This window comes from Rhinopithecus roxellana, chromosome 21 (genome assembly GCF_007565055.1).
Source record: "Rhinopithecus roxellana isolate Shanxi Qingling chromosome 21, ASM756505v1, whole genome shotgun sequence".
Lineage (NCBI taxonomy): Eukaryota > Metazoa > Chordata > Mammalia > Primates > Cercopithecidae > Rhinopithecus > Rhinopithecus roxellana.
This window is the reverse complement of record NC_044569.1, coordinates 57,592,811-57,736,989: the sequence shown is the minus strand read 5'-3', so window position 1 is coordinate 57,736,989 and position 144,179 is coordinate 57,592,811. Positions and strand designations below refer to the sequence as shown.

Below are 144,179 nucleotides of genomic sequence, written 5' to 3'. Positions count from 1 at the left end.
TTCTTTGTCCTTATGGTCTAAGTTAGCAGCATTCACAAACCAAGCAGCAGGATGGAGGAAGGGAGGAAAAGGAGGGACAAAGGGCTAATCGTCCTCAGAAAGGTTCCTGTGAGTTCCAAATTAATGCCTACATCTCATTGGTAGTAACTTAGCCCTGTGGTCTCAGAGCTGTAAGGGAGGCTGGGAGATGTAGTCTAATTCTGGGTTGCCATGTGCCCTGCTCACATTCTGCTTTGTAAGATGGGAAAAAGGAATATTGTAGGACAAGCATCAGTCTGCCATAGTTGTCTTCACAGAGAGCTCTTGCCTGACTCAAAGAGCCTCCTACACTCCTTTTTCCCCCCCTCACATTGGGGGGAAAAGTGTGAGGGGGGAAAAAGGAGTGTAGGAGGCTCTTCAATGAATTTGTCACTTTCAGATAATGTCTGTTGTCTGTGTTGCTGGACAGGTAAGCTGAGAGAGGGACTTTGCTGTGTTCCTTCCAGGAGTCCTAGCATCTAGAGCAGCACCTAGCATGTAGCTGGTGCTTGAGGATCGTTGAATATGTTTTCATCCCATTATCCACATCCTTCAGCTTGCCACGTCTTACCTTTCAGATTCCAATTTGGCTATCCTTTCCTCTAGGACAGTGGTTCTCATTAATTGTGCACCCTGGCAACCAGTCAGAAATGCATATTTTTGGTCCCCACCACAGTCGTACGGAACTAGAACCTCTGGGGGTGACCTAGCAGTCTGGGTCTCAGTACGCTTTATATACAACGATCTGTATTTTAAGCAACCCTGAAAAGATTCTGATGCCTGTTTAAGCTTCAGAACCACTGCTCAGACTTTAGTTTGCATTGAAATTCCCTTGAGGGCTGGTTTAGTAGATATGGCATGGGATTTCTAACAGATTCCCAGGGCGTGCTAATGCTGCTCTTCGGGGATCACTGCTTTAGGGCATGAGAGGTTCTAATGTAATAAGACTGGTTTGTGGTCTGGGGTTGGCAATCTTTTAAAGTCTCTCCAAATGTTTCTAATACATGCCCAAGGTTAAGAGCCACCTCTCCAGGAACACTTTCCCATCAGTCCTGCCCTCCCCAGCTCCCGGTCCTTTCCTCTGTCAGGAGCTGTCTTAGTAGCATGTGCTTCCCTCCACTGTAGCAATTATCTCACTGCCTGGCAGAGGCAGCTTATCTGTCTCATTCACTAGGCGATAAACTTTCTCTGGGCAAGGAAGGACTTTGGATTCTTTGCTCCCTTACCTCAGTGTTTTGATAGGTGCTCAATATTTGTTGATTGGATTAATCTAATACATGGAACGCCTCCAAATCTTAGAAGCAAATGTAAACAGGATCAGTTAATATGCTCACCAGATAGAGGACGATATTCTCCTTTGATACTGACAGAAGTGCAAGGAAAGCCAAGTGTTCTATGGTTTGGGATGATGTTTCTGGAAGGAGAATAGAATGGAAGCTGAACCAGATGTTCCACCTCACTTGGAATTGAAATTAAGATTTTTGAGCAGGGTCTAGCCAGGATAGTGAGGTCATTGTTAAGAGCATGGGCTCCGTGCCATACTGCCTGAGTTTGAATTCTGCCGCCTTCTCTGTTGCTTGTATGATCTTGGCAAAGTTACTTAATTATTCTGTATTCCAATTTCCTATTGTGTAAAATGAGGTTAATTGGAGTGTTTTCCTTTTGGGTTTGTCAGTTTTGAGGATTAGAATATATGTAAAGCTATCAGAGTAATACTGAGCACTTACTAAGTGCTATTATACTACCTTTTAATTAATGGAAATGGATAGAAATTATCTAATTATTAAATCTTAGGTTGACATAAATGGTTCTCAATTTCCTAGCCCCTACTTAAGCCCAAATACGAACATTTCCCCTCCTCAGTAGGACCATGAATGCAACTAAAAATGTAAAAAGCAGTGAAACAATGCAAGCTGATAAAATTATGAGACCAACGGCATTAAAGTAATTGCCAGCATGAGCTCATTCATACATTTCACTCAGTTTGAATTTCTAGTTTGAAATCAACCTGGTTTTAAACTGCTCATTAGTATATTTTGTAATTGAATGTATTTTGTATATGATAAACTTACTATATTTTACTTTTTTTGTGACTAGTGCCAGGTTACATTTTAATTGCTCTTATTAACTTGGCAATATCATCACCAATTTGTTTCCTTTGAAGGTCTCAGAGCTGAAAGGGGATAGTGTTTTAAGCTTTAAAGAGAGGTAAAGGTATTCAAACGTACTGTTTGTATTAGGGTGCTGACTTTTTTAGGGATATTAAAACATCTTTTATATAACTTTTTCCCCAAAAACCTACATTCCAGAATCCCCTGAGGAATATAGGGCAGAAATCTTTTCACCTCCTAACTTCTTATTTTTTAAAGGGAAATCAGGCCACAGACTGTTCACTAAAAATCAAATAATTAAGACTCCAAACTGACTCAACCCAAGACGTTTCCCATCAGGCCCTGCCATCTCTTGGAAGAACAGTAACTAGACTACACTGCCAGGTTACATTTTAATTGCTCTTATTAATGTGGCAATACCATCACCAATTTATTTCCTTTGAAGGTCTAAGGGCTGAAAGGGGATAGTGTTTTAAGCTCTAAAGAGAGGTAAAGGTATTCAAACGTACTGTTTGTATTATTGCATTTCTTGAGTGTGTCTTCATATTTTGAAATATTTTCTATAGTGACAACAAAAGATAATTCATTTTTCTAGAATAGTTGATAAGAACTTAAAGAGCATGCAGTTTCACAAATCTGCTGTTTGTGGTACTGTTACCAGTGGAGGGTGTCCAGGTTCCTGGCATCTTGAAGAAAGAATTGGACAAAATACAGAAAGCAAGGAAAGAATGAAGCAACAAAAGCAGAGATTTATTGAAAATGAAAGGACACACCACAGGGTGGGAGCGGGCCCGGGCATAGGGTCTCAAGAGCCCCGTTACAGAATTGTCTGGGGTTTAAATACCCTCTAGAGGTTTCCATTGGTTACTTGGTGTACACACTATGTAAATGAAGATGACAGAGTCATTTGTTTAGTGTATGCCCTATGTAAATGGAGAAGCTATTTCCTGTTATAGCTGAAGTATTTCCATTTGATTTAGTTCTAGGAAGTCAGCATGAACTGGCCTTATGTTCCCTGCCTCCAGACCCCATTCTCCTGCCTCAATACCACTACAGGTTTGTGCCTGGAAAACACAGGCATTCCGATAAATTGTTTTTCACAATTCCTATGAAAAAATAATAGCGCATTTGTTTATAATTGTATATGCTGCATTATCTACAATTATCTGTATTTGTATACACATGACCAGGTAAACACATTGCTAGAGTTTTCCTGGGGCCTTTGAAGGGGCTGTAGAGCTTAGACTTCTTCAGCTTAATGGTAAAGCCTCCTTTGAGTTCAAGAATTTTTTTTTTTTCTTCAAGATGGAGTCTTGCTGTGTTGCCCAGGCTGGAGTGCAGTAGCTCAATCTCAGCTCACTGCAACCCCCACCTCCTGAGTTCAAGCAATCCTCCTGCCTCAGCCTCCCGAGTAGCTGGGACTACAGGTGTGTGCCACCAGGCCTGGCTAATTTTTGTATTTTTCGTTGAGATAGGGTTTCACCATGTTGGCAGTCTGGTCTTGAACTCCTGACCTTGTGATCCACCCACCTTGGCCTCCCAAAGTGCTGGGATTACAGGTGTGAGCCACCGCGCTTGGCCTGCAAGAATTATTTACTAATACCCTATCCTATACTTAGCATGGTGCTGAATTTTCATAGGAGCATCTGAGAACTGTACCGATCCCTGCTTATAAGTGTACATAGTCCTGTTAGGGAGAAACAAAATATAAAATTGCACAAGTAAAATACATATATATGACCTCAAAATGGACTTCTAGACCCTGGGAGAACCTAAGAGGTCTGCAAAACTTTCTTCTTGAGGCCCCTTGCCCCATTTCCTCTTCTAATCCTTTAGGATTTGAAGGCAAATTAGAGGATAACTGAAATTTATAAATCAGGAGCTTTTCTTACTACTAGAATAAATTTTGTAAAACTCAAACCTGAATTCCTTCTTCTGCAGCACATGATGGTTTTTCAATAAAACTTTATACTAAGCAAGATATAAATTTATAAAATTCAGTGTATATTATTATTATTATTATTTTTTTTTTTTTTTTTTTTTTTTTTTTTTTTTTTTTGAGGCGGAGTCTCGCTCTGTCGCCCGGGCTGGAGTGCAGTGGCCGGATCTCAGCTCACTGCAAGCTCCGCCTCCCGGGTTTACGCCATTCTCCTGCCTCAGCCTCCCGAGTAGCTGGGACTACAGGCGCCCGCCACCTCGCCCGGCTAGATTTTTTGTATTTTTAGTAGAGACGGGGTTTCACCGTGTTAGCCAGGATGGTCTCGATCTCCTGACCTCGTGATCCGCCCGTCTCGGCCTCCCAAAGTGCTGGGATTACAGGCTTGAGCCACCGCGCCCGGCCAATATTATTTTTTAATGTGTAAATGAAACTGGATACTAAAGGCTAGTACAGGTAACTTAAAAACCACTGATGTGAACTGATGAATTAAAATAAGTGTGACACATTTTGAAATAACTGAGGTTTAGATTAAAAGTTAAATACAAAGTGTAGAAATTTAAAAATATTACAAAGTTAGCTACAAAAATATTTTTAAAAGGTGACCCACAAGGGATTGTGAACAGGTTAGCATGCTTTTACATTAAGATACAGAAACAGAATGCATGACTGCTCAAAGAGAGTATCTTTTTGTGCTTTCTTGTGGGAGAGGGTTGTGGAGGGGAAGCCCTCCAACTCCAGCTGGCTAACAGGGACACTTCCTTATGAAATGTGCTCACCTAAGAATACCAGTGAGAGACCATCAGCACTTTCTGTAATTTGCAGCAATAGAGCTGTTAGAAGAAACATGAAGGAGATAGATGGATCTGAAATCAACATTTGGAACAAAAGGCCTCACCGTGTTCCCTAGCACCAATGTGCTGCTGATTAGCAGCTAAAATGTGAGCATCCCTCCTCAAATTCACCCTGTTCTCGCCACTCTGAAGGTTGTGATGTTAATGCATAACACTGTAGCTTATAAATGCTTTTACTTAACATTCTTTTATTCATACATCATCAGAGAATGATTTACCAAAATTCATGGAGAGAAAGAGCTAAAAATGTAAAGTGGCTGCTCTCAATCTTAGCTACATATTAGAACAACCTGGTGAGTTTTTAAATTCTGTGATAACCACACCACCCTCAGAACAATCTGAATTCTGGGGCTTAAATTCAGGTGGAGTGCTAGCCACATGTAGAGCAGCTTTCTGCTTTCATATATATCTGGACTTAGGCCTTGATCAGGGTTGGGAAGAGCCTGTGGCCTCTGAAGAGCCTTTACATTACAGTCCAGGAACAACTGGCCCACAGCAGGAGAGATGCAGAGCCTGAGGCTGAGTGCCAGACCTGGGGAGGAGGGGGTGCTTTGAAGAGCTTGGTGGTGAATGGAGGCTTAATGAAGCAGAAACTCTACTGCTGTCCAGCTGCCCCAAATTACCTGAATTTAGAAAGGAACACAAAGTTACAGTGAGTGCATTTTATTTTAGCTCAGGCAAATCCAACACCATGGATAGAAAGAGAGAAAGTAAAGATTCCATTCAGAGCCTTCCTCCTCCAAGAATTTGGGGGGCTTTCTCATTTTTCTCCCTGTAAAGGATCACTTCATAATTCAGCTCTTTTTCTTTTATAAGGCACTTTTAAAACCCACATTCCTGTGTGTATTTATATCTACTTCCATGCTTTCTATTCTGTTCTATTAGTAATCTGTCCATTTAAGTGTCAATACCATGCTATTTTAATTATGGAGGCTTTATACGGTGTTTTAATAACTGGTCAAGCTGTGTCCCTTACTGTGCTGCTTTTTTCAGAGTTGAAAAAGATTTAGTAAAATCACAAATTTGATTTTAGTTAATCCTTCATGTAAACAATATACAAATTATTTTCCTCCTTGCCTCTGGTTCCTATTCTTTTTAAATCATCTTTGGTGAAATTTTTTCTTTCATATAAGATCTTATGAGTAGATAGAGGAGTGGCCTAGGTGAAAGGAAGTGGGGTTCTGGAGCCTGTCACCTCAAGCATTGCCATAGAAACCTATGGTTATGAAGAAAGGTCTGAAAGTCATTGATGCACATACTTATTTTGTTGCATGCTAATTTTCTTGAAATGGCAAGCAGTTTTTAATAACTGCAATTAATATTTTCATATTGACGTCTCATTAAATTGTTTTCTCACTGTGTAGACACTCTTGTTGTTGTTGTTGTTGTTGAGACAGAGTCTTGCTCTGTCACCCTGGCTGAAGTGCAGTGGTACGATCATGGCTCACTGCAGCCTCGACTTCCTGGTTGCCCAGGCTGGTCTTGAACTCCTGAGCTCAAGTAATCCTCCTGCTGTGGTCTCCCAAAGTGCTGGGATTACAGGCATGAGCTACTCCACCTGGCCTCTATTGACCTTTTTTTTTTTTTTTTTTGAGACATGCTCTCCTTCTGTCACCCAGGCTACAGTACACTGGAATAAGGGTCACTGCAACCTCCGCCTCCTGCGCTCAAACAGTCCTCCCACCTCAGCCCCCCATGTAGCCGGGATCACAGGTGCCGTGCCACCACACTGGGATAATTTTTGTATTTTTTTAGTAGGGACGGGGTTTTGCCGTATTGGCCAGGCTGGTCTCAAACTCCTGGCCTCAAGTGATCTGCCCACCTTTGCCTCTCAAAGTGCTGGGATTACAGGCATGAGCTACCCCACCTGGCCACCCTGTTGATTCTTAATAGTAATTCCTTCCTGACGTTTCTCTAATTTCTTGATTTCTCTCTCTGTCACACACACATACCCGTCAGAGAACAGACCCAAACCTTGCCCCGTGCTCCCAGCGTGCCTAGTGTTAGGCATGGCATGATTTTAAAAAGAGCAAGATTCCTTTAAGACTTTCCCCATATACTTACTAATGCCCTTCACTTCATTTACAAGAGAAAAGTTCTTTCATGACATAGTAAGAAACTGGCCACCTGTAGTGTAAATAAGCTTTACACCAAGTGTATATGAATCCTTTTTTCTATAGACAGCTACCAACCAAAAATATGAGGAAACAAAGGTCACTGAAGGGGTCAAAGTCAGAGGAAAGTAAGAGTGGGTATATGGAAGACTGCAGAGTTCACAGTTTTGTAGTGGTCTTGTTATCAGTATCTTTCTCCCTGTGTGTACGGGGAGAACTGTGGGCCAAAGTGAGCTGGGGCCCAAAAGATGTAGTATAGCCTCTGATCATGGAATTTTCTTTCTTTCTTTTTTTTAAATGGGTAAACAGGCCTGTTCAGCCTTCTTTTCTTTTTTTTTTTTTTTTTGAGATGGGAGTTTCACTCTTGTTGCCCAGGTTGGAGTGCAGTGGCATGATCTCAGCTTGCTGCAACCACCTCCTGGGCTCAAGCAATTCTCCTGCCTCTGCCTCCCAGGTAGCTGGGATTACAGGCATGGACCACCACACCCAGCTGATTTTGTGGATTTTTTTTAGTAGAGACAGGGTTTCATCATGTTGGTTAGGCTTGTTTCGAACTCCTCACCTCAAGTCGTCCACCCGCCTTGGCCTCCCAAAGTGCTGGGATTACAGGCATGAGCCACTGCGCCCGGCCTCAGCCATTATTTTGTTGTACCTCTATTGTATGTAAGGTGCTGTAGCATAATATAGAGATTTTAAAAAGATGTTTCACTCAGTTTTTATAATCTCGTGTGGAAATAGACAACAACATCACCAAGATAGAAGTGAATGAGAAGCTCACTACTGAAGCTGACTTTCAGGTGCTACTGGAATTTGCAGGTAGCAGAGAAGATATAAAATTACTGGTTATATTTTAGTAAACTAAGGATACATACTACAGTATCAAAGGTAAGCACTAAAAATGTGTAACTAAAAAGCTAATAAACTGTACCTACTTTAAATATAAAAGGACTAAGCAATTCAACTAAAATATTATCACACTGGAAAAAACAATATACTGCTTTTCAAAAACCACTCTAAATATAAGGACAGGAAAACAGTTGAAAGTAAAGTTCCACAGTAGGCTTTGAGACAAAAAGCATTATTACAAAAAAAAGGGACATTTCAAAAATGATGTAAGGAAGATATAACAATCATAAATTTACATGTACCAAGCTAGAAATAAAGCAGAAGTTCCACTTTTGGTTAGCTACAGAAAGTTGCTGAAGACCATTACTTCTACCATAATAATGAAAAAATACTGGATAAATTAAAAGATCATATTTGGCTTGAAAGTCATTCTTAGTTGAATTGACTAATGACTGCTGTCATTTTGGAATGGAAATAGCCTGTTATAGGGGAGAAAATTTTGTAGTAACAGCTACACAAGGAATATCTTGGCATATTGGGGCCTGGATGAGTCCCAAATACAGAATTAATTTTCCCCACATATCAGTTTCTTTTCAGTGGAACTTTTCTGAATAAGCAATGGCATAGGAAGCTAGGGGCTGGGGTGTGAAACCAGGCAAAGTCTTGTAGCCTCATGGTGATGAAATCACAAAACCTGACTCGAGAAAGGAGCTTGATCCCTCTTTCAAACTTGGACGCTAGAGGTAATGCAAAACTAACAGAAGTAGCAACTCAGAACCCTTGCAGGTAAATCTGTAATAAATAAAATAACTCACCCTCATTCTTGCTGCAAGACAGGGGAAAAGGGCATGTTCTTTCTGAGAAAATTATTTAGGCTCTATTGATCTTTTGTACACAGTTGTCTGATATAAAAAACATAATGGAAGAAGCAGGAAAATGTGATCCTTACATGACAAAGTCAATAGAAGCAGATCACAGACAACCCAGATACTAGTATTTTAGTAAACAAAAACTTTAAGAACACGTTACAAATGTGTCAGAATTTAGAAGGAAAGATAAAATCAATGAAACTGGAGAATTTCAGCAAAATACTTGAAACTCAAAAAACTAAATGGAAATTTTAGAACTAAAATATATAATAGAAATAATTCATTGGATGGGCTTAACAAAAAACCAGATATAGCAGAAAAAAGATTAGTGGATTCAGAGATAGATTGAAATTATCAAAACAAGCAAAAAGGGGAAAAAGATTTTCACACTGAATTGTCATTTAAAAAATAATGTATAAAATTTGGACAATAATAAAAATGTAATCTACATTTATGGGATCTTCAACAACTGCAGAATATACATTATTTTCAAGTAAACATGAAATTTTTACCAATGTAGATCCTATACTGGGCTACAAAACAATTCTTAGTATATTTCAAAAGCTTGACTTCACCCAGAGTTTTTATCACAATGGAATTAAATTTAAAAATCAATAGTAGTATAACTAGAAAGTCCCAATATTATAAATCAACACAGTTTGCAAGTAAGTTTGGGTCAAAAAAAAATCACAAAGCTGGGTGTGGAGGCATGCATCTCTAGTTCCAGCTACTTGGGAGACTGAGGCAGGAGGGTTGCCTGAGCCCAGGAGTTTGAGGCCAACCTGGGCAATATATCAAGACCTTGTTTGTAAGAGAGAGAGAAAAAGTGTTTTCTGTCCATAAAAGTCAGACATGCACATTTAAAATAATTGGCAAGATATATATTTTAAAAATCACAGTGGATACTCAAATAATGGTAATGAAAACGCAGTATGTGAAAATTTGTCAGATGCAAATAAATCAGGGCTTAGATTAAAAAGTATATCTTTAAACACATGTATTTAAAAAGGTGAAAGGCTTAAAATCAGTGAATAAGCTTTCATCTCAAGAAACTAGAAAAAGCAAATGAAACGCAGAGGAAATAGAGGAAGGTAGTAAACATAAGAGCAACATTAAATAAAATTGAAAGCAGATAAGCAATAGAGAAAATGAGGACAAAAGTTTCTTGTTTAAAATGATTAATAAAATTGATTAATCAATTTTATTAAGCTCCTAGGAAGCTGATCAGGAAAAAAGAAAACACAAATTACTAATACTAGAAATTAAAGAGGGCCGGACGCAGTGGCTCACGCCTGTAATCCCAGCACTTTGGGAGACTGAGGTGGGTGAATCACTTGAGGTCAGGAGTTTGAGACCAGCCTGACCAACATGGTAAAACCCTGTCTCTGATAAAAATACAAAATCAGCTGGGCGTGGTGGTGCACTCCTGTAATCCTAGCTACTTGGGAGGCTAAGGCAGGAGAATTGCTTGAACCCAGGAGGCAGAGGTTGCAGTGAGCTGAAGTCACGCCAATGCACTCCAGCCTGGGTGGGCAATAAGAGCGAAACTCCGTCTCAAAAAAAAAAAAAAAAAATTGCAGATAGTAAATTAGCAAATAAATATATTATGGACAACATTATGCCAATAAATTTGACAACTGAAAAAAGACAAATGTATTGCCAAAGTTGATAAGGGGAGAAGTAAAAGATATTAATATCCCAAACTCATTTTAAGAAATTGAATTTGCAGTTTAAAACTTTTACGTAGAGCATCAGACCTCACAGTCTTCACTGGCAAAGTCTACTAAACATTTAGGGAGGAATAATACCAATATTACACAAATTATTTCAGAAAACAGAAGAGAAAATGTATTTCAATTCATTTTATAAGGTTTCCATGCCCCTAATTTTAAAACCATATCAAAACATTACAAGAAAATTACCAGTATTTCTTGGGCTGGGCACAGTGGCTCATGCCTCTAATCCCAGCACTTTGGGAGGCCAAGGCAGGCGGGTCACCTGAGGTCAGGAGTTTGAGAACAGCCTGGCCAACCTGGTGAAACCCCGTCTCTACTAAAAATTCACAAATTAGCCAGACGAGGTGGCAGGCACCTGTAATCCCAGCTACTCGGGAGGCTGAGGCAGGAGAATCGCTTGAACCTGGGAGGTGGAGGTTGCAGTGAGCCGAGATCACGCCATTGCACTCCAGCCTGGGTGATGAGCAAAGCTCCATCTCAAAATAAATAAATAAATAAAATTACCAGTATTTCTCATGAACATTGATGCAAACATTCTTAACAAAATTCGGCAAGTTGACTGGGCACAGAGGCTCAGGCCTGTGATCCCAGCACTATAGGAGGGTCCCTTGAGTCCACAAGTTCAAGACCATCCTGGGCAATATGGTGAGACCTCGACTTTACAAAAAAATTAAAATATTAGCCAAGCATGGTGGTGTATGCCTGTAGTTCTGGCTACTCCGAAGGCTGAGGTGGGAGGATTACTTGAGCCCGGAAGGCAGGAGGCAGAGGTTGCAGTGAGCCGAAATCATGCCACTTCACTCTAGCCTGGGCAACAGAGTGAGACCCTTTCTCAAAACACAAAAACAAAACAAAGCAACTTGGATCCAGCAGTATGTATTTTTAAAAATAGTACAGTATGACCACGTGGGACTTATTCCAAGAATGTATACTTAGTTTAACATTAAAACCATATTAACAAATATATATGGGCATTTGGAGTTTTTACAAAGGTGCAGAGGCATTTCAATGGAAAATGGATGGTATTTTCAAGAAATGGTAATTGAAGTCAGGCATAAATGGTGAATGCTTGTAATCTCAGCTATTTGCGAGGCTGAGATTGGAGGATTCCTTGAGCCCAGGAGTTCAAGGCCAGCCTGAGCAACATAGAGAGACCCTGTCTTAAAAAATAATAATAAAAAAAGAAAAGCTTAAAAAATAGAAATGGTACTTAAATAGTTGGACTTCCATATGGGAAAAAAATGATTATTGACCCATATCCCTCAGTGTATTTAAAAATGAGCTAAAATGGATCATAGACAATCTGAAGAGGCCTATATTTGTTAAATAAATTGAATCAATAATTAATAACACTCCAAAACAGAAAGCACCAGGCCCAGAAGGGCTCACTGGTGTATTCTTCCAAACATTTAAGGAAGAAATTGTAAGCAGAGGAAATATATTCTAACACATTTCATTAAGCCAGCATTACCATAATACCAAAGCCAGACAAAGACTACAAAGAAAACTATAATATCTCTCCTAAACATTGGTGTAAAAATCCTCAACAAAATATTAGCATATTGAATTCAAAGGTGTATAAAAAGAATTACATACTATGACTATGTACAGTTTGTCCCAGGTAAGGCTGGGACAATTGAAAATCAGTTAATGTAACCCATCACATCAAGTAGCTAACAAAAATCACATGATCATATCAACAGATGCAGAAAAGGCATTTTTCTAAATTCAACACCAATTCATTATAAGAACTCTTAGCAAACTAGGAATAGAGGGGAACTTGATATAGAACATCAAGGAAAATGATACATAGATCAGAAAGGAAAAAAAACTTCCTTTGTTCATAGATGACATTGTTTAGGTAGAAGATCCATAATAATTGACAAAAAACTCTTAGAACTAATAAGCAATTATAGGAAGGTTGCAGGATGCAAGGTTAATATACAAAATTTGTCACTTTTCTATATATTAACCCTGAACAAATGGAATTTGAAACTGTAAATACAATACCATTTACATTAGCACTCCCCAAAATGAAATTATCATGTAAAAATCTAACAAAGTATGTACAAGACCTGTTTGAGGAAAACAAGACTGATGAATGAAATCAAAGGACTAAATAAATGGAGGGATATTCCATGTTCATGGATAGCAAGACTCAAAATTGTCAAGATGCTAATTCTTCCCTGCTTGGTCTATGGATTCAACACAATGCTAATGAAAAAACCCAGGAAGTTATTTTGGGGATATCAACAAAATGATTTTTATTTTTTATTTTATTTTATTTTATTTTGAGACAGAGTCTCGCTCTGTCACCCAGGCTGGAGTGCAGTGGCCGGATCTCAGCTCACTGCAAGCTCCGTCTCCCGGGTTCACGCCATTCTCCTGCCTCAGCCTCCCGAGTAGCTGGGACTACAAGCGCCCGCCACCTCGCCCGGCTAGTTTTTTATATTTTTTTAGTAGAGACGGGGTTTCACCGGGTTAGCCAGGATGGTCTCGATCTCCTGACGTTGTGATCTGCCCGTCTCGGCCTCCCAGAGTGCTGGGATTACAGGCTTGAGCCACCGCGCCCGGCCAACAAAATGATTTTTAAATTTGTATGGAGAGACAAAAGAGAATAGCCAATGCAATACTGAAGACAAGCAAAGTGCAAGGACTGATTCTTTCTGACTTCTATAGGCCAGGTGTCGTGGCTCACGTCTGTAATCCCAACACTTTGGGAGGCCGAGGCAGGTGGATCACCTGAGATCAGGAGTTCAAGACCAGCCTGACCAACAAGGCAAAACCCTGTCTGTACTAAAAATACAAAAAATTAGCCGGCCATGGTGGCAGGTGCCTGTAATCCCAGCTACTCGGGAGGCTGAGACAGGAGAATCACTTGAACTTGGGAGGCAGAGGTTGCAGTGAGCCGAGACTGTACCATTGCACTCCAGCCTGGGCAACAAGAGTGAAACTCCATCTCAAAAAGAAAAAAAAAAAAAAAATTACTATAAAGCTACAGTAATCAAGACAATGTGATATTGTCAAAAGGATAGACAAGTAGATTAATGGAACAGAATAGAGAGCCCAGAAATAAGCTTACATAAATACAGTCAGCTATCTTTGACTAAGGAACAAAGACAATGCAATGGAGAAACTATGTTTTTTCACCAAATAGTGCTGGAAAAATGACATCCACATGAGAAAAACAAAAACAAAACACAGACCTTACATCTTTCACAAAAAAGTCAAAATGGACCATAGATTGAAATGTAAAACACAAAACTATAAAACTCCTAGAAGCTAATATAGGTGAAAATCTAAATGACCTTGGATATGGGTATGGCTTTTTATATACAACAGTAAAGGCATGATTCATGAATGAAAGAATTGATAAAATGGATTCATTAAAAAAAAAACTTACGCTCTGTGAAAGAGACTTGCCAAGAGAATGAGAAGACAAACCAAATTGAGATAAAATATTTGCTAATGACATATCTGATAAAGGACTATGGTCCAGGCTGGGCACAGTGGCTCACGCTTGTAATCCCAGCACTTTGGGAGGCCAAGGCAGGCGGATCATGAGGCCAGGAGTTCGAGACCAGCCTGGCCAACATGGCGAACCCTGTCTCTACTAAAAAGTACAAAAATTAGCCAGGAGTGGTGGTGGGTGCCTATAATCCTAGCTACTCGGGAGGCTGAGGCAGGAGAATTGCTTGAACCTGGGAGGTGGAGGTTGCAGTGAGCCGAGATCGTGCCATTGCACTCCAGCCTGGGTGACGAGCAAGACTCCATCTAAAAAAAAAAAAGAAATGTCCAAAATATATAAAGAGCTGTTAAAACTCAATAGGGAAATGAACGACTTGATTTTTTTAAATTTAGATTTATTTTTTATATTTTGTATTTAAGTTCTGGGATACATGTGCTAGATATACAAGTTTCTTACATAGGTAAATGTGTGCCATGGTGGTTCACTGCACCTATCAACCCATCGCCTAGGTATTAAGCCTGTGTGCGTTAATTATTTCCTAATAATCCTGATACTCTCCCTCCCCCGATCTTCCCCCGATCTTCCCCCGACAGGCCTCACTGTGTTTTGTTCCCCTCCCTCTGTCCGTGTGTTGTTGTTCAGCTCCCACTTGTAAGTGAGAATATGCAGTGTTTGGTTTTCTGTTTCTATGTTAGTTTGCTAAGGATAATAGCTTCCAGCTCAATCCATGTCCCTGCAAAGGACATGATCTCATTCCTTTTTATGGCTGCATAGTATTCCACAGTGTATATGTACCACATTTTCTTTATCCAGTCTATTATTGATGGGTATTTGGGTTGATTCCATGTCTTTGTTATTGTAAATAGTGCAATGAATATATGTATGCATGTATCTTTATAATAGAGTAATTTATATTCCTTTGGGTATATACCCAGTAATCAGATTGCTGGGTCAAATGGTATTTCTGGTTCTAGGTCTCTGAGGAATCGCCATACTGTCTACCACAATGGTTGACCTAATTTACATTCCTGCCAACATTGTAAAAGTGTTCCTATTTCCCCACAGTCTCACCAGCATCTGTTGTTTCTTGACCTTTTAATAATCACCACTCTGACTTGGATGAAATGGTGTCTCATTGTGGTTTTGATTTGCATTTCTCTAATGATCAGTGATGTTGAGCTTTTTTTCATATGTTTGTTGGCTTCATAAATGTCTTCTTTTGAGAAGCGTCTGTTCATGTCCTTTGCCCACTTTTTCATGGGTTGTTCATTGGTTTGTTTTTTCTTGTAAATTTAAGTTCCATGTACATCCTGGATATTAACCCTTTGTCAGATGGTTAGATTGCAAAAATTTTCTCCCATTATCTGTCCACTCTGATGATAGTTTCTTTTGCTCTGCAGAAGCTCTTTAATTAGATCCCATTTGTCAATTTTTAATTTTGCTACAATTGCTTTTGGTGTTTTTGTCATGATATCTCTGCCTGTGCCTATGTCCTGAATGGTATTGCCTAAAGTTTCTTCTAGGGTTTTTATAGTTTTGGGCTTTACATTTAAGTCCTTAATCCATCTTGAGTTACTTTTTGTATAAGGTGTAAGGAAGGGGTTCAGTTTCAGTTTTCTGCATATGGCCAGCCAGTTTTCTGAGCACCATTTATTAAATAGGGAATCCTTTCCACATTGCTTGTTTTTGTCAGGTTTGTCAAAGATCAGATGGTTATAGATGTGCCATCTTATTTCTGAGATCTCTGTTCTGTTCCATTGGTCTATGTGTCTGTTTTTGTACCAGTACTATGCTGTTTTGGAACAACCTAATTGTAAAATGGGCAAAAGGCATGAACAGACACCTTACCAGAGGAGATGTACAGATGGCAAATAAACATGAAAAGAGGTTCATCCTGTTCATTAGACAAATGCAAATCAAAACTACAATGAGATATCATCTCACACCAGTCAGAATGACTATTATTAAAAAGCATCCCCCCCAAAAACAAACAAACAAACAAACAAACAAAAACACATACTGGCAAGATTGTGGAGCAAAGGGAACCTTTATACATTGTTGGTGAGAGTGTACATTAGTTCAACTCTTGTGGGAGGCAGTATGGCAACTAAAAGCAGAACTACCTTTCATCTCAGCAATCCCATTACTGGGTATATACCCAGAGGAGTATAAAGCATTCTACCCTAAAGACACATGCACATGAATGTTATTTGCAGCACCATTCACAATAGCACAGACTTGGAATCAACTTAAATGCCCATCAGTGACAGACTAGATAAAGAAAATGTGGTACATATGCACTGTGGAATATTATGCAGCCATAAAAAGGAACAAGATCATGCCTTTTATGGGAACATGGATGGAGCTGGAGGCTATCACCCTTAGCAAACTAATGCAGGAACAGAAAACCAAATTCTGCATGTTCTGACATATAAGTGGAAGCTAAATGATAAGAACTTAGGAACACTAAGAATGAAACACAGATACTGGGGTCTACTTGAAGGGGGAGGGTGGGAGGAGGGAGAGGAGCAGAAAAGATGACTATTGGGTACTCAGCTTAATACTTGGGTGATGTCATAATATGTGCAGCAAACCCCCATGACACATGTTTATCTATGTAACAAACCTTCACATGTGCCTCCAAACCTAAAATAATTTTTTGATTTTTTTTTTTTTTTGAAACAGAGTCTCGGTCTGTTGCCCAGGTTGGAGTGCAGTTGTGCAGTCTTGGCTCACTGCATCCTCCATCTACTGGGTTCAAACAATTCTCCCTGCCTCAGCCTCCCAAGTAGCTAGGATTACAGGCATGTGCCACCACACCTGGCTAATTTTTTTATTTAGGAGAGATGGGGTTTCACCATGTTGGCCAGGCTGGTCTTGAACTCCTGACCTCAAGTGATCTGCCCACCTCAGCCTTTCAAAATGCAAGGATTACAGGCGTGAGCCACCCAAGGAGACTGAATTAAAAAAAAAGAAAAGAAAGAAAAGAAAAAAATGTGGCGAGGTTTATCATATGTCATCATGGAATTGTAAATGAAAACACCAGTGAGATACACACCTATTAGAATGGCCACAGTCCTAAAGACTGACAGCAACAAATGCTTATGAGGATGTGGAGCAACGGGAACACTCGTTCATTGCTGGTAGTAATGCAAAATGGTACAGCCACTGTATTAGTTTGTTCTCACACTGCTACAGAGAAATACCTGAGACTGGGTAATTTATAAAGAAAAGAGGTGTAATTGGCTCATAGTTCTGCAGGCTCTACAGGAAGCATAGCAGCATCCACTTCTGGGAAGACCTCAGGGAGATTTTACTCATGGCAGAAGGCAAAGTGGGAGCAGGCATGTTCACATAGAGCAGGAAGAAGAGAGAGCAAGGAGAGGAGGTGCTACACACGTTTAAACGACCAAATCTCACAAGAACGGACTCAATATTACCACACAGTACCAAGGGGAAAGTCCACCCCCATGATTAAATCACCTCCCACCAGGCCTAACCCCCAACACTGAGGGTGACAAACATGAGATTTCGGTGGGGACACAGATCCAAATCATAGCCACTTTGGAAGACAGTACGGAAGTTTCTCTTAAAACTGAATGTAGTCTTACCATATGATCCAGTAATGATACTCCTTGGTATTTACCCAAATGAGTTGAAAACTTAACACACACACACACAAAATGAACCCGCACCTGGATATTTTTAGGAGTTTCATTCATAATTGCCAAAATTTGAAAGCAACCAAGATGTCTTTCAGTAGGTGAATGGAAAAATAAACTGTGGTATATCCAGACAGTGGAATATTTTTCAGTGTTAAAAAAAAATGAGCAGGCCAGGCGCGGTGGCTCATGCCTGTAATCCCAGCACTTTGGGAGTCCAAGGTGGGTGGATTGCCTAAAGTCAGGAGTTCGAGACTAGCCTGACCAACATGGTTGAAACCCCGTCTCTACTAAAAATACAAAAACTATCTGGGCATGGTGGTGGGTGCCTGTAGTCCCAGCTACTCAGTAGGCTGAGGCAGGAGAATCTCTTGAACCCGGGAGGTGGAGGTTGCAGTGAGCAGAGATCACGCCGTTGCACTCCAGCCTGGGCAATAAGAGTGAAACTCCATCTCAGGAAAAAAAAAAAAAAGAAAGAAAGAAATGAGCTATCAACCATGAAAAGACATGAAGGAACGTTAGATGCATGTTATTAAGTGAAGGAAGCCAATCTGAAAAGGCTATATAATGCATTATTTCAACTATATGACATTCAGGAAGAAGTAAAAAAAAGACAGTAAAAAGATCAGTGGTTCCAGGGGTTAGGGAAGAAGGAGGGATGAACAGGCAAGGCACAGGATCTTTACAGCAGTTAAACTATTCTAAATGATGATGGAGGCATTTCATTATAAATTTATCAAAATCAATAAAATGTATAACACAAAGAGTGAGCCCTAGCATAAACTATGAACTTCAGGTCATAATATTTTTTCAATGTAAGTTCATTGACTATAAACAAATGTGCAGCATTTGTGGGATGTTGACAGTGGCAGAGGTTGTGCATGTGTGGGTGTAGGAGGTGTATGGGAACTCTCTGTACTTTCCCCGAATTTGCTAAGAACCTAAAACTGGTGTAAAAAACTAAAGTCTATCTTTTTTAAAAAAGTGTACACAAGCAAACAGTTTGTAAACTTCATTTGCTTAAAAATTACATAAAATATGTCAATAATTAACAGTGAGTTGACTCTAAATGAACGTATTATTAAGAAAAACTAGATTATATGCCAAAAATAATTCCTAAAACTGAAAAATATAGAAGAAAACAGGAAAACATCTTTATGCTCTTGTGTTAGGCAAAGGTTTCTTAGATTACCCCCATAAACATCCATCTTTAAAAAGATACACAGACCCGGCGCAGTGGCTCATGCCTGTAATCCCAGCACTTTAGGAGGCCGAGGCAGGTGGATTACCTGAGGTCAGGAGTTCGAGACCAGCCTGGCCAGCGTGGTGAAACCCTGTCTCTACTAAAAATACAAAAATTAGCCAGGTATGGTGGTGTGTGCCTGTAATCCCAGTTACTCAGAAGGCTGAGGCGTGATGGCGGGCGCCTGTAGTCCCAGCTACTCGGGAGGCCGAGGCAGGAGAATGGCGTGAACCCGGGAGGCAGAGCTTGCAGTGAGCTGAGTTCGCGCCACTGGACTCCTGTCTGGGTGACAGAGCGAGACTCCGTCTCAAACAAAAATAAATAAATAGAGGAGAAAAATAACGTAATCATCTCAATGGATTCAGAAAAATGCATTTGAAAAACTTGTTAAAAAATCATAACAAAAATAAATAAAAATTATATCAACACCCATTCATGATAAGTGCTCTTGACAAACTAGGAATGGAAGGGATTTTCCTCAGCCTGATAAATCATACCTATGAAAAATTTATAGATAGTATCATTATTAATGGTGAGATAGGCACTTTTCCTTTAAAATGTTAATAACAAAGCAAGAATGGCCACTTTCTCCATTTCTATTCAATATTGTTATGGAGGCCCTAGCAAATATAAGATAAAATAATAGATTTACAAAGGAAAAATAACTGTGTATGCACAGACAAAATGATTATGTATGCAAAAAACCCAAAGGAATCTATGAAAAAATGTCTAGAACTAATAAGTGATTCACACTATGGGATACAAGGTTGTATTAGGGTTCTTTAGAGGGACAGAACTAATAGGAGATATATATATATATATATATATATATATAAAGGGGAGTTTATTAAGTATTAACTTACATGATCACAAGATCCCACAATAGGCTGTCTGCAAGCTTGAGGAACAAGGAGAGCCAGTCCCAGTCTCGAAACTGTGTAACTTGGAGTGCAGTGTTTGAGGGCAGGAAGCGTCCAGCACCAGAGAAAGATATGGGCTGAGAAGCTAGGCCAGTCTCAACTTTTCATGTTTTTCTGCCTGCTTTGTATTTGCTGGAAGTTGATTAGATAGTGCCCACCCAATTAAGGGGGGGGTCTGCCTTTCCCAGCCCACTGACTCAAATGTTAATCTCCTTTGGCAAAACCCTCACAGACACACCCAGGATCAGTACTTTGTATCCTTCAATCCAATCAAGTTGACAATATTAGCCATCACAAGTCCACTTTTTGTCAACTTGAACCCATACACATCTCCTGAGATCATACATAATCTTCAAATAAACAATAATAAGGTCATAATTATACCTAACATAATACAACTATTCTTCATATAACCAGAAACGCACCAATCCCCTACCCAAATACTATTACATAATGTTAACAATACTTAAATGCTGATATCAAGTCATTAAATCTTATGTCACATGGCAAAGGAAAAAGGAAATAAAATGAAGATATTTTCTTACTATAAGTGTATACATGCACAAACATGTTTTTAACAAAAGAAGGAAGAAATAATACTCGTGACAATTACAGTCCCTGGTTCTGCAGCTGGTCATGTGGTCATAGCTGGTATTGATGACTAACTTCTCTTTTTTTTTTTTTTTTTTTTTTTTTTTGATACGGAGTCTTGCTCTGCCGCCCAAGCTGGAGTGCAGTGGCCGGCTCTCAGCTCACTGCAAGCTCCGCCTCCCGGGTTCAAGCCATTCTCCTGTCTCAGCCTCCCGAGTAGCTGGGACTACAGGCGCCCGCCTTGTCGCCCGGCTAGTTTTTTGTATTTTTTAGTAGAGACGGGGTTTCACCATATTAGCCAGGATGGTCTCGATCTCCTGACCTCGTGATCCGCCCGTCTCGGCCTCCCAAAGTGCTGGGATTACAGACTTGAGCCACCGCGCCCGGCCAATGACTAACTTCTCTATTACCCATTCTGTATTCCCTTTGCCTTTAGCCAGCACCTCAGCAGGTCATGGTTTTTTTCCTGGTGGAGTGACTCAAACCTTCATTCCTGAAGGGTCTGGGCCATTTGTAGTCCTGACTGGATTGGGCTGTTGTAGTTTCCCATTGATCTTAATCACAGGGCATGGTAGTAGTAAGAGACGCCCTAATGGATCTCCTGTATTCCATGCATACTATTCCTTACCTCCGTTGTGGAGTAGTGGACTGCTTTCATCTTGATAGTCCGGGTCAATCACCCCAGCCAACACTGAACTCCCTTCTTAGCCTGTTGACTTAAAGGTAGGAGGAGCCCAAAGTGTCCAGGTGGCAATGTTAACCTCCAGTTTAATGGGATTGTTGTGTCTTCTGGTGGCAATGCCCTTCCCGCTCTAACTAAGACCTCTAGGCCAGAAGAATGTAATGTCACGGGAACAGGAAGCAAAAATTTTGTTAGTGTATCACTAGGGGTAATGAGTGGTGCCACTCCCACTTTCACCCCTTGATTCCTGGACCTGTGAATCCTGGCTATGGGAGAAACAGTACCATATATTGGATACTGATTCAGAGCATACATGGCCTTCTGGAGCATACAGGGCCTTCTGCAGGCCCTGGCCTTGCAAAGTATTGTTACCTAGTTGGCATTGTAATTGTGACTTCAAAAGACTATTCCACTGTTCTATTATTCCAGCTGCTTCAGGATGATGGGGATCATGGTAAGACCAGTGAATTCCATGAGCATGAGCCCACTGCTGCACTTCCTTAGCCATAAAGTGAGTGCCTTGGTCAGAGGCAATGCTAATGTGGAATACCATGGTGGTGGGTAAGGCATTCCGTGAGTCCACGGATAGTAGCCTTGGCAGAAGCATTGTATGCAGGGTAGGCAAACTCATATCCAGAATAAGTGTCTATTCCAGTGGGGACAAACCTCTGCCCTTTCCATAATGGAAGAGGTCCAGTATAATCAACCTGCCACCAGGTAGCTGACTGATCACCCTGAGAAACGCTGCCATATCAAGGGCTCAGTGTTAGTCTCTGCTGCTGGCAAACTGGTCATTCAGCAGTGGCCATAGCCAGGTCAGCCTTGGTGAGTGGAAGTTCATTTTGCTGAGCCCATGCGTAACCTCCATCCCTGCCACCATGGCCACTTTGTTCATGAGCCCATTGGGCAATAACAGGGGTGGCTGAGGAAAGAGGCTGAGTGGTGTCCACAGAATGGGTCATCCTATCCACTTGATTATTAAAATCCTCCTCTGCTGAAGTCACCCATTGGTGAGCACTCACATGGGATACAAATATCTTCACGGTTTTTGACGACTCAGAGAGGTCCATCCATATACCTCTTCCCCAAATTTCTTTGTCACCAATTTTCTAATCGTGCTTCTTCTAAGTCCCTGACCATCCAGCCAAACCATTGGCTACAGCCCATGAATGAGTGTATAATCACACATCTGGCCATTTCTCCTTCCATGCAAAGTGCACAACCAGGTGTACTGCTCAAAGTTCTGCCCACTGGGAGGATTTCCCTTCACCACTATCCTTCAGGGATGTCCTAGAAAGTGGCTGTAGTGGTACTGCTGTCCACTTTTGGATGGTGCCTGCATATCGTGCAGAACCATCTCTGAACCAAGTCCTAGCCTTCTCTTCCTATCAGCTGTTCATAGGGAACTCTCCATGAGGCCATCAGTGCAGGCTGAGGGAGAGAAGGCAGGGTGGGAGGAGTGGAGACTGTGGGTATTTGAGCCACTTCCTCACGTAACTTACTTGTGCCTTCAGGACCTACTTGAGCCTGATCACATATATACCACTTCCATTTGATGATGGAATGCTGCTGTGCACAACCCACTTTATGGCTAGATGAGCCAGAAAGCACCCAGTTCGTGATTGGCAGTTCAGGTTGCATAGTGACTTGATGACCCATGGTCAAACGTTCAGTTTCCACCAAAGCCCAGTAACAGGTCAAGAGCTGTCTCTCAAAAGGAGAGTAGTTATCTGGAGAAGATGGCAGGGCCTTGCTCCAAAATCCTAGACACCTCTGCTGTGATTCGCCTGTGGGGGCCTGCCAAAGGCTCCAAACAGCATTCCTCTCTGCCACTGACACCTCAAGCACCATTGGATCTGCTGGGTCACATGGCCTAAGTGGCAGAGCAGCTTGCACTGCTGCCTGGACTCCACATGGGCCAGAATAACACACCCAAATGAGAAATGTGTTGCCTCTGAAATCCAAATAGGTCCATTGGCGTTGTGCCTTTCTTGGTTGTAGGATGGACCAAATGCAGCAATTTATCCTTCACCTTAGAAGGAGTATCTTGAGAGTCTCCACACCACTGGACCCCTAGAAATTTTACTGAGGTAGAAGGTCCCTGAATTTTAGTTGTATTTATTTCCCATCCCCTGGCACACAAATATCTTACCAATAAGTCCAGTGTGTTTGCTACTTCTTGCCCACTGGATCCAATCAGCATAATGTCATCAATGTAATGGACCAGTGTGATATCTTGTGGAAGGGAAAAGCGATCAAGATCTCTCCGAATAAGATTATGACACAAACTTGGAGAGTTGATATACCCTTGAGGTAGGACAGTAAAGGTATATTGCTGGCCTTGCCAGCTGAAGATAAATTGTTTCTTGTGGGCCTTATGGACAGAAATGGAGAAAAAGGCATTTGCCTAGTAAATGGCTGCATACCAGGTACCAGGAGATGTGTTAATTTGCTCAAGCAATGAAACCACATCTGGTACAGCAGCTGCAACTGGAGTCACCACTTGGTTAAGCTTACGAGAATCCAGTGTCATTCTGCAAGATCCACCTGTCTTCTGCACAGGCCAAATGGGAGAGCTGAATGGGGATGTGGTGTGAATCACACCAAGTCTTTGATGTTGGCAGTCATCTCCACAATCCCTCCAGGGATGCAGTATTGTTTTTGATTTACTATTTTTCTAGGTAGAGGCATCTCTAATGGCTTCCACGTGGCCTTTCCTACCATAATGGTCCTCACCTTACCAGTCAGGTAGCCAATGTGGGGTTTCTGCCAGCTGCGAGGTATATTTATGCCAATTATGCATTCTGACACTGGGGACGTGACCACAGCATGAGCCTGGGGACCCACTGGACCCACTGTAAGTTGGACCTGAGCTAAAACTCCATTAATTACCTGACCTCCATAAGCCCCTACTTTAGTGGAGGACCACAATGATGTTTTGGGTCTTCTGGAATCAACGTCAGCTCAGAGCCAGTGTCCAGTAGTCCTGGAAATGTCTGATCATTTCCCTTTCTCCAGTGCACAGTTACCCTGATTAAAGACTAGAGGTTTCCTTAGGGAAGGATGGGAGAAAGATTCACTGCATAAATTATCGGTAGTGTAGTGGGGTCCTTCCTCAGGGGGACCTGGCCTCCCCTTCTTTCAAGAGATTTTGGGTCTGTAAATTGGCTTAAGTCTAGAAATTGATTGACAGGCCGTGATTTTCTGTTTTTGTAATTCAAATTGGTCTTCTATCCATTTGACCTGGAGGTTTTCTGCTTATATAAATTAAGCAGGAATGCAGTAGGCTTCCTATCAACTTCATTTCTAGGAACACCATGACTAATTAGCCAATGCCAGAGCTCTACATGAGTCAGAGTATTCTGATTGCTGCTTTGCCTCTCTTGTTCATTACACTAGCTATGCCCACCTTGCCTTTGATGGTTGAGTGCCCGGCCCCTGCCACCTCGGGATCCAACTATTTCCGTTTTATTTAAGGTTTATAGTTGAGTGACTGTGATTCCCTCCCTTAGATCTGGCATACAGAGAAAGGCACTTACAGGGCTCTCCAAAAATGCAGGTGCTGCCCTCACAAATCTATTTCACAAGGCAGTGGTCAAGGGTATATCTTCTGGATCCTCCCAGCTAGGATGAGTAGGTCTGAAGTGACTAATCCACTCCACCATCCCGATCTCCCTAAGCCGTTGGATCCCTTCCTCTACATTAAAGCAAGGGAGATCAGGAATTTCCAGCTCTCTCACAGTGGGCTCTATTTTAATCCATATTTCAGCTAACTAAGCAAATAAACTATTAGAACCTTTTTAAACTCCCAGAGGTGCAACATTAAAAGCAGAGTCCCTACTTAGTGGACCCAAATCAATAAATTCAGCCTGATCCAGCACTATATTCCTCCCACCATTATCCCATACCCTTAATATCCATTCCCATGCCTGTTTTCCAGATTTCTGTTTATATATATTAGAGAACTCAAACAGTTCTTTTCGAGTGTAGTGCACCTTCTTATGGGTCATACTCTCAACCTCACCTCTAGGGGCCCGCTGGGACTTTAGTTACAGGTCTAGAAGCGAACAGGGGTATTGGGGGTGCGTCCTGAGGAGAGTCAACATTATTTTACCTAGCAACTGCCTCAGAGGAGGCCATCACTGTTGCCTCAGGCAGCACGGAATTTATCTCCTCAGTCAAAGGTGGAAAGGCTGATGGCAGCATGGGTCTGGGAGGGGATGTTGCAACTCCTGGGGGTGGGGAAGTTGTTCCTTCTGGTAAAAAAGTTTTATCAGAGTTTACAAACTCAGTGTCCCCAGCTTCATCAAGGTCCTCCCACATGTCCCCATTCCAAGTTGCAGGGTCCCATTCTTTTCCAATCAACGCCCTCACTTTAACAGTAGATGGCTGGGTGCAGTGGCTCATGCCTGTAATCCCAACACTTTGGGGGGCCAAGGTGGGCAGACCATGAGGTCAGGAGTTCAAGACCAACCTGGTCAACGTGGTGAAACCCTGTCTCTACTAAAAATACAAATAGCTGGGCACGGTGGTGCACGTCTGTAATCCCAGCTACTTGGGAGGCTGAGGTAGGAGAATCACTTGAACCCAGGAGGCGGAGGTTGCAGTGAGCTGAGATCATGTCATGAACTCTAGCCTGGGCAATAAAGGAAGACTCCGTCTCAAAAAAAAAAAAAAAAAAAAAAAGTAGGAACAGTAGACATCTGGCGAGGCTGTGCATGCACCTTTTATTGCAGGTCAGCCACTCACATGATAAGAGCTTGTGTCTGTTTTTCCACAATTTCAGCTCTTTCTCTACAGGAGATAAGACTCTCACTCAGGGCAATCTTAGCAGATTTGAGGCCCAGTATCTGCTTCTGAAGCCAGGAGACAGAATCCCTGAGTTCATCATTTTATTTCATCACTTTGTGCAGTGAACTTAGGAGCAACCAACCAGCTTCATTATGTTCCTTGGTTCTCCACATATGGTCAAAGGTATTTATGTATAGAGTCACTAAACTCCTTGCCTCTCATGAGCGGTGACTCAGAAGTGTCAAATGCATTTGTTTTGCATAACTCTCTTAAACAGTTTGTGCTGGCTGGGCGCGGTGGCTCAACCCTGTAATCCCAGCACTTTGGGAGGCCGAGACGGGCGGATCACGAGGTCAGGAGATCGAGACCATCCTGGCTAACATGGTGAAACCCCGTCTCTACTAAAAACTACAAAAAAACTAGCCAGGCGAGGTGGCAGCGCCTGTAGTCCCAGCTACTCGGGAGGCTGAGGCAGGAGAATGGCCTGAACCCGGGAGGCGGAGCTTGCAGTGAGCTGAGATCCGGCCACAGCACTCCAGCCTGGGTGACAGAGCGAGACTCCGTCTCAAAAAAAAAAAAAAAAAAAAAAAAAAAACAGTTTGTGCTAAGGACTGTCAGTGTTCTCCATACTATTAGAAGTAGAGTCCTCAGCATTTTGGGGTCTAATCATGTTAAGCCACCAACTCCAGAAACCCCAAAACCAACGAAAGAACTCCATCCTTAATATTCTGCTCTTCTAGAACCACCCCTGGTGCCAAAATCTTTATTAGTCAGGGTTCTCTAGAGGGACAGAACTAATAGGATAGAACTAATAGGATAGCCTTTCTATATATATAAAGAGGAGTTTTTTAAGTATTAACTTACATGATCACAAGTTTCTACAATAGGCTGTCTGCAAGCTTGAGGAACAAGGAGAGTCAGTCCCAGCCTCAAAACTGTAGAACTTGGAGTCCAATGTTTGAGGGCAGGAAGCATCCAGCATCGGAGAAAGATATAGGCTGGTGGGCTGGGCCAGTCTCAACTTTTCACGCTTTTCTGCCTGCTTTATATTTGCTGACAGCTGATTAAATGGTGCCACCCAATTAAGGGTGGGTCTGCCTTTCCCAGCCCACTGACTCAAGTGTTAATCTTTGGCAAAACCCTCACACACACACCCTGGATCAATACTTTGTATCCTTCAATCAAGTTGACACTCAGTATTAACCATCACAGAGGTAAATGTTTAAAAATTATTTCTATTTCTATATGCTAGTGACAAACATTTGGAAAATCAGATTTAAAAGATGCTAGGCCAGGTGTGGTGGCTCATGCCTATAATGCCAGCACTTTGGGGGTCTGAGACAGGAGAACTGCTTGAGGCAGTGGTTTGACACTAGCCTGGGCAACATAGCAAGACCCACCTCTACAAAACAAAAAAAAAATAGCCAGGTGTGGTGGCACTCTCCTGTCATTCTAGGTACTCAGAAGGCTAAGGCTTGAGGATCACTTGAGCCTAGAAGTTTGAGGTTGCAGTGAGCTATTATTCTGCCAGTGTACTCCAGCCTGGGTGACAGAGGGAGACTCTGTCTATAAAATAAAAATAAAAATTAAAAAATGAATAAATATATAAAAATGTCATTTTTATGCAGCAACTCCTCAGTAACAATGAGCATACCTAGTTGCCAGATCTTGGTTTCTAAAACCATTCTCAAACAAAAGGAACTAAGGCTCCTTGGAGATATGGTGGAGATATGGTTGATTCTAAGACTGGGGCATAACATAGATGAGCCTGGAGCATCTTGTAGTGTCAGAATGTTAGGGAGTGATAAAGAAACAAACAAAAGAAAAAAATCACTGATGGAGGTATGTCAGAGGGACATAGAAGCCTGCTGAAAGATGTCCTAAAGACCAAAGTTGGAAAAATTTGTGCAGCAAAATAGTATTAGACTATAACCCAGATTTATGGTAAATATCCAAGTGTCCATACTGATATAAACAAATGATTGAGTAAATAAATTCATGAATAAGAGAAAATTCTATGCAGAAGAATTCCAAATAATTTATGTAGATACACTACCCTAAAAGAAATGGAGCATAACTCTCTACTGCTTAAGTGTGGCTATGCAGTGACTTGATTCCAATGAGTATAGTATGGAAAGGGGAAACAAAGTAACTTTACAGTGCAAAACCTGACAAACACTGCCTCAGCCAGATAATCAACGTCAAAATCAACAGTGATAACTTATGTTGATAGTATGTCCCTGTCTTAGTCTTTTTAAATTTTTTTTTTTTTTTTTTTTTTTTTTTGAGACGAAGTCTCGCTCTGTCGCCCAGGCTGGAGTGCAGTGGCCAGATCTCAGCTCACTGCAAGCTCCGCCTCCCAGGTTTACGCCATTCTCCTGCCTCAGCCTCTCGAGTAGCTGGGACTACAGGCACCCGCCGCCACGCCCAGCTAGTTTTTTTTGTATTTTTTTAATAGAGATGAGGTTTCACAGTGTTAGCCAGGATGGTCTCGATCTCCTGACCTCATGATCCGCCCGTCTCAGCCTCCCAAAGTGCTGGGATTACAGGCTTGAGCCACCGTGCCCGGCCAAAATTTTACTATTATTATTATTATTATTATTATTTTGAGATGGAGTTTCACTCTTGTTGCCCAGGCTGGAGTGCAATGGCGTTGTCTTGGCTCTCTGCAACCTCTGCCTCCTAGATTCAAGTGATTCTTCTGCCTCAGCCTCCCAGTAGCTGAGATTACAGGCGCCCACCACCATGCTTGCCTAATTTTTTTGGATTTTTAGTAGAGACGGGGTTTTACCACGTTGGCCAGGCTGGCCTTGAACTCCTGACCTCAGGTGATCTGCCCACCTCGACCTCCAAAGTGCTGGGATTACAGACGTGAGCCACGGTGCCCGGCCCTTGTCTTAGTCTTTTTTGTGCTATAACAGAATACCACAGACAGGGTAATTTACAAAGAAAAGAAATTTATTCTTCACAGTGTTGGAGGCTGGAAAATCCAAGAGCATGGTGCTAGCATCTGGCAAAAGCCTTGTGCTGCATTTTCCCATGATGGAAGAACAAGAGACAGATAGAGGAAATCTGGCCAAACTCATCCTTTTTTTCAGGAACCTACTCCTGTGATAATGACATTAATCCATTCATTAGGGCAGAGCCCTTATAACCTAATCACCTCTTAAAGGCACCACTACCCAGTATCATTACATTGGCAATTAAATTTCAACATGAGTTTTGGAGGTGACATTCAAATCATAGCAGTACCCTTGATATGATGAAAATGGCAATTTATTTCTGTGGTCTCCCTGCCAAAAACCCATAACCCCAGTCTTATGAGAAAAACAGTTCCCAATTGAGGGACATTCTACACAATACCTGACCAGTACTTCTCTCACCTGCCAAGATCATCACAAACAAGAAAAGTTTGAGAAACTGTCACAGTCAAGAGGAACCTAAGGAGACACGATGACTAAAAATAATGTGATATCCTGGATGGGATCCTAGGACAGAGAAGGGACTGTGGGTAAAAACTAAGGAAATCTGAATAAACTCTGGAGTCTGGTGAGTAATAATGTATCAATATTGGTTCATTAGTTGTGACAAATGTACCATACATTATAATGTAAGTTGTTGACAATAGGGGAAACTGACTTTGGAGTATGTGGGAACTCTGTTCCTTACAATTTTTCTTTAAAATTATTCTAAAAATAGAGTTTATTTTAAAAATACCATTTACAGGCCGGGCGCGGTGGCTCAAGCCTGTAATCCCAGCACTTTGGGAGGCCGAGGCGGGTGGATCACGAGGTCAGGAGATCGAGACCCTCCTGACTAACACGGTGAAACCCCGTCTCTACTAAAAATACAAAAAACTAGCCGGGCGCGGTGGCGGGCGCCTGTAGTCCCAGCTACTCGGAGGCTGAGGCGGGAGAATGGCGGGAACCCGGGAGGCGGAGCTTGCAGTGAGCCGAGATCGCGCCACTGCACTCCAGCCTGGGCGACACAGCGAGACTCCGTCTCAAAAAAAAAAAAAAAAAAATACCATTTACAGAGCATCAAAAAGCATAAAATACTTAGGAAGAAATATAACAAAAGATGTGGAAGACCACTATGCTGAAACTATAAAACACTGCTGGGAGAAACTCAAGAAGATATAAATAAATGTAGATCTGTGTTCATAGACTGGAAGAGTTGATGTAGTTAAGATGTAATATTGTGAAATGACATCCTAGTTTTAATCCCATCAGACTTTTTGTAAAAATTGATAAGCTAATTCTAAAATTTGTATGACATTTCAAAAGGACCTATAATAAGCAAAACAGTCTCAAAGATTGAGGTTGGATGATTTATACTGTCAGATTTCAGGATATACTATAAAGCTATAATAGTTAAGACAATATGTTATTGCATATGGATAATTAGGTAGATCAATGGAATAGAAGATCAAGTTCAGAAGTAAACTGATACATATTTTGTAACTTGATTTTCAACAAAAACACCAGTGCATTTCAATGGGGGAAAGGAATCTTTTCTGTAAATGGTATTGGAATAACTGAATGTCCTTATGATACAGAAAAGGACCTCGACCTCTACTTCATAGCATACACAAAAATTAATATGAGATGGATCACAAATTTAAACTTGAAAGGTAAGTCTAAAAGTCTTTCAGAAGAAAACAGGCCAAGCATGGTGGCTCGCGCCTGTAATCCTAGCACTTTGGGAAGCCAAGGCAGGCAGATCACGAGGTCAGGAGTTCAAGACCAGCCTGGCCAACATACCGAAACCTTACTAAAAATACAAAAATTAGTCAGGTGTGGTGGCATGCGCCTGTAGTCCCAGCTACTCGGGAAGCTGAGGCAGGAGAATCTCTTGAACCCGGGAAGGGGAGGTTGCAGTGAGCAGAGACCACACCATTGCACTCCAGCCTGGGTGACAGAGTGAGACTTCATTTCAAAAAAAAAGAAAACACAGGAAAATATCTTTTCAACTTTGGGGTAGGAAAAGATTTCTTAGGACACAAAAATCCCTAAGCATAAAAAAAAATAAATTTGGCTTCACCAAAATCAAAACTTTCTGCGGCAAATGACAATGTTAAGAAACGAGAACACAAGCCACATTGTCAGGGGGAAATGTTCACAACATATAGAGACAGAGATAGATCTCCTACAAATCAATAATAAGAGAGAAAAAGCAGCATTATGGCTCTTCACAGAGGAAGGTATAAAAATGGTTAATAAGCATATGAAAAAGCTATCCACTTCTCTTCCTCCTACACCTTCTTTAGCCACAGGTATCAGATAAGTGTGGGGGGAGGGTGAAGAGAAGGGGAAGGACTGAATTACTTAGTGTATTAGTTGGGTTTCTCTAGAAACATGGAACCAATAGGGGTGTGTGTGTGTGTGTGTGTATGTGTGTGTGTGTGTGTCTGTGTGTCTGTGTGTGTAGACAGAGGGAGGAAGAGATTATTTATTTTAGAGAATTGGCTCATATGATTGTGGAGGCTAGCAAGTCCGAGATCTGTAGGGTACAGCTGGCATACTGGAGCTCGAGGGAAGAGTTGATGTTGCAGTTTAAGTCTGAAGGCACCCTGGAGGCAGAATTCCCTCTTCTTTTGGGGACCTCAGTCTTTTTTTTGTCTTAAGACCTTCTACTGATTGGATGAGGCCTACCCACATTTTGAAGGGTAATCTGCTTTACTCAAAATCTACTGATTTAAATGTTAATGTTAACTTCATCTAAAAAATATCTTCACTAAAAGATGTAGAATAGTGTATAACCAAATATCGAGGTACCTTGGCCCAGCCAAGTTGACATGTAAAATTAACCATTCTACTCAGCAAACATAAACTGAAGCCACCTTCCCTAGGTGTGTCCATTGATGAGACAGCAGGGAAGGAGGGAAAGGTTCCTGCTTCTGCTGTGTTACAGTCTGGTCAGCTGTAGCAGATTGCACACCGAGGAGGCAGTGATCTTGCCCCGCAGGAATGCATAACGGAGTGAAGTGAAAGAAGGCTTTCTAGGAGAGGTGACAATTGAACTGAGTCTTGAAGGCTTATTGATGTATCCTGAGCTCCTAGAACAGTGCTTGACACATAGGAGGTGCTCAATAAATATTCGTGAATGAAGTCAGAAGCTATAATGAGAGAGGTAGAGTGAGATGGTGGCTGAGAGGTTGGATGCAATGAAAAGCAACAAATAGATTTTAAACGGAACATTAGATCAGCATTGAGGAGTGGTCCAGGGGCAGGGTGGAAAACAAATCGCAGGAGGTTAACCCTGGAGGCTGGAAGAACAGTCCAGAGTCTACTACATTAGACCAGACGTGTTCATAAATAGGCAGCTAACTAAGGCACTGGAGAGCCTAACTGGTGAGAGATGGAGAGGAGGGAGATCTAGGAGGTGGGACTGAATGTGGGAGAGGCTCCAGGCATGGACACAGCACTGGAAGGGCCTTCTTACACCCTTATTTTACAGATGAGTCTGAGACCCAGAGAGGGGAAGCAACTTGTTCATGGCCACACAGCATGCTGACAGTGTACACTGAACCAAAAATCAAGGTCCTGTCTCTGGTCACATGCTCTTTTCATGCTAAATGGCCTGTGCTCTCTCTTGCTCTCCTAGCCAAGCTTGTCCTTGGAGTTACCAGTGTTACCCAGGTAGGGTCCTGGGGCCTCCTCACACAGCGCCACCTCTGACTATTGTTAAGAGTCCTGAGAGTCAGGACAGTGATTAAGCCTCACCTGAAGGTTCTTCTGGGCTCAGTCCTTGTCCTGGAGCCGCTGCCTGCTATGCATGGCTGTGAGGCTGACCCCAAGTGGTAGTTGTTATTTTAAGTAATTCACGTTGGAGGGAGGAAGTGACTGAGGAAAATGTGAAAATGAGTAGCTATTGCAAGATGTGTGTGATAAATGAAACAGGGAACATAAAGACAGACGAAGAGGCACATCTGTTATTTTTGCTCCTTTTTATAGCAACCTCTAAGTTTGACTTTTCACACTAAGTAGGAACCCTTTAGTTCCTGAGCATTTTCCTGACCCAAGCCCTCATTAGCTCAGTGGGAGCAGAGGAGGATGGAGGAGGCCAGAGTCCTGAGAGCCAATGTGAGTCCCTAGAAAAGAGTCCCCCACCCCAGTCCTCCAGGTTCTCTAAGTGTGGCAGGAATCGGAGGCTTTCTGCAGACGGGGTTTGGTGGGCTGAGAATTCCCGCTCTTCTCTGGCTTCTGCTTCCCCTCCCTTTACTGAAGGATGGTGTGGCTGACCTCAGTCAGTCCCGAAACCCAGGACATCTGTACCCAGGCTGTTCCTAGGAAAGCAGCCTGGTTGCAAAGGAGATGCTTTCTATAAGAATATGGACACTTTCTCTTTAACATGGGACAATACTGGCATTCTCTTCTGAGTCATTTTTCCTCTTTTTGGAGGTGGACAGTATGCCCGGTACCCATGTGCTGGTAGGGCCTGAGGATGGGGACTGGCTGAAGTCATAGAGGGGAAGGGATGATGGTGTCACATGATTCTGGGCTTTTTCCGGGGGGAACTGTTCTCCATTTGGAGTTCCATCTGCTGCTGTGAGGAAGGGTTTGAGGGCTGCTAGGGGCAGGGGACCACTGTCCCTAAAATAACCCCAAGTCAGCCTGCTTGGGCCCTTTGATTCCCCCTGAGGTACCTCCTTTGGAGTGGAGCACTGAAGGCTCTGGTTAAAAACCAGATCATCGTGGGAGAGTGTACAGATTAAGTTGTTTAGTTATTCACACCTCAGCTCTCATCAGCTTGTTTCTGTTGATTGTATGTTCAGGTCTGTGCTAAGTCTCACCATTTGGTTCAGGGGGAAGAGAAGGCCCACTCTTGCCAAGGAGGAAGTCACCCCCTGGGTGGAGCTGGAGCAGCTTCAGAGGAATGAAAGGGATGTCTGAAGGCTGATGAGAGGGAGGATGGAGGCAAGACTCCTGCCAAGAGCAAGGGGTGGGAAGAGGGATTCAGGAAAGTGATTGAATACTTGGAATAATTGCCATGAAGCATGCAAAAGAGAGGAAAATGGCTTTTTCTAGGAGTGTGGGGGGCTTGGTTGGGCTGGAAGCCAGGAGTCTGCAGAGCTGCCTGTCAGCTCAATTATGTTATTTTCTCCAGTACTGGGGACAGCTTGGAAGCAGAAGTGGATGACGAAGTCATCACTGGCTGTAGATTGACCAGGAAGCAGGTACGGCAGTAGAACCAACCTTCCCTTTTCTCCTTTTATTTGGGACAGCAAGTAAGCAGCAACTAGGTGTGGCTATGGAACTGAGTTCTCACCAAGGAGATATGAGAGGAGGGCACAGGATGAAAAGGCTCCGGAGAAGGAGGATAGACTGCAGGGGCACTCCATTTTGTTCTTCCTTCCTCTTGCTTCCTCATTGCGCTGTCTGGAATGTGGACATCATGGCAGGAGCTCAAGCAGCTATCCTGGACTACAAGACAGTGTGCTAAGAATGGGCGAACAGTGAGAGAGGAGGAGCAAGGGTTCCTCAGGCACATAGAGTCTCTATGTTATCTCTGGGCTAACCACCTCTGGATTTCTTTGAGAGAGAGATAAACTCATGATTTTAAGAACTGTTATTTTGGGTTTTCTGTCATATGTCATGAACCTAATCCTAATAGAAACAGACCATATGTGAGGGAACCATGGGTATTATATGAAAGTAAGTTAAGTGATTGACCATGGGGTCTTAGCAAAGGAGAAAGGATGAAAAACCAGGAGATGGCCGGAATGCTGGAGAATGGAGACCCAGCCCTTGGGCTACTAATGCAGCAGAGTAGCTAGTAGGGGTAGAAGGTCTTGAAAAGTGGAGAACAGGAAGTTGTGGTTAGAAGGTGGAATATCTGATTTTACGATTTCAGACATTTGACTAAATATGGAATATTAGATAAGTGCTAATATTCCCCAAATACTTCCTATGCAGCCAGCTCCCTTTGAAGTAATTAGCAGGCCTAATCTCACTCCTGGTATAACTCTGAAGGTAGTTGTTTCTTTTTTATTGGCCTATCTCATAAATAGGGAAACTGAGGCTCACGGAGGTCAAGAAACCTATCTGAGGGAACAAAACTGGCATTGGGCTGGGTTGGCATTGGAACCCCAGCAGTGTGACTCCAGAGCCCAAGCTCTTAACCACACCCGCTCCTCTGCCCTGTACCTCCCTGGGGACTGCCCGGTGGACAGGAGAGTGGGCAGCAAGCAAGGTCAGAGGAGGTGGAGGCCTGTGAGGCTGGCTGCTGGCCACAGCTCTGGATAGATGTTCAAATCCCCAGAATGGGGGCAGGAGGTGAGGTGGCGAGTTATACCAGACATTGAGGATACAGGCCAGGGCAAGGAATGGCATGGTGCAGCTGGGCGACCAGAGCCTTGACAGGGCATGAAAGAGCAGAGATCTGGCCCCCAGGAGTGCACCAACCCTGCCTCTGGCCCTGGGGTTCTGAGGGCTTGGAAGCGTCGGCAGGAGTCTAGGGAACCAGCACCCTGCACTGATGATTTTGATGGAAGCAAAAGAAGGGTGGGCTCTGGGAACAGACAGCCTGGGTTCGGGTCCCATTTCCACCTCCTCTTGGCTGTGTCACGTTGGACAGTTACTTAACCTTTTGTGCCTCAGTTTTCTCATGTGTATGGGCATCATAATGGTTCCTACCTCATAAGATCATGAAGACTAAATGCACTAACACCAGGGAAGCACTTACAACAGTGCCTAGCACCCAACAAGAACCCAGTGATGCTGTTGTAGCTGTTGTTGCTTTTCAGAGCTTTGTGGACAACATGAGGAGCAGGGGCAGGGTGGAACATGGTGAGGACAGACAATGAGGGGAGGCTCTGAGTGGACCAGGAGAGACCACAGGCTATGCCTCTCTTCCTGTAGCCAAAGTCCCTATCAAGGAAGGCTCTGACTTCTGTACGTCACTCTGGACAGGCCCTTGGCCTCCTCTCCTAGGATTATTGGCATGGTAGTTTTATGTTTCCAATGTAAGGAAAGGCTCTGTCCCTTCTAGATAAATGTCTGAACATCTTGGGAAAGATGAGGAGTTTTCCTCTGAACCCCCAAGCTCCACATGCCCACATATCACCCAGCACCCACACTAGGGTCACTGTCCTGTAGTACTTGTTGGTTGATGGCATGGACTGCCTCAGCTTTGCTTACGTTGCCAGGATGGGGCCTGCTCTCCTTGTCCTGCCAGGTGCCCCGTCACTGTCCCTAGGCCCTGGGTGCACACGCTGCCTTTGGCACTAACTGCTCCATATTCTATCTGGCTCTGGAGGGTCCCACACACTCTGTGTGGGCAGCTGTTTACTCATCCACTTCTGTAGCTGCTATTAGGCACCACGGGAACCCAGTCCTACTGAAGGGGTTTATTTTTATTAGCAAGTGTCATAAAGTTGGCATTTGTGTGTCTGTTTAGGAAACATTCTGGGAAGACTGAAATAAATATTGGTGAGGACAACAGTGAATCTTTTAGAGAACCAGGCACCCCTGGGCCAAACAAGAGTCTAAACAGCCACAGGACTGTGGCAGGTCTGGGTCCAGAGGGTCCTGTGCTACTGCAGCCTCAAAGCCCAGGGTCCAGGCTTTGCTCTGCTCTGCTCTTGCCCCACTGTGTGATGCTGGGCAAGTCATTTCACCTCTGCAGGCATCATCGTACCAATCTGTGAAACGGAAACAATGAGCATCCCTCGGGAGCTTTCAGAGACCCAAGCAAAGGCATAGAAATGAAAATGCAATGGGTGTATTTGAGCCCCATATTGAGCAGCAGGCACTCTGTAGACACTCTGGGAAGTACCCAGTCAGCACCTGTGATCCCAGGACAGTGCCTAGGGAGCTGAGAGGGGTTAGGTCTCTTGCTTGGATTCACAAAGCTTGTGAGTAGGTGGGCTGAGATCTAGATCTTGGAGAGCCTGGCTCCAGAGCACATGCTATTTCCACTGCGCCAAAAGGCAAACCAGCCTCAATAAAGCCCACCTCTGCCCGGGGTCTCGGGGAGACCTGGGAAGCGAGGTGGGCAGAAGAGAAGGGGGGCAAAGACAGACCTGAGGAGAAAAGCAGAGAAAAGGAAAGCATTCCGGATGGGCACATGAAACTGGGAGGAGCACAGGGTGGGTTCTGGGGTATGATGGTTTCTCTCTTTTTTTCTTAGTGGCAATTACATGGGTGTCTTCACTCTGTGATAATATATGGAGAGCTGTATGTTATGATTTGAGCACTTTTCTGTACATATGTTTCACCTTTTTGAAAAGGTTAAAAAGATGGTGATTTTGTAGCATGCGGTTTTGAATCCTAATGTATTTTTAAAGTTCATACTCAATTACTTATACAGCTCTCCTCTGCATCCATTCAAATGACATTAAAAATTCTGTTTAAGAATCTGAAATTATCCAGGTAAAATTCCCAAGAGGCTGGGTCAACGGACAGATTTCAGAACTGAAATTCTGGGAATTTCTGACCTTTCCTTGTGGCTGGCAAGCCCCTAGCATGGAACCCGCCACTGTCCCTAGGTCCTCCTTCCTTTCCTTCTGCTGCCCAGCAAGATGACTGTCTTCTTCAGCCTCCGTGCACCCAGGCTGACCACCTGACTCATGTTAGCCAATGAGATGTGAGCAGAAGAGTTATGTGAGACTTTGGAGAATGTCCTTCTTTATCTCTTCCTTCATCTTGTTAACTAGACTAAAACAGGAATTAAAAGAAATTTTAAAATGTGTAAGCAAAAACTCAGTTGTATGTAAAAAACCTCATTCCCCCTGAGGAAAAGAGGTGGAGTCCTTTAAAAATTAACTGCCTGTTTTTCTGTCTGTGGCTAGTGAGCCTTATCTCTCCCTTTCCAGGCATTGTGAAGACCCTGTTTCCCCAGCTGTGCAGTTGCAAGGTCACTAGACAGACAAACTCAAGTCATAAAACATGTTTTTCCTTGAAAAGTAAGAAATAATGTAATGCATGTCTCAATTGAATAACTGTCTTTGTTTCTGGATTCTGTAATATGCTTCCCCCTGCAGAGATCTCCCACGGCCCCACGAAATGCTTAAAAGGTAACCTGTTTGTTCAGGGCTCAGTCTTTTAGATGTTAATCTGACTGGGCCGGTGCACCTAAATAATAAATAATAAGTATCCTCCTCAACCCCTCAGTCTCTCTGATTCCTAAATTATCCCACTGCAGGACCTTGGATGTGATGGCTAGAGCTTTAGTGTCCACCTTGGAACATGAGGACAGGGATACATCTTTGGGATATTAGTGAGCTAAACAGGCCTGGATCATCAAAGACTTTTTAAATGGAGCCTCTCTCCCAGCCTTGGATTTCTTACCCCTGAACACCTGTCACATGGTAAAGAAAAAACAACAACACATGTGTATCTTTATATTAAGTCTTGTCATTTTGGAGATTTCTGTCCCTCAAAGCTGAACCTGATTTTAGCTCATGCATGCCCCATGAAAGACATAAAAGCCTTTCCTTGACCTCCTTGGGCCACATGGTCAAGCAAGGATCTGATAGGAACCTACTCATTGATGTGCCCAATATTGGGAAACCAGGAGGTCATTCACCACCCTGAAAATGCCATTCACCACCTCAAGCGATTAAGCCCTATATGATTGGTGGATAACCCAAGTGGTGTGATTTTAGGAAACCTAGGGAGTCTCCCAACTACCTCTTTGACATACATGGTACCCAAAATTCCATCTTTATATATTAACTGATAAGATTATACAACTAGGAGGATTCTTACTCAAATACAAGTGATTCTAGGTAGTGATACTGTATCATCACGTCTCACATTAGCATGAAGCCATTTCTGTTAGAATGAGAGACTAAGAACATTTTCTAGATGAATGAGAACTTGGGGGACCATTTAGCCTAGTTGTTTTCAAACTTTGCTGCAGCAAGCCCTTGCATTCTTTGATGGTACCCCTGGGGCTGCCATTTATGAGAAAGGGAATGAGGGCAAGAGGAAGGTCACAGAGTCGGGGTTTGAGGCCAATATTTTAGTGTTACAAAGTTTTAGAAACTGTAGCTCTTTTTTATTTTATAGGCTGAAAATCCAAGGTTGCCAATAGGTTAATGAAGCCTGAATTCAGACAGCCAGTTAGTGGCAGAGCCAGACCTAGAATTCAGGTTTCTGACTTTGGGGCCTGTGCTCTTTCCACAATCCCAGGCTTCCTTAGCATTAGTTTCAGACCTGTATTAAGAAGATGAGATAGTGAGACTCCGAACAGGTGAGTCTTGGTGGGCAGAGAGTGTAGGGGGCGGATCCTGGTCTGGGCTTCATTGGGGAGAGTCATGGTCAGCAGACAATCCTGGGTACTTGGACTAGTCAAGTGTTGAGGTGAGGAATGGGAGACCACTGAAGATGCCTGACCAAATTAACAAATTTGTTGAGACTCAACATTTGTGAAATTTCATCTATCTAATGTCATAGTAATAATGCTGTTTACCTTAGGACTGCATAGCTTCACAGTTTTCAAAATGCCCCTACATTTTTACTTTGACCCTCACAAACTCCTACTTTGAGGGATAGGTATTATTTTTCCAGTTTACAGGTGAGAAAACCAGTGCATTAGGGAAGGTAAGTGTCTTTCCTGAGCTCACAGAGTTGTGACATAAAGCATGTCTGCTCCTGACACCCCATTCTGAGCTCTTTCCCCCATCCTACAGCACCTCTCACATTCTAGGACATTGCCAGCCACTTTCTCCAGCCTTCTCACCTCCTTGCAGGTGAACACCAAGGTATTTAGGCAACAAACATAATCTGTTTTCACACTTGTAAGTTGGCTGACCTGTTGCCTGGCTTCTTGCTTTTCCTATGAGCTTCACGATTGTAGTCATAGGTGCTAGCACCAGTAAAAGAGAGAGAGAGAAAGTGTGTGTGTGTGTGTGTGTGTGTGTGTGTGTGTGTGTGTGTGTGTGTGTGTGTGTGAGGGATGGGCAGGAGACTGCCACAATTCTGCATATGGTTCCAAAAAAACATTTCTGGGATGTTGGAGGAGGACATGTCACCATCCTCTTGTTTTTCTGCCATCAGCACTACTCCTAATCACAGCAACCGTGTTCCATTGAAAGGAGGAAAGGGGAAAATAAGTAGAAGAAAGTGCCGTTCTGGATCATAGAGGACATGCGGGTTGAATCCAACATCCATTGCATCTCCGTCCAAGTAGCAGCACTATGGTTCTGGACTTGACCCCAGCTCCTGGGGAGGGCTCTTAGCCAACTAAGCCAACTATGATGCTATCATCCCCTTGTCAGTGATTGGTTCAGGAACCGAGGCATAAGCCAACCACTGCATGGCATCCCTCTGGTGATTATTATTGGTCTCAGGCTGGAAGAGAATCTTCCCTCCCCTCCTCTCCCCTCCCCTCTGCTCTCTTCTCTCTCTTCTCTCCTGCTATTGTCCCAGTTATAGCTGGCCCTTATACCCTGACCATGAGGACAGCTCCTCTTAGGTAGAAGCCTATATTGTAGATGGTAGAGCAAAGGAAGGAAAGAAGCTGGGGTCATAGGATACTGATCAGTCAATTGTGGAACCCACCCCTCCTCTAGATTTCCTGATATGTGAGATAATAAATGTCTCTATGGTTCCCGTTACTTTTGTGAAAAGACCTTAACTGACACGCTGACTTTTAGGACATAAGAATTTATTGTCTTCATAAGTGGAGGTGAAATCTCACCAAGCAACCCATATATTTGTTCAGTTGTCCATGGTGACCCGGGACGTGTATTTATGAGACTGCCAGTCAAAGTTAGAGTAGAGTGTATGCATAGAAAGGTCATCCTGTGATCTCCAGGTTCACTTCAAGGATAAATAAAACTGTGCTAACATGTTGATGGTGGATAATAGATTAACATGTTATTTATTAGGCCTTTGTAAATATGACATCTAAACATGGAATGCCTTTTATGGTGACTCTTCAGGGCAATGAGGTGGGACTTCTTGCACGGGCTCTGCATATCACAAAATGTGGAGCAGGAGTTAGCAAGCCTGTGGAGCAACTCTGGCCATTCACATTCATTCTCAATTGACTATGTTTTCACACTACAGTGGTAGAGTTGGGAGTTGCAACAGAACCTGTCTGGGCCACAAAGTTTATGATATTTCTCATCTGGCTCTTTCAGAAAAAGTTGGCTAGTTTCTGGCATTCACCACGGTCTACTTGGCCTGTAAGTGATGGCAATCCAGGCAAACTCACAGCACAGCAAGACTAGGCTGTTACATTGGTAACTACACTTGTGGACAATGATCTCTTTTCAGGGCTTTCAGGCAGTATACATCAATCTTGTTGTAGCTATTCTTGTAGTTCATATATAAATATTGACATATTAATAGAGGGCAAGACATTTTCTATAAAACAAATCATATTTACATTTATTTCTGTTATAAAATCAGATATGTATTATTTCAGAAAATCATTCTACACTAGATTGCGTTAAAAACGTTTGAGGATGTGGTTAAGGTGATGGCTACTTATATAATTCTTTACAGTGCTCTGAGTGCAGTTCTAACAGGACACCACCTTTATTACAGTCAGAGAGGATGCTTCAGGTTAAATTTCTCCCATCAGGAACACTAATATTTAAGAGAAAGCTATCAAAGCCTTTCCCAAGAGCAGAGGTTCCAAAAGGGAGGGGAAGAGAGTGTTATTATACCAGGAACCTATGGAGCAGAGGAGGCTGCAGAGTAACAAAAGGGTATATGTACCAAAAACAAACTCTGCTAACTGCACAGTTTTGCAGTGGACCGGCCTCAACCAAGCTTAACCTGTTTCCATGCATCTCAGGTGAATTGAATGATGAAGCACTTAATATGGTGACAGCTTCTATAAAGCAGTAATCATGTTTCTCTACTCTTTTCCTGCTACCCTGGAAGGAGGTAGAGAACTAATTCTCAAGTTGGTACAATAATGTGAGCTCAATAGTAGGGGTGCCTGCCAATGAGGTATGTGGTGGGAAGGGGAGGCCAAGGGAAGGGGTCTGGTCTAATCAGGGAAAACAAAAACAAGCCGGCATCTCCATGCCTTTTCAGTCTTTGCACCTTCAAACTGTGCTCCACTAGCCTGCAGCTTGATTATCTAAAATGCAAATCTGATATCATTCCCCTACTTAAAATCTTGCAATGGTTTCATGGATAAAATCCCAACTCTCTGTGCTCTGTCTCCCACTCACCCACCTAGCCTAATCTCTCCAACTGTGTTGAGCCGACTGTACCCCATCACCCACTGCCAGCCTCCACCTACAGTACCTCGTCTCACCTTCTTTACCTGGCTGAACGTCCTCACCCATCACAATTCAGGTCAAACACTACCTCCTCTGGAAACCTTCCTTGCCATTCTGCCTCCTGCCTACTGCCCTCTCGGTCACTATCAATTTGGGTTAGACAGATCTTTATCCTACTATAGGGCACTGTCTGTCTTCCTCATGGGAATTTAAACTCCTTTCTAGGCACAGACTGTGTTCTCGTTTCCCTAGCGAGTCACACAATGTCTAGACATAGTGTCCATTCTAGCCATGTCTATCCAATGTATGGAGCTTTTAGGATTTAGGATGGTGGTTAAATGACACATACTTTGCTGTGGTCATGGTGTTAGGATTTGAAACATCCCTTGGTGCTTCAGAAGTAGATGATCACAGTGGAACACTCATCCCTTTTCTCTTCTCAGGTACCCAAGGAACATTAAACATTTTTAAGCAGCTGTATTTATAGGGCATTCCTTTGAAAGCCTCAGCATTATACAGACCACCAACAAAACACGTCTAGGGGCCTGCACTGGCTTGGAAATTAAAAAATATATTTTCTTAGCTGAATTCATCAAAGGGCAGAACCTGACACAAGTGTTTCTACCCCACAGCCCGGCCTTTAAGGTAAGAAAAGGAGATTCTAGGTCCATTGTGTCCAGCATGTCATCTGAAAGTGACCTGATTCCAGTGATGCTGTTTCTGGCTAGTACAGGAACATACTGTAGGAGTGTGACGTGCCTGAGGTGCAACAGAATCTTTCTGTATTATGATGCATCAGGTGGCTTATGGATTAATAATAATAATATCTCTACCCTTTGAAACAAACTGGAACAAATGCAAGAGAAGAATATCTGGGAGTGATGCTGAGACAGCAGGAGGATGCTTCTCAGCTTGGAGATATGAAGGCTGAAAGGTGGCTTCATCTCCAGGTTCAAGATTATAAATGATTTTTCATAAATTATATTGGATACAATTTGTACTTCATAAGGGGACAGAACGAGGGTTTAAATCATTGTTCTGTTATATAATTTATTATAAACAAGACTGATGAAGTAGAGTCTTGTGTCTGCAGTTGACCATGTAATGGCAAAACCCTGGCTCTCTGATTACAAGGTTATAACTGGGGCATTTCTGCACACCTGGCAGCAAGATGCCCTCATCAGAGAAAAAGTGTCCCAGAGCCAGGAATCAGCCTCTTGAAGGCCTGGCTTGTTAACATAAATGTAAAGAGGCACAAAAACAGCATGTACTTATCACATACTCCTCGAACACATGGGTGAAATGTCACTTACATAATCTGACAGGTTGCAGTTGTGCTGTATGATATAAAAAGTGGCTTTTTAAAACTGGTAGAAACCTCTAACTTTTTGAAAAAGTCTTTCCATTTTATATTTCAGACAATGCTCCCAGCATGAGTAATGCCCATCAGTTATCAGTAATTTAGCAGATGGTGCCAGTGTTGACATTTGTTCTGGCTTAATTGTGCATGAGTGTGTGTTTTAAACAATGATGCAGCTGTCCCCATTCCTGGCAATTAGAATATAAAAATGGTGTTCACTGAATCTGGCATAGTGATCATTTATCCATGTGTTTACTCTTTTGTTTGCAAGGCCTTCTGAGTGTTTGCTGCAATTCTACAATCAGAATATAAATTTGGCTTAAAATGGAACCTAGCTCCATACTGATAGGAACAAAAGGGACTTCAGATCTTCATGTTTTGAGATCTTAGGCCTCCAGCTCCACTACAGATGCTTGTGAAGTGTTTGTGTGTGTGTTAAAGATACCTCTGATATGAAGATAGAATTAAAATGCCTTTAGGATTAGAAGACCAGTGTCAGCAGAGACCACTGGCCTATTGCTGATCATGTGCAGAGGATCAAGTGACCAAAATCTATTGTACATAGAGTCTTGCTGCACAGTTCCAGCCATTCCGAATGCCAGCATCAATCTCATTCACTGCTAATTCATGCAGGAGACCTAACTGTTGTTATCCTTCAACTATCTTGGCTCTTGGCTGGGTGGGCTTTTTGCTATTAGGTTAGCCAGTTAGTTTTAGTGTGGGGACAAATTCCTTGTTAGGTCATGGCAAATCTGCATAAAATATCTATTAAAAATAATTTATCTTCTGGAAAAACTTTGGCAGTAATTGCTAAAGCTGAACATATGTACACTCTCTGACCTTGCAATTTTACTTCTAGAAGTAGATACCAGCAGATATGCATGCATGTTTTCACCCAAAAAACCATGCACCTGAAGGCTGATGGCAGCAACTACCCAGATGTCCATCAGCTGTAGAATGGATAAGTTGTGCCACAGTCATTTGATGGCATACTATATAGCAATAAGATTGAACAAACTATAACTGCACACAAACGTATTAGTTTTATATTGCACTGAAACATTTTACCACAAACTTAACAGCTTAAAGCAACACACACTTACAGGCTCACAGTTGTATAGGTCTTAAATCTGGGCACAGCATAGCTGGGTTCTCTGCTGAGGGTCCCAACAGCTGAAATCAAGGTGTAGGTGGCTGGAGCTTAGAATCCTCCTTGAAGTGTATTCAGGTTGTTAGCAGAAGTCAGTGTCTGCTTCGTGATTGGAGGACTGAGGTCCCCATTTCCTTGCTAGCTGTCAACCAGGAGCCAGTCGCAGCTCCTAGAGGCTGTCTGCATCCTTTGCCTTGTGGACCCCTTCTGTCTTTGAAGGAGAGAGCAAAGAATTTCCTTCGTATCAGCCACTCTCGTGATTCAAATCTCTTTCACCAGAAAGAGCACAGTTCCTTGTAAGGGCTCCATATGGCCATGCCCACTGAGGACAATTTCCTGATATTACAGCCAACTGATTTAGGTCAATTACATCTGCAAATTCCCTTCACAGCAGTGTCTAGATCAATACCTAGGGGAATGTGTGTACAAGAAGGGGTGAGGAATCTTGGGGGACATCTTGTAATTCTGCCCACCACATGCAACAACATAGATAAATCTCATAGTAACGTTAAGCAAAAGAAGGCAGACACAAAATAGTATATAATGTATAATTGTATTTATATAAAACACAAGAATAGGAAGCACTGATCTTTGGGGTTAGGAGTCAGAACAGTGGTTACTCTTGAGTACACAGTAACCGAAAAGGAACATGAGGGGATTCCTGGAGGCTGATAATTGATCTGTGTGCTGGTTACAGGGGTATGTTCAGCTTGTGAAAACCCATTGAGCTGAACATTTATGATTTGTGTACTTTTCTGTAAATGCATTATATTGCAATTAAAAAGTTCTTAGGATAATTTGGATTCATTACTTGAAAATAGATTTGTTTTGTTTTTCCAAGAAAGCATGCACTCAAAGACAGGCATCAGAGCGAGCACCTGATGGGGTGGAGAATAAGTAGGAATACAAAGGAAATGACAGTGCCTTGCCTGGAGTGGAGATGACAGTACCCCTCAAACTCTACACTTGAGCACCAAGTAGAGAAAAATTAGTACTGTCAACTTGGAGCCTGTGTGTAGGACCTACCTCATAATTTGGCCCAGTGCAAAGTGAAATGCAAACCCCCTTGTTCAAAAATTGGAAGACAGCAAGAGTGGAGCATTCAGTCAAAATCAATGGTGGTGGTAGGGACAAATGAACAAGTCCCACTCCCAAGAAACCAGCCTGCCTGTGTGTGTGGGAGAAAGCCTCATCTCAGAATCCCAAGACTTGTTGCTAGGTGAGTTACTTTGGGCAAGTATTGCTTTAGCCCCTTCAGCTGTAAAATTGGTTAGCCAGGGGCTAGGAGGTGAAAATTCATTAATGCATGCAAGTGAAGCACGTTTTTATGTGCCAGAAAGCAAACAAATACAGGAATTATTATAATAATGGGGCCCTCTAAATGTTGGAGTTTTTCTTTAATTGGTTAAAAAGCCTACCTGTGATCTTGCAGAGAAATACAGAAACTCTTCATGGATAGCACAGGGGCCACTTCTGCCTTATGAACTAACACAAATCCCGAATTCTTGGTGGTAGCCTTATCATGAGATTTTACTGTGCATTCCTTGATCTTACCAGTTCAAAGAAGAAACTACTAAATGCCAAGGTCTAGAGGGTATTGGAGTCTGGGCACTTCCCCCATCGAAGTTCTTGTGCTGAGGTTTGAGTTTCCGTCAGGTTCCCGGTTGAATCCCTGATCTGACTCTAGAACCTCCCGGAGTGCCTGCTGGAGCCTGGGAAGAGGCACCCTAGAATCTTCCAACCGGCCTCAGTGGCGAGCGCTGCGGGCACGCGACTCCCAGCGCTTGGAGCCTCTGCGGTGTCAGGATGCCAGGACTGTCGCCTGGCCGGGTTGGGGGGTGGGGACGGTATTTCAGGCTAAGAATTTCTGAAGAGGCACGACGTTCTCATTGCGTTTCTGTGACTATTCTTCCTGACTTGCATTCTGAAGCACGAATCTTTCCGGATGTAGTAACTGACTTCCTAAAGCTTTGGGGGGACTGTGGTCCCCGAAGGCTGCCGGCTGCCTGACCTAAGATTTACGAGTGGTTTCGAGGATGAGACAAGGTCCCAGTGTCTCGGTGACAACAGGGTCTTTGACGAACGGCCGCCGAGTTGCGGCTGGGGAGGGGGAAGAGGCCTGTGGCGGGGTCGGGCAGCCCCTGAATTTCTTCCCTGCAGGAGCTGGGCGCCGGGGGGCGGGCAGGTAGCCCCGCAGGCCATCAGCATGCAGGAGCGGCGCGCGCCGTCCTTGAAGGGCTGCCCGGCTGACCTTGCTCCGCTTTCTCCGGAGAAATCGCTAGAAGAGCGCGAGGACGCGGCCACGGCGGTGACTCAGTGCCCTGCGCGCCGCACGCAAATGCTCCCTTCCATCAAGTCCAGCTCCGCAGAGGCTGTTTCCTCTTCCTGCCCTCCTTTTTTTTTTTTTTTTTTTTTTTTTTGAGACGGAGTCTCGCTCTGTCGCCCAGGCTGGAGTGCAGTGGCGCGACCCGGCTCACTGCAACCTCCGTCCCCCGGTTCAAGCGATTCTTCTGCCTCAGCCTCCGCAGTAGCTGGGACTACAGGCGCGTGCCACCACGCCCGGCTAATTTTGTTTTTTGTATTTTTAGTAGAGACGGGGTTTCGCCATTTGGCCAGGCTGGTCTCGAACTCCTGACCTTGTGATCCGCCCGCCTCGGCCTCCCAAAGTGCTGGGATTACGGGAGTGAGCCGCCGCCCAGCCCCAGGCCTCTTTTTAATTCCAAGATTCAAACCCGGCGTTTTCCGCTCCGCCCCTCCCCCTCCCCACGGCCCGCCTATCATTAGCCAGACTGCACGGGTGTTTTGTACCCTCCCTCCCCCGTCCCTATCGGCAGAACCGAAGGCCAACCTTCGCGATCCCTCGCTGCGGGCCCGGGGATCAGACGTGGCCAGCCCCTGGCAGGGCACCGCGCGCTGGGCAACCGCGATCCGGAGCCGGACTGGAGCGGGCGGTGCGCGGTGCGCTAGGGCGCACAGGGGACGGAGCCCGGGCCCCGCTCCCCATTGGCCACCACCTCGGCGGGAGGGGCCGCCTCCGGCTTGTGGCACCTGGAGTCGCCCCTCCGCGGGGAAATCGGCAGCTGCCAGGCACGGGCCCCTGGAGGTAAAGGTACCCGGGGGTGGGGAAGGCTCCGGGCCGCGGCAGAGCTCCCTGCCAGTGGCCCTGTCCTGTCTGCCGCCCCAGCGCCTGCGAAGCTTGGATGTCCCCAGGTCCGGCCGCGCCAGCCAGAAACTTTGCCTGACCGCACCGTGAGGCGCCACGTCGGCCGCGCGCCCTCCGGGGCCCCGGGACCCCGCGAGTCATTGCCTGGCCGCCCCATACCCCGCGCCCGCGGCGCCGGGTCGCCAGGATGCGCTACGCGGACCCCTCGGCCAACCGGGATTTGTTGGGGAACCGAACTTTGCTCTTCATCTTCATCTGCGCCTTCGCCTTGGTGACCTTGCTGCAACAGATCCTGTATGGCAGGAACTACATTAAGAGGTAAGAAAGTCCGTGAGAGGGCGGGATGCACGGAGCCGGCCGACGAGCCCCCGGGTGCCAGTGGCAGCGGCAGCTTCCGTCACAGCGCCCCGGGGTAAGTGACCGTGGGGTCCGCTCCTAGCCCCGAGCATGGCCGCTTAAGCTTGGGTCACCGCGTTTCCAAGAGCATCCTTGCTCCCAGCTCCCTGCCCAGCGCTAGCTGGAGGGCCCAGGCAACTTTTTTCCACTATGAAAAATGAAGGACAGGATAGAATTCCAGGCAACCAGGCTGACGATAAATCCATTTAATACCGGAGAGACCGCATGGATCAGAGCGGTGTCCTCCAAACCCACAGTTCTATGGCCATTTGTTTGGACTCCGGGGTCGAGGGCTCAAAATTGTATAGATTATTTATTTATTTATTTATTTATTACCTCTCGAGTCCTGAACTTTCGTAAGGACCCTTGGGAAAAAAAAGCATTTTCCCCTCCAGGAGCTTCGGGTTAGGTGGGGGTGGTAGTGGGCTGTGGCGATGCGACAGGGATAGTGATAATGAAGTCTTATAATCCCATAGCCACTGGATCTGTGAAACTCAACAACGTGATTCCTTCTGAAACAGATGGCTTTTTTTTTTTTTTTTTTTTTTTTTTCCTCATCCTCAGCGCAAAAGGTCAGAGCTGCAGTAGAAGTTAACCCCTCGTTGGGCTCTCCCCCTACTCCACCCGAATCCACAGTTAAACTCCAAGAGAAAGAGCAGCAGGAGGTGTTACTCAGAAATTCAATTCGGGCACAGCCTCAGTCTCTCTGTTTGCAGAAGATACACTGAAATGCCAGCCACTTCCTTCTGCCGGCTCTTCTGGCTTAAGGGAAACACTTGGGGTTTCTCTGCCTGGTTTGGGGGATTAGGGGAGGTTCCTGCTCTAGGATACACCCATATCAGAGCCTCTCTTAGAAAGAGCGCTCTCTCCCAGCTGCTGGGGTGTTTTTTTCTTTGCTGCTAGTGCCTCCCTACTCACTCCGCCCATCCCCCAGGTTGATAGGAAAATAAATGTCTCTCTAGCTAAGTAAGCATCCCACCTTCTTCTCTAAACTTCCCCATAACAAAACAGCCCTCTTCTCATTCTTTGGGTTCTACATCAGGTATGGGTGCTCCCAATCTGGGCTGCCCACGAGGATGGGCAGGTGAGGATCGCTGCTGGGTGTGGCTCTACAGTGGAAAAGCTGGGCACTTAAGCTGTTTCCCCTCCTTGTAACTCCCCCAGAGCTGGGGAGTAATGAGGCACCTTTTTCTGAACATTTGTTTAAGGCCAGTCGCTGCTCCAAACCTTCCCAGGGAGCGTTCCCTGGTTGGTGGCAGCTCCTGAGTGCTGTCTGGCACTGGTGGCTTTAAAGGCCATCTTCGGAGCCTCCTGGCTTCTTGGATCTGATTGGGCCTGCCTCTTCTTTCGGTTACTGCTGCCCCTGAGATGATCCTGTGCAAGGACAACTGGGTCCCCCACGGCTTGCTGCAGCCCTGCAGGCCGATTGCCTGCTGCCATCTTGGCCCTTGCTCTTCAGCAGGGCAGCTCTGGATTCCTGCCCCCTGCGGGCACCTCCCCAAAGTTGCTGGGGCTGCTGGGATTCCTTCTGCCCTGTCAACGGGGGGAAAGTATAACCACCTATGGCAATGCCAACCAAACTACTACCTGCTTGCTCTGGCAAGTCCTCCCCGGTCTTGGGTGGGTGGGCTAGCTGCCAGGAGTTCAGCAGGCACACAAGGTGCTTCCCTTCCTCCCTCACAGAGACCCTGATTCCCTAAATTTCATAGATGCTATCTTGCAGGCCTCATTCTAGAGACTCAACCCAGTCAACCAAGCAAAACCTGTATAGGCCTGATCCTGGAAGCGTGCCTGTAGATAAGGGTCTGTAAAGAAGGAGATAATGTGGTCTTGGTGCTCAGAGGACTCGAAGTCTATTTGGGGCAACAAAATAGCCACAAATGAAATAGAAAGTGAATGTTAAACTGTCTGAGAAGAGAGGCACTGATAGGCTGGAGAAGTTAGGCAAGACTGTGCCCAGAGGAAGTTGAACTTGAGTGGGCCTTGAAGGAAGGGTAAGATTTGAGGGTGGGGGCAGGGGGCATGCACATCCAAAAAGTGGGCAGGAGCAAAGATGCAGAGATGCAAGTGTGTCACACTTTCCTCCCGTCTCTCCCACACCTGGCCCTACCTACACTGCAGAACTTGACTTAATCATTGATTAGTCCTGATCTTGAATTGGGTGTGGCTGCCACATCAGTGTCACCCCTAGCACCTGCTTACCTATCTTCTTTCCTCCATATATCATGATTGTAATGAGCTGGCCTGATGTGATTATCAGCAGCCTGTCTCCTGTCTACAAACACTTAACCAGTGTTCGTCAAGCAGAGGATCTGGGAGGGCCTGAATCAGAACCAACTGGAGGACCACTGAAATGCAGACTCCTGAGCCCCTGAATCTGACTGTCTAGGGGAGGGATCTACTAACCTGCCTTTGTAGCAAGCTCCCCAGGCAATCTGCAAGCTGCAACAAGCTCCTCCTGCTGCTCTAGACCAGTGGTTCTCAATCCCCTATTCTCCACAGCAGTGTTTGGAGACTTCTGTGGTGTTCACACTGGGGAGAGGAGAGTGCTGCTGCATGCACTGGGACGAGACCAAAGGTGTTGTAAAGATCCTATAATGCATAGTTTGCCGCCCACAACAAAGAATTTTCCAGCCCCAAACCTCAGTACTAGCTGAGGTTGAGAAACTCTGCTCCAGACCAAAAGTTCCATGAGGTGGGGATTTGCTCTTTTTTTTGTTTTTGTTTTTGAGACGGAGTTTCTCTGTGTCACCCAGGCTGGAGTGCAGTGATTTCGGCTTACTGCAAGCTCCGCCTCTCTAGTTCACGCCATTCTCCTGCCTCAGTCTTGCGAGTAGCTGGGACTACAGGCGCCTGCCACCACGCCCGGCTAATTTATTTGTATTTTTTTAGTAGAGACAGGGTTTCATCTTGTTAGCCAGGATGGTCTGGATTTCCTGACCTCGTGATCCACCCACCTCGGCCTCCCAAAGTGCTGGGATTACAGGCGTGAGCCACCGCGCCCGGCCGATTTGCTCTGTTTTGTTCCCAGCTGCACTGTGAACACCAAATGTGTCCAGCACATAAGAAGTTCTCAATAAATATTGGATAATGAATAAATAATTGAAGGTAGGACTATGTGTGTGTACACAGGGATTGTAACTGGAAGAGACACAATGAAGAAATGGATACAACTGATGTGAGGGAAGGAAGGGACGAAGGGGGCAGATGTAACAGTGGGTCACTAGCCTCAGCAAAGTGTTTTGAAGATTGAGAAGAACAATTTGCATTTGGTTCATTGGGCCATTGGGAGCAGTGTTTGGCCCTCGAGTAGGGTAATGGCAGGATAAAAGTCCCTAGGAAGGACATTAGCTGGGCCTTCCACAGGAAGAGTTAAAGAGGTGGAAAGGCTGGGAGGTACTGTCATAGCCCATTGAAAGGGAGAAGAACTTGTTGCAGGGAGCAGGTCCACTTCAGAGGCAGGGGATTCCTGAAGGCTGCCATTGTTTGCTTCTGTGCTGAGCTGGTGCAATGCCACCTCACAAAGAGTTCAGGGATACAGCAATGGCAGGCTCTTTCAGGGAGAATTCAGTGACAGCCCACAGCAAATGGCAGTGGGGCTGTGAGTCGATGTGTGCTTACTTCTTTGGACCCTGGGCGCTCCCTGTGCTCTGCAACCAGAGCTTTTGGGAGGACCCTACTGAGAGCAGTCAGAACTCTGGGGGGCCATTTGCAGCACCTACCTTGGTCAGGAAGGGAGAAGGCGGGGCAGTGCAGGTGGCTTAGTGGGCTCAGTGTCTCTAATGGAGAAAACATGCACTATGTGAATGAGGAGAAAAAGACAAGAAACAAAGTTGTGAACATTCCTCTTGATGCTCTTGGGTTCTCCATGTCTGTTTTTGATTGATTGAACAAATACTTCATGCAGATTTACTCTTTACGTGCTGAGGATACAACGGTGTGCAAGTCAGGCACAGTCCTGGGTCTCCAAGGAGCCCATGGCATTGGGAAGACAGAAGGGCATGCAACTGATACATGAGCCATGCCTAGAGGAATGGATGAGGGCCTCTAAAAACAAGGAAGAGGGAACCAGAGCAAATCACTGTGTTTCAAGGTACATGGAGGCATTTGAAGGGGTCTTCAAGAAAGGGGAGTGATCCACAGGCACAGGCAGAGGTGAAAGGAAGGGGAATGAAATCGAGTTTGAGCAAGGATTGACAAGTGCTGGCAAGAGTTGAGTGAATCTGCATGACTCAGGGGTTAGAGCTATATTGCTGGGGGCAGAGTGAGGCAGGCAGGGCCCAATTCCTGAGAAGAAAGTAGGGAGGAGGACATGTCTCGGGGAGGGACCGGGGAGGGTGACAGCTGTGGGTCTGGATCCTCGTGCGTGGAGCTACCCAGAACTGTGCAGGGAAGAGCCAGACTCGTAATGTAGATTTAGAGTCACCAACCACTGATATCAGTGTTTTTCAAACTTTTATGATTGGAAAGCACAGTATGGTATATGTTATAGCCGGGGACCTTGAACACAGCTATGTACACACTCAACTGAAACATTTTGTGAAACAACACTTGGCCTTATTACAAGAAATGCACTCTAATATTTTCTATTTTACTTCATTTAAAAAATCCATTCGCCATGTGCGGTGGCTCACGCCTGTAATCCCAGCACTTTGAGAGGACTAGGTGGGTGGATCACGAGGTCAGGAGTTTGAGGCCAGCCTGACCAATATGGTGAAACCCTATCTCTACTAAAAATACAAAAATTAGCTGGGTGTGGTGGCACGCACCTGTAATCCCAGCTACTCAGGAGGTGAGGCACAAGAATCATTTGAAACTGGGAGGCGGAGGTTGCATTGAGCCAAGATGGCACCATTGCACTCCAGCCTGGGCGATAGAGCGAGACTCCATCTCAAAAAAATAAATAAATAAAATAAAATAAATTAAATAAATCCATTCTATTTCATTAAAAAATACAATGGAATATTGGCCTTAAAAAGAAAGGAAGTTCTGAAATGTGCTACAACATGGATGAACACAACCATTTCACTTGTGTTAAGTGAAATAAGCCAGGCACAAAAGGACAAATACTCTATGATTCCAATTATATGAGAGACCTAGAGTAGTCAAATTCATAAAGACAGAAAGTAGAATGGCGGTTCCTGGGGTCTGGGGTCTGGGTGTGGAATGGGGAGTCATCTTTTAATGGGTATGGAGTTTCAGTTTGGAAAGATGAGAAAGTGTTGGAGATGGATGGCGGTGATGGTAGCACAGCAAGGTGAATGTACTTAATTACATTCAACTGTAGACTTAAAAATGGTTAAAATGGTAAATTTTGTTATTGTGTATTTTACAATCCATTGGGTTGAAACCCTTAATCAGAAAAATACTGGTGTGAGCACTGGGATTGAATGAGTCACCAAAGACAGAGCAGAGTGGAAAATGACAATGGGTCTGGGTGCAAAGGAGAGCCTTGAAGGATGTCTGCACCTATAAGGGGTCAAGAGAGGACAGCTGGCTCTGGAAACCGAGGCTGGAGAGAGGTGGAAGGGAACGAGGAGAGGGAGGTGTTAAGGAAACCAAGGGATGAGGGTGTCAGAGTGAGAGTGGCCAGCTGTGGCATGCTGGGAAGAGGGCTCGGGTGGGATAGGATTGAGGTGTCTGCTGGGTTGGCAGTAGAGGCAAAGACAGTTTGGGAGAGAAGAGTGGGGATAGGATCCTGTTTCAGTGGGCAGGGAGTGAGTGGGGAAAGAGAATGTAGAGACAGGGAGTGCAGATTACCCTTTCTAGGTGTCAATGCTGAGAACAGAAAGCGTTAAAAGAAAGATTTTCCACAGTGAGGGGCATGGAAATTGTCTCCTCTTCTTTTAAGTACCGCACTGACCCCAATCCCCTTTGTTAGTGCTAAAATCTTCATATAAGCTCACAGCCCTAGAGTATTATGACTTCAGGTGTTTTTAATAAAGGGACAGTAAAGGGCAATGTTTATTTAATAGTAGAAAGAAAGGACATGGTAGATTTTAATAATCTGGTCTCAGTCCATCTTTTAAACTTAATCCCAGGAAAACCAGATAACCATGGGCCTTGAATGTCTTCCCGTGTCTTTCAGTGGAGTTTTATAATTCTCCATAAAAAGTTTGAATGTTTTCTGTTAGATTTATGTCTTAGTTTGTTTGGGCTTCTATAACAAATTACCATAGATTGGGTAGCTTAAGTAACAAATGTTTGTTTCTCACTGTTCAAGAGGCTGAAAGTTCAAGATCAAGGTGCTAGCATGGTTGGGTTCTGGTGAGGGCCCTCCCGCAGGTTGCACACTTCTTGTTTCCTCATGTGGGGATGAAAGAGAGGGAGCTAAGTCTCTGGCCTTGTCTTAGGTGGGCACCAATCCCATTCGCGACTGCTCCACTCTCTGACCTAATCATCCCCCCAAAACTCCACCTCCAAATACCATTGCCTTGGGATTCGATTTCAACATAGGAATTTTGGGGGGACACAAACAATTATTTAGTCCATAACAATTCATGTCTAGCTACATAGTTTTTAACTATTTAAAAACTATATAAAGTGTTTGCTATTGTACAGATTATCTTTAAAAATGTTATATTTTCTAACCGTTTATAGCTGCTATATAGAAATAAATTTGATTTTTTGTGTATTAATTTTATAATCAGCAACTTTGATTATGCACATACTGATAATAGTTTGTCTGTAGATTATCTGGGGATTTCTATGTAGACATTTTTCTTTCTTTCATTACTACCATTACACCTTAATATATAGTTCTTGTTTTACTGTAGTGGCTAGGACCTTCGACATAATATTCAATAAAAGTGTCATAGTGAACATCCTCGTCTTAGTCCTCACCGTTTTCTTCTTTCTTTTTTTGACAGCTTTATTGAAATAAAATTTACCCACTTCAAGTGTACAGTTAAATGGCTTTTAATATATTCATACAGTTGCACATCTACCACCACAGTCAATTTTAGGACGTTTTTATTACTCTACAAAAGAAATCCTGTACCCCTTACCCATCACTTCCCAGACCCCCATCCCTCCTGGTCCTAGGAATGAAAAAACACACTAACCTGTTTTCTGTCTCTCTAGATTTTCCTGTTTTGAGCATTTAATATAAATGGAATCATATGCTACGTTGTCCTATATGATTGACATCTTGCACTAAGCAGAATGTTTTCAAGGTTCATCCATGTCATATCATGTATCAGTACTTCATTTATTCTTATTGCAGAATAATATTTCATTGTATGGATAGACTAAATTCTGTTTCTCTGTTCTTCAACTCATAGACATTTGAATTGTTTTCACCATTATGTTAAGTTGTTGTGTGGACATAGATTTTCATTTCTCTTGGGTTTATACCTGTGAGTAAAATAGATGGTAACTCTGTGTTTGCCATTTGATGAACTGCCAGCGTTCTCTGAGGTGGCTGTATCATTTTACATTTTCTCCAGCATTGTATGAGGGTTCCAATTTCTCTACATCCATGGCAACACTTTTATTATCTTTTTTTGGATTATAGCCATCTCAGTGGTTTTGAGGTGATGTCTCACTGTGGTTTTGATTTTGCATTTCTCTGATGACTAATGATGTGGAGCATCTTTTTATGTGCTTATTAGCTATTTGTATATCTTCTTTGGAGAAATATCTATGTAGATTCTTTGCCTTTTTGTTTGTTTGTTTGTTTTTTGTTTTTTTAGAGTGAGTTTTGCCCAGGCTGGAGTGCAATGGCGTGATCTCAGCTCACTGCAACCTCTGCCTCCCGATTTCAAGTGATCCTCCCACCTCAGCCTCCTGAGTAGCTGGGATTACAGGCATGCACCACCATGCCTGGCTAATTTTTGTATTTTTAGTAGAGACAGGGTTTCACCATGTTGGCCAGGCTGGTCTTGAACTCCTAATCTCAGGTGATCTGCCCTTCCCGGCCTCCCAAAGTGCTGGGATTACAGGAATGAGCCACCACGCCCAGTCAGCCACCGTGCCCAGCCCTGTTGCCTATTTTTATTTTTATTTATTTATTTATAAATTATACTTTTAAGTTCTAGGGTACATGTGCACAACGTGCAGGTTTGTTACATAGGTATACGTGTGCCATGTTGGTGTGCTGCACCCATCAACCCATCATTTACTTTAGGTATTTCTCGTAACGCTATCCCTTCCCCAGCCCCCAACCCCCTGACAGGTCCCGGTGTGTGATGGTCCCTGCCCTGTGTCCAGGTGATCTCACTGATCAATTCCCACCTATGAGTGAGAACATGTGGTGTTTGGTTTTCTGTCTTTGTGATAGTTTGCTTAGAATGATGGTTTCCAGCTTCATCCATGTCCCTGCAAAGGACATGAATTCATCCTTTCTTATGGCTGCATAGTATTCTATGGTGTATATGTGCCACAATTTCTTAATCTAGTCTATCATTGATGGACATTTGGGTTGGTTCCAAGTCTTTGCTACTGTGAATAGTGCCACAATAAACATACGTGTGCATGTGTCTTTATAGTAGCATGATTTATAATCCTTTGGGTATATACCCAGTAATAGGATCTCTGGGTCAAATGGTATTTCTAGTTCTAGATCCTTGAGGAATCACCACACTGTCTTCCACAATGGTTGAACTAATTTACACTCCCACCAACAGTGTAAAAGTGTTCCTATTTCTCCACATCCTCTCCAGCATCTGTTGTTTCCTGACTTTTTAATGATCGCCATTCTAACTGGTGTGAGATGGTATCTCATTGTGGTTTTGATCCGGATTTCTTTTTTTTGTTGTTTGAGATGGAGTCTCACTGTGTCGCCCAGGCTGGAGAGCAGTGGCATGCTCTCAGCTCACTACAAGCTCCGCCTCCCAGGTTCATACCATTCTCCTGCCTCAGCCTCCCAAGTAGCTGGGACTACAGGCACCTGCCACCATGCCTGGCTAATTTTTTGTATTTTTAGTAGAGACGGGGTTTCACCATGTTAGCCAGGATGGTCTTGATCTCCTGACCTCGTGATCCGCCTGCGTCAGATTCCCAAAGTGCTGGGATTACAGGTGTGAGCCACCGCACCTGGCCCTTGATCTGGATTTCTCTGATGACTAGTGGTGATGAGCATTTTTTCATGTGCCTGTTGGCTGCATAAATGTCTTCTTTTGAGAAGTGTCTGTTCATATCCTTTGCCCACTTTTTGATTGGATTGTTTGTTTTTTTCTTGTAAATTTGTTTAAGTTCTTTGTGGATTCTGGATATTAGCCCTTTGTCAGATGGGTAGATTGCAAAAATTTTCTCCCATTCTGTAGGTTGCTAGTGCACTCTGATGGTAGTTTACTTTGCCGTGCAGAAGCTCTTTAGTTTAATTAGATTCCATTTGTCTATTTTGGCTTTTGTTGCCATTGCTTTTGGTGTTTTAGTCATGAAGTCCTTGCCCATGCCTATGTCCTGAATAGTATTGCCTAGGTTTTCTTCTAGGGGTTATATGGTTTTAGGCCTAACATTTAAGTCTTTAATCCATCTTGAATTAATTTTTGTATAAGGTGTAAGGAAGGGATCCAGTTTCAGTTTCCTACATATGCCTAGCCAGTTTTCCCAGCACCATTTATTAAATAGGGAATCCTTTCCCGATTTCTTGTTTTTGTCAGGTTTGTCAAAGATTAGATGGTTGTAGATGTGTGGTGTTATTTCTGAGGCCTCTGTTCTGTTCCGTTGGTTTATATATCTGTTTTGGTACCATGCTGTTTTGGTTACTGTAGCCTTGTAGTATAGTTCGAAGTCAGGTAGCATAGTTCCTCCAGCTTTGTTCTTTTGTCTTAGGATTGTCTTGGCAATGCAGGCTCTTTTTTGGTTCCATATGAACTTTAAAGTCGTTTTTTTCCAATTCTGTGAAGGAAGTTGTTGGTAGCTTGATGGAGATGGCATTGAATCTATAAATTACTTTGGACAGTATGGCCATTTTCACGATATTGATTCTTCCTATCCATGAGCATGAAATGTTCTTCCATTTGTCTGTGTCTTTTTTTATTTCGTTGAACGGTGGTTTGTATTTCCCCTTGAAGAGGTCCTTCACATCCCTTGTAAGTTGGATTCCTAGGTATTTTATTCTCTTTGAAGCAATCGTGAATGGGAGTTCATTCGTGATTTGGCTCTCTGTTTGTCTGTAATTGGTGTATAAGAATGCCTGTGATTTTTGCCCATTGATTTTGTATCCTGAGAGTTTGCTGAAGTTGCTTATCAGCTTAAGGAGATTTTGGGCTGAGACGATGGGGTTTTCTAAATACACAATCATGTCATCTGCAAATCGGGACAATTTGGCTTCCTCTTTTCCTAATTGAATACCCTTTATTTCTTTCTCTTGCCTGAATGCCCTGGCCAGAACTTCCAACACTATGTTGAACAGGAGTGGTGAGAGAGGGCATCCTTGTCTTGTGCCGATTTTCCAAGGGAATGCTTTGCCGAGACCAGCTCGGTCAGGGAGACCTTAATCTAGCGGCGCTAGAGGAATTAAAGACACACACACAGAAATATAGAGGTGTGAAGTGGGGAATCAGGGGTCTCACAGCCTTCAGAGCTGAGAGCCCCAAACAGAGATTTACCCACATATTGATTAACAGCAAACCAGTCATTAGCTTTGTTTCTGTAGATATTAAATTAACTAAAAGTATCCTTTATGGGAAACCAAGGGATGGGCCGAATTAACTGTAGCAGGAACATGCCCTTAAGACACAGATCGCTCATCCTAATTGTTTGTGGCTTAAGAATACCTTTAAGTGGTTTTCCACCCTGGGCGGGCCAGGTATTCCTTGCCCTCACTCCTGTGAATCCACAACCTTCCAGCTTGGGCGTTAGGGCCATTATGGACATATCACAGTGCTGCAGAGATTTTATTTATGGCCAGTTTTGGGGCCAGTTTATGGCCAGATTTTGGGAGGCTTGCCCCCAACAATGCTTCCAGTTTTTGCCCATTCAGTATGATATTGGCTGTGGGTTTGTCATAAATAGCTCTTATTATTTTCAGATACGTTCCATCAATACCTAGTTTATTGAGAGTGTTTAGCATGAAAAGCTGTTTATGTGATGGATTATGTTTATTGATTTGCATATGTTGAACCAGCCTTGCATCCCAGGGATGAAGACCACTTGATCATGGTGGATAAGCTTTTTGATGTGCTTGCTGCTGGATACTGGTTTGCCAGTATTTTGTTGAGGATTTTTGCATCGATGTTCATCAGGGATATTGGTCTAAAATTCTCTTTTTTTGTTGTGTCTCTGCCAGGCTTTGGTATCAGGATGATGCTGGCCTCATAAAATGAGTTAGGGAGGATTCCCTCTTTTTCTATTGATTGGAGTAGTTTCAGAAGGAATGGTACCAGCTCCTCCTTGTACCTCTGGTAGAATTTGGCTGTGAATCTGTCTGGTCCTGGACTTTTTTTGGTTGGTGGGCTATTAATTATTGCCTCAATTTCAGAGCCTGTTATTGGTCTATTCAGAGATTCAGCTTCTTCCTGGTTTAGTCTTGGGAGGGTGTATGTGTCCAGGAATTTTTTCATTTCTTCTAGATTTTCTAGTTTATTTGCGTAGAGGTATTTATAGTATTCTCTGATGGTAGGTAGTATTTCTGTGGGATTGGTGATGATATCCCCTTTATCATATTTTGTTGCATCTATTTGATTCTTCTCTCTTTTTTTCTTTATTAGTCTTGCTAGCTGTCTATCAATTTTGTTGATCTTTTCAAAAAACCAGCTCCTGGATTCATTGATTTTTTGAAGGGTTTTTTGTGTCTCTGTCTCCTTCAGTTCTGCTCTGATCTTAGTTATTTCTTGCCTTCTGCTAGCTTTTGAATGTGTTTGCTCTTGCTTCTCTAGTTCTTTTAATTGTGGTGTTAGGGTGTCGATTTTATATCTTTCCTGCTTTCTCTTGTAGGTATTTAGTGCTATAAATTTCCTTCTACACATTGCTTTAAATGTGTCCCAGAGATTCTGTTACATTGTGTCTTTGTTCTCATTGGTTTCAAAGAACATCTTTATTTCTGCCTTCATTTCATTATGTACCCAGTAGTCATTCAGGTGCAGGTTGTTCAGTTTCCATGTAGTTGTGCAGTTTTGGGTGAGTTTCTTAATCCTGAGTTCTAATTTGATTGCACTGTGGTCTGAGAGACAGTTTGTTGTGATTTCTGTTCTTTCACATTTGCTGAGGAGCACTTTATTTTCAACCTATGTAGTCAATTTTAGAATAAGTGCAATGTGGTGCTGAGAAAAATGTATATTCTGTTGATTTGGGGTGGAGAGTTCTGTGGATGTCTATTAGGTCTGCTTGGTGCAGAGCTGAGTTCAATTCCTGGATATCCTTGTTAACCTTCTGTCTTGTTGATTTGTCTAATGTTGACAGTGGGGTGTTAAAGTCTCCCATTATTATTGTGTGGGAGTCTAAGTCTCTTTGTGGGTCTCTAAGGACTTGCTTTATGAATCTGGGTGCTCCTGTATTGGGTGCATATATATTTAGGATAGTTAACTCTTCTTGTTGAATTGATCCCTTTACCATTGTGAAATGGCTCTTTTGATCATTGATGGTTTAAAGTCTGTTTTATCAGAGACTAGGATTGCAACCCCTGCTTTTTTTTGTTTTTGCTTTCCATTTGCTTGGTAGATCTTCCTCCATCTCTTTATTTTGAGCCTATGTGTGTTTCTGCATGTGAGATGGGTCTCCTGAATACAGCACACTGATGGGTCTTGACTCTATCCAATTTGCCAGTCTATGTCTTTTAATCGGGGCATTTAGTCCATTTACATTTAAGGTTAATATTGTTATGTGTGAATGTGATCCTGTCATTATGATGTTAGGTGGTTATTTTGCCCGTTAATTGATGCAGGTTTCTTCCTAGCATCAATGGTCTTTACAATTTGGCATGTTTTTGCAATGACTGGTACCAGTTGTTCCTTTCCATGTTCAGTGCTTCCTTCAGGAGCTCTTGTAAGGCAGGCCTGGTGGTGACAAAATCTCTGAGCATTTGCTTATCTGTAAAGAATTTTATTTCTCCTTCACTTATGAAGCTTAGTTTGGCTGGATATGAAATTCTGGATTGAAAATTCTTTTCTTTAAGAATGTTGAATATTGTCCCCAACTCTCTTCTGGCTTGCTTGTAGGGTTTCTACTGAGAGATCCGCTGTTAGTCTGATGGGCTTCCCTTTGTGGGTAACCTGACCTTTCTCTCTGGCTGCCCTTAACATTTTTCCCTTCATTTCAACCTTGGTGAATCTGACAATTATGTGTCTTGGGGTTGCTCTTCTCTAGGAGTATCTTTTTGGTGTTCTCTGTATTTCCTGAATTTGAATGTTGGCCTGCCTTACTAGGTTGGGGAAGTTCTCCTGGATAATATACTGCAGAGTATTTTGCAGCTTGGTTCCATTCTCCCCCTCACTTTCAGGTACACCAATCAGACGTAGATTTGGTCTTTTCACATAGTCCCATATTTCTTGGAGGCTTTGTTCATTTCTTTTTACTCTTTTTTTCTCTAAACTTGTCTTCTCACTTTATTTCATTAATTTGATCTTCAATCACTGATACCTTTTCTTCCACTTGATCGAATTGGCTATTGAAGTTTGTGCATGTGTCACGAAGTTCTCGTACCATGGTTTTCAGCTCCATTAGGTCATTTAAGGTCTCTCTACACTGTTTATTCTAGTTAGCCATTTGTCTAATGTTTTTTCAAGGTTTTTAGCTTCCTTGCGATGGGTTAGAACACGCTCCTTTAGCTTGGAGAAGTTTGTTATTACCAACCTTCTGAAGCCTGCTTCTGTCAACTCATCGAAGTCATTCTCCGTCCAGCTTTGTTCCGTTGCTGGCGAGAAGCTATGATCCTTTGGAGGAGAAGAGGTGCTCTGGTTTTTAGAATTTTCAGCTTTTCTGCTCTGGCTTCTCTTCATCTTTGTGGTTTTATCTTTGGTCTTTGATGTTGGTGACCTACAGATGGGTGAAGATGTCCCTTTTGTTGATGTTGATGCTAGTCCTATCTGTTTGTTAGTTTTTCTTCTCACAGGTCCCTCAGCTGCAGGTCTATTGGAGTTTGCTGGAAGTCCACTCCAGACACTGTTTGCCTGGGTATCACCAGCAGAGGCTGCAGAACAGCAAATATTGCTGCCTGATCCTTTCTCTGGAAGCTTCGTCCCAGAGGGGCACCTGCCTGTATGAGGGGTCTGTCGGCCCATACTGGTAGGTGTCTCCTAGTCAGGCTACATGGGAGTCAGGGACCTGCTTGAGGAGGCAGTCTGTCCGTTCTCAGAGATCAAAGCTGGGAGAACCACTGCTCTCTTCAGAGTTGTCAGACAGGGACGTTTAAGTCTGCAGAAGTTTCTGCTTCCTTTTTTTCAGCTATGCCTTGCCCACAGAGGTCCCTTTGCCTATTTTTAAAGTGGATTATTTTACTTTTTCTTATTGAATTGTAAGAGTTCTTTATTTATTTCAAGTATAAGTCACTTATCAGGTACGTGATTTGCAAAAAAAGTGTCTTTTTACTTTTTTGGTGGTCCTTTGAAGCACAGAAGTTTTACATTTTGATGAAGTCCAATTTTTCTTTTTTTTGTTGTTGTTGATTACTTGTGCTTTAGGTGTCATATCTAAGGAACCATTGCCTAATCCAACATCACAAAGATTTACACTTAAACTTTTTTCTAAGTGTTATATAGTTTTAGCTCTGCCATTGAGATCTTTGACCCATTTTTAGTTAATTTTTGCATATGCTATGATTAATCCTAATTGTAAAGGGAATGTTAAAAAAGTGTCATCATTGAATATGTTTGCTTATTTTTTTAAGATATCTTCTAATAGGTAAAGTTCCATACATTTGTAGAATGTGTTAAAAGTTTTTTTTTTTTAATTTTGAAATTTTATTTATTTATTTATTTATTTACTTTTGACATGGAGTCTTGCTCTGGCACCCAGGCTGGAGTGCAGTGGCTCGATCTCAGCTCACTGCAACCTCTGCCTCCTGGATTCAAGCAATTCTCGTGCCTCAGCCTCCCAAGAAGCTGGGATTACAGGCATGCACCACCATGCCCAGCTACTTTTTGGGTTTTTAGTAGAAATGACGTTTCATGATGGTGCTCAGGCTGGTCTGGAACTCCTGATCTCAGATGATTCATTCTCCTTAGCCTCCCATAGTGCTGGGATTACAGGTGTGAGCCACTGCATCCAGCTAAAAATTGTATTTAGATATTAATTGTATAAGTACTTTTTCTACATCTATTGAACGGTGTGTAGTTTTTCCCCTTTAATCTTTTGATGTGGTAAGTTACATTAATAGATGTTCACGTTATAATTTTAGGGGTAAACTCAGCTTGTTTATGGTCTATTATTTGTTTTATATGATGTGAGATTTTGTTTGCTGTTATTTTTATTCAGGATGATCTGTTCCTTTTCTTGAATGCTATTGGCATGTAATTTTCTCTTATCGTACTGTCTGCCTGGTTTTAAAATCAGTCTTGCAAATGAGTTAAGAATGTTAATACTTAATTCTGTGTAATGACTTATGCACGTTTTTGAGATTCATCTGTTCTTTAAATGTTTGGTAGACCTCACCTATATAACCATCTGCACCTCATGTTTTCCATATGGGAAGACTTTACTAATCCATTAAGTCTTACTATTAAGACTTACTAATGAAATTACTCATCCATTTCTTTAGTGATTGTAAGAGTATTTAAGTTTTCTATTTCTTCAATTTTGGTAAATTATATTTTTCTAGAAATTAAAAAACATCAAGTTTATTGGCAAAATTTATAATATGCTGTATTTCATCTCTGTCATATCCATCGTTTTGCCCCTTTTTATTCTTAACAACATTTGCTTGTTTCTTTTTCTATTTTTTACATTGTCTCTGTAAAATGATCAGATTTTGGCGTTGCTGATTTTCTCTTGGATATTTGCTATTTTATTATTTTTATGCTTTGATTTTATTCTGTCATTTTTCTAACTTCCTAAGTTGGGTGCTTATATCTTCAATTATCCATCTTTCTATTTTCCAATGTAAACTTTTAAAGTTATACAATCTCCTCTAAATATTTCTTTTATTAAATTCCTTCAATTTGGGGATGATGATGATAACAAGAACTCAGAATGACATTGCATTTACTATGTTCTAGATACTAGCCCAAGTGCTTTATGTGTTAACATACTGAATCCATATAACACAAGTGATAGATACTGTTACCATGCTTATTTTATAGATGAGGAAACTGAGCCACAGTGAGGTTAAGAAATTTGTTCAGGGTCATACAGCTAGTAAATACCAGAGGTATTTTCATTATCTTGAATTGTAATTATTTTCTAATTTCTATCATAATTTACTCACTCATGAAGATAGAAGTGCTTTAAATGTCCAGAAACTTCAAGTTTTTCCTTATCTTTTTGATGTTTTTAACTCAATGGTATTGTGGTGAGAGAACATTATATTTATCATGTTGCTTCCTTTATTAAAAATTTTGCATATCTTTCATTCTGTCTATTGTAACTAGCACATACTTACAGTTTTTAATACCTAGTCTGACAATCTCTGTCTTCTGCCTAGAAAGTTTAGTATATTTACATTTATTGTGATTACTAATGACTAAGGATTTATTTCTGCATCATATTTTTTGTGTTTCGCATACCTTGCCTTTTCTCCTTTCTTTTCTTTTGCATAATTTGTGTTTTCTTGGCTTTAGGAGGAGGTTCCTAGTGTGACCTGTGCCTTGGGAGGGCCCTTTGGCCATTACAAGGGAAGCATGAATCACTGAGATTGACTGAGGAATGCATCTACTACTTCTTTTCTTGCCAGACTATTCATCCATTTAATAAGGCATTTAAAATACATTTTAATTGTTATTTTAGTGTTTTGTAGTGGGAGGATGTTGCAGATTGGGTTCCCTGGAAAGCAGACTCTGAGCCAGAGATTAGAGTGTAGGATGTTTATTGAGAAGAGCTCTTGGGATCAATATCTGAGAAAGAGAGAAGGAAATATGACTGGTCACAGGGAGAAATTGAGCAGCAATAGAGTTCCAGAGAAAGCCTCAGTGGACCCCATAGGCAGCCCTGGAGCTGGGCTGTCTCTTAAGACTTGCCCAGAGTTGGGGTGAGGGTGACTGACCTTTACACCTGGAAGAGATATATGACCTGGAAGAGGACATAACCTTGAGTAAGTTGGCTCTGCTCACCTGCAGCAATTCTCAAGGAGGAATGAGAGCTGAGGGCTATTGGCTCATGGCACCCCCAACAGGTGGGGAGAAGTCCTTCATTCCTGAAGGTGATGTGGGGGGGTATGTCACAGCACCTGCCCCAGAGGGCTTCTCAGTCGGCCATTTTGTTAGAAATAGAAGTCTTCGAATGTCTCTGTTCCCCAAACAAAAATCTCACCCCAATTGTCAGTCTGTGCTGAAGCCCACTCTGAAAGTTGAATGCTTCTCCCTGTCAGCCAAGGATCTATTTTTTTGGGATGGAGTCTCGCCCTGTTACTCATGCTGGAGTACAGTGGTGCGATCTCAGCTCACTGCAACCTCCGCCTCACAGGTTCAAGCAATTCTCCTGTCTTAGCTTCCTGAGTAGCTGGGATTACAGGCTTGTGCCACCACGCCCAGCTAATTTTTGTATTTTTAGTAGAGACAGGGTTTCGCTATGTTGGCTAGGCTGGTCTTGAACTCCTGACCTCAGGTGATCCACCTGCCTCAGCCTCCCAAAGTGCTGGGATTACAGGCATGAGCCACCGCGCCTGACCAGTGAAGGGTCTTTTACACATGTCACATCTGTCCTAACTCTGGGCCTTCACCCACGCTGCCTCCCCACCTGCTGTCCCCTCCCAGCTGTCTTTCAGTCCAAATCCTGCTTCTCTTTCTGGTCTCAGCCCACGGTGTTCTTTCTTTCCTTTGAATTCACAGCACGATGGTGTCTCTACTTAGCACATCCTGCTCAGCACTGTCCCATTGCTTTCCTATGTGATTGTGCAATGGAACTGAGGCCAGGAGTTTTATCCTGCCTCAAGTACAGAGGACCCTCCTATGCTTTGTCTTACCTCCAGCCTTCCTCTCTCCTGCACCTTCAGAGCACAAAGCTGGGCTGCCTGCATGTGGCTGGTGCAGACCTGAGACTTGAGGATGCGAAACTGGGTCAAGGAGAAGTACAGCCTGACTTTGTGCTGCCTACATGTGTATATTCGAAAGCCCTCATCACTGAGCCAACTCTCCCCCGACCCAGGGGACAAAGCCTTCTGTTCGACTGCCCCGAGAAGCAGGCACAGCCCCAGGAGATTGGTACCATAGGGACTGGAGGATCTATCCGGAGTGTGGTTCTCGAGGGAGAGGGTGCCCTAGAAAGAAGGGATGCTATCTGACTGCAGCCTGGGTGTGCAGTGGGTCAGCAGAGTGACTTTCCAGTTTTACTGGTCAGAGCAAGTTTCTCTTGAGCACTTGCTGCAAAACTGAGATGAGGTGAGGCCAGCAAGTGATCCAGGGAACAAAATTTAAGGTGGCTCCTACTCTCAGGTGTCAGCATTGTACTTACATGAGCCTGAGAACGAGGACCTCTTTAAATGTTCTGTACTGGGTGCCCTGCTGGCTTTCTTCTAATCCTAGCTCTGACCTGCCATATGCCCAGCCCTGCACCAGGTGCTGGATGTGAGTTTCCTGCACCTTCCTCAGATATCCCTCAGGAGCACAGTGATACCCTCTCACTCCCGGATTCTGTCTCTTCTTCCTTGCCTCCCCCCTCTTTTTTTTTTTTTTTTTTTTTTTGACATTTCTATTTTCCAGTGATTTACCTCTTAGAGGATTTAATTTCTCCTTTTTGATGTATCCAGGTCATTCATTTCTTATCTAATAATTCTCTTAATTTAGCTCTTAACCATACCTATTATCCTAGGGACACACCTCCTCCCCACAGGTGAAGGATTCATCAGGTAATAATATTAACTATTGGCCAGGAGTGTTGTCTCACACCTGTAATCCCAGCACTTTGAGAGGTTGAGGTGGGCAGATTACCTGAGGTCAGGAGTTTGAGACCAGCCTGGCCAGTGTGGCGAAATCCCATCTCTACTAAAAATACAACAATTAGTCGGGCGTGGTGGTGCATGCCTGTAATTTCAGCTCCTCAGGAGGCTGAGGCAGGAGAATCGCTTGAACCTGGGAGGTGGAGGTTGTAGTGAGCCAAGATTATGCCACTGCACTCCAGCCTGGGCAACAGAGTGAGACTCTGTCTCAAAAAAAAAAAATTAATTATTAACATTCACTAAGGGATCATGAGGCAGGTTCTAACCTAAGAAGCTAATCCTCAGTGAGGATTATTTCATTTAATTCTCTCCATAGTCCTATTAAATAGATAGTCTTCCTTATTTCATATTCATGCAGAGAGGGGAGGTAACATGTGTAAAGTCACACAGGTGGTAAGACCCTTGTAAGAAATGCTTTGTTCACCTCTGAATTCTCAGGTCGTAGCGCAGTGCCTGACACTAATTGTTCAATGGATGGATTCATACAAAGGGAATCCTGAAACTTTATCCTAACAATCAAGAAACATTCATTAAACACCCCCTCAGCTTTGCAATGGGGGAGGGGGATGCTACTAAAGAATTATTTGGTATGATTCATGTCCTTAAGAAACTTACAGAACACTTAAAGAGACAAACATGAAAAATTATGTAAGACAGTGTATAAATAAACTCGCAGTTTTGTGGCATAGACTATAAATCTTGTAGGTTTCAGAGGAGACAGCAACGAGGGTGGTGGGAGTAGCCCGGTGGGACCTGACAGAGGCTTTGAAGAACTGATGGGTCTCAGAGACTGGATGTGGGGGGATCTGGGGACAGGCTGAGGTGTTGAGGTAGGAGGAGCGGGTGATGGAAGCTATCAAAGATTTGAAAGTTTCTTTTTAGACACCAGTGCTCTGTGAAGCTGACTGACGGCCTGTCTGGTCTCTGTTTAGCCTCATGCAGTGTGAGTGGGTGGACAAGATGGCTTCCTGTCTTCCAGCTCTGGTGACGTGGGGCACAAGGGACTGGTCCTTCAGAAGAACGGCTCAGGCTGGGCTTTGCCGGCTCCTTCTAGGAGGCCCACAGGTCCTGCAGAGCCCCTGGACTGGGTGGGTGGAGGGAATGGAAATAAGGCAGGTAAGCCAGGATATGTGTGTGGGATGCTGCACTGTGGGGGTTCTGGGGGTTTAATGCCACACTGAGGGGCAGAGGGGCAGGTCCTGGGAGAATAAAATGCATCCACACTCACTCCAACCTGAGATCCCATCTGATTTTGTGCTGCATTTGCCGAGTCTCTGGGCAAAGGAAGGCCAAACCTCCCTCCCCTCACTCTTCCAGCCTGCCAACTCCCCATTCTTCCTCAGCAGATGAAAGGATCAATACTTCCTAAGACCACCATTGCCACACCCACAGCTCCCGAAAGGAGGCTTAAAGGAGGCAAGAATTCCCAAGTGCTTTCTCTTTCTTCCATGGTAGGCTGGGCTGTTGTCCTCCTTCTAATCCTAGTTCACTTTTGGGGGTTCTCTTTCCACCCAGCAGTGCCTGCAGAGCCAACGTCCCCACACCTATGTGCCCCTATCCCCACCCGTTGCCCTTCTGCTGGTGAGGTGTTATTCTGCAGGCCCAGTTTCAGGCCCCTCTTAGTTCAGGTTGGTTAATTGGTTCATTCATCATTCATGTGAAAAGCATCCATTGAGTGCCCTTTGTATACTAGCCCTGCACTGTCCACTAGCCACTAGCCCCATGTGACTACTGAGCACTGGAAGTGTGGTCTGACTTGAGACATGCTGTCTGTACATATACAATACACGTTAGATTTCAAAGACATAATACAAAAAAGGGATGTGACATATCTCCTTAATTTTTTTATATTGTTTGTGTGTTGAAATGATAATATTCAAATATATTAGGTTAAATTAAGTATGTAATCGAAGTTAATTTTACCTGTTTCTTTTCACTTTCAAAAAATCTTTTTGGGAATTATAGATTCATACACAGCTGTAACAAATAACACGGAGAGAACCTGTATCTACTTCCCCTAATTTCCTCCAAAGATAACGTCTTTCAAAACAATATAGTACAATATCATGACCAGACATGGTGGCTCATGTCTGTAATCCTAGCACTTTGGGAGCCAAGGTGGGAGATCACTTGACCCCAGGAGTTTGAGACTAGCTTGGGCAACAGAGTGATACCCTGTCTCTCCAAAAAAAAATAAAATAAAATAAAATCCAAGTGTGGTGGCGCATGCCTGTAGTTCTGGCTACTCAGGAGGCTGACGTGGGAGGATTCCTTGGACCCAGGAAGTTGAGGCTCCAGTCAGCTATGACAGCACCACTACATTCCAGCCTGGGTAACAGAGCAAGACCCTGTCTCAAAAAACAAAACACCCCAAACAATATAGTACAGTATCACAACCAGGAAATTCACATTGATACAATCCGTCAATTCTCACTTTACCAATTTTGTATGCACTCATTTGTGAGTCTGTGTATTTAGTTCTAAGCAATTTTATTACATGAATTTTTACTTTTTGTAATGTAGCTACCAGAAAATTTAAAATTATATATATGACTCCTGGTATATTTCTATTGGTGCTGCTATAAACATTGGTTACTGTATTAGTCAGGGTTCTCTAGAGGCACAGAACTAATACATAAAGGGCAGTTTATTAAGGAGTATTGACTCACATGATCACAAAGCCAAGTCCCACAATAGGCCGTCTACAAGCTGAGGAGCAAGGAAGCCAGTCCAATTCCCCAAACCTCAAAAGTAGGGAAGCCAACAGAACAGTCCTCAGTCTGTGGCCGAAGACCTGACAGCCCATGGCAAACCACTGGTGTTAAGTCCAAGAGTCCAAAAGCTGAAGAACTTGGAGTCCGATGTTCCAGGGCAGGAAGCATCCAGCACGGAGAAAGATGAAGGCCAGGAGACTCAGTAAGCCTGTTTTATTCTAGCCACATTGACAGTTGATTAGATGGTGCCCACCCACATTGAGGGTGGGTCTGCCTCTCCCAGTCCTCTGACTCAAATGTTCATCTCCTTTGGCAACACCCTCACAGACACACTCAGGAACAATATTTTGTATCCTTCAATCTAATCAAGTTGACACTTAAAATTAACCATCACACTTAAACAAGATGGATAAAACAGGGTACTCTCCTGGGGTAGGGCAGGGAGGGCTCAAACACAGATGAAGAGTTTACAACTATCTTTTATGCTAAGTGCCAAGTGGATGGTGCAAACTCTTGTTCATTGCTGCTGGAGTCAGAGGGCAGAGAGACCTGTCTGGCCAAGGGCTGTGTAGGAGCCCATGCTCACCTTAGAAGGAAGGATGCTTTGCTTGAAACAGGATGGGGGCTCCAGTCCTGCCCACCTAGTTCACTCATTCCCAACCCTACCTCCACCATTTTCCCTCCTCTCCTCTGCAGAGGCTCAAAGGGTGTCCCAGTGTTCCACAGAGTCAATTTGGGAACCACTGGACAAGATTCAGGCTCTGAGTGAAGCCTGGAAAAGGAAGAGTAAGATTTCTGCCCAAAGGATTAGAGAGGCAACCCCAGGTGTACTACCGGGGTTGCTGTACCAAGGACCACACACTGGAGGGCTGAAACCACAGAGAGTTACTGTCCCACAGTTCTGGAGGCTAGAAGTCTGATTATCAAGATTGGTTCCTTCCAAGGCTGCAAGGAAGAATCTATTCTTTGCCTCTTCCCTACTTCTAGTGTTTAGCCTCATGCAGTGTGAGTGGGTGGACAAGATAATCTTGCAGGTAATCTTCAGTGTTCCTTGGCTTGTAGATCTCTGCCTTCATCTTCACCTAGTGGTCTCCTTTGTGGTCTGTATGTCCAAATTTCCCCTTTTCAAAAGGACACCAGTCATATTGGATTAGGGCCAACCCTGTTCCAGTATGACATCAACTTGCTGAACTAATTGCATCTGCGAGGACCCCGTTTCCAGCTAAGGTCGAAATCACCGGCGCTGGGGTTGGGTGTGGGTAGGACTTCAGCTATGAATTCTGGGGGGACACAATCCAACCCATAACAAGGAAACTTGTAGAAGCAAACAGCCAGGTGCAGGAATGAAATGGTTGGTTAGGTTCAGCGGGACTGGGTTCCATAGGCTTGGGAGAGAGTATGGGCGCTAATCTCGGAGGCTTGCACACACAGGTGCACACACACATGCATGCACACGTGTGCACACACACAGGGAATCCAGGCATGTCATACGATGAATAAAACATTATTTGTGGGAGCTCTTGACAGACAGAGTGGTTGGGATGAATGCTTGGTTGAGCGTTTGAGGGGACCGTCACCCACCATGTCCACATCTCTCCTCGGCCCCCCCAAGGAGAAGGGAGGGGTCTGCAGTGTACTCATTGTGGCATGCTGTTTAGGGCCTGAATGCAGAGGAGAGCTGCAAGACTGGTGCACAACTCTTCCCCCCACCTGTTTACCTCTTGTAGGAGCCCTTCCTTTAAATGAAATATCGACAAAGAGCAGTTGGAAGGGGCGTGACATTGTTGGATGGCCCCGGGTGCCCGCTTGTGTGGGTATCTTCCTGAGGTGAGCAGTGGAGACAATCAGGGAGGGGGTGGGCTGGCAGTGGGGGCCTGGGACACTAGGCTGGGGAGCAGAAACGCACTGAGTTTGGCCTTGGGGGCCTAGGCTCAGGCCATTGCAGCATGAAGACTGGAGGCCGTCCCAGGGCTCTACCTGGAGCTTGTTCTGTTTCTCTCTCCGGACCCCTCCTATGGCTGGGTGCCCTGGTGTGCACTCCCCCCTCCCCTTGCCTTGGCACTATAAGTGCTTGCACTCCCCTGCGCCTGCAGAGCCTTGATGGCTTTAGAATCCAGGATGCTCACCTGCTCATCAGGACCCCAGGACACAGGACCAAGGGTCCCAAGGAGGCCCTCCTGCTGCCACCCGCAGAGCCCCATCTGCCCCAGTGTCTGTCATAGCTTCACCACTTTCCTCCTTTCCCTTCTAGGGTGGAGACTGGGGGTGGGGGGAGGTGGGGGATGGCCTAGGGGTTGGGGGTCTCTCCGCTCCTCTCCTCTCTCCAGACACTCTTGCCCTGCAGCATCTTTTCTTGTGCCGCCAATGAAAGGCCCCCCAGGTGGACCCTGGTGAATGAAACCCCTTCCTTTTTCCAATGAGGAAATTGTTACCCTCTGGAGAATCACAGGAAAGTAACATGAGTCACAGAGTGAATCAGGAGCATGGACAGGCAAGGGAGGGCAGAGCCTGGTCATTGCACCCATTCATCCTGCTGAGAACGCTGTGCAACCGGCAGCATCTCTGCTTTGATCTAGGTGGGAAGGTCCTGGCACCTTCTCTGAGAGGCCTATCTCCTTACTTAGACCTGGGGATGGTGGAGGGCTTTGGGGGGCGGGTGGGGAAAGGGCGGTCAGAGCCCCCTAGGGGCAGGGAAAGGCCCACATTCTGGGCCCATCCCACAGAGACTCCTGGCTGAGTTCTTGGCTCCTCTAGAGATGAAATTGGGCCCACCTTCCTCTCACATGGCTTTGAGGGACCCCAGAAAGGCAGTGTTCCTTTCTTCCATGAACTGATGCTCCATCACTGGCCATCCTGCCCCTGGCTCACTCAGCCCCAGTGAAAGCTCATCCTCCCCTCGCTTCTACCTCTGCAGGGGACAGGCCTTGCCTAGCGCATCCACCTGGGCTGGCCCCTCATCGCCCACTTCCTGTCCTGCTCACGTGTCCCCTTCCCAGAGAGGCCTCCCCGACTGCCCTGTGTGGAATAATATTCCTCCCTGACCCCAAGCCCCTTATCCCACTTTCTTCCCTTTATTTCTTCCACAACACCTTTCACCCTTTAGCATATGATGCATTTTGTCGCCTATTAGTTTACTGTCATCATATCTGTCTCCCTCTGATGGAAATTAAGAGTTGCTGGGGCAAGGCTTTGGTGGCTTGCTTGCTGTTGAGCCTCAGTATGTAGCCTGGGATGGCTGTTGGACCAATATAGAATAATATAATAAAATAAATATTATGCATATATAACAAGATAAAAATAGAATGAATGGGAAAAGGAAAGGTACGCTCAATACACTGTGAGGTCCAATGCAAGTGATTTGCTAATTAACAATAGAAAAGCAATTATACATTTTATTTCACAAGCTTGGCTTGCTGTGAAAGAAATGGCTCATTTTTAAACTTTCTTTTCATTAAAAACATGACCAAATCTTACCCACCAGTTTATGAGAAATTGAATCCACCAGTGTTGAGGTGCCTTCGGGGTCTTCCCCCTCCTAGGATTGTGTGAAGACCCTGGGGGTCTTGTGTGGAACAGAACAGTGCTGTGGGCCCCCTGGGCTGTGCTGGCCTCGCTGATCTGCTCACTGCTTTCTGGAGGCTTCTGGAGCCCTGGGTCCAGCCTCCCAAGCTGCCCTTTTCTGAGGTCCTACTATCCCTTGTGAGGGATGTGGAGAGAGGGACCTTAAGCTGCTAGCACAGGCTTCCTGGTTTGGGCCATGGTCTCACCACTTCCACCACAGCCCTCTCCAGACCCAGAGGCACTGGCCCCCCTCCTCCCCCAGGACTCTCTTACACAGTTTCTTCACAGCACAATTTCTTGAGCACTGAAATCTTTCAGCCCCCACAACCCAGTTGGCCCTGGGTTGAAGATGAAAAAACCGAGCTACCTTTCTGGAATGGAGGAAGGAAAATACAAATGAATAATTCTGTAGATTATCCTCCCACAAAAGTTAAATAGCACCGTTTGTGAATGATATACTTCTTTTATTGTTTTTTTATGAATAGCACCTACTCAAGGTTATCCCTGTAATGATAGGGAGTACAGTCATTCTCATTCCTATTGTATGCCTGTCAAGAGGGCGGGGGTGGTGACAGGCAGGGCCCTGGAATGCGCTCACCTGGGCCAGTGTGAGGATGGTAGCAAAGCTGAACAGGTGTGTTGTGCATGAGGCCAGAAGGCTGAGGTCACTGACCCAGCACCCCAATATGGGAAGACCCCAAGGTATGCTGTGTGCAACTGACTCCCAGGACAGGATCCAGACCTTGGGTGCTGAGAGGACTGAACTGGGAGTCAGGACTCCTGGGTTCCAGGCCTATCTTTGCCCCCAGGTGGCTTGAGCTAACTTCCCACTCTATGCCCGTTTCCTCAGCTGTGATGGCTGACGGTGTACTCTGCCTCCCTCCCTCACAGGACTGGGGTCAGGATAGAGCAAGATGCGCAACTCAGGAACTGTCAATGGTCAGTCCGCAGCCTACAGCATGTCCTATTTGGTCTGCACAGTGTTTCAAGTTCGGATTCATTGGCAACCTTTAAGAACTGGGAAATGGGCCGGGTGCGGTGGCTCAAGCCTGTAATCCCAGCACTTTGGGAGGCCGAGACGGGCGGATCACGAGGTCAGGAGATCGAAACCATCCTGGCTAACACGGTGAAACCCCGTCTCTACTAAAAAAAATACAAAAAAATTAGCCGGGTGAGGTGGTGGGCGCCTGTAGTCCCAGCTACTCGGGAGGCTGAGGCAGGAGAATGGCCTGAACCCGGGAGGCGGAGCTTGCAGTGAGCTGAGATCGCGCCACTGCACTCCAGCCTGGGGGCAGAGCGAGACTCTGTCTCAAAAAAAAAAAAAAAAAAAAAAAAAAAAAAAGAACTGGGAAATGAAAAATAAAAGCCTGGACTTCCTGCACCTCTTGGACAAATAAGCAAAGTGGCAACCCGAGGCCTGTCTTCCCGTATCTCAGGCAGCGCGGACACCCTTCCCCGTTCTTCTTGCCTTCGCTTTGCTCGTTCTCTGTCCAGCCCCCTCATGCCCAGGTTTGAATTTGCTCCCTGGTAGAAGTGAAGCACTTTGTGGAAATATAAATGATTAATGTGCGGTTGTACTTTTATTGGCTGTTTTACCCAGGGTGCGTGATGCTCTAAAAGGTCCAAGAAGAGCACAGACGAGCTCTCTAAGGAGAGCTTCTTGAGCAAAAGTGTGAATGTTATGGTGCCATCCCTAACTTTAGAGATGACGGTCATAGGATGAGCAGGGCCCTCCCCTGGCCAGGATGGGATCCATCAGGAAGGTAAGGGCATCTGTTCTGGGGTGGCTGCTGGCTTGAGACTGAGCTTGTCTAAGGAGAAGAAGAGGATTTGGCTTTGTTCTTGGTCAAGACTTGGGTCAGGAAGGGCTTTCAGATCAGTGGCTCCAGCCACTCTGGCTGCTGATCCTTGGGGTCCTTGCCTTCCACAGGGGCCTGGACTTTCGTGCTGGGGCAAGAGGGAGGTGAAGGGGCCCTGAGCCCGGTGATCGGTGACCTCTAGTTCCCCGACGGGTATGGGTAGTAGCAGTTACTCAGGAGAAAGGCATGACATTTTCAGCATGAAACAACTGCCCCTGTTTTGTTTTCCTCATTTTTCATTTTTGTGTTAATACCGGCCATCATCGTCATTACCATTCCTCCTGTTTGTGCAACGCCGAAAGGTTACCAAAAGGCTTTTTCTTTTTCTTTTGGTAGAGAAAGAAAATATTTGTATTATTGAATAAGCATTAAATCAGAATATAGTGCTCATCACAAGCAATCTGCTAAGAGACTGCAAAGACAGAAAGAAATCTCCCCCTTGACATAGCCAGGCAGCTACAACCGCTACCCGCATCTTCTCTGGATAAACAACTAGCCCTCCTGTAGTTGACAGAGCCATTGGTCACACACAGTTCGTCTTCACTTCACCTGGTAGTTGGGGTGACCATCCGTGTTAGCTAATTGGCTTTATCCAGAGGAGAAACAAACTTCTCATATCTTTTTGACAGGAGACAGTTTTGCAAGCCGGAGCAAGACACCCACTGAAGTGAGATTCCTACCCTCCTGCAGAAACTTGGAAATAGGAGTACTGTCTTCCTTGATTTTTACATTTCAAAGAGATGGTTCCCAGGTTTTTGAGAAGGAAGGCCCTGGGTCATAAAACTGAAGAAAAACCTGTTTAATTTTTTTTTTTTTGAGACAGAGTCTCACTCTGTCACCCAGGCTGGAGTGCAGTGGCGTGATCTCGGTTCACTGCAACCTCTGCCTCTCGGATTCAAGCAATTCTCCTGCCTCAGCTTCCCAAGTAGCTGGGATTACAGGCTTGTGCCACCACGCCTGGCTGATTTTTTTTGTATTTTTAGTAGGGATGGGGGTTTCACCATATTGGCCAAGCTGGTCTCAAACTCCTGAACTTGTGGTCCACCCACTTTGACCTCCCAAAGTGCTGGGATTGCAGGCGTGAGCCACCACGCCCGGCCACAAACCTGTTTAATTTTGAAAATGATTTATCTACACATTTTAAAGAAGAGACAGTACTTACAAGTTTGCTAATGTAATACTCTAAGAAAAAGGAGAGGAGTAGAAAGAAGGCTCCTTCTCTTATTTGAGACAGTCCCAGAATAATTTATTGAGGACCTACTGTGTGCCTCCAAGCAACCTAGAAAGTTGTCTAGGATTATTATTTTATTATTACTATTATTGTTTTGAGTTTACATTGTTCCCACTTTTTAATGTGGTTATAAAAATAATACATTGTTCGTCGTAAAGCTTTCAGAGCCAAAAAGTAGGAAGAAGCAGGAAAAAAAAATTTCACGTTATCCTACCACTCAGAGACATCAGAACTTTTTGACTTGTTTTCTTTCAGGTTTTCCACTAAGCACTTTTTAAAAAGATGTATGAAATAATAGTGAATTTACACATATATTCTGACTTTTTTTGCTTAAATTTAATGGTTTCCCTATGTCATTTAAAACATCTTTATATATATGATGTTTTGGTGGTTACATGGCCATCCATGTGGTTTTTTTTTTTCTTTGTTTTTTTTGAGACAGGGTCTGCCTGGAGTGCAGTGGCACAGTCGGGTCTCACTGTAGCCTCACTCTCCCAAACTCAAGTGATCCTCCTGCCTCAGCCTCCCAAATAGCTGGGACTATAGGTGTGCTACTATGCCCGGCCAGTTACAAAAAAATTAGTAGAGATGGAGTCTCACTATATTGCCCAAGCTGGTCTAGAACTCCTGGGCTCAAGCAATTCTCCTGCCTCATCCTCCCCAAGTGCTGGGATTACAAGTGTGAGCCACCATGCCAGCCCTCCCATCATTCTGAAGCACTGACAGTCCCCAGCCTTTTCCTAATGGTGCCTATTTAGGTTGCCTGATTAATAAGACTTGAGACAACAGTCTGTCTGGTTCAAACCCTCTTTGTGATTTTGATAATTTCCTGAGGATAAAATCCTGAAAGGGGTATCACTGGGACCAAAGGTATAAGCATTATTAAACCTTTTGATAGATATTTCCAAATCCTCTTTCAGAAAGTTGATACCAAAGACCAGCCTTGAGTATTTTTTTTTTTTTTTTTTTTTTTTTGAGACGGAGTCTTGCTCTGCCGCCCAGGCTGGAGTGCAGTGGCCGGCTCTCAGCTCACTGCAAGCTCCGTCTCCCGGCTTCACGCCATTCTCCTGTCTCAGCCTCCTGAGTAGCTGGGACTACAGGCGCCCGCCTCGTCGCCCGGCTAGTTTTTTGTATTTTTTAGTAGAGACGGGGTTTCACCATATTAGCCAGGATGGTCTCGATCTCCTGACCTCATGATCTGCCCGTCTCGGCCTCCCAAAGTGCTGGGATTACAGGCTTGAGCCACCGCGCCCGGCCTAGCCTTGAGTATTAACATTACATATATTTTACCAATTTGATAGGTTAAAAATAAGATTGTATTATTTTCATTTGCATGTCTTTGGTTACTAGTCAGGTTAAATCCACACCAAAATTTAATTTTGTTTAATTTTTGTAAATTTTTGTTGTTGTTTCTTTTTTCTTTTTTAGACACAGGGTGTTGCTCTGTCATCCAGGCTGTAGTGCAGTAGCACAATCATAGCTCAGTGCAGCCTTGAACTCCGGGTCTCTCCTCCCACTTCAGCCTCCCAAAGCACTGGAAGTACAGGCATTAGCCACTGTGCCCAGTCTACTTTTGCTTATTTACTTTTATTTTTATTTTTTGAGACAGCATCTAGCCCCATCACCCAGGCTGGAGTGCAGTGGTGTGATCATGACTAGTTGCAGCCTCAACCTCCTGTGCTCAAATGATCTTCCTGCCGCAGCCTCCCAAGCTCTAATTTTTTGATTTTTTTTTTTTTTTGGTAGAGACAGAGTCTCACTATGTTGCCCAGGCTGGTCTCAAACTCCTGAGTTCAAGCTATCCCCCTGCCTTGGCCTCTCAAAGTGCCAGGCCTACTTTTATTTATTTTTTGAAAAAGTAATGCAAGCATATATAAAATCAGAAGTTACAAAAGTGTGTACAAATGGAAAGGAAGATTTCTCACCTTGTCCATCAACCACTCCATTATCTTTTCTGGATGCAAACATTGGGTTAAATACATTTTAATTGTGTATTGTTAGATATAAAAGGCTTTATATGCATGTTAGCATTTATATGTCTGCTTTTGTAGACTGTTTATATCCTTAGGTTGAGGATTATTCATCCCCTTTGACAGATGAGAAAACTGAGACTTAAAGAGGTTCAGTGCTGAGAGTTTCAGTGCTGAGAATCACACTGCTGGTAAATGGTGGAATGTGAGCCCCTCTATCCAAGAATCTCTAGAGGCAGGCATTGCCCAGAGGTGAGTCATCTGTTTGGATGGCTATTGAAGCTCTGAAGAAAGTGCCACCTATGGGGCTGGTGTTAACACCTTTAAAGGAACATGGCAGCTGCAGGTGTGTGAGTGATGGAGAGGCACTGATAACACCTTCTTATCCAGAACCTTCTCTCTCATCAAACTGGCACTTCTGCCTAAAATCCTGGGAAAGGCTGTTTAGCAATTGGAGCTATTTGCCCCTCACTGAGAACTAGCAGTTTCTGGGATTAGTGCTGCAGTTCCTAGCAGAACCCTGGCCTGGCCTTCTCCAGCTTGCTGCTTTTTCTGTCCTCTCACTAACCCCCAACCTCCGGACTCTTCCCAGGACCCCACCTGTGCAAGGTGGTCATTTCCCAATTAATGGTTAAAACCAGACTGTCAGTTCTTGAGGGCAGCAGCAGTATCTCCTAACATTGAAGAAGTCCATTTGTAATTGTAGGCCGCAACACTGTCATTCTTTTGGAGTCTGAGTGACAGGTTAATGGGTGAGATACTTTAGGGACAGGGGACAGCCCCTGTGGCCCTTCAACTCACACCCCTCCCTGCCTGGTGCCCCTTACTAGCTCTGGATGATCCACTGTACACCTTGTCTCTTGGGTGGAAGTTTGCCTGGTGGCACCTCTAACATCTCTACGGCTGCAGCCCCTTTGCCTGCCCCCGGAGGGCTGAACTCAACAAGCAGTCTGGCATGTGTTTTTGGCTGGCCTCCCCTCCCTCTGTTTCTTCCTCTTTCCCAGGACTGTTAAGACTCTCCTGTTCCAATTTTCTTTAAAAGGGGCCTCTGGGGAGGGTGGAGTTCAGGATCTCATAGTTCTAGAACCTCAAGGCACCCACCCCTGGTTCAGGATCCCATAGTTCTAGAACCTCAAGGCACCCACCCCTAGCCCCCTTTCCCCACTCTGATTGCTTAAGGACCTTGAGAAAGACAATTTGAGGCTCAGGTTTAGATATAAAGTCTAGTTTCTTCCCTAGGAAGGACCATAATTATGTAGGGGTGACAGAACTCACAGATAGACAGGTAGAAGTGACTGCTGAGTCAGGCAGGATGAGAAGATGTAGGGGGTTTGAGAGTAAGTGCTGACTTGGTTCCAAGGTGGGACGGCCCGGTAGGCTGGGCCAGAGTGGTCAAGAAGGGCCTCAGGGAAGTGGTGGTGCTTGAGCTGGACATTGAAGGTTGAGGGACATTGAGGCAGGTGGGGCGCAGGATGAGTGTGGGAGCACAATGGTGGCTTAAAAAGATGAGGTTTGCAGAGGGGTGCAAGTGAAACTGTAGGACCACTGCTGGGGAACTGAGTTTAGGGTCTGGAATCCTGTCCTTTGGGTCATGGGGAGTCTTGGAAGGTTCTGGAACAGACAAGTGGTGCTATTGGGATACTCCTTAGGAAGCTCACTCTGATGGCAGTGTTTAGGACATTGGACAGGGAAGGTATGAAGACCTAGGAGACCATCCAGGAAGCAGCTGCCTTCCTGTCCTCTACTGACCTGAAAAACAGAGCATAGCAATGACAGTGGCTTCAGTTTCACCCTCCAGAGCCTGTGGGAGCCTCAGCCTGAAGCAGGAGGCTCTTGGAGGTGGTTTGCAAGGATGGGTTCGGTTGCATTTTGTCTTGAGCACATGACCAGTCTTTTGGTGACCTGGGCTGCACGCTGTGCCCCACTGGGTTGAGCAGTCAGCACGTGGGGTCCTGGGCTCTGGCGTCAGGTGTGGGGCTTCTGTGGGGAACCCAAGTCCATGGTGCCAAGTGCTCTGTGCCCCATAGATTCATCCTCTTTTGGTTCAGCCACCCTGGAGATTCCAGCATCTGAGTGGGCACTCGCACACGCTTGGCCCCAGGCCTACCATATGCAAAGGCAGATTGTGCAGGAGCCCACACACTGTGAATGGAGAGCTACACATGTGCCACTTCCTCCCCTTCCTGTGTCCCCCACAAAATTGCCTCCACTGGCCTCCTCCAGTGCCAGGAATTCTGTGACTTTGGCTCTTCAATCAAAATGGAAAAGGATCTCAGAGATGACTTGGTTCAGCCTCTTCATTTTATAATATTCTATGGTTATTATTATTATTATTTTTGAGACAGAGTCTCACTCCATCACCAGGCTGGAGTGCAGTGATGCTATCTCAGCTCACTGCAACCTCCGCTCCTGGGTTCAAGCGATTCTCCTGCCTCAGCCTCCCGAGTAGCTGGGACTGCAGGCACATGCCACCACACCCAGCTAATTTTTATGTTTTTAGTAGAGACAGGGTTTCACCATGTTGACCTCTTGACCTTGTGATCTGCCTGCCTCAGCCTCCCAAAATGCTGGGATTACAGGCATGAGCCACCACGCCCAGTCATGGTTTGTTTTATATGGACTTCATCATTAAACAGTCCACAGCAATGGCAGCAGCCCGAACAATATTAAAAATATTGGACAATGGAAAAGTATTTTTATCCCCAAAAAAGAGCATGAGAACATGGGGTTAAAGGAGAGAAGGAAGAAACATGGGCATTGGCGTTGGGCTTGGGCTTGAATACTTCCTCTGCTTTTCACAGTATCTGGGCAGGTTGTAACTCTAATCTCCCTAGGTTCAGTTTCCTCATCTGTGAAATGGCGTACTAATGCCCACCTATAGGCTTTTGGGAGGATTTGAAATAACATGTAAATCTGTCACAGTGCCTGGAACATATATATTTTTTAATCCATTGGCAAAAATTTTAATAAGATAATGTCTTACAATATTTGGAGGGTATTATCAATGGAGGTAGTTCCACCTGTTTTTAAATTGCTTCCCTAAGATGTGATTTTTGCCTTCTGTCCTGAAATTCCCCTAGTAGTTGGCTCAGGGAAGCATGGGCAGCTTTCCCCACCCTCTGATGGCTGTAGTATTCATTGCCATGAGAGCAAGGGGCTAAGTTACATGGCTGTGGGTTACACAACCGGGGACCTGGCTGAGCCAGGTTGTCAGCAATAACCACACGACAGAGAAAAGCTGAGCCTCCATAAACATATCCCGGATTTCATAATCAGAAAATCCAGACAGAGCTATTTTTATTTTAACAGGCACATAACTTTTGAGTAAGTATGGGCGTCAGGTGGCACCACACACTTTTCAGTGCTTGGGGCCTCTAAATATCTGAATCCAGTCTTGAATAAATCAGTTTACATAATTCTTTATATGTTCTATTTCCTTAGGTTCAAGGCTGTGTTCAAGCCTAGCTTAACCTGCAAGGTGCAAAGATTCTGCAAGGCTGACTGAGTCCAGGAAGCTGACTTTGGCTACTCCAAGGCCTTGTTAGTGATTACGAGTTTAGCACAGTTAAGCACTTGTTTTTTTGTTGTTTGTTTGTTTGTTTTTTGAGATGAAGTCTCGCTGTGTCACCCAGGCTGGAATGCAGTGGCGTGATCTTGACTCACTGCAACCTCCGCCTCCTGGGTTCAAGCAATTCTCTGCCTCAGCCTCCCTAACAGCTGAGATTACAGGTGTGCACCACCACATCCGGCTAATTTTTTTGTATTTTTAGTAGAGACGGGATTCCACCATCTTGGCCAGGTTGGTCATGAACTCCTGACCTCATGATCCCCCTTACCTTGGCTTCCCAAAGTGCTGGTCTTACAGGCACGAGTCACCGTGCCCGGACTTAAAACTTATTTTAACATGTAGTTTTATTGTAGAAATATAGACTACAAAGGAGTGTGGAGAACAATATAACAAACATTCATGCAGTCATGACTGAGAATAAGGAGTGTTAACAAATGTTAACATCCTGTCATATTCACTTCAAATATATTCCTCCTGAAAAAATAAATTAGACATAAAAAACCAGTTACAGCATTCTGTTTAAGCACTTGATTTTGTCCTCTCTTGTTTGCTAATATTTCCATGTGTGTTAGTGTACTTATCTCAATTTTATGGTGAGCATTTTGGAAACAAGAGTTTGCTCTTTGCTGTTACTTGGCCCAGCAACTACCAGTTCCTGATGCATAGTAGATGCTCAATAAATGTTGTATAAATGAATGAGTGAATAAAATGTTTTATTTTTTAACGTTTTTTAAAATTTTGTTTTATTTAATTATTATTTTTGAGACAGAGTCTCACTCAGTCACCTAGACTGGAGTGCAGTGGTGCAACCTCACCTCACTGCAGCCTCTGCCTCCCAGGTTCTCAGCCTCCCAAGTAGCTGGGACTACAGGTGCTCACCACCATGCTTGGATAAAATTTTTTTTTTTTTTTTTAAGTAGAGACAGGGTTTCACCATGTTGGTCAGGCTGGTCTCAAACTCCTGACCTCAAGTGATCCTCCCACCATGGCCTCCCAAAGTACTGGCATTACAGGAGTGAGCCACCGTGCCCAGCCATGAAATGTTTTTCCTTTTGTCCATCTTCCTTTATACCTCCACACACCTTCCTCATTAGGTTTCTTTGACTAATAATAGATCCTATCCTTAGTTCAGGAATGGAATTTAAATTATATAATACATTGGTTTTGAAAATTATGCAATTAGGTTTTTTTGAGATAAATGAGTAAACATTGCTAAACCAAAAGAAAGAATAAACTTTAATTCCAGCTACAAAAGTAACCAGCTTTCTGGTATAAAACCTTACATAAATAGAACTACTACTGTGTATCTCCTCTTGTAGCTTGTTTTTTCCCCCCATTTAATAATGAGTGTCTTTCTAAGTCATCATATTTTCTGCTCAGTAGTCCCTCACCTCTATAGTCCTGGGAGGGGACTGCCATGTGAAGGGACATGGGGTCTCACCATGGGTAGGAGGACGACAGTGTGGTTGGCTAGCTGACCCTTCATGCATTCCGTGGGAAGAAGTCTAGCTGGTTAGACTATTTTTTAAGGACCCGTGAGTCTCATAGCAGACTCCTGGGCTGGACATTGATTTGATATGTTTGTGAACTAGCTAGTTTGCAAAATCTCGGGTGGAAATATTACTGTTTTCTTGGCCTCTAGGCTGTTTGGTAAAGGCTTTTAGGAGTAGAAGCATTTAGAGTTAGCCCTTGGTTTAAATCTTAGCTTGGCTACTTGTTACTTGGGCAAGCTGCTAAACCTCTCTGAGCTGCATATTTTATCAGCTGTAAATGGAGATAATGAGATTTTCCTTCTTCCTTCCTTCCTTCCTTCCTTCCTTCCTTCCTTCCTTCCTTCCTTCCTTCCTTCCTTCCTTCCTTCCTTCCTTTCTTCCTTCCTTCCTTCCCTCCTTCCTTCCTTCCTCTCTTCCTCTCTTCCTCTCTTTCTTTCTTTCATCTTGCTCTGTCACCCAGGCTGGAGTGCAGTGACATGATCTCTCCTCACTGCAACCTCGGCCTCCTGGGTTCAAGTGATTCTCATGCCTCAGCCTCCCAGAGTAGCTGTGATTACAGGCATGTGCCACCATGCCCAGCTAATTTTTGTATATTTAGTAGACACGGGGTTTCACCATGTTGGCTAGGCTGGTCTCGAACTCCTGACCTCAAGTGATCCACCCGTCTCGGTTTCCCAAAGTTCTGGGATTACAGGTGTGAGCCACCATGCTTGGCCCAATCATGAGATTTTCTGTGTGAGGCATTTGTAGGAATTGAGACCATTTATGTAAAGGGCTGGGTTCGTAATAGGTGCTCAAAGTGTCTCTCTTCTGAATAAACCAAGCCCAAATTTTCTCCAAGAAATACCTTGGTGATCTCTTTGAAAGGAAACAACCACTTCAATAAATAAATAAGTGGATAAATGAATAACTATTGAATCAGAAGCATACCGGAGCACTTCTGTTTTTTGAATGGACTAAGAACTGGACAAGCATTTTGTTTGGCTTCGGCCTCTGTCCTGTGAGTTGTACATTTTGCTCTGAGCTCCCCACTGCTGTGGAGCCTGGAGAGTATGAGAATGGGGTCTACTGTGACTCAGCAAAGCATCGCTGGAGCACCTCATGTGTGCAGCTCTCTGCTAGCAGGGCCCCAAGGAGCCTCCTCAGCCTAGGGTCTGGCTGAGAGACCAAGCTGATACACACGTAGGAGTTGAGCTAGACTTCTGAAGAGGGGGATGCGTGGGCATCATAGAAGAAGGCTCAGATCTATGATACTTGCAGTCAAGGACTTTGAAGGCAACTGAGATAGTCATCTTTAAAGAGGCCTCAAGAGGTGCAGAGACTCAGGCACTTAACCTATTATTGGAGATATGGATGGATCAGTTCCCAGCTCCAGTGACCATCTGCTGCCCGATTCCCTTAGCTTAGAGGCTATTTATTATTAAGGGTTTTACTGAAAAAAAAAATTCTGCTTTTTTTTTTTTTTTTTTTTTGAGATAGAGTTTCACTCTTGTCACCCAGGCTGGAGTGCAATGGCATGATCTCAGCTCACTGCAACCTCCACCTCCCAGGTTCAAGCGATTCTCCTGCCTCAGCCTCCCGAGTAGCTGGGATTACAGGCACCTGCCACCATGCCCAGCTAATTTTTGTATTTTTAGTAGAGACAGGGTTTCACCATGCTGGCCAGGCTGGTCTCGAACTCCCGACCTCAGGCAATCCGCCTGCTTCGGCCTTCCAAAGTGCTGGGATTACAGGCATGAGCCACTACGCTCCGCCTTCTTTTTTCTTTTGTCTTTTTCTCCCTGCATTCTTTTTATAAGTGTTTCACTATTTACTTATTTATTCATTCATTCATTCATTCATTCAAGACAGGGTCTCACTCTCTTGCTCAGGCTGGAGTGCAGTGGTGTGATCTCGGCTCACTTCAACCTCCACCTCCCAGGATCAAAGGATTCTCCTGCCTTAGCCTCCCAAGGCGAGTGTCACCATGCCCAGCTAATTTTTGTATTTTTTGTAGAGATGGGCTTTCACCATGTTGTCTAGTCTGGTCTCAAACTCCTGAGCTCAGGTGATCCACTCACCTCGGCCTCCCGAAGTGCTGGGATTATAGGCATGAGCCACCAAGCCTGGCCTCACTATTTATTTATAGAAATATTTCACATCCATGATTCTGTCCAGTCAAAAGTTCTTTCTGAGGTGATGCTATTGGCTTTGGCCAGTCGGAGAATGGAATCATTTGACTCACTCATCCTGCAAATGGCCCTCTGGATAACATAGGTTTTAAACTGGTCGTTAAACCTGCCTGTAACCTTGTCAATTTCGCCCACGTCCCTTTACGTGGACACATGGTCCTTGGCACCGATGACGTGGTTGCTGGCGAAGCATTTCCTTGGGAGGTACGGGTTTATGAATTCACTGGAATCGTTCTGCATATTGAGACCACACTGGTCATGAGCAGAGAAAGCTATTTTGTTTTATTTTGTTTTGTTTTGTTCTCTGACCGTTAAAGTTTTCTTCACATGCTGATGGTCCTAATAGCCTGTTTATATTTAAGGGCCAGCCAGTCACTAGAAAGTTTCTTGGAAGCTCTGTGGATTGTTATAGACAGCGATTCTCAACTGGGGCAATTTTGTCCCCAGGAGACACTGGCAATGTCTGGAGACATTTTTGATTGCCACAACAGAAGGGTCCGGGGTACAATGCTGCTGGCATCTAGTGGTAGAGAGCAGGGATGTTGCTCAGCATCCTTTAATGCACAGGACAGTCCCACAACAAAGAAGTAACCAGCCCCAGATGCCATAGTGCCAGGCTGAGAAAGCCTGCCCTGGGGCGATGAAGCAGGCACTAACCCTTTCCTCCATATCTGTTTCTTTTGAGCAGGTCAGTTTCCCTCCTGAGAAACCCATCCCTCAACAAACCTGGAAGGCAGGTGTGTGGCCCAAGCATTCAGAAGCCAGGTGCACTCAGTAAGCAGACTTTCAGGCACACCTGCTGTTTTCAGTGCAGAGTCTCTGATATAAGAAAACAGCACAGAACTTCTGTGAGTCAGTTTCCCCAGAAAGCAATCTCCTGACATCTGTGAGGTGGGCAGGTGGAGTGGCCAGGCTGCCTGGACTTGGGAAGAGGGCCTGGTATGGGAATTCACAGGGCACTGGGGAGAGGGTTGTCTAACTGCTTTTTGTGCAGACTTCAAACAATCCTGCTCTTAGCTCCATTTTGCACTCCCACCTTTGCTGGCCCTGGGGACCTTCCATTCCTGAGCCTTCCTGAGTTGTTCACTGTGAGTAGATCTGCTTTTTGCAGGCAGTCAGGTGTCCACTCTCTGGTGGAGGTCTGTGACCTTGTGCTTTTCATCATCCAGCATGTTATTGCTGGCCCCTTCTATGGCCTTCTCCCCACATGCATGTCTGTATTTATCCCTTTGCTGTCATTTTAGTGAGGGTTGGGGAAGGAGTGGAGATAAACCTGTGTTGAGTGCACATCTTGAACCAAAAATGGTATCCTTGTGTGCTGGAATACTGTAGATTTTATTAAAAGCCCTGAAGTGTGTCTGGCTTTTGAGGAGGACAAAATGCTGGTGCTGGCGCTGGCGCTCTTTTGGTTTAACTGGAGGCAGGAATTGAGGGATAGCACAGTATAGGAGGTAGAAGAGCTCTGTGACCTTTGTCTCACGAAGTCTCAATGTCCCTGTATGTGAAATGCGTGCTCTCAGCCCTGCTGGTACAGATGGAATGAGGGGATGAGTGCAGAACAGCAGAGAGCACTGCAGAGTGCTGTGGTTTATGATCGCCATCCTCATGGTTGGAGTCAGTACCATCACCTCCTTTAACTGCATGACCAAGGCGATGTGTCACTTGGGCACAGCGACAGAATGTGGCTCTCTGGTAGGCAGGCTTAACCCAGCAAATGAGCATGAGTACCGACTGCCTCGTTTTCTTGCCAGAGGCCTCCAGTTTGGTTGGCAGAGTGGTGACCAGCTGTCCAATTGGACGGGGCTCTTTAATGTCACGGATGATCCAGCAGTGCAGAGCGGCAGTGACTCCAGCTCCAGGTACAGACCCCGGCAAAAGGCCAGGGAGGGGGGAAGCCTGACCCAGGGTGGCCCTGCAGCCCCTGCCACATTGTCCACTTCCTAGGGTGGAAGAAGCAGGCTCGTTCCAGTGGCTCAAAACTCCTTGCACTTTAGTATCCCACCTGGTTCCTTTAACCTGAGGGTGAATGAGTTTGAAGGATGAGGCATAGGACCCAACCACAACCGAGCAGGGATTCACTGGCCCCTTCTATCCGGTGGGTAGGGTGGGGAGTCTTGGTCTCAAACCTCCATTTAGGGGTGGGGGCCGAAGCTCTGTCCCTGCTGCAGGGATTTCAGATATCAGCCAGCAAGTGTGTGTAGGTGTGTATGGGTGGGTGGCATCAAGAAGCGGGTGTCAGGTGGGTGTTCCCTGCTTCTCTGAAGTCCCCTGCCCAGGTACTCCCTGCCCTGCCCACAGGGGAGGTTGCCCTTGGCTGGAGCAGAACCATTTCCATCAAGATGGTGTTGAGATTTGCTATACGCCCCATCATGTGGCTATTTCCTCTTGATCAGTAATATTTGTTGAATGAATAAAAATGGAATATTCTGAGGCTGGGCACACTCATTGCAGGGAGGGTATTGTGGAGAATTTTTGCAGAGGAGGCAGGATACTGTCTCTGCTGGGAGCTGGGTGTGACTGGAACCTGCCAGCTAAGCATTCCCAGGGGCTGATTAAGCTGTTTGGTTTCTTAATTTTTGTATTTCTAAGGAGGGGGTAACTCTCACGTCCGTTTCCCTGAGAGAGAGGCTTACATTTTTGTTGCTGGTGATTTTGACACACAAACATTAAATTGACCCTGCAGAGGAAAAGTAATGGGTTTTTCAAGGACCCCTGATATGTATGTTTTTATTCAATGCTTTGAGAAAGATGAGTCTCTGGTGTCAGAAAACAGTTGAGCAAATGTCCACAGATGTGCACGAGGGTGTGGGGATGGCCACACATGGTGTCCTGGGCTGGAGGGTCTTATGCTGGCCTTTGGGACCACAGTTCTTTCCATGGAAGTGCAGAGGGAGCTCTGGACATCACAGGTGAGGTGGGGGCCCATGCTTATCCTAGGAAGCTGAGCCTCCCATGCTGGCCTGTCTGCTGAGTGGCCCTGCCTCCCAGGTGGTGAGCAGTTTAGGTAAGTCAGCAAGTGTGTACCTCCCTACTGAACTCCTGGGAGAGTTCTTCAAGAGGTTTGGGGTAGAAAATGCTAGTCAAGGCCAGGCATGGTGGCTCATGCCTGTAATCCCAGCACTTTGGGAGGTCGAGGCAGGCGTATCACTTGAGGTCAGGAGTTCGAGACCAGCCTGGCCAACATGGTGAAACCCCATTTCCACTAAAAATACAAAAATTAGCTGAGGTGGTGGCACATGCCTATAATCCTAGCTACTTGGGAAGCTGAGGCGGGAGAACAGCTTGAACCTGGGAGGCGGAGGCTGCAGTGAGCTGAGATTGTGCCACTGCACTCCAGCCTGAGTGACAGTGAAACCCTGTCAAGAAAGAAAGAGAGAGAGAGAGAGAGAGAGGAAGGAAGGAAGGAAAAGAAAGAGAAAAGAGAAAGAGAAAGAGAAGGAAAGAAAGAGAAAGAAAGAAGAAAAGAGAAGAGAGAAAAGAAAAGAAAAGCGAGTCAAGTGAGCAAGGCAGACAGATGGGCCCCTGGGAAGCTGTTTCTGGGCAGATGTCTCCAGGCAGTGGCTGAAACCATTGCCATTGTGTGGGCTCCATTCCTAACTTTTCCTGCTGCCAGCATCTTTTGTCTTTCCTTCCTCTTTCCACGGTTTCACCTGTAACTTCTCTTACCCCTCACTGCACCTGTGTTCTCCTCTGCCTTTCTTCCTGTTACCTGTTCTTGGCCCTCCTTCCTTTCTCCCTCCCCATTGCCTCCCTCTCTCCTCCACGTCCTTGCTTCCCTACTGCCTTTCTCACTCCCCTTGCCCTTTATTTTCTCTGCCCCTCTCTCCATGATCTGGGCCAGCTTCCTTTTTCCTATCAGCTGGGAGCCCACAGGGTCAGAAACACAGCTGACCTCTGTCAAGTTGGTTTTGGAATTCAGGTGCCTTTGATGCAATGTTGTTATCAGCTGAGTTGACTTGCTTCTGGAGCGCTCCCATCTGAGCAAGAATTTCCTTAGTCACAGAATAAATGGCATGACCACACCTTTCACATTTTCCTGGGACAATTCCAATTTCAAATATCCATTTCTAGTTGACCCCAAAGTACCCACCTAGTTGAAGGACTGCAGTATGTAGAGTCCCCACATGTGGGAAATAGTGGTTAACGTAGTTAGAATGGAACTGGATATTGAAGAGTTTTTACCCTGGTGTGTGAGCAGCTTCTGCCTTCTCTAAAATGGGCAGGACAGCTCCTGGCAGCAGATGTGCAGAGCTTGGGGGAGGACCTAACGAGGACACCATGTACATTGTCCCAATTAACAACTCTCCAAATCTGGAAGATGGGATGAGCTTCATGGTATTATTCACCTATTGAATAATTCAGTGCATGCCATGTTTTGCTATCTATATTTGTGTGGTGTTGAAGTGTGTTACAACCTGTTATTTATTATTAACAGTTTGGAAAGGAAGTCAGGAAGTACCAAATATAACCAGAGGATGAAGAGGGACAAAAAAGCAAATGACTCATACATTGTGTATACTCAAGCAGGAGCCACAGGGAGAAGGAGCCAGTCCAAATGATTAGTCTGGAAAACTCCAAACAGCACCACAAAGCAAATTCAAGCCAGATAGTGCTCATAAAAGGAAGTCCAGGCTGAACTAGAAAGGTGCGAGCTATAAGATATACATTGACATATAGCTTTATTAATTTCAAGTCTAGGTCTATAATGTGTTGTCCAATAAGCATCCTTAGGGGAACTGATTTAATGAGCATATAAGAATAATTTTCTTTTTCTTTTTCTTTTTTTCTTTCTTTTTTTTTTGAGACAGAGTTTCACTCCATCGCTCAGGCTGGAATGCAGTGGTGCAATCTTGATTCACTGCAACCTCCGCCTCCCGGGTGCAAGCAATTCTCCTCCCTCAGCCTACTGAGTAGCTGGGACTACAGGCACCTGCCACCAGGGCCAGCTAACTTTTGTATCTTTTAGTAGAGATGGGGTTTCACTCTGTTGGCCAGGCTGGGTCTTGAACTCCTGACCTCAAGTGATCCACCTGCCTCGGCCTCCCAATGCTGGGATTACAGGCGTGAGCCATGGCACCCAGCTGGAATAATTTTCAGTCTGCAAATGTTTCTATTTAAGTGGGTGTTTTGCACAAGTAGGAAGGCCTGTGAAGACCTTTCTCATGTGTTTATGCTTCCATCTTCTCAGCAAGACAGTGGTTGTGCATCTTCAGTTTTGAATTCCCAGCACCTAGTGTGGCACCTGTTATGTAGTAGGTGCTCAATAAATGTGAATTATGTAAAAAAAAATGAATTACGCAAGGAAATAGTAAAGGCTATTGGTAAGAAAGCAAACTTTGATTTCAATGTTCTGAGTCTTCCCTTAGAAATTTATTCCTTTGGATTTAACCTTGTCTCCTGCCATTGTCTTTGAAAAGTTGTCTCCTTTCTGGAAACACATTAGAATCAGAAACTCATTCACAGGCTGGAATTGCCAGAGAATTCGCTCTTGAAAAGAGCTGATAGTAGGGCAGGCTGACATTTGTGGGCTTCTGGGTGGGAAAGGAAGACTGACAGTTGGTGGGGGTGGGGTATAAAAAGTAGAGAGGGTGGAGAAGCCCTGTCTCTACTAAAAATACAAAATTAGCCAGGCGTGATGGCACATGTCTGTAATCCCAGCTTCTCGGGAGGCTGAGACAGGAGAATCGCTTGAACTCAGGAGGTGGAGATTGTGGTGAGCTGAGATCGTGCCATTGCACTCTAGCCTGGGCAACAAGAGCAAAACTCCATTTAAAATTAAAAAAAACGTAGAGAGGGGGCAGTGAAAGCAGATGACATACTCCTGTGCTAACTGACTAGACCTCCTCCTGATCACCTCTCACCGAGCATGGCCCCTCTGGGGAGGTGGAGGAGGATAGTGGGTACTTGTCCTCCACGGTCAGCTCCAACCCTGATCCCTCTGGACTGGCCTAGCTACCTGTCTGCCTGGCAACTGCTCAGAGAGCAGGGGGAGGCAGCAGTGCCCCCATGGTCATGGCCTCTGTCCTGCAAGGTGGGCAGTGTTGCATGCACTGCCTCAGGAAAACATCCCCCGCTTCAGTCACAGGGACAGAGGAGAACTGAGGCAGGAGTCCCCCAGGCACTGTCCCAGCAGAGTTGACTGTCAGACTGGCCCATGGCCACAGCACAAAGGGCTTCACTCAGCTTCTGCCAACTGGGTCTGGCTCCACATCCAAGTCCTTGTACTCCCTGCCAGTATCCACTTCCTCCTTGAAGCCTTCCCTGCTAGCCCCAGCCCAACTGAAACCCCTTTAACTCTGCCTTCTGTAGATACGTCTGCTTCTGTCATTGCACACACAGAGGACCCTCTGGCGAGTGCACATAATCCTTCTGTGTTTGCTCACATATTCCCCAAATCCCGCGGAGCCTCTGGCTTTGGAGAACTGGGCTGGACCACCTGTGTGAGCATCTCCAGGGCCCTCTGGATCCTCTAGATCCAGGCACAGCCACAGGCTCCTTGGCTGGCCTCACTGGCCCCCTTTCCATACTCCACACCAGTCTTGGCCCTCCTGGTCTTACCACTGTAATGGGCTGGCAAAGAGGAGGTGTGGAAGGCAACTCAGGAGACACTTGTCTCTGAGGTCCGGAGCAGGGCTGGCCCAGGCTGCCTGTGGGTGGGACAGCCTTCTCCCTGCACCCTTCTTCCTGGGCTTCTGGGATGGAGTGTGGAAGACTTCCCAAGGCCAGGGTAGCACCAGCTATAGGAAAAAAGAGCAAGCCCCAAATAGATGACACAAGAGGGCCCTCTTGGCAGAAAAGCGAGCCAAGTGAGTGTCTGGGGCCAGGCACTATGCTGGGTGCCTTACATGTATTATCCCATTGAGTCCTTACCCTCAAACCTTTGAGGTGGGTGTATTCATTACCCTCCATTTTACAGATGAGGAAACTGAGTCACCAAAGGTTAGGTCACTTCCAAGTGGTGGGTGGATCTGGAGCACCATATCTCCTGTGTGACTACAGAGTCCCAGCACTCATGGGAGGGGTTAGAGGGCTCTTCCTTCTGGGCTGTGGACAGCTCATGCAGGGCTGGGTGAGTATCCTTGTCTTTTCTTTCCAAGTCCTCTCAGGTCTTCTATTTCTGCCTTCAGCTCCTGGCTGTTAGATCATAAAAAAAGGCCATATTGATTTAAGTAGATCACTTCTGGTCAGGCACAGTTGCTCATGCCTATAATCCCAGAACTTTTAAGAGGCTGAGGTGGGAGGATCACTTGAGGCTAGGAGTTCAAGACCAGCCTGGTCTACATAACAAGACCCCATCTCTATCAAAAATTAAGAAAAAAAAAAAGCTAGACATGGTGGTGCACACTTGTAGTCCTAGCTACTTAGGAGGCTGAGGTCAGAAGATGACTTGAGCCCAGAAGTTCGAGGCTGCAGTGAGGTAAGATCATGCCTCTGCACTCCAGCCTGGGTGACAGAGTAGGACCGTATCTAAAAAAAAAAAAAAAAAAAAAAAAAAAAAAATAGTAGATCGCTTCTTTGCAACTGTTGTAAAAGCTGCAGGGTTGATCTCAGACAAGATGATCTTTAGGGTCTCTCATCTCCTCCTTCCCTGTCTCTTCCACCTTCTATCTTCTGTGTCCTTCTCCCTCCCGCCTTCCCAAGTGTACTTAGTGTTTTTCTGATTGTTGCCTCTGAAAAATGTGTCCCTCCACCTGCTCCTGGCAATTATACATTTCAAAGAGGAGCCCTTGGGGGCAGTGTGACCCCTGCAGTCCCGAATGCCATCGTGGCCATCTGAGGGCAGGACAGTGGAGAAGGCACACTCCTGCATGGCAGGTGCAGCTGGCTCGCTTAAGCCTTCCTGGTCAATGTTCTCTTCTGCAGAAAAGGAGGGAAAAAGGGCCGGAGCTCTTGGGCTTCACCCAACTAGGAAGGATTTGGGAGATGCAGGTTTGGTGGAATGTTCTGGACTGGGTGCTGGAAAAACAAAAAGCAAAACAAACATGGCAGCTTCTCCCGTTGGTCCCACATACCTGATGTGGGCTTCTTGGGGCCTGGCAGAACCCAGGCTGCAGCAGGCTGAGGCTGCTGGTGGAAGTGGAGTTGGTTGGCACTGGGAGACTCCTCCTCCTCAAGTCAGAGTTGCTCCAGGAGTGCTCTGAACCCAAAGCTTTGTGGCTTTTGAGTCTCTGTGGAGTCTCCTGGGCAAATAACCACTTACATGAATATTTCTGTGCCTCAATTACACCATCTGCAAAACTGAGGTCATTAACCCAACTCGGGGTGATACAAAGGAGGTCATGGGCTCTGTAACTCCCTGAGTGCTCCAAGGTTAAAGCACCTCACAGGTCCCTGTAGGGCTCCGTGGAGGTGGAGTAAGGGGGTCTCTTCCCCGCTCAGGTTCGCCCAGACTCACAGCATTTCCATGGGGGGATAGCACTCGCTCCCTGGGCCTTGTCTGCTTCCCTGTAAACTGAGGAGGCCGGATCAGATGGGTGCAGTGCCTGTCAGGGCCTCACCCCTTCTTCACCCCAGGTCAGCTCCCCAAACTCTGTTCCTTCCTTCAGCTTCCACCACCCATTCTCCCTCTTCTCCTTCTTCACGCTCCTATGCTTCCTCCCTTGTAGACCATCTTTCAGAATTTTATGCCAATCACTTGGCAAAGGCAGGAGGCTAGGGGAAGGCATGAGAATGGGAAGGAAGGAAAGAAAGGGGTCGGGCTGGAAGGACCAAGGATCTACCCACCCATTAGATTAGGGAATGCTCACAAGGTTAGGGCAGGTAGAGGCTCTTCCAGCTTTCCACCACATGTCACCATTTATAGCCCGGCATCCCCCTGACTTGATGGCCACCAAGACCTTGTGGAGCTAGTAAGTGATAGCAGGTCATGAAGCTCGCAAAGAGGCCATCCTTCCCCATGCGAACCTCCTAGTTTGAAGTCCTTCCTCTGGCTGATTGTAAATCTTTCCTCCCTGAGTCTCAGTGGGGGCTCTTAGGCTTGCCTTTTGGAGGCTCACAGAACACTGAAGTCTGTCTTTTCTTCCTCCAGCCATCCCTTCACACTTTGGGAGACATCCCATCCTCTCCACTTTTCCCAGGACCAGGTCTTCAGACACTCACTCAGCCCTCCTTCACCTGCAGACTTCCATGGCACCATCTCCAACATCTCCCACTCCTGGCCTTGCTTCTACCTATGCCAGAGGGGCATCTGATCCCTGCTCCCTTGATCTTCTCTTGTCAAGGTCATTGATGACCTCCTGGTTGCTAGATCAGTGGTGCCTTCTCTGTCCTCCTCTTCTTTGACCCCCATTTCCAGGGCAGATGGGTCAATACTGGAGTTGACCATCTGTCCTGGAAATGCTCTCTCCTCTTAGCTTCCACGTCCCTGAGCTCTGTGTCTGGGTTTTCTTCCACCTGCAGACCTTCCTTCTCAGTGTCCTTTGCTGCCATCTGAATGTGGGAGCTAACCTCAGGCCTGTCCTTGGCCTTCTTCCTTCTCTCTGTGCTCTCTCCCAGTGTCTCCTCAAGTCCCTTGTCCTTTGACTCTGGAATGTGCATCCCCAGCCCTGACCTCTGCACTGGGCCTCAGCCATGTGCATCTGACTGCCTACCTGTGATCTCCTCTAGATGTCTGAGGGCACAGCAAGCTTTACATGGCCCAAGAATCTTTCCATCCACACCCCAAACCTGTTCATCTCTCTTACCCTTAAATGGCTACGTCATCCCTCCCACTAGTTGTTCAAGTCCTAGGAGTTACTATTGATTTATCTCTCTCTCTCACTTTCTAATTTTTTTTTTTTTTTGTACTTTAAGTTCTAGGGTACATGTGCACAATGTGCAGGTTTGTTACATATGTATACATTTGCCATGTTGGTGTGCTGCACCCATTAACTCATCATTTACATTAGGTATATCTCCTAATGCTATCCCTCCCCCTCCCTCCACGCCACAAGAGGCCCCAGTGTGTGATGTTCCCCGCCCTGTGTCCAAGTGTTCTCATTGTTCAATTACCACCTATGAGTGAGAACATGAGGTGTTTGGTTTTTTGTCCTTGTGATAGTTTGCTGAAAATGATGGTTCCCAGCTTCATCCATGTCCCTACAAAGGACATGAACTTATCCTTTTTTATGGCTGCATAGTATTCCATGGTGTATATGTGCCACATTTTCCTAATCCAGTCTATCATTGATGGACATTTGGGTTGGTTCCAAGTCTTTGCTATTGTGAATAGTGTCACAATAAACATATGTGTGCATGTGTCTTTATTAGCAGCATGATTTATAATCCTTTGGGTATATACCCAGTAATGGAATGGCTGGGCAAATGGTATTTCTAGTTCTAGATCCTTGAGGAATTGCCACATTGTCTTCCACAATGGTTGAACTAGTTTACAGTCTCACCAACAGTGTAAAAGTTTTCCTATTTCTCTACATCCTCTCCAGCACCTATTGTTTCCTGACTTTTTTTTTTTTTTTTTTTTTTTTTTGTGAGACGGAGTCTCACTCTGTCGCCCAGGCTGGAGTGCAGTGGTGCAATCTTGGCTCACTGCAAGCTCTGCCTCCCGGGTTCAAGCCATTCTCCTGCCTCAGCCTCCCAAGTAGTGGGACTACAGGCACCCACCACCACGCCCAGCTAATTTTTTGTATTTTTAGTAGAGATGCGGTTTCACTGTGTTAGCCAGGATGGTCTCGATCTCCTGACCTCGTGATCCACCCATCTCGGCCTCCCAAAGTGCTGGGATTACAGCCATGAGCCACTGTGCCCGGCCTGTTTCCTGACTTTTTAATGATCACCATTCTAACTGGTGTGAGATGGTATCTCCTTGTGGTTTTGATTTGCATTTCTCTGATTGCCAGTGATGATGAGCATGTTTTCATGTGCCTGTTGGCTGCATAAATGTCTTCTTTTGAGAAGTGTCTGTTCATATCCTTTGCCCACTTTTTGATGGAGTTGTTTGTTTTTTTCTTGTAAATTTGTTTGAGTTCTTTGTAGATTCTGGATATTAGCCCTTTGTCAGATGAGTAGATTGCAAAAATTTTCTCCGATTCTGTAGGTTGCCTGTTCACTCTAATGATAGTTTCTTTTGCTGTGCAGAAGCTCTTTAGTTTAATTGGATCCCATTTGTCAATTTTGACTTTTGTTGCCATTGCTTTTGGTGTTTTAAACATGAAGTTCTTGCCCATGACTATGTCCTGAATGGTATTGCCTAGGTTTTCTTCTAGGGTTTTTATGGTTTCAGGTCTAACTTTTAAGTCTTTAATCCATCTTGAATTAATTTTTGTATAAGGTGTAAGAAAGGGATCCAGTTTCAGCTTTCTACATATGGCTAGCCAGTTTTCCCAGCACCATTTATCAAATAGGAAATCCTTTCCCGATTTCTTGTTTTTGTCAGGTTTGTCAAAGATCAGATGGTTGTAGATGTGTGGTATTATTTCTGAGGGCTCTGTTTGGTTCCATTTGTCTATATCTCTGTTTTGATACCAGTACCATGCTGTTTTGGTTACTGTAGCCTTGTAGTATAGTTTGAAGTCAGGTAGCGTGATGCCTCCAGCTTTGTTCTTTTGGCTTAGGATTGATGTGGCAATGTAGGCTCTTTTTTGGTTCCATATGAACTTTAAAGTAGTTTTTTCCAGTTCTGTGAAGAAAGTCATTGGTAGCTTGATGGGGATGGCATTGAATCTATAAATTACTTCGGGCAATATGGCCGTTTTCATGATATTGATTCTTCCTATCCATGAGCATGGAATGTTCTTCCATTTGTTTGTGTCCTCTTTTATTTCGTTGAGCAGTGATTTGTAGTCCTCCTTGAAGAGGTCCTTCACGTCCTTTGTAAGTTGGATTCCTAGGTATATTATTCTTTTTTGTTGTTGTTGTTTTTGAGACAGAGTCTCGCTCTGTCGCCCAGGCTGGAGTGCAGTGGCCGGATCTCAGCTCACTGCGAGTTCCACCTCCCGGGTTTACACCATTCTCCTGCCTCAGCCTCCCAAGTAGCTGGGACTACAGGCACCCACCACCACGCCCGGCTAGTTTTTTGTATTTTTTAGTAGAGATGGGGTTTCACCATGTTAGCCAGGATGGTCTCGATCTTCTGACCTCACGATCCGCCCGTCTCGGCCTCCCAAAGTGCTGGGATTACAGGCTTGAGCCACAGCGCCCGGCCTTATTATTCTTTTTGAAGCAATCGTGAATGGGAGTTCACTCATGATTTGGCTCTCTGTTTGTCTGTTATTGGTGTATAAGAATGCTTGTGATTTTTGCCCATTGATTTTGTATCCTGAGACTTTGCTGAAGTTGCTTATCAGCTTCAGGAGATTTTGGGCTGAGATGATGGGGTTTTCTAAATATGCAATCATGTCACCTGCAAACAGGATCAGTTTGACTTCCTCTTTTCCTAACTAAATACCCTTTATTTCTTTCTCTTGCCTGATTGCCCTGGCCAGAACTTCCAACACTATGTTGAACAGGAGTGGTGAGAGAGGGCATCCCTGTCTTGTGCCAGTTTTCAAAGGGAATGCTTCCAGTTTTTGCCCATTCAGTATGATATTGGCTGTGGGTTTGTCATAAATAGCTCTTATTATTTTGAAATACATCCAATCAATACTGAATTTATTAAGAATTTTTAGCATGAAGGGCTGTTGAATTTTGTCAAAGGCCTTTTCTGCATCTATTGAGATAATCATGTGGTTTTTGTCTTTGGTTCTGTTTATATGCTGGATTATGTTTATTGAATTGCATATGTTGAACCAGCCTTGCATCCCAGGGATGAAGCCCACTTGATCATGGTGGATAATCTTTTTGATGTGCTGCTGGATTCAGTTTGCTAGTATTTTATTGAGGACTTCTGCACTGATGTTCATCAGAGATATTGGTCCAAAATTCTCTTTTTTTGTTGTGTCTCTGCCAGGCTTTGGTATCAGGATGATGCTGGCCTCATAAAATGAGTTAGGGAGGATTCCCTCTTTTTCTATTGATTGGAATAGTTTCAGAATGAATGGGAGCAACTCCTCCTTGTACCTCTGGTAGAATTTGGCTGTGAATCCATCTGGTCCTGGACTTTTTTTGGTTGGTGGGCTATTAATTATTGCCTCAATTTCAGAGCCTGTAATTGGTCTATCCAGGGATTCAACTTTTTACTGATTTAGTCTTGGGAGGGTGTATATGTCCAGGAATTTATCCATTTCTTCTAGATTTTCTAGTTTATTTGTGTAGAGGTGTTTATAGTATTCTCTGATGGTAGTTTGTATTTCTGTGGGATTGGTGGTGATATCCCCTTTATCATTTTTTATTGCATCTATTTGATTCTTCTCTCTTTTCTTCTTTATTAGTCTTGTTAGCGGTCTATCAGTTTTGTTGATCTTTTCAAAAAACAAGCTCCTGGATTCATTGATTTTTTGAAGGGATGTTTGTGTCTCTATCTCCTTCAGTTCTGCTCTGATCTCAGTTATTTCTTGCCTTCTGCTAGCTTTTGAATATGTTTGCTCTTGGTTTTCTAGTTCTTTTAGTTGTGATGTTAGGGTGTCAATTTTAGATCTTTCCTGCTTTCTCTTGTAGGCATTTAGTGCTATAAATTTCCCTCTACACACTGCTTTAAATATCTCCCAGAGATTCTGGTATGTTGTATCTTTGTTCTCATTGGTTTCAAAGAACATCTTTCTTTCTGCCTTCAATATCATGAAAATAAAGAACATCTTTATTTCTGCCATGTAGTTGTGCAGTTCTGAGTGAGTTTCTTAATCCTGAGTTCTAGTTTAATTGCACTGTGGTCTGAGAGACAGTTTGCTATAATTTCTGTTCTTTTACATTTGCTGAGGTATGCTTTACTTCCAACCATGTGGTCAATTTTGGAATCAGTGCATTGCGGTGCTGAGAAGAATGTATAATCTGTTGATTTGGGGTGGAGAGTTCTGTAGATGTCTATTAGGTCTGCTTGGTGCAGAGCTGAGTTCAATTCCTGGATATCCTAGTTATCTTTCTGTCTCATTGATTTGTCTAATGTTGTGTGTGTTAAAGTCTCCCATTATTATTGTGTGGGAGTCTAAGTCTCTTTGTAGGTCTCTAAGGACTTACTTTATGAATCTGGGTGCTCTTGTATTGGGTGCATATATATTTAGGATAGTTAGCTCTTCTTGTTGAATTGATCCCTTTACCTTTATGTAATGGCCTTCCTTGTCTCTTTTGATCTTTGTTGGTTTAAAGTCTGTTTTTTCATAGACTAGGATTCCAACTCCTGCCTTTTTTTTGCTTTCCATTTGCTTGGTAGCTCTTCCTCCATTCCTTTATTTTGAGCCTATGTGTGTCTCTGCACGTGAGGGTCTCCTGAATACAGCACACTGATGGGTCTTGACTCTTTATCCAATTTGCCAATCTGTGTCTTTTAATTGGAGCATTTAGCCCATTTACATTTATTATTATTGTTATGTGTGAATTTGATCCTGTCATTATGATGTTAGCTGGTTCTTTTGCTCGTTAGTTGATGCAGTTTCTTCCTAGCGTTGATGATCTTTACAATTTGGCATGTTTTTGCAGTGGCTGGTACCGGTTGTTCCTTTCCATGTTTAGTGCTTCCTTCAGGAGCTGTTGTAGGGCAGGCCTGATGGTGACAAAATCTCTCAGCATTTGCTTGTCTGCAAAGGATTTTATTTCTCCTTCACTTATGAAGCTTAGTTTGGCTGCATATGAAATTCTGCGTTGAAAATTATTTTCTTTAAGAATGTTGAATATTGGCCCCCACTCTCTTCTGGCTTGTAGAGTTTCTGCCGAGAGATTTGCTGTTAGACTGGTGGGCTTCCCTTTGTGGGTAACCCAACCTTTCTCTCTGGCTGCCCTTAACATTTTTTCCTTCATTTCAACTTTGGTGAATCTGACAATTATGTGTCTTGGAGTTGCTTTTCTCAAGGAGTATCTTTGTGGTGTTCTCTGTATTTCCTGAATTTGAATGTTGTCCTGCCTTGCTAGGTTGGGGAAGTTCTTCTGGATAATATCCTGCAGAGTGTTTTCCAACTTGGTTTCATTCTCCCCGTCACTTTCAGGTATACCAATCAGATGTAGATTTGTTCTTTTCACATAGTCCCATATTTCTTGGAGGCTTTGTTCACTTCTTTTTACTCCTTTTCTCTAAACTTCTCTTCTCACTTCATTTCATTCATTTGATCTTCAATCACTGATATCCTTTCTTCCAGTTGATTGAATCAGCTACTGAAGCTTGTGCATTTGTCACATAGTTCTCGTGCCATGGTTTTCAGCTCCAGCAGGTCGTTTAAGGACTTCTCTACACTGATTATTCTAGTTAGCCATTTGTCTAATGTTTTTTCAACGTTTTTAGCTTCTTTGCGATGGGTTCAAACTTCCTCCTTTAGCTTGGAGAAGTTTGATCGTCTGAAGCCTTCTTCTCTCAACTCATCAAAGTCATTCTCCATCCAGTTTTGTTCCATTGCTGGTGAGGAGCTGCGTTCCTTTGGACGGGGAGAGGCGCTCTGATTTTTAGAATTTTCAGCTTTTCTGATCTGTTTTTTCCCCATCTTTGTGGTTTTATCTACCTTTGGTCTTTGATGATGGTGATGTACAGATGGAGTTTTGGTGTGGATGTCCTTTCTGTTTGTTAGTTTTCCTTCTAACAGTCAGAACCCACAGCTGCAGGTCTGTTGGAATTTGCTGGAGGTCTACTCCAGACCCTGTTTGCCTGGGTATCAGCAGCAGAGGCTGCAGAACAGTGAACATTGCTGAACAGCAAATGTTGCTGCCTGATCATTCCTCTGGAAGCTTTGTCTCAGAGGTGTACCCGGCCATGCGAGGTGTCAGTCTGCCCCTACTGGGGGGTACCTCCCAGTTAGGCTACTCAGGGGTCAGGGACCCACTTGAGGAGGCAGTCTGTTGGTTCTGAGATCTCAAACTCCATGCTGGGAGAACCACTACTCTCTTTAAAGCTGTCAGACAGGGACATTTCTTCACTTTCTAAATTATCAGCGCATCCTGCTGGTTTCATTCCTAAACTATTTTTTGGGTCTGTCTCCTTCTCCCCACTTCCTTTGCCATCCCTTGGTGCAATCGACTGTCTTCTCATGCTGCAATAGCCCGCCCTCTCTCCTTTTACAATCCCTTATCCCCACATCAGATCATGTTGTTCCTCTGCTGAGTCCCCATGATACTGGGTGGCCCACAGGCCCAGCTAGACCTGGCTCTGCTCACCTGTCTGACCTCCACAGCCCTGCCTAGCCACATTGGCAGCTGCTGCTGCGGAGTAAGTGATTGTATTTACTCACTGGTCTTTCTCTGGGAAGCTCTTCCCGCACATCCACATAGGGCTCCATACCTCTATTCATATCCCCTGTCCAGAGTGGCCTTCCTGGGCCCCCCACTATCCTTCCAGGAACCCTCCAATTCCTTGTCCTACTTTTTTTGGAAGAGTTACGGCTACTTGGCATTATATTGAATGAATCATTTATTGTCACCCCCATGGAAGTGCCATGAGGGCAGGGACTCTGGCTAGTTCATCAGTACATTCTGGCCTGAAACAGTGCCTGGCACACAGTAGAGGGTCCATAAATCTTCGTTGAGTAAAAGAGGAGAAAAGCCCTTCTCACACATCAACAGTACAGGCAGGCCATGGAGGAGCTGTGTGTAATTCCACATAATAAGAGCTGGACTGGAGGGGTGCCCAGGGGCTGCAGGCATAGAGGGAGGAGGGCCACGAATGGAGCCAGTGGAAGCTGACCCCTGGGCTGATTCTGTTGGATGAGTAGGCAGGGACTAGCAAGACAACAACAAAGGTTATTCCAGACAGGGGGACTCCTCCAGCAGGGAGAAGACCGAATCCTGTCCCTGGCACTGGGGTGGAGACAAGGACTAGGAGGAGAAGTGGTGAGAGTTGGTGGAAGATGAAGGAAGGAGAAGGAGGCAGCTAGGATGTAGCTCTTGGCTAGGGCACCTGTGGGGATGGTGGTCAAAGTCCACCAGCAGCAGTAGGGATACTGGCCAGTGCTAGCATTCACACACTGAGGCGTTCCTGGCTGTTGAGCTGAATTTTACAAAGGGAAGTCTTTCGGAGCCCCCTAATCTGGCCTGGAAAATAAGGTCATCACATACATACTCTCACAGGGAATGTGCTAGACACTGGATCTGGGGCCCTGCAGAACTCCTGGGTGGGGAAGGAGGAATGAATCTAGACACCGGGCTTTGCCCCGATATCCCCAACCCCTACCCTGTGCCAGAAATGACCCTCAGGCTTGGTGTGAGGTGCACACCTGGGGAAGATTAATCCCAGGACTATTTAGGGTTGCACTGAGAACATCAGGCTTTTTAGCATCCAGTTCTGATACCTCAAAACAGCTCTGATAATTCCTGGGGACAGATGAGTGAACTGTGGCCCAAAGAGGGCAGGTGAGGTTCAAGGCTGCTGAGCTGGCCTGTGGACCAGCCAGGGGTCGGAGCCAGGGCTCTCCACTGCCATGGAGTGTCTCCTGATAGTTGTGACCTGCAGTTGTTAACAGCTGAGCCTTTCTTGCCCCTCTCCTACCTATCTGGGAAGACACTTCAGTCCTTTGAATTGTCAGGCTGCAATTTTGAGACTCTGATTTCTGTGCGTTTGCTGTGACGGGTCGTGTGCTATCTCGAGACAGCAGCTGTTCTGGCTCTAGAAATAGTGCTGAGCTCACTGAAGGGCTGTTGCCCTTGGGAGGGGGAAGGGCTGCTGACTGAGAAAACCCCCAGAGAACGGTGGCTGTCAGAGTCAGGGAGAGGAAGTGCAGTGACATTATTAAGAGCAGGGGTTCCAGGCTCTCACAGTCCTCGGGTTTTTTTCCAGTGCCACCATTTACTAGCTGAATGACCTTGGGCAAGTTACTTTACCTCTTGTAGTTTGCGTCTCAGATATAAAATGGGGGGAAATTATGCTTGCCTCATAGGGTTATTGGGAGGATTGAATGAGACCAAGTTAAAGAGTCTGGTATCAGGCTGCACAGTTGTGCAAGGTGGGCACTGCACAAAGATGCTCAGGCAAGGAGTCAAGTGGGGCTGAAGTACAGCTTACTCTCTTGACCAGCCATGCACCTAGTGCATGTGGCTTAATTTGTCTGAAGAAAATGGTGCTTTTTCCTGATTTGCACAGAGGTGCCATATGGGCTAGTGGTGTCTCTAACCAGTGTGGAATAAGTAAACAACTCCATGGTTCTCTGAGACTCTGCACCGAGCTCAACAGGAGTCTAGGTGTTCAGATTACTGAGCTGAGGTAGCTTCCCTGTTCACCTAGGGCTAGTGGAGGTTTAACAGGTATTTGTGCATGACACAGGGACCCCCCCGGGTTCCTATTCTCTGGAATACCATCGGTGTCTGAGGGTGGGGATGGAGAAGTGTTAGATAGAAAGCTGAATGCATGGACCTCATCTTATAGCAGCCAGTGGTTGCTGGGACCCAGAGTACTTTGGCCCCCAAGAAAGGAACCATGGCCCTGGAGAAGCTCTGGAAAGGGAATCAGGCCAACAGGGGAGCCTCTGTGGGGCAGGCTCTTGGGGAAGGGCTCAAAGGAATTACAGACCCAGGCTCTCAGAGGGCCAAACCCTGGGCATGCTGAAAGGAGGCCCCCTCAGGAGAATCGCTTGAACCCGGGAGGCAGAGGTTGCAGTGAGCCGAAATTGTGCCACTGCACTCCAGCCTGGGAGACAGAGCGAGACTCCGTCTCAAAAAAAAAAAAAAGAAAGAAAGAAAGAAAGGAGATCTCCTTAGCTCCTTAGCCCACAAAGCTGCAGCCCAGTCTGGGCAGAGGGAGGAGAACTCATGTCCAGGGCCACTGTGTTCACCTCTTTCTGGCCTTCTGCATTTGTCTTCTCACTTAGCAGAGGGCAGAGAGATGGGGCAGAGCAGATGCAGCCTGGCGCCAGCATCATATTTGGCTGCTGGAAACTGAGTGGCATTTGAGAGGAGTTGGGCTCCTGATATGACCCACTGGGACTATTTATACCTGTGAGATGCCCTACATGGTGCCAGGGTCCCCTCCCCTTTGAGGCGGGTAAAGATAGTCTTTCTAGCATTGAAAGAAGAGACAGTGATGAAGTCACTTTGAGAGGCTAGTGAAGTTTAAGAAGGTTGGAGAAAATGCTTCCCTCAATCTTCTAACAGGGTAAGGGGAAGCTTGAGATATTTAGAAGAAGGTCTGGGACTTAAAAAGACATTTATTAGTGATTTCCAATAATAAAAGAATCATAACACCATTGCAGAAAACTTATAAAAACACAGAAAAGTATTTTAAAAATAACCCATCATCCCATTTATTCTGATTTATCCCTATTAATATTGTGTTACAATTCTTCACTTTGCCTACGCATTCACATACGTATATATAATTCTTTTTGGAGACCACAGTTTTGTAACTTGCATTTTTTTACCCAACATTGTTATGTGAGCATCTTCTTATGTCATTAGACAAAAAAATTTAAGCAACATTTTTGATGTCTGTATATCTGTATCCAGACCAAATGGGAATTTTCATGAATTTCCATGATACCCTCTAAAATGCAGTCCTTGAGCATCCTGTTAGAAGCAGAATATGGGGCAGTGCTTCTCAAAATCTCGTTTCCTATCTTAGTTCTTTTGGGCTGCCATAAGAAAATAGCTTAGACTGGGTCATTTATTATTGTAACAGGAGAAATTTATTTCTCACAGTTCTGGGGGCTGGGAAGTCCAAGATCAAGGTGGCAGAAGATTTGGTGTCTGGTGAGGGCCCGTTCCTCATAGATGGCAGCTTCTTGCTGCATCCTCACACGGTGGAAAGGCAAAAGGCTCTTTGAAGCCTCTTTTATCAGGGCCTAATCCCATCCTTGAGGTCAGAGACCTCATAACCTAATCACCCCCCAAAGGCCCAGCCTCTTAATACCATCACATTGGGGATTAAGTTTAAACACTAAACTTAATGTTTGTATTGGGGATACAGACATTTAGACCATAGCAACCTCAAGTCAATCATCTTTAGAGACTGAGCTAGAGCAGTACGGACCAAAAAAGCAAAGCGCAGGTAGGATAGAGAAAGAAGCCAGGGCTATTAGCTACATTTTCCAGATGGGAAAACTGAGGCTTTAGACTCGGGCATGGAATAGTTTTGATGACTTGGCTGAGGTACTACATGGAGTGTTTTCAGGATACCTGCCTGGGATTTGTTTTAATCGGATATGGTAAGACATGAAAATATGGAAATGACTGTCATGAAGGAAGAGGTTTTGGTACTCACAGATCCCTAGAAACAGGAGGCCCTGCAAGACCATGGGAAGAAGCGCCTGAATCAGTAAGGAGGCAGAGGCAGCGAGGGGGAAGTGTGGGCAAGAACCATCATTGGGATTTCCATGGAAAGGAACTGGTGAGGCAGGGTTTGCAGGTATAGGATTGGTTGATCTGAGTAATTTCAGTGGGTTCTGGGGTGTAGGGGCTATCCCCAGTTGCCTGGGACCTGGCCCTGGGGTGAGTGGGGCAGGAGCTATTCCAGTGTCCAAGAATATGGGAGCCTGATAGGGGCATGGGCTCTGGATTGGTTTGCAAATGAAAGGTGCACTCACAGGCTAGTCCTTCACTGTCTCCAGCAATTGGCTAGCCCTGGAAGAAGCAGTCCCTCCAAGGTCAGCAAGGCCCCAGGTGTCAAAGCATCAGAAGCACATGGTTAATGAGTGGATCCTCCAGCAGAGATGAGGTGATCAAGCAGGTCCATGTCCAAGCAGGACTTAGTGTGGGCTTTATCCACAGGGTGTCAGGGGAGAGGTTTACTAATCACAGCAGAAGGAGAATGTCACCAGTACACACAGTGAGAAGCTTCGAGTTGTTCATCCCTGACTCAGCCCTGCCACCAACCAGCTTATGGTCAGAGACTGTCTCTGACTCCCTGTGGCATCCACTGGTATCACGTGTTCTTTAGTGGCGGGACAAAGGGGACAGAGGGGAATGAGCATTTTTGGGGTAGTTCCTGTGTGCTAGTGGTTTCCATGAAATGCTCATCAGTGTTTTTTTCTCAGCCCTGTTGCACATGCGCTGCATTGTTTTTGCTGATTTGCAGATGAGAAAACAAAGGAGCAGAAAAGTGCCAGGCCTAATGTGGCTGTCAGAATACCATAGACAGAGTGACTTAGCTTATAAACAACAGAAATGTATTGCTCACAGTTCTGGAGGCTGAGAAGTCCAAGATCAAGGCAGATTAAGTTTCAGGTGGGGCCCCACTTCCTTGTTCATCAACAGCATCTCCTTGCTGTATCCTTACATAGTAAAAGGGAAGAGGCATCTCACTTGGGCCTCTTTTATAAGGGCAATAATCCCATTCATGAGGGCTCTGCCTGCAGTACCTCCCAGAGGCCCCACCTCCTAATACCATTACCTTGCAGGTTAGGATCTCAACATATGAACTGTGGGGGCAACACAAACATTCAGACCATACAGAGGCTAATGAGGGGTGGAGGGGTGTGAACCCAGTTCTGAAAGCCTCTCTAAGTATCACCAAGCCCACAGCACAAGGTCATTTGGAATCATGATGCTGCCTAGTTGGGTATATGAGTGATGTTGAGGATGCAGGAGAAAGAGGAACCAAGAAAGAGGCAAGGCAGGAATGGCTTTGTCAAGGAAATGGTAGGGCTGGCTGATTGAAGAGAAGATGCTACCCTAGTTCAAACAGATTGTTTTAAAGAGGACAAAAAAGAGATGCAGAGAGGGGAAGTGTTTTACCCAAAGTCACACAGCTGTTTTGTAGCCATATCTGAGATGTGTCTGCAAGTCTCCAATTTCCCAAGAACTCTAGGATAAGTCTCAACCTAATGATTTCCTGCACCATTTGAATCTGGACCTTTTCTTAGCAGCAACCTAGGACCACGGCTTTACCTGACTCAGTGGATTCCAAAAGGCTTAGTTACACCAGGTCAGGTTGCCAACAGTGATCTTTGTGATAGGACACCAGAGCTTACTGTTGTGTGACTGGAAAATTAGGTGAGTCAGAGCCAAGGTCATGGGCTCGTTTTGTGGCCCCAGGCTGACCCCTTGTTCTTATTTGCAGATAACAGAATCTGCATTAGCTAGTTAAAGCAGAAAAGGATTTATTAAGGGCACAGCTAGCTCAGATTCATGGGAAAAGCTGAAGAAATGGCTGAACTCCCAGGACTTCCTCCCCAAACTGCAGTGAAATGAGGCCACCGTGAAAACTGCTGCCTCTGATATAATCATGAAGGTGTTACCACTATTGCAATTTCCAAGAGCCATGACACCTCTGCCACATTCTGCACCAGCAAAACCGTGTCTTGAGGCTTGCCATTCTTCCCCTATAACAGGTCTGAATTCATCTCATGCAAATGCTTCTAACTGGCTGAACCTAAATTGCATCCAGAACCCTACCTGCAAAGGAGTCTGGGAAATGTCATTTTTAGCTTTCCTGCCTCTGTAGTACAGAAGATATAGAGATAACAAAGACACTGTCTGTGTGATTCAGATGCTCATGGTTTGGAAAGAAACGCAATTACATAAACACACAATTGTACTATTATGTAGGTGCAAAAGTAATTGCGGTTTTTGCCATTACTTAAAAAAAAAAAAAAAAAGGCAAAAACTGCAATTGCTTTTGCACCAACCCAATACAATGTTATTTGCTCTAACTAAGAGACAGTGAGCAGGGGGAGTCCAGGGTCAGGATCAGAGGAGGCTTCCCAGCAGCATGGCTACTCGAGCCGGGTACTGAAAAATCCATTTGAGTTTGCCAGATGAGAAAGACAGAAAAGGAGTTGTAAGACACAAAGGTGTTTGATATTTGGGGGATCTTCAGTACCTACTTCTTATTAACTTGGCCTGAATTCTTTTATGACATGAGAACAAAGAGCCAATTTATTTTGTAAATAGGGACCAATTTGTTGTGGAAAATATTTTAATATCTTAAAATATTATGTAAAATTATTTAAATATGTAATTATAGTACTTAAAACTATTAAATTATATTTAAATTATTCAGGACAAATATTTATAAATATAACTTTTAAAGTATCACAGTATTACTTTAATGACAAAATGACAATACAAATACAATGATGATAATAATAATAATAAAACTACCAATATTTTTAAAAGAAACCAATATATTGGGTAAAATGTTTCAGGATTTCTAAAGCAGCACATGCATAAGTTTGTCCAGTGTGTAAGGGTATGTGGGAAATGACCATTGCTGCGTGTAGTGGTTTCTGGGAGATGCTTGAGCGATGCCTGATTTCCAATCCTTGGCCCTGGGGAGCCCCTCTCACCTCTGATTCTTGCAGACTACCTGTTGCAAGGCCACTGATCCCATATTTACAGTGGTTTGGCCCTGCAGGCTTCTGGATTCATGATGTTAAAGCTGTCCTGGGATCCAAACCTCCCAGCTCCATCCACCCCTGCCTCTGAACAACCGCCAGGAAGAGAGGGGCCATGAGGAGAGGGCTCACTGGGCCTCTGCCACAGGAGGCCAGAGGGCCCTTTCCAGGGGACACCAGCCATGCTCATAGCCAAGTGGCAGAAAGAGCAGCCTTGAGTCAGCATGCAGGTTCCCAACTTGGCTCTGCCACCTTCCAGCTCCGGGATCTGGGCACCTTAGTTAATTCCCAGAGCCTATTCAGGATGCTTGTGTCACTTTCCTCATAGGCTGATTAGAAAGATTAAAAGTGAATGCATCCATCCACATCAAATACTTGGCCTGGCGCTTAGCCTATAGTAAGGGCTTAGTAAGTGTTGGCTGAAATTGGCATTGATGTTCTGCATGAAGCTGGCAGAGGGACTCTGAGGTGGCTGTGACATGCCTGGAGCCAGCTAGTGCTGGAAGGGGCTTGATCTCTTCTGCAGGTAGACCTAGACCAAGCCCTGGTCCTGCCCTATATGGACAGTGTGACCTGAAGCTCTGTCTGATTAGCCTCAGTATTCTCAGCTGCCAAATGGGGAGAAAGGCACATCAGTCTCAGCTATGTCACAGTATGGTCACGAGGATCAAGTGGGCAAGGGGCAGGGAATGGAAGGGCAAGCTGGAGGCCTGAAGGCTCACTGTCAGACTCCCAGTGCTGTGCCAGAATGACTCTGGTCTCTCTGCTTTCTCTGATCACAGTACACACAGCATCCCTCCTCCTCCCCTCTCCTTCCCAGCCACAAACTTGGAACCAAACCTGTTTCTGAATTTCCCTGTTTGCTGAAATCGGTTTATGCTTCTGTAAATGCTTACACTCCCAGGGGAGTGGGGCGCTGAGAGTAATTGACCACCCAGTGATCAAGCCAGAGGGCCCCGTGGTCTGCCTGAAGCCCCTAATGGGTCATCTGCTGGGATGGGGATGGTTGGCTTTATTCATTTCACTGGGACAGACACTCCACCCTGCAACAAGAGCTCCTGCAGGCCCTGGACATCCTGACCTGCTTCTCTGTTTAACCTGTCTCTGTTGGTCCCCAGGTACTTTGAATTTTACGAGGGGCCTTTTGAATATAACTCCACAAGATGCCTGGAGCTGAGGCACGAAATATTGGAAGTGAAGGTGCTGTCCATGTGAGTGTGGCCATTTGTGGTGGGTGCAGGGAGCATGTGGAGGTGGGGCAGGGGTTAGGGGTGGGTGGGGGGGCAAGCGTGGAAAGAAACAGGAAACATGTGGTAGGTTCCTATAGAGCGTAAAGTAGGTCTCCTTCCCCAGAACCACTGGCATTTGGAAAGCCCTGGAGGGCTGGAACACAGTGATGATTGTGCCTGTTTTATGACAAAAGGCCAAGTTTGCAAGGTCACCTCTGGTGACTCGGTGTTAAAGTCCCCGCCTCAATTACGGGTCTCTTTGATTATCATCGCTGGCTCCTCTTGTGTAGAAACTGAAGAGGGCACAGGACTTTCTTGCCTGAAATTCAGTACGTTGCATCGCAGGGTTAAGCGTTGCCCTCTTGCTATCACCTTTGATGGTTTTAATTTTATTAAAAGTTTTGATTTTTAAATTATTTAAATAATACAAAATTTGTGCGGTACAGATGGTTATTCAATGAAGAGCCACCGAGTTCTCCCCAGGGGTGACGATGTGGCTTTGGGTATCCTTGCAGAGTCAATGCATGAGTAAGAATCTGTGTATGGAGATTTAAAAAGTTTTTTTTTTTTTTTTGCACAAATGGTAAAAGAGCTATGCTCCCCACTCCCCGCTTAACAGTACATCACCTATGACTCTTCAACCCACAGGAGGGAAAACACATTACATGCTGAACATTTTAGCATGCATGTGCCCACCTGGGTTTCCGCCCTTCACAGAACTGCCATGAATTCAGCAAACCCATTAGAGGAATTGGTACTGTATTAGTCATGACAGAATCTGTATTTATTTGGAAACAGTTATATCTGGATGTGGAAAAAATATAGTTTATTCAGAGGCAGGCAATGTTGGGTGCTCAGATGGACTCATGGGCCCCTGACATAACCCCAGGGGCATCTGGGGTCCCTGGCCCTCAGGCAGGGACCGTTATTCCTTTACCCATCTGACGTGATTCCAGCTAGTGTGCATCGGGGGAGAGCATGGGTCTTGGGGTGGGCTGACCTGATATCCAAAGCTGACTCTGGGCCTTAGCAGATCTCAATCTTTCTGCAAATGTCTTAACTTCTCTGAGCCTTTCCTTACCTATGAAAATGGGGACACTATTACCTACCCTTTAAGGGTTGCTATAGACTAGCTGAAATAAGGCATGTGAAAGTAGATAGCCCAGGATCACGAGGTCAGGAGATCGAGACCATCCTGGCTAACATGGTGAAACCCCGTCTCCACTAAAAAAAATACAAAAAGTTAGCCGGGCGTGGTGGCGGGCGCCTGTAGTTCCAGCTACTCTGGAGGCTGAGGCAGGAGAATGGTGTGAACCCGGGAGGCGGAGCTTGCAGTGAGCCGAGATCACGTCACTGCCCTCCAGCTTGAGCAACAGAGTGAGACTCCTTTTCAAAATAAATAAATAAAAAAAAATAAAAAAAGAAAGTAGATAGCCCAGCAGCCTGCATGCTCAGTAGCGCACATCATAGGCGTTCAATAAATGTCAGCATCCATCTCTCTCTTTCCTTCCTTCCTTTTCTTTTTGGAACTAGTAGCAGCAGCTTTTCTGGGCTGTCATGCACAGCGATTCCTGGAAAGCTCCAAGGGTGAGACCAGCATCCAGCTGGGATTAGCTGCATTGTTTATGGCCCCTGTCCTAACCCATGGTCTCTGTACCCTCTCTAGAGAAGGTGGGTTACAGACGCCACTCATCAGTTTCACTGAGCCCTGGGCTGAACACATACCACTGTGGTGCCCGCCCTTGTAGAACTCACAGCCACTGAGGGAGACAGACATTAAATAACCAGTTACCATAAGAAGCCAGGGTAGTGACAGGGAACCCGACCCAGGCTGGGGCTAGGGGGAGGTTGTCAGGCAACGCTTCCCTGAGGAAGGGACACTGGAGCTCCAGTCTGAAGGGTGACAGGAGCTAACTAGGCCAGGAGGGCTCCAGGTGGAGGGAACAGTTTGTACAAAGGCCCTGTGCCAGGAAGGAGCCGGCTGTGTCCTGGACTCTGAAGGATGAGGCAGCTCGAATGCCAGCGTGAGGGGAAGACACAGAAGCTGCATTGCTAGAGGGTCAGGTAGGGCCAGACCATGTGGAGCTTCATGGTACAGACCCAGGTTTGGGTTTTACCTTTATCCAAGGGCCATGAGAGCCACAGGAAAGGTTTTAAGCAAGGCCTGGGGCATGTGAGCTGGTTGGTATTTTAAACATGCCTCCAAGGAGTTTTGATTTAGTGGCAAAAATGGCTGTCGGAGCCAAGTTCAGAAGCTGGTAGCAGAGAGTCTGTCTTCTCAGAATTCAAAGCTTTCAGGCCCTTCCATGTTTTACTGTGCAAATCCAGAGCACTGTGGTTGAGAGCACACCTTCAAGATTTCAGAGAATAAATGACTCATTTCTTTTCTTTTCTTTTCTTTTTTTTTTTTTTTGAGACAAAGTCTTACTCTGTCACCCAGGCTGGAATGCAGTGGCGCAATCTTGGCTCACTGCAACCTCTGTCGCCCGGGTTCAAGCAATTCTCCTGCCTCAGCCTCCCGAGTAGCTGGGATTACAGGTGCCTGCCACCATGCCAGGCTAATTTTTATATTTTTAGTAAATTCGGGGTTTCACCATCTTGGTCAGGCTGGTCTTGAACTCCTGACCTCATGATCCACCCGCCTTGGCCTCCCAAAGTGTTGGGATTACAGGTGTGAGCCACCACACCCAGCTGACTAATTTCTTTAAATTATAAAATGTATAGTTTCTTCATGGTTACTTCAAGGTCTGGACAGGAAGATGTAAGAAATCTTGTGAATGGGTCATCCTTCTGGGGAACTTCCCATCCCTCTACGCGTGTTTTTTCTGTATGTTGGTGTTAGGTCCTATATCAGTTTGCTGTAACAAGGTACACAAAACTTAATTCTTCCACAATTCTGGAGCCCAGGGGTCTGAGATGAAGATACTGCAGGGTTGGCTTCTTCTGAGGCCTCTCTCCTTGGCTTGCCAATGGCCTTCTTCTCGCTGCGTCCCTATATGGTTACCCCCGGTCTGAGTCTTTTCTGTGCCCTAATCTCTCTTTGTAAAGGCATCGGTCATATTGGATCAGGGCTCACTCTAATGCCTCATTTTAACTTCATTACCTCTTTAAAGGCCCTATCCCCACAGTAGCCCATGCCTGTAATCCCAGCACTTTGGGAGGCTGAGGCGAGTGGATCACCTGAGGTCAGGAGTTTGAGACCAGCCTGAGCAACATGGTGAAACTCTGTCTCTACTAAAAATACAAAAATTAACTGGGCATGTGTTGCACGCACCTGTAATCCCAGCTACTCGGGAGGCTGAGGCAGGAGAATTGCTTGAACCCAGGAAGTGGAGGTTGCAGTGAGCCGAGATTGTGCCATTGCACTCCAGCCTAGGTGACAGAGCAAGACTCCATCTCAAAAATAAACAAACAAAAAAAGGCCCTATCTCCAAATACGGTTTCATTCTATGGTCCTGGTGGTTAGGACCTCAGCATATGAATTTTGGGGAGACACAGTTCAGCCCACAACAGCCCCTGTCACAGCTTCCATTTAGGGCTAGATTAGAAATTACCCAGGGCCATTGTTTTGAGCTCAAAACACAAACACTGTTCAGTGTGATGGACGACCTCGTATGTCCCCAAGGTCTGACTGCACTCTCTTTAGAGAGGAACATTAGAGACAGTCACCTTCCATTGATTCCACTTGCCATTCCTTGTCCCTGTTATGGACTCCCATTGGTGGTGTTTGGGCCTCTCCACATCTGGCTTTGGTTCTCATCTCTGCCTCGGGGTACCCTCTCTGTCCCCAGGGGCTGGGCTCCTGGGGTGAGCAGCCATCCTAGCTGGGGCTCCTGGCTGAGCTGGGCTTTGCATGCCCTACCTCTTCTACAGCAGTTGCCCCTCTGTGGCCCCAAGCCCTGGGGATCTGAGAGGGAAGGAGAGGCTGGGCTGTTCATGGGGCACAAGTGTGTGTACCTCCTTTCCTGAGTCTAGGCTGAAGGTCAGTAGGTCCTCCAGGGCTGAAATCGGAGAGCCGCAGAGGCCCGCCTCTGATCCGAGTGGTTCTGACATTATCTGGGGACCCGGGGGCTTCACTGTGTTCCAGTCCAGCGCCATGAGAAGGACTCATAGAGGGTCTGACCCTGAGTCCTCGGGAAAAGGTTAAAGCCCACCTGTGAATGGAGGGTCTGATGGATGCGCTCTGTCCCTTCGGGCTCGCAGAATGTCGGCTGGTGTTTTGTTTGAGGAGACAAGGAGGTGTGTGATTCATCTGGGAACGATTCTGATCCACAATTGCTGAAATCAGTGGCAAAAATCAGTCAGCCAGAAAATCCCCACATGGAAAATTCTTCCCTCCCTGACAGTGTCAGATACATGAAGAACGACTCCATGATGATTTGTTATGAAAACGCATTGTCATAATTCTTATTAAAATTATTTACACCTGTCATCTAGAGCTCCTTTATTTTAAAATAAGAATCTTCAGTTGCTGCCTATACTCACACCCAGACGGGGGTCGTGCAGGATAATTCCCCAGGCCAGCGTCTCCCATCACCCTTCCCCATTTTTCTGCCACTGGAAACTCTGTGCTGAGCCCAGTACTGAGACCAAGGAATAAGCTGGGAGCAAAGGCCAGCTGGGCAAATGCCCACTCTCTGGACTGGGAGTCCCTTTTGTGCCACTGCAGTGTTCACAAGTCTGTGTCCTCTGCCAGGCAGAGGTTCCTGGAGGGCCAGGACCCAGGCTTAGGCATCTCTGAGTCTGGCCCTGTGCCAGCTCAGTACTCATGTGTTAAATGAATGAGTGGGTAGAGGGAGTGGATGAGACCTGGGTGCAAACAGGAGGCCATGGAAGAAAAGAGGGAGAAAGAAGAGTAAAGAAAGAATCACTCTCATTTCATTACAATTAGTGCCCAGCTCCCTCCCACATTTCCCCAGTTGAGGGGTATTACTATTTTCAGTCTGTCTATAGATTATCTAAGTAATCAATTTCTTGTTCTACCAAATATCAACAGTATCTCTTGATCCTGCACTGTGTAAGATAAGGATATTTAAATTATTCCTACTCTGCAGTTCCCCCTCCAGCCTATGGCTTCAGTCATGCATGGGTTGACTTTTAAAATGACAAAGCCGATAACATTTGTCTTCTATTTGTAAACCATACCAAGCCCTTTTTGAGACTTTTTCTAGAGATTGACTCTAAAATTTGAAGAATAGCAAATAGTGTTTTCCATTACTGGGATGATGTAGATATTGTTCACTGAAGGCCAGGGAGGCACCAGGCCTCCATCAACTTTCATGACCCTCTTGCTGGGTCATGTGGCTGTTGTTTTGGGGCTTCCTTTCTCTGCCTTCTGAGGTAGGATTCACCTTTGCTTAGAACCTATAGCTTCTTTTGTGTTTACTTCTTCCTTTTACTTCCACCCATTCTCAAGTAAATACCAAGAAGTGACAGGTGGGAGGTAAGGTTTTGAGTTCTTTTGTGTCTAAATGACTGGATTCTTCCCTTTTACCTGATTGTTGGTGTGTTGGGTTGTTAGGTTGTTTGGATTGTTGGTGTGGTGGGTTGTTGGGTTGTTGGCTTGTTTGGCTTGTTGGTGTGGTGGGTTGTTGGATCATTGGTTTAATTGTTGGTGTGGTGGGTTGTGGGATTGTTGTTTTAATCATTGTCGTAGTGGGTTGTTGGGTTGTTGGTGTGGTGGATTATTGGGTTGTTGGTTTGATTGGTGTTATGTATTGTTGGGTTGTTTGGATTGTTGGTGTGGTGGGTTGTTGGGTTGTTTTGATTGTTGGTGTGATGAGTTATTGGATTATTGTTTTGATTGTTGGTATGGTAGATTGTTGGGTTGTTTTGATTGTTGGTGTGGTGGGTTGTTGGGTTGTTGGTTTGATTGGTGTTGTGTATTGTTGGGTTGTTGTTTTGATTGTTGGTGTGATGAGTTATTGGATTATTGTTTTGATTGTTGGTGTGGTGGGTTGTTGGGTTGTTGGTTTGATTGTTGGTGTGGTGGGTTGTGGGATTGTTGGTTTGATTGTCTGGTGGGTTGGTATTTTAGGTGAAAATCATTTTCTCTTAGGATGTTGAAGACCTTCTCTACCATCTTTTAGCATCCAGGGATACATGAGAAGCGTGAGAATGGCCATTTCTTCGGAAGTATCTGTTTTTTTTTCTCTGGAATCTTTACAGTTCTGAAATGTGGAAACTTTTCATTTGGAGTTTGTGTCCAGACTCTTCAACTTTCTCTCAAATCTTTTTATATTCCTTCTTCTCTATTTTTCTCTACAATCTAAGAATCCTATACTTCTGGACTGTACCTCTAGTACTCATATCTTTTTATTGTTGTTGAGATAAGGTCTTGCTCTGTCAACCAGGCTGGAGTGCAGTGGTGTGATCATAGCTCACTGCAGCCTTGACCTCCTGGTCTCAAACAATCCTCCTGCCTCAGCCTCCTGAGTAGCTGGGACTATAGGCACATGAAACCACACCTGGCTAATGTTTTTCAAACATTTGTTTGTAGAGATAAGATCTTGTTACATTGCTCAGGCTGGTCATATCTTTTAATTTTATCTTTTTTCACTCCTCTTTTTGCTTCCACATACTAGGAAAATCCCTTGACTTCATCTTCCAGCTCTTCTGGTGAACCCCTCCCCCACAAGAGTTCTTTCTTTGTACCCTAAGTAGAATATTTTTAAGTTCTATTTTGTTCCTTCAATAGTTGTCTTTGTGGTCATTTTATCTGATGGATTATCTTGGTCTTACTTCAGGTTGACCAGGTGACCCTTGGCTATCTATCCATATTTAACCTTGAAATGAAAACTGATAGGAGTTCTGTGTCTGAAGTTGTTCACGATGCTCCTGGCCCTTTTGTTGCTAGAACAGCCAGATCTTTTAACTGCAAATGATAACTTTTTTTTTTTTTTTTTTTTTTTTAACAGAGGAACGCATAGTCTGATTCCATCTCTCCTCCCCCTCTGCTGGACATTAAGCATTTGGCTACCATGGTTTTTGGTGGGGTAGGGGGAGTGTAGGCTTGATGGCTCTGCTTACAGACTCACAACTGAGTCTCATTTTTAGGGCCATGCTCCCTCCCCATCCTCCACCCACCTCTTAGAATTTTCCATGTGCAGATTGGCTCTAGGTACTTTGGGCTGTGTCATCCTATCCTTGTGCCACTCCCTCGTACTTCCATACACTTGTTGAAATTTCTCTTCCACTGAGATGCCCTTCCCTGTCATTCTATTCATCTGTGAGCTTGTACCTTTTTTTATTCCTCTTCTGGAATGTTAGTGGTGTCTTGGGAGAAAGGAGAGAAGTGCCTGGGGTCAACCTTTCATCTTTAAAGTAAAGATGATCTCTGCATTTGTAAAGCAATTTGTAAAATCTTTTTACACGTATTATTCCGTTTGAGCTCTCTGACAACCTTTGAGATTGGAAGGGCAGCAGCCAGCCGTTATATCCATCTTACAGAAAAAACAGCTGAGTCTCAGAGAAATTAAATGACTTGCCCGAGGTTACATTGCAAGATTGGGATGGAGCCAGGATTCAAGACTGGGTGTCCAGGCCCTGACCTTGGTCCAGGGTGTGATGAGGGCATTGGAGGCAGAGAGAGTAGGGCCCAGACACTGGTAGCAGTAAAACTTGGAACCCTGCCTAGAGTGTTGCCAGGGCTGTGTTTCCAGAAGGCATTTGAAGCAGTGGCCATATAGGGGGCTGCTCTAGGGGCCTGTGGGTTGCAGAGAGTGGGGAGAGGCAGGGGGCAGTGGGTGAGCCAGGGTGTTGCTATATGATGGCACCACTCCCTCATACCCTGTGAGCTCCTGAGAGGGGAGGTTTGGGAAAGCTAGAAGGAAGGTTTGCCTTCTGTCAGCCAGGGTGGGAGGAGGAAAGCTGCCAGGCTGGTTCCTGTACCAGGGCCTTTGCACTCACTATTCTCTCTGCCTGGAATACACTTTTCCCAGATATTTGCACAGCTCGCTCCTGTGTCATTTCAGGTCTCTGTGCAAGGTTCTCCTCCTCAGGAAAGCCTTCCCTGATCACTCAATCTGAAACAGTCACTTCCCCGTCCATTTACCTTGCTTCACTTTCCTTCCCGGCACTTGCGACTTCCTGGCAAGGCATTATTTATTTATTTTCCATTTTCCTTCCCAACTGGTATGTAAGCTCCATGGAACCAAGGGGTTGTTTTGTTCACTACTGTATTTCTAGTTCCTGCCATATGGAGATACTCAACAAATAGTGAGACTTGATTTGAACTCAGATGTTTCAATTAATTCATTAACTTATTGGTATACTCAACAAATATTTACCATGCATCTGCTATGTGCCTTAGCACTTGAGTTACAGTGATGAGTGCAGGCTTGATCCCCTGCCCCCATGGTATTTACTGTCTAGTGGGGAAGATCAGCAGTCATGATAGTTCATGGATTTTACAAAAGTGCAAAGTATAGGGGGCTGTGAGTGAGCACAGTCAAGGCAGTTCAGTTTAACAATACTAATAACTTATACTTACTGGATGCTTTCTGTGTGTCAGGTGCCATGCCTAGTCTTTTATCACATCATCTTATTTAATTATTTTAACAAATCTGGGAGGGCAAGAGACTATTATTACACCCATTTTATAAATGAGAAAACTGAGGCTCAGAGAGGTTAAATAACCAGCCTGAGGCCTCATAGTTAGCAGGTATCTGAACTAAGACTTCGCTCTTAGCCCAAGTCCCACTAGTTCCAAAATCCATGTATTTAGTTACTATTTTCCATGACTTTTCCTGCAATCACCCCTGCCCCACCAGCCACTGATTCTTCCCGTAGGGGAGGCTTGCCTTGTTTGAAGACACCTCTGATTAAACGCAGGGACTCGCCTCTGCAAAATGAACCCTTTTTTAAAAAGGGCTTTTGTTTTTTCTTTTGAGATGGAGTCTTGCTCTGTCACCCAAGCTGGAGTGCAATAGCGCAATCTCGGCTCACTGCAACCTCCGCCTCCTGGGTTCAAGCGATTCTTCTGCCTCAGCCTCCTGACTAGCTGGGATTATAGGCGCGCACTGCCATGCCCGGCTAATTTTTGTATTTTTAGTGGAGACAGGGTTTCACCATGTTGGCCAGGCTGGTCTCAAACTCCTGACCTCAGGTGATCCGCCTGCCTCGGCCTCCCAAAATGCTGGGATTACAGGTGTGAGCCACTGCTCCCAGCCTAAAAAGAGTTTTTAAAGTGGGTATTTGCTTTTTTTTTTTTTTTTTTTTAAATAATGGACCCCTGTAGGAACCTGAAGAAAGCTTCAGATTCTCCCCAAAGATATGCACATGGGTGGATAGACGTGGATTTTGCCTATAACAAAATCAGGGAGTACAGGCACTTTCTTTAGCCCTTCATTACACCCCAGGGTAAGAGCCATAGTGATAGTAGTTTCTTGGTAACACTCAGCTCCTGAAGGCTGAGTGTTCCCATTTATGATAAAACCAGGACAGCTTCCTTTGAAGGGCTCCTCTCTACACCAGCACCCAAGACTAACGAGCTTCTTAGTGGTCCACAGCCAGGTGACCCCAAACAACTACAGAATGCCTGGCCCTGAAGTGGTGACTGTGCATGATCAAGAGAGATAAATCATGGTGCTGTCTTTAAGGAGTGTATGATCTGTCTACTTTTCACAGTTTTACTGTAGAATTACAATCTTTCGAACTACTCAATGGAAAAAGGATCCCATGATCCAATACTTTTCTTGGAAATTCACAATATATGAGAACATATTAAGGTATCTGAGATGTCTTGCAGTAAAGAAAAGCATTTAACTTTATTTAGCTCAGCTTTCCCCAACTGTATTTGACCATAGGATCCCCTTAAAAAAAAAAAAAAAAAAAGGTGCATAATTCTTTGCCGAAGATCTAGAGTTCATCAGGAAGGGCTCGCCCAATTGTATAATGGGTCTTGTGATCCATTACTTAAGAAGGAGTGGGTGCTGGCCTGGCTTGGGGAGCTTCCTGGATATTTCTGGATCTCACGACTCTCACCAGGCCAGAGCCTCACTGGAATCTTCAATGGCAGGGATCCTAGAGAATTCTGGACATTTCTGTAGAATAGGAGAATTACCCGCAAAACCAATAGTGAGTTAAAGGAGGAAGGAATTGGGTAGGATGCAAGGAACAATTTCTTAATTGAAATGGGGAAGGGGTAACTAAACATAGGGATAGGTAACAGAGATGCTAAAGCGTATCTGTGGCAGAGAGGGCTTGGGAATGTGGACATAGCTCTGAGATTAGGCATTGCTGAAAGAGCAGAGAAACCGATAAGAAGGGTGAGCGACTATTTGAGGTTAATGTGCATGAGGATCTCATATTGGTTACTTAGTGTTTGTGGAAATTTGTATTTTTGATTTGGCTCAGTCGTTCACTTAATAAATATTTATTGAGTATATTTTGCTAAGCACTGTTCTAGAAGCTGGGGATACAGCACTGAAACAATTATATGTATGCATAATTATAAATTAGTCAATGTAAATGTGTAAATTAAAAAGGAGTTCTTTTTGCAGGTTTCGGTCAAAGGGAGAATAATTTAGACATTCCCTTTCCTGAGAGTGCTTTAGAAAGTCATGGTGCTGAGATGTTTAAGTGCCAATCAGCATAAAGCCTGGCGGAGGGTTGTTCAGGGAGAAGGGGCAGTCTCAGGTTTCTCATCTCATCTTTTCTGTCATTTGGAAACCGTGATCTGCCCTTGAGAAGGGAGAAAGAGAAGGGCATACCCTGCTCATGAGCCCTACTGAGTGCTGAACTGTGTGGGTGTTTGATGGATGTTCCACTGGGGTCTAACTCCCTTTATAGACAGATGTTCCCAAGAGAACTATGCAGGCCCTCGGGGGTGGGCATGTGAGGAAGAAGGTTTCAAAGTTTCTGAGATTTGTTTTAATCAGTTATGGTAGGACACACGGACATGAAAATGACCATCATGAAGTAAGACGTTGTACTCACAGAGCCATAGAAACAGGAGGCACACCCTGCAGGGCAGCCCCAGGGCCAGTCAGGAGGCAGCAGTGAGGGCAAAGCGTGGGTGAGACTATTGAGGTTTTCGCGGGAAGGAATGGACAAGGCAGGGTCGGCAGGGTAGCCAGGTTTAGGATTGGCTAGTGTGAATAATTCTGGCAGGCTCTGAGGCATAGGGACTGCCTCTGGATGTCCCATACCTGGCCCTGGGATGGTTAGGATAGGGGGTGGGAGGAGGGGGATGGTGTCCTGTCAATGAGGAGGTTGAGGGTGTGGGCTCTGATTGGTTGGTTTGCACATGAAAGGCATGCTTGCAGGACAGTTGTTTGCTGACTAGGAATTAGCCAGGCACCAGGTGCCAGAGCATCAGAAATATAGAAAATAAGAAAATACCAGCTGGGCACGGTGGCTCACACCTGTAATCCCAGCACTTTGGGAGACCGAGGCGGGAGGATCCCTTGAGGTCAGGAGTTCGAAACCAGCCTGGCCAACATGGTGAAACCCCATTGCTACCAGAAAGTACAAAAATTAGCTACGCATGGTGGCGCACCTGTAGTCCCAGCTACTTGGTAGGCTGAGGCACGAGAATCACTTGAACCCCAGAGGTGGAGGTTGCAGTGAGCTGAGATTGCATGATTGCCCTCTGGCCTGAATGACAGAGTGAGACCCTGTCTCAAAAAAAAGAAAAAAGAGGCCGGGCGCAGTGGCTCACGCCTGTAATCCCAGCACTTTGGGAGGCCGAGACGGGCGGATCACGAGGTCAGGAGATCGAGACCATCCTGGCAAACACGGTGAAACTCCGTCTCTACTAAAAAAATACAAAAAACTAGCCAGGCGAGGTGGCGGGCGCCTGTAGTCCCAGCTACTTGGGAGGCTGAGGCAGGAGAATGGCGTAAACCCGGGAGGCGGAGCTTGCAGTGAGCCGATATCGCGCCACTGCACTCCAGCCTGGGCAACAGAGCAAGACTCCGTCTAAAAAAAAAAAAAAAAAGAAAAAAGAAAAGAAAAGAAAACATGGTCAATGCCAAGGGCCAGCCCTGGAACTGGACTCGGCTGTGGGAGATCAGGAGGGAGCATTTCTGGGAATGATCGCACTCTGTCCTACCTGCCCCACTCATGTACTCTTCTGTCCTCTACTCCCAAGGGTGAAGCAGTCAGAGCTGTTCGACAGATGGAAGAGCCTCCAGATGTGCAAATGGGCGATGAACATCTCTGAGGCCAACCAGTTCAAGTATCTATGATTCGTCTGTCCTCCCTTCTCCTTGTGTGGTTCTCCTCACCGCCACTTCTTCCAGTCTCCGTCATCCTGCAAGGCCCAGCTCTCAGTGGGCATCTTCCCTAGAGCAGGCCCTGACTGGGCTGAGGAATCTGGGCAGTGTGGGGGACTGATTCAACATGCAGGTTGAGGCGGGCACCTTGCCCAGGTGCCGTCTTCCACCTTCTCTCCCTCAGTCCTTGCAGCAGCCTTGCGAGGTTGGTGGTGCCATCTCCAGTACACAGCTGAGGTTCACTGAGGCTATTAGCAGGGAAGCATGTGCCAGTGGTCTCTAGCAGGCCTGTGTGAAGGCGCATTACGCATTCTCTATGGCCTCCTAGTCCTCACCTCCCCTGTCCTGGGGCAGCCACTCTGACCCAGTGACTTCTCTCCTTCTCAGAGCGCTTGAGTTCTTCCAGCCTCCATGAGACATATGAGCCCTGCTGCAGATTATTTTATAAATGCTGTCTAACCAAAATGAGCAGATCATAAACTCCCAGAGAGGTAAGAGCTGGATCTTAAAGTTCTCCTGTGGGAACTCAGCACATAATAGATGTCCAAAAATTCTTTTTGATGGATAGTAAACTTTAGGGTCTTCTCCATCTCTAAAATTCTGTGAGCTTATGGGATTATTTTAGTGCAGGTAGACCTTATTTTATGGAGTTGATGTGATCTGGCAATTTGTGTCTATACTGGATTTCAGCACTCAGGTCCAAGTTTAAATGTACTGAGGAGCTCTAAGCATGAAGGAGTCCTGCACGAGAGATTGTGAAAAGCAAAGATGACTAAGCTTTTTCTTTATAAATCGTTTGTTCCAATTTGCTGCAGCTCCAGATGAAATCTAGAGGTAGAGTAGTAGTTTTAAGAGGCGCATTTTCAGAAATGTGAATGTTTAAAGTGATAACACTTGAAGATCAGGTGCCAGAGGCCTCTGGGAGACTACAGAGACCCAGCAAAGGCCTGACAGTAGTTTGCAGAGACTCACCTATCATAAAAAACAGAACATGAGCTTGAGCAAAGTGCTGGGAGAGTAGAGAATAGATCCATAATCTGTGCTGATAATTGGTCCCTTAGAAACGTTACCGTGCACACTGCACAGAGGTGCCCCTGGGGGCGAGTGAGACCTGGCACACTGAGAGTATGGCCGATAAAACACTCAGTCTGGACCAGGTCAGTGAGAGGCAAAAGCCTGTTGTCCAGGCTTAGGACAGAATAGAAGTCTCAGCAGTAGACCAGGCGCGGTGGCTTATGCCTGTGATCCCAGCACTTTGGGAGGCTGAGGTGGGCGGATCACGAAGTCAGGAGTTTGAGATCAGCCTGGCCAACATGGTGAAACCCTGTCTGTACTAAAAATACAAAGAAATTAGCCAGGCGTGGTGGTGCACGCCTGTAGTCCCAGCTACTTGGGAGGCTGAGGCAGGAGAATCGCTTGAACCCGGGAGGTGGAGGTTGCAGTGAGCGGAGATCACACCAATGTACTCCAGCCTGGCCACAGAGCGAGACTCCATCTAAAAAAAAAAAAAGTCTCAGCAGTGGGACTCACATATCTCAGGAAACATGAAGCAACAGGGAAATTATGTGGCAAGAGAAAAACAGGGATGAGTGTGGGAGCCTTTGGCAGGGACAAGACAGCACAGTGCAGGGGTGGAGCTCTGGGCATGAGGGGTGTGGAGCAGTTTCAGGTGTGAGAAACGGCAGTGACATCAGGCTTTGCCATGCTCTAAGTGAGAAAACCTTCCAGGCTGGTCATTGCCTCCCTTTGCTCTCATTTCAAGCTCATGAAACAATGATGAGATGCTTCATTCAGGCTGGCAGGAACCTGGTGCCATGAGGGAGTGGCAGGTGGGTGTTAGAAGGCAGGCATGAGCATTCCAGTTACAGGAAAGGAATCCTGTGACTGAGGCCTTCTCCCACCCTGCTACCTACAAATAGGCATGCTGACATTCTGGTTTGTATATCAGTCGCTCATGAGCTTGGTTAGTGTGAGTCAGTCTCCCTCAATAGGAGTGCTCTTCAGTAGGCTGACAAGACTGAGCTTCTGAACTAGCAAAGCTAAAAGGCCCAGATGCTGGTTTGTAATGCCAACCCATGGCCCTGCCTTGCCAGGCCTTTGGCCTCCTCTCTGGGAAGCCTTAAGTTACATTCTGAAACCCAGCTCTCTACAGGAAATTCTGCTCTCTGTGACTGGGAGCCAGCTGGGCTTCCCAGTGAAGTACCTGCAAGAGATGAAATAATAAAAAAAAAAATTATAGGCTGGGCATGGTGGCTCACACCTGTAATCCCAGCACTTTGGGAGGCTGAGAGGCTGAAGCAGGTAGATCACCTGAGGTTAGGAGTTCGAGACCAGCCTGGCCAACATGGAGAAACCCTGACTTTACTAAAAAAAAAAAAAAAAAAAAAAAATTAGCTGGGCATGGTGGTGCATGCCTGTAATCCCAGCTACTTGGGAGGCTGTGGCAGGAGAATCGCTTGAACCCGGAAAGCGGAGATTGCAGTGAGCAGAGATCGCACCATTGCACTCCAACCTGGGTAACAGAGTAAGACCCTGTCTCAAAAAAAAAAAAAAAAGATTATAAAACCTTCCTGGCTTTGGCAAGCTGCAATCACAAATTACAGAGGATTAGAGGTAGAAGAGCCAAGCCTGCATGAAGAAAGTAGGGCCCAGAGAGAGAGAGACACCTTCCAGTAGCCTCACAACTGGTTGGGGCAGAGCAGAAGCGAGAATCCAGGCCTCTTGACACCAGGACTGCAACCCAAGTTTCTATGCCAGGCCTGGCTTGGAGCTCTTCAGAAAGCTCCTCCTCACCCTCTGTTAGTGGCCAGGACTTGGGCTCCATGGAGGAGTTACGTCAGTGCAGACAGGGGCAGCTGGGTGGGGCTTCATGGAAAGAAACCTGGCCTGGACCCTGAATGAGTGGCAGAAGGCAGGGGCCTTGGGAAAGGCGTTGAAAAGGGAGGGGACAGCATGAGCAGAGGTGCAGGGTGGGTGCGAGCCTGGGAATGAGTGGGCAGGAGAGGCCTCGGCTCCATGCAGGGTGGGGGTGAGCGTGGGGATGGGTGGGCAGGAGAGGCCTCGGCTCCACCCCTCTGTACTTCATGAGGCTGTGCTCTGCCCTGCATCATGTCTTTCCTGCCTGTCTCCCTGCCTGGCAGGTCCACTCTGTCCAGGTGCTGCAACGCCCCTGCCTTTCTCTTCACTACCCAGAAGAACACTCCCCTGGGGACAAAGCTCAAGTATGAGGTGGACACCAGCGGCATCTATCACATCAACCAGGAGATTTTCCGCATGTTTCCCAAGGTGCTGCTTTGGGCAGGGGCGGTCTGGGTGAGGCAAGGGAGCCGGCCCCTATAGCCCTCCGTGGCAATGTCCCTGGGGTTTTTCATGACTCACTCACTGTCCTCTGGACTCAGTCGTCTTGGTCCTGGTTGACCAGTTGTCTGAGGTGCAGTAGCCCACCCTCTGGGTTTCTTTGGGGGTTCTGAGAACCATGAATGCCAACTGGCCATGATTTGAGTGACTTTTGGCGAGAAAGTGACTAGAAAATTCTGGGTATTGCATTACTTGCAGAGGATATCCTGCCGATATGGGAGAGAATGACGACACATTTGTCCCCCACCTGAGGTAGGCACAAGAGCAGAAACACATGCAGAGGTTGTGAGCACAAGAAAGAGCCACCCAGTGCAGATCTAGACTCTGAAAGGTTCAGCTCACTGGATGACCGTGGGCAGATATTTTGTCTTTCAAAACCTCAGTCTTCTTATTTGTAACACTGGGGTTTGGACTATGAATAGATTTGGCTGATTGTAACAGAACATCTAAAATACCAGAGACTTAATCAAGATAGATATTTATTTTTTTCCTTTCACATAAAAGAATTCTGGAGGTAGGCGGTGCAGGGCTGGCACGGTGGCTCCCTGGTCATGGAGGACCACAAAATGAGTGAGCCACAGACCTGAATGGTTTAGTTCACTGACCTTGGCCATTGAGGACCACAGTGAGTGAGCCACAGACGTGAAATGTTCAGATCACCGATGCTGCGCACCTGCAGTCACCTGGGCTGACTGTTGGTGCAGACTCACTGTACTACTCTCAGACAAGGGGCGCTGGAACCTGCACTTTCAGCCAGTTATGGCAATTACCCAGGTGTGGTGGCGTATGGACTCTGAAGAGGAGGAAGGTTGCATGGGTGTGTTCATAACCACATCCAGGAGAGCTCTGGGCCCGGGACAGCACTTAGTGAATGTAGTTTATAGAAATTCTGAGTGGGGGCATGTGGAGGTGTTTTTGGATGAAATCTGAAGGCTTTGGCTGCCTTGCTTCTTGGCTGAGTGTGAGACAAAGCCCAGAGTTCCCTGCATTCTGTGACTGGTACCAGAGTGTATAGGTAAGACTCATGCATTCTGGGGATATAGGGGAGGAGCTGAAGGTGAGCAGGGTCAAATGTGTTCTCACTCACTGTGGCCCTAAGGGAGGATGATCTTGAGCCACCTTTACAAGGTGGGTCTTACAAGGCCTGGAACATGAGGCTGGTGACAGCAGGTGACTTGCATCTCACGCAGGTAATGCCAGTGGGTGTAACACAACTTAGTATGACATACAGATCCAAGGAGAGCCGGGGTATGGACCGCTGAAGCCCAGGGACGGACAGCAGGGCTCGCCAGACAGTCTCCAGAATGCGCCAGACAGTAACTGTTTTAGGATTTGCAGTTCATAGTCTCTCTGTCACTGCTACTCACCTCTATCATTCTAGCACAAAGCAGCCACAGACATGAGTAAACAAATGAGAGTAGCTATGTTCCAGTAACACTTTCAATCTTATTAGATGCCGAGATTCGAATTTTACATAGTTTTCATGTATCACAAAATCGTTTCTTCTTTGGGTTGTTTCCAACCACTTAAAAATATAAAATCCTTTCCTGGCTTGCAAGTTACACAAAAACAGACGGTAAAGCCAGATGTGGCCCACGGGCTGTATGTAGTTCGCTTGTCTCTGAATTAAAGCAATGCGACATAGAATCACATTTCCTGAACTTCCCTAAATATAAGTGTCTCTTTGTGTTTGTAAAAAATTCAGCTTCCCAGCCTCCTATCTGTGAGACTCTGATTCTGTGGTGCTGGGATGGAGCCCAGAAATTTATATTTTCAGAAAGTATCCCAGGTAGTTCTTAACTTACAGAAGTTTAGGAAACACCCATATAGAACATAATAAACTTTTGATGATTTTTCTGAAAATGACTGTTTTTTTTTTTCCTTTCTCTTGTACAAGTCTAATAGTGCAGTTTACTCACCCACTGGCTGTGAGATGCCCCTGTTTTCCTGCTCACTGGGCCTGTCCATCCAGAGAAAATGGACCATGAATAAGGACAGTCTCCCACAGAAGTCCCCCTTAAATTTAGCTTGATTCCTGATGGTCCCAGGGCAGCGTGATTCTCCACGAGACCCCACCTGGCTGCTGGTCCCACCTGAAGCACAGGCTGCAGGCCTGGCCCGTTTCGTGCAGGACTGCCAGTTGCTGTGTGCCAGGAGGAAAGCTGCCCAGCAGGCCCTGGGCATCAGGGATGGGAGTGGCCTTTGGGGCCATCTAATAGTAACAAAGACACTCGATCACTCTTCCCATCTGTAAAGTGGAAAGCCGCTTTCCTCCCACATTCCCCACAAGGCTGCGTCTTGGAGCCAGGAGCTAACAGGGGTAGGTGTGCTTGCAGAGGTGAGAGTCGCAGGTGGAGGCAGGGGGTGGCTTGGCTCTGACAGCTTTGCCTTTGCCTCCCCCAGGACATGCCCTACTACCGATCCCAGTTTAAGAAGTGTGCTGTGGTGGGCAACGGAGGCATCCTGAAGAACAGCCGCTGTGGGAGGGAGATTAACAGCGCCGACTTCGTCTTCCGGTAAAAGAAACCCTGGCACTGCCCTTGCCACTACCCTGTGGCCCTCCTCCTCCATATTCTTCCCCGGTGCCTCAATGCTACCGTTTAAGCAAGTAATCCCCACTCCCCACCCCTACAGACCCTCAGGTCTGGGATATCCCTTCTTCTCTCCAGCCCCAACCCTTTGGGGAAGTTGTTAAACTCCCAGGTCCTCAGTGTCCACATCTGCACAATGGGAGCTATGTTAAGAGCAAAGGGCATCACAAATTTGAAGGCACTGAGGACTCAGGAGCTTGCAGCTGTGTCCGGAGGTCCTCTGGGCGCCATCTTCTTGGGTGAGTGCTACCCTTCCAGAAGCACTGGTGGAACCAGGGCACCCTTGTGGCAGACACCAATATTGGCTTCACCCTGGCTTTAACTAAGCCAGAGACTGGTCCTTGCACTTCTTCCTTACATAAAGCCCCACTCTTATCTCTTAGTGAATCTTCATTTATATCTTTAGCCTGGGTGAAGAAGGTGGGTTGAAAATAAGAGCTTAAAGCAAAGAGACTTGGGTTGAGTCTGCAGTGGGGTCACATGAAGCATGGATCCACAATCATCGGGCCACTCAGTAGGTGTCAGGTTGGGGAGGGTAGAGCAGGTTTGGTGTGATTTGAGGTCCTAAAATAAAGGGACTCCTGCATATTTTGGGTTCTTGGATGTCCAACCCCAGCCTCTGTCTCTAGAAGAAGGAAGACTTGGACACCCTGCGTCACCTGCTGTCACAGGTGGAGTGTGAGAGACACACCTCTCTCTGTGATCTGGAGTCTGCCCACGTGTTCCCTGTGGATGCCTAGTCGAGTCCAGCATTGAAGGTTAAGCTTCCTCCAACACTGAAATCTCTGGCCCTCACTGAATCCTTAGCCCAGCCACATTCCTGCCAGGGCAGGCAGGGAAAGCCTCTTTCAAGATGGTCTTTTGGGGAGAAGCCAAGGTCTATGGGGTCTCCCTGAACTTTGATCCAGGCTCCAGCATTGCTAGGCATATGACCTCAGGAATGTCATGTCATCCTTCTGGGCCTTGTTTTCCTCATCTGCAAAATGGGGATAAGGATAGCAGCTCCATCAGTTTGGGGATTAAATGACATAATGATTGTATAACTCTTAGTACCTCCAGCACTGGACACACCATTAGAGCCCAGTTAATGCCAGCAACTGCCCTCCAGGTCCTGTTCCCTCTGGCTGGAATGCTGTCTCCCCAGCCCCTGCATCCTGCTTTGCCAACTGCCACTTGTCCTTCCAAGCTTAGCTCAAGAATCACCCACTCCTTCCCTGGCTAAACCCACTTGCACCCTCTTCTGGGCTCCCACGGAACCTGGTGTCCACCTCTCATGCGGCCTTTAACACCCAGCCGTATAACCAGGGACCCGCTGAGTGGTCTCACTCTTGCAGATCGGAAACACACAGAGAGCTTCTGTTTACAGTAACTGATATAATTGGCACAACATAACTACTCAGAAAAATGAGTCTTCAATGAAGGAATGAAGGCGTGAATGAAAGAATGGACTTAAGTGATTTTCAGGGCTAAGAAGTGGAGCATATAGTGGTTCTGTCCACAGGCTCTGAAGCTGGGGAGCCTGGTTTGAGTTAGAAAAAGCTGTGTTACTTTGCATAAGTTACCTAGCCGCTACACCTTTATCTCCTAAAATGAAAGATGAGGATGATAATAGTACCTACCCGTTGGGGTCAGTATGAGGAATAAATGAATTAATGTTTAAAATCTTCAAACAATGCGGAACACATACTAAGTTTTATTATAATGAAAATGTTATTTAAAAATATTCCTCTCATTTTACAGATGAAAAACAATTTTTTGGGAGGGGATGATATTCCTTGCTAGGGTCATGGGGCTAGTCATAGCCAGAAATGGGATACAGTTCTGGTCTTGCATTCTTTCTGTGATATCACATCATTTCCCTAGCTCAATCATATGACAGTAAGCATCTCCCTCAAAGGGGCTAGTCTCTTGTCCCACCACCTAAGATCTGTTAAGATCTGTGAGAGCACACAGTTGTGTTTGCTAGTTTTGGAAATGCTGTGGGCCCTTCCGTTCTCATCGTCATCATCGTCAGAGCAGTGCAGCAGCAGCAAAGCCTTGCTGGGTGCTTGTATGTGCATGCCAAGATGCCCTGAGACTCCATCCTGTTCTAGGCATGTCCGTACTGGATGCTATTGTACTGGGAACGAGACCTGGGCTTGGAGTCAGGCCCATCCTCCACCCTGCCTTGACCCTCTGAATGCCTAGTTTCTCATTTGCAACACAGGGAGCCTAATATCTGCCACTTGAGGTTATTGATGTCTCATATAATCCCATGCAAGTTCCTGGCATGCCACAGATGCTCAAAAAAAAATGGCAATTGACTGTAGACACCCCCGACTCCCCCGCTCAATCTTTAGCGATAATGTAAAACCTGCCTTTCATAGTGGTCTGATAGACAGGGGTGTGGTTGGATCATAAAGTAGGTGAAAGTCATGGTCCTGTTATAGAGGGTTATAGAGGGTTATAGAGGGTTATATATAACCCTCTATAGAGGGTTTAGAGGGTTATAGAGGGTTATAGAGGGTTCTTCTGCACAGTTATTCCTTAAACCCATGGCTTCCCCTTGATGAAGGGCCACATTCTTCACATGGCCCACCATCCCTTATAGTCTGGCCCCTTCTTCCCTCTCTGCCCTCAGCTTGTACCATTCCCACCTTGCCTGTGCTCCAGTCACCAGGCCACAGTCACTCCTGGGTGCTTCATGTTCTTATCTACCACAGGACCTTTGCACAGGACCTATGTCTGGAATGCTCATGAGTTCCATGTTCACCCAGCTAACACCTGCTTATTTCAAAATTTATTATTCATCCATTCATTATGTAGTATTTGATGTGAAGAATATTTGCACCACCTAAGTATGAAGCAAAACAATAAAATGAATATTTGTAGAACGACCACTTGATTTTAGAAGTTGAATGTTTATATGGAGCCTTTGTATCAACTGATGTGCTCCTTCTCATTCTACCTCTGTTTTCCCCCAACAGGTGTAGCTACCCTGAATTGAGTACTTAATCATTCCCTCATTGTTAAAAATTGTTTTGTCATATGTAGATGTACCCCTGAACAATGTATTGTTAAACTATGCTTGTTTGGGGCTGTATTCGTTTCCTATTGCTGCTATAAAAAAATACTACCAAATTAGTGGTTTAAACAACACAGATTTTATTATCTTACAGTCTTGGAGGTCAGAAGTCTCACTGGACTAAAATCAAGGTGTCTGCAGAACTGCATTCCCTTCTGGAGGCTCTCAGGGAGAATTTGTTTCCTTTTTCAGCTCCTGGGAGCTCCTTGTATTCCTTGGCTCATGGCAGAGCCCACAGTGGAGTATCTATCTTCCAGTCTCTTTCTCTGACTCCAATTCTGTTGCCACATATTTTCTTCTTCTCCCTGGTTGTCATATCACCTCTTATAAAGACACTTGTGATGACACTGGACTCCCCCAGATAACTCAGGGCAGTGACTCCATCTCAAGATCCTAAACTTAAATGCAGCTGCAGAGTCCCTTCTGCCACGTAAGGCTGCATAGTCACAGGTTCCAGGGATTAGGACGTGGACACCTTTGGGGGCTATTACTCTTCCTACTATGGGGCTTTCTACAAATGGTGGTGACTTGCTTTTGCATGCAATATGTGTTGCATTTCTAAGATGCATCTTTGAATATATCCCATGTTTATTTAGCCCTTCTCCTGCCACAGGACTTTTGCTCACTTCCTCCTTCAGACCTCAGCTCAAGCATTGCTTCCTCAGGGAAGCCTTGGCTCTCTAAAAAAGGAGATGCTCCCCTGCCACCTGTCCTCTGAGAGCCATAATCCCATCCTCCAGAGGTCCAGGGACTATCCAAGCTTGTAACTGCATTTTACATCTGGTGGTTTATCTGCCCCATGTGTCTGGAACTTCAGCAAGGCCTGTTGGCTGTCCCAGTGCCTGATAAGGAGCAGAAGAACGACTGTCTTACCACCTGGCCACAGAGAACCCGCCTAGCTGGTTGCTGTTGCATCCCTCTGCCCATATGATCACCATCCCTCCCTTCCCCTTGGGCCTTCCCCAGCCTGACCTATTGAATGACTGATGACCTTGGGCTGCCTCTTCTCCTCTGCAGGTGCAACCTGCCCCCCATCTCAGAGAAGTATACCATGGATGTGGGGGTGAAGACGGATGTGGTCACTGTGAACCCCAGCATCATCACAGAGAGGTCAGTGGCCCTCTTTCTAGAGCTGCACTGTCCAAAATGGTAGCCAATAGTCACATGCAGCTACTGGGCACTGGAAGTGTGTCTAGTCCAGATGGAGATGTGCTGGCTATGAGTGTAAAACACACACTGGGTTTCAAAGACTTAATACAAAAACAGGATAACGTCTAATTAACTTGTATTAATTACATGTTGAAGTAATAGTATTTTCGAAATAGTGGGTTAAAGAAAATATAAAAACTTCACCCATTTCTATTTTTTCACATGTGCTTACTCGGACATGGTTAAATTCCATATGTGGCCTGCATTATTTCTTTTGGACAGTGCTGGTCTACACTGCCTTCACCTAGAGATGGGCGGGACAGCTTTCCAGGGTGTGACCAGGGCAGGCAGCTCCCTACTTGGCTGTGTCCAGATGGTACTGGGGAGAAGCTCACACTGAGATCTCAGCTCCCCTCCTGGCTCCCCTCTTCTCATCTCCCACTGTCCCCTCCTCTTACATGTCCTCTGACTTGGTTGGTGTGACTATGCCCAGGGCTAGGGTTTCAACACTTCCCCTAAAACCTTCCAGATGAACTTTCACAGATGAACTGCATGCTGCAGGTGTACGAGAATGCATCGGTGCTGCTGCCCACCTTCTACAACACGCGCAACACGGATGTGTCCATCCATGTCAAGTACATGCTGGATGACTTTGAGTCACCCAAGCTGTCTACTACTTCCACCCGCAGTACCTGGTCAGTGTGTTGCGCTACTGGCTTAGCCTGGGGGTGTGCGCCAAGCACATCAGCACTGGCCTCATTCTGGCCACTGCGGCACTGGAGCTCTATAGGGTTCATCTGGACGGTTTTAGGGGAATTGTTGAAATGCTAGCCCTGGGCATAGTCACACCAACCAGGTCAGAGGACATGTAAGAGGAGGGGACAGTGGGAGATGAGAGGAGGGGGTCATTGAATTGGATCAGATGCCCAGGGAACAGCTGTTTAAGGGGTGGGAAGAGACAGAAAGGTCACCGAGTGAAGGAGTGCTCAGCGATGAGAGAGAGGGCCCAAGAGGGAAGGCTGCTTAATGTAAAGAAATGGGGCCAGGCATGGTGGCTCATGCCTATAACCACAGCGCTTTGGGAGGCTGAGGCCAGAGTGTGGCTTGCAGCCAGGAGTTGGAGACCAGCTTGGGCAACATCGCAAGTCCCTGGTCTCTACAAAAAATTAAAATAAAAAAAAAAATAGTCAAGTATTGTGATGCACACCTGTAGTCTCAGCTACTCAGGAGGCTGAGGTGGGGGGATTGTTTGAGCCCAGGATTTCAAGGCTGCAATGAGCTATGCTTGCACCACTGCACTCCAGCCTGCATGACAGAGCAAGACCCTGTGTCTAAAAACAACACACTAGTGTGTGAGAGATAAACGCAGGCTGCAGGAGAAGAAGCTTCTGAGCCAGGACAGGCAGCCGCATTTGGGATTCGTTCCTGGGGATCTTGAGGATGACAGTACAGGTGAATGGAGTGAGGCCTCTAGAGCAAGCCTCCACTCCGGCAACCACTTCCCTGATGAGCCTCCCTTGGGCCACCCTCATCCTTTTGGTTTCAGCATTGCCCTGCTCCCTGCAGCCACACCCTGGATATCTGTCCCTTTGGATCCCAACTGCCCTCTCCTGCACCCACTTACAAAAACTCTGCTGCCCCTGAGAGAGGTCTCATCTTCATCTGCACAGGTGCGTGAGGTGTCAGGAGGCAGGTGGCCTTATAAGTCCCTTCTGTCCTTTGTAAAGCCCCAGGGTGCAAGGAGTGGGGAAGCGAGGGACGTGGGGGCACGAAGGAGTGGGCGCTCACCTCTCACTCGCGCCCTGCGCAGGTTCCACAAGCTGGAGAAGTGGCGGCGGCCGTTCTACCGCGTGCTGCAGGTGTACGAGAACGCGTCGGTGCTGCTGCCCGCCTTCTACAACACGCGCAACACCGACGTGTCCATCCGCGTCAAGTATGTGCTGGACGACTTCGAGTCGCCGCAGGCTGTCTACTACTTCCACCCACAGTACCTGGTCAACGTGTCGCGCTACTGGCTCAGCCTGGGCGTGCGCGCCAAGCGCATCAGCACTGGCCTCATTCTGGCCACCGCGGCGCTGGAGCTCTGTGAGGAGGTGCACCTTTTCGGCTTCTGGGCCTTCCCCATGAACCCCTCGGGCCTCTACATCACTCACCACTACTATGACAACGTCAAGCCGCGTCCCGGCTTCCACGCCATGCCCTCCGAGATCTTCAACTTCCTGCACTTGCACAGCCGAGGCATCCTCCGCGTGCACACGGGCACCTGCAGCTGCTGCTGATGGCGGCTCACCAGGCTGCCCGGCAAGCGGCGCATTCTCTCCTGCTGTCCCTCCCGGTTGAACTGGGAGTCCCGAACCGGGCAGCGTGGGGACCTGGCGTTCAGACTGTCTCTCCCTCCGTAGTTCAGTTCTGTACTTGGATACTGGGGTGGGGAGGCAAGTTTGGGAACCGGGGCAGAGTCAGCTCTGTGCTGAGCCTCCTGGCCCGGCCCCCACCGGTGCATCCGCCCAGTGCCTCCACCTGCCCTGGCTAGCATGCTGCTGGACCACACCCCAAGATCAGGGGCCCTGGGGACTGCAAGTGAATAAAGCACATTTCCACCCAATTTTGTCATCCGAGAGGGAGCACAAACTGCAGACCCTTGTTGCAGCTGAAGGAAGGCCCTACAGAGAATGAAATCCAGGGCAGAGACAGTACACTTCACAGGACACTTGAGCACAGTCAAGATTTTATTCACACTTTTGGTTCCTGAGTTTTATATCGAAGACTCAGCTATGAATTGCTGTTTAAATCTCAGAGCTTAGAGGCCAACCCAGTGACTAGACCTTCCAGTGAAGAAAGTGATCTCAAGAGGTCCAGGGACTTCACAGCCAAGCCACACCACCTGACACGTTCTTCCATGACACAGAGAGATCTAACGCAAGGCCTGGGTTATGTCTTGGTTGAGACATCACCTGAGAAGCACCACATCCTTTCAGACACATCCTCGGACACACACGCAGTCTTGGTGCCCCCAGATTCAATCCTACGTTAGTTCTTTTGATGAGAAGGAAATAAATCAAACCAGCCACTTGCACTATGGCTTCCAAGCCAATGTTATTGACTCAATAAGTGCTTAGCGATTGACTTCCTCTTCTGTCTCCCTATTTTCAGCTCCATTTAAACCAGGAGTTATGTACAAAGACCTCTTCCTCTCATGTCTCTGAATCCTGCAGAATCCTGCTGTATCATGTTCCTCAGTCGGAACCATAGGCTCTGGGCTGGAAAGCACTGACATGTCAGGTGGTGAGCTTAGCAGAGAGAAGCGAGTTGTGGCCTCCGACACCAGCATCACTGAGGCTTCTGCTGGGAAGACGGGACTTCTCACAGCCAAGCCTGGGCTTGGGGCAGTCAGTCGGGCTTAGGCAGAGAGGGGTTCACATGTCATTTCACACATGAAATTAATTCCCTTTGCTTCTCCCTATGGTGTTTCCACCATAAATGGGACGGTGTCTAAGAGACACTTGGTGAACTGCCTTAGAACTTAGCTTTGTGGAACTATAGGATGTGAGTGCTGGGAGGAGGACTTCAGCCCACCTGCCTGGCTACCTGTCTCCCTCCCTCCTTCCTTTCTACCTCCCTCACTTCCTTTTTTCTTCCTCCCCTTAAACATTTCTGGAAAGCCTATTCTGCTGTGGTCTGTGATGGGACTTAGGAAGACATGAAGATAAACAAAGGCATTATCTGTATCTTCTGGGGATGCAGGGCCCAGAGACTATAGGCCCAGTCCCACGTGCTGGGTGCTCTGGGAGGGTTAGGAGCAGTGAGAATATAGCAGGGAGTGGGATCTGCTATCCAATCACCTCATTTGACAGGCCCCTTGGCTGAGCCAGTCAGGGACGAGGAGAGCACAGGCTTTACCCCAGGCCTCCAGGCTCCTGATCCAGGGCTCCATTCTTGGCCAAACCTTTGTGTCTTGGCTTGTGCTTCCTGTGGTGGGTTGTTGTGGAGGCTGTGCCCTGTACACAACACTGTTCTCAACGCTGACTCTCACCTGCATTGTGAGCTCTGGTCCTGGTTGGGAAAACCTCAGGTGGCTCCGAGTCTCAGTCTGTTTAGCCAAGGGGATGAAATGAGCCCAAACACCTGCTAAACCGGGAAGAACTGCAAAGGACAGTGGATGGTTATTAACTTTCTTGAGCTCTGCCTATTTCTCCCAGGGAGGGAATTTCTGGGAAAGATTCCAGTTAACTGAGATTTCTAGCCACTGCATGGTTAATTGAACCCAGTTCTTGAAACCATGGCATATAAAAACTAGAAGGTTCTTAAAGACCATTGTGTTCCACTTAAGGAAGCAGGCCCAGAGCAAATATGTGACCTGGGTCAAGTCACGCCTGGGGCTTTACTGCATGCCTATTGTGGACAGAGCCCTCTACTGGAAGCCCTCTGGGTACTACTTATGTTCCAGATGGGCAGTGTTTGGGGGAGGCTCCCTGGTGACACAGACATCAGGATTCCCACAGCCGAGGGTGCTGCAGGTTGGAATCTTCCCCAGCCAGGGCCCTCGTAGGAGCTGGGGATGAGAGCATCGGGATCCAGCCCACAGAGGAGTTGGGACACCTGGCTGCTGGCCATATTCCTGCCTGTGGGTGTTAGGGCCAGTCCTTCCTCTCCCTCAATGTCTCAGTTGCCTCATCTCTACAACTAGAAGCTTTGTAAAAATCTTCAGGGTCTGTACAATCTCCTTATTTTGGGGGGACATTCATGATGAATGGATCTAAGTCATAAGTAATATTTCTTTTTATAATAGCTAGCATTTATCATGCTCTCATTCTGTGCCAGGCCCTACGTTAAGCACTTTCCCTATATTATCTCCTGTAATCATCATGAGACCCCTTTGGGTAAGGAAGCTTCCATTGTACAGATGAGGAGACCGAAGCTCAGAGCAATTCCGGGACTTGCCCTTGGTCAGGCACCCAATGGAGGAAACTGCACCCACATCTGTAGAGCCCCAAAATCTGTGCTCCAAACCTCTGTCTTAGCTTCCCAGTCAGTGACACCAGAACATGAGGGATCCTGAGCAAGATGCCCCTGCAGGATAGTATGGAGCCCTCCTCCAGGGACAAATGCTCTGGGAGGCTGTCATTGTCTGTGAAGCAATCTGTGCTTATGGGTACCTCTCCCTAACCCTACCCCCTACAGCAGTAGTGACTTATCCACAGTGGCTTTGGAGGGGAACTGAGGCCATCGTCACATTTTTAAGGTGAGGAAAGATGCCCAGAAATAGCACATGTTAAGTGACAACACGAATCATTTGCCTAGGGCTACATGGCCAGTGTTTATAAGAAAAACATTTTTTCAAAGGCTCAGAGAGCCTGGTGTTGACTCTAAAAGCCTTCTGCCATGTTCCGCCACAGCCTTGTCACCACGCCACCATGCAGTGCAGACTACCCATTGAATCATTATTTAAGGGAAGTCGATTCCCTGTAAACAAAACAACCATCATGGCTTCCTTTGTGCTAAACCCACTGCTCCAGACTTGAAAGGCAGCAAAAACAAGTAAATGACTCAGTGCTTAGCCAAGCACAAAGAAAGGTGGCTCAAGGTCAGAGGCAGCCTCTGAGACCATTTCAGAAACGCTGCTGCGGCAGCTCTGCCCACTAATCACCGGGTGCCCAGAGACAGCATGTGCTCATCGCCCTTGACTTTGTTGAGAGCAGGGAGGAAACAGAGCAGTGCTTAGAAACAATTGAGGCAGAGTAGAGTGCTGGCTTCAGACAGTCATTCGCCAATTTAGTGAGTGAATTGGTGAATAAATTATATTTATTGAGTGCTTATGTTGTGCCAGGCATGGTGCCAGGTGCTGGGGAACTAGTGATGAACAAAACGTCATCCTTGCCCTGTGGGAGTTTGTGGTCTGGTGTGTGTGTATGTACAGATGTTAAATGAAGAATCCCACAAACATACGTGGGAGCTGGTTGTGCTGTACACTGTCAAATCCAGTCTCAGGGACAGTTATCTGGGAGAGGAGGAGGGGATAACTAAAGTCAATTCCGAATTCTGAAGGTTGGCAGCATAAAAAAGTGTAACCAGCAAAGCAGCAGATGCTTCTCAGATATCATCCTTGACATCCGTGTAACATTTGACAAGGTTGGCCTCTCTGGTCTTTTTTGTTTGTTTGAGACAGAGTCTCCCTCTGTCACCCAGGCTAGAGTGTGGTGATGTAAATATGGCTCACTGCAGCCTCAACACCTGGGTTCAAATGATCCTCCCACCTCAGCCTCCCAAGTAGCTAGGACCACAGGCATGTGCCATTATTCCCAGCTAATTTTTAATTTTTTTTTTTTTTTTTGTAGAAACAGAGTTTTGCTATGTTGATGAGGCTAGTCTCAAACTCCTGAGCTCAAGCAATCCTCCTGCCTTGGCCTCCCAAAGTGCTGGGATTACAGGTGTGGGCCACTGTGCCCAGTCTCTCTGGTCTTTCTAAAGTCCTCTCCTCTTCTATTTTCTAACTATTCTTCCCTGACTTTCCTCCTGTCTCTCTGAATGCTCCTTCTCAGGTTCCTTTGTGGATTCATCTTCCGTGAAGCTTCCTCAGGGTTCTCTTCTCTTCCTAGGAGCATTCCTGCGGAAATCTCATCTATTCACAGCCTTAAGTATCTCCTGCCCTGGCATCTTAACCCCTCTACCTGCAGGCCAGTCTTCCCTAGGAGCATTGGAAGCATGCTCACTGTGGCCTCCTGCATGTCTGTGTCTGCACAGCATCTCAGACCCCAACATGTCCTCAACTGGTAGAGTTAAAAGAACAATCTGAACTGAGTCTCCTCCCACTACTTCGTAGCTGTGTGAACTTGGGGGAGCACCGGAAGGCCCGGGACTCATCATCTGAAATGAGGACAGGATACCAACCTCAACAGCTGTTGCAAAGCTAAGTGAAATAGTGTGGTACAATGACTAGCACAGTGCCCAGCACAAACTAGACACTAAGCAAGCACAGGTTGCCTTGGCCCAAAACTTGGATCACCCTTGCCTCTTCCTTTTCCTTCACTCTTTATGTGTATTTGTTCACCATATATTGTCAATTCCAACTCATAAACATCCCTTTAAGTCATTCCCTCCTTGCATCCCCTCTGCTACTGCCCTAACCCAGACCCTTCTGATGGATCTTTCTGCTTTCAGAGAATAACCTTCCAAAAATACCTTTTGTGGGGCCTGTACCATAAACTTCAAGTTCTTTACCAAGTCATGCAGGCAGTGTTCCAAGCTGGCTTACTCACCTTCCCAGAGATCTTCCTGCCACCTCCCTGCCCTATCCCATACTATTCCAGGTGCCTTTGCACACTCTGTTGAAACACCTGGAATGGTCCTCACACTCCTAAGTTCCTCTCTCCTTCCTTTTATCTGGCCACTTTTGCAGAAGTCAGGTAATGGTCCCCTGCATCCTCCCCTCTAGAGACCTGGGCTGGGCACTCTCTCCTCTGTGCTTCTGCTGCAACCGTCACCGACTCCATTAGGACATCCTCACAGCACACAGCATAAGGGCCCCTGTGTCCTTGATAGAAGGTTTGCCTTCTCCCCAAGGGAAGACATGATACCTAAGCTCATTTTATATTGCCGGCACTGGCAGGGAAGCACATGCCGTGGCCACTCAACACGTGTTTACTAATGAGGTCTCTGGTTCCTGGGGGAACTCCAGCAGTTCAGGAGACCCCGCTAATAAACCGAGTAACACCTTAGGGAAATTGTCAGCTGAGGAGAGTCCTCTATTGATTTTTTTACCTAGCACATCCCAGGAAGGCAGAGACTCCTCCTGCCTGTCCAGGGGAGCTCGAGGCTCAGGAGGCTGAAGTGTCTGTCTAGTGGGGGCTTGGGGCTCGGCTAGCCTCTTTTTGTTTTCCCTCATTATAATCCTGCTCATCTGCTTTTTGCTGGCTAGCTAATCCTTTTTCCTCTAGTTTAAATGAAAGAAGGGAGAGACGTTTTCTTTGTTTCTTCTCTACTTCTTCCCTTCCTCAAAGCCACACAAACATGTCAGGATCTTACATCCCTGTGGCTGAGGCGCAGCCTGGAAAGCAATGTAAGAGGGATTTATCAATGGTGTTTCAAAAACTAGAGGAGCATGCTGAATGCTTTGGCTGGGAAACAGGTAAGCTGAGCTTTGCAGGATGTCTGCTCTAGATGCCCAGGGGAAGGCCACGAGCATGTTGTTGTTTCCCGGGGGGAGAAAAGGTGCTGCTGCTCTGAGCTCAACATACGCCCTGACCTAGTCTCCTCCCTGTAACCAGGGCACCCTCCGGGAAGAGGCTAACTGTGGCTCAGCGGTGGTCAGATGAGGCCAGGCGAGGGGTGCACCGGTGGCCAGGGTGTGCCTTGTGCTATTGTTTAGAGGTCTAGTCAAACGAGGTCAGTCTGTGGAGGCTGATTCCATCCTACAGGGCATCCTAATAAACCCGTGTGATCGTCAAAGGGTAGACTACAGTAGGATGGCCTTCTGAGGGACTGCATCAGAATCACCTGGGTGCTTGTTAAAACTGAACTGAGAACCTGGGGGAGAGGTGGTGCCTAGGAATCAGCATGTGTGAGGCCCCTATCTGTTCCCTGAGCATACAACTGCTTGTGGTTCAGAAGTTGCCACCAGGTGAGTGGCCATGTATTGCTTGAAATTCAGACTGGAGCCTTGAGTAGGAAAAGAATGAAAAGAAGAATTCGGCACACAACCCAACTTCTGCCTTTTCTGTACATACAAATATAATATATAACCTGCTATGAACCTAGCAACAAAAATCAAGTGCTCGGGAATCTATAACATTTACAAAATTGGTTTTGCTTTAACACGAACAAAGATTTCTTTTTCATTTGTAACTATGGTAAAATACACATAACATAAAATGTATCATCTTAACCATTTTTAAGTATACAGTTCAGTAATGGTAAGTACTTTCACATTGTTGTATATTCTGTCTCTGGAACTCTTCTCGTCTTGCAAAATGAAAACTTTAAACCCATTAAATGACAAGTCTTCACTTCCCCCTTCCCCAGCCCCTGGCAATCACAATTCTACTTTCTTTCTCTATGAATTTTACTGCTCTAGGTCCCTCATATAAGTAGAATCATATAATATTTGTCTTGCTGATGACTGGCTTATTTCACTTAGCATAGTATACCAAAGACTTCTTAAGTATAAAGAATCACTTAAGTGCAAGCAGTTCTCAAATGACATTAACTGTTTTGGGTGTCCCTAAAGCAGAAATCTGATTTTTGTTTTTGTTTTTGCCTTGGGCAGTTGTCCTGGGCTGGTGGTTGGGCCCTGGCTTCCTGAGACCTTGGCCTCTTTGCTGAGGAAGAGTGCAGACCTGGCCTTGCTCTGCCACCTGGGCTCTACTGTCCTGGCCAGCATGTCCTGAGAGACAATAGCCTTGTCGATCATTTAGAAGTCTATAGATATTTTCCCCTGCACAGTCTCTTCTGAGAACCTTTCTTTCTTTTTTTTATTTCAAAGGAAAAAAACCAAAACCAAAAACATACACTTCCATGACTTAGCTATTGACCACAATAGCCAGAAATCAGTGACTCTCTCTTCAGTCGAAGATGGTTCCCGTGGCAACAAATCTCTCATTTCCTTCAACTAAATGATCTGCTCAGCTTTGGGGTAAAAGTTCTGTTTTCTCTAGAATTGCCATTTGCAACCTTGTGTGCACATAGGAATCACCTGGAAGTCTTTATAAAACAATCCCCAAGCCAGGTCCTCAACTTCCTGGAGAATCTGATTCAGCAGGCCTGGGGATAGGGCCTGGTGTCCTTATTTTCAAAGATCTCATTAAGTGGTTCTGTCTCACATGGTTGGGAATCATTACCCTAAGGCAGGCGGTCTATGCCTTGGTGCACGTTGTAGTCATCTGAAGAGCTTTAAGAAACACTCATGGGACCCCACCCCTTGACATTCTGAGTCTGGTGGCCTGAGATGTGACCTGAGTATTAGGATTTCACAAATTCACCAGATGTTTCTAATGTGCAATCAGCCTTAAGAACCACTCTTCTAGGTCAGCAGTTCTCAAATTGGAGCCTGCCTCAGAATCTCTTGGAGAGCTCCTTTATTGTGGGCCCTGCCCCAGGGTCTCCTTTGGTGAGGCCAGGGTGGAGCCTCTCTAACAAGTCCCAAGTGATGCTGATGCCGCTCCAGGAACTGCTCTTGGAAGCTCATAGCTCTAGATGAACCTTTACCGAGGTTGGCGCTGTTCTGCTGCCCTATTCTTTTTCCTGGTTGGGGGTTGGTGGACCCTTCCTTCCCCAAGTCTGATTCAGGCCTGAGACTTCTTAAAGGTATCAGCTTTTCTTTTTCTGAACATTTTAGCATTCAGATAAATACTATGACATATTTTTAAAGCAAAGTAACATAGATTTCTTCTCCCAGGGCTAGGAGCCTCAGAGTCTGAATTAAGAATTTATCTGTGCCTAAGATTAGGATTCATTTTGTGATCTGAGCTAAGGGATTGGTAGGTCTGGAGCAATGGGTTCAGCCTGTGCCTGGGTGAGGGTCGCCTTGTGACTGGTGCTCGGTAGGATCTGAGTGCCACACTTGACCCTCTAGCAGAGGGAGGACCTGTCTGGCCCACCTGAGTGAAAGCCTGGCTTTCTGATGCAGACCCAGACCTCTGCCCACCTCCACATCTGTGCACGAACATGGAAGGTAGGAATGAGGAAACATATCACAGCACCAGGACTGCCGTAAGCCCAGGAGCTAGGGTTCAAGCCTCACTTCTTTATGCATTTCCTTTTCTATCATACTTTGGAACAGGCTTGAGCTGAAACCAGAGAGTTAGTACCTGGTTTCTGCCTCAGTCTATTCTCACTCCTCCAAAGATGCCCCCAGCAACGTGGGCAACTTCAGCCCCCACGAGAGCTCAGAATTCCACATTCAGCCACAAAGTTGACAAGAACCTCTGGAGAGCTCAAAGACTTATTAAAGGTGGAAATGGTTACTATTTTACTGAAGCAGGGTGAAAACACAACTCACTTCTTAGGATCAAACCCAGCAAATTCACTCAGCCCCAAGGTAACCGAGGACTCAGTTGAAGGAAAATAATTTTGAGCCCCTGAAATAGAAGCTATAAAGCTGTGTATCAAGGGCCAACCATTTTGCTAACATCATATATCTCATGGCATTCGCTTTGATTTTAAATTCATTTCTAGCAAACTTGGTACTGGTTTCTAATGACAAAGCAAACTAAGAGAATGATGACAGGTGCTAGATAAAGCAAGAAGTGGCAGCTAATAGCCTAAATTGTGATGGCATTAAGAAGACCAAAACTAGCTTACTTGTTCAATGACAGCTTGTCTTTTTTTTAAAAAAAAAAACTGCATAAAGGATAAGAAAATATGGCCAAGCATGATGGCTCACATCTGTAATCCCAGCATTTTGGGAGGCTGAGGCGGGAGATCACTTGAACTCAAGAGTTGATGACCAGCCTGGGCAACATGGCGAAACCCTGTCTCAACAAAAAATAGAAAAGTACACCTGTAGTCAGTCCCAGCTACTCAAGAGGCTGAGGTGGGAGACTAGCTTGAGCCCAGGAGGCAGAGGTTGCAGTGAGCTGAGATCACACCACTGCACTCCAGCCTGGGTGACAGAGCCAGACCCTGTCTCAAAATAATAATTAAAAAATACCAAAACTAAATACATATCTC

General features: G+C 45.5%; 1 protein-coding gene across 1 annotated transcript; it reads left to right on the top strand.

Annotated features, from left to right (window-relative positions):
* The first annotated feature begins 47,617 nt into the window (after positions 1–47,617).
* On the top strand, positions 47,618–135,715 carry ST8SIA5 (ST8 alpha-N-acetyl-neuraminide alpha-2,8-sialyltransferase 5). Its single transcript, XM_010386812.2, has 7 exons — positions 47,618–48,025; positions 110,026–110,118; positions 122,231–122,317; positions 125,495–125,639; positions 128,115–128,227; positions 132,384–132,476; positions 134,326–135,715. Exons 1-7 carry the CDS (start codon positions 47,895–47,897, stop codon positions 134,792–134,794), a joined length of 1,131 nt encoding a protein of 376 aa, XP_010385114.1. The 5' UTR covers positions 47,618–47,894; the 3' UTR covers positions 134,795–135,715.
* Positions 135,716–144,179: the final 8,464 nt, after the last annotated feature.

What these genes read in the sequence shown, in the direction of transcription:
- ST8SIA5 (XM_010386812.2), top strand. Translation starts at nt 47,895, where the DNA reads ATGCGCTACGCGGACCCCTCGGCCAACCGGGATTTGTTGGGGAACCGA. An exon ending in TCTGAGGCCAACCAGTTCAA is followed by an intron (nt 122,318 to 125,494) that starts GTATCTATGATT and finishes CCTGCCTGGCAG; the next exon opens with GTCCACTCTGTCCAGGTGCT. An exon ending in TTTTCCGCATGTTTCCCAAG is followed by an intron (nt 125,640 to 128,114) that starts GTGCTGCTTTGG and finishes TGCCTCCCCCAG; the next exon opens with GACATGCCCTACTACCGATC.